Consider the following 143,236-nt stretch of genomic DNA (forward strand, 5'->3'; position numbering starts at 1 on the left):
TCCCTATCACACACACACACCCAACATCCCTATCACACACACACATCCCTATCACACACACCACATCCCTATCACACACACACACCCAACATCCCTATCACACACACCCCACATTCCTATCACACACACACATCCCTATCACACACACACACCCACATCCCTATCACACACATCCCTATCACACACACACACCACATCCCTATCACACACACATCCCTATCATACACACCCACATCCCTATCACACACACACACACCCACATCCCTATCACACACACACATCCCTATCACACACACACACACCCCACATCCCTATCACACACACACACACCACATCCCTATCACACACACACATCCCTATCACACACACACCCACATCCCTATCACACACACACATCCCTATCACACACACACACCCCACATCCCTGTCACACACACACATCCCTATCACACACACACCCACATCCCTATCACACACACACACTACATCCCTATCACACACCACGTCCCTGTCACACACACACATCCCTATCACACACACACACCCCCCACATCCCTGTCACACACACACATCCCTATCACACACACATCCCTGTCACACACACACCACATCCCTATCACACACCCCCCCCACATCCCTGTCACACACACACCACATCCCTATCACACACCCCCCCCCACATCCCTGTCACACACACACACACATCCCTATCACACACACCCACATCCCTATCACACACACCCACATCCCTATCACACACACACACATCCCTATCACACACAAACACCCCACATCCCTCTCACACACACACACACCCCACATCCCTATCACACACACACACACCCCTCATCCCTGTCACACACACACATCCCTATCACACACACACACACCCCACATCCCTGTCACACACACACACCACATCCCTATCACACACCACGTCACTATCACACACACACAACCACATCCCTATCACAGCCTCCCATCACACACACCAACTACAAATATCCCCGCGTAGTCTTTTACAAAAATAAAGACACCCCCTGTAGTATAGCCTTAACAAACTGCTGGGCCAAGTGCTGTTAGCGACCACCGATTAAGGCCAGCACGGTAGATGAGGTGGGTGGTCAGCACCACACCCGGCCACCTTTGTCTTCCCAGCACTGATGTTTACACCCCGCACCAGGTACTCATTTAAGGCTGAGTAGACCTAGGGGAGGCCCAGGACCAGTTCAGATATTGGTAACCGATGTGGGTCGTGAGCGCGATAACCACTGCACTACCAGCTCCCCCAGACACACTCATCACGCAAGCCACACCGCACACACCACCACCACCCATCACGCGCACTCGTCACCCCACACCTCATCTCCCACCCCCCTCCCCCAACACCACCAATCACCACCACCACCACCCATCACACGCCGCCACACATCACACCAACTCCCCTTCCATCACCCCCCCCCGCCCCACCACGACACACCCCGCCCTGCCCCCACCACCACCCACCACCACCCTCCACCCCACACACCACGCCGCAGTCAAATCCACGTTTTGATGGAAAGAGCGCAGCTACTGTGGTGGCGCGCACAAAGGGCGCAACAATGAGGACAAGCTCCGAGGATTTCACGTTTTCTTAAAAACAAAAGCCGCGGCTGCAAAAAGACAGACGGAGCTCCGGGGGTGAAAAAGAGAGCAAGGGGGTTTTTGTGCGCGCGAGTTTTTTTTTTGGTGGGGTTGGTGGTGGTGGTGGTTGGTTGGTTGGTGGGGGGGCCCCCTGCCAGCTAGGTCCGAGAAGGGGATCCCAAGGCGAGGAGGCGAGGGAGCGGTGACCCCTGCCGCCGCCGGGGAGCACGGGGGTTGCTCCTCCTGCCGCTGCTGCTGCTGCTTCTGCTCCTATCATCATCATCATCACGCGGGCAAGACGAGGAGAGAGACGAGGACAACGATGAAATTATATGAGATCACAGCCGCGCCGTGCGTGGTGAGTGACCCGAACGGTGACGCCGATGATGTTGATAATTGTTGACGGCGGTATTTGGTGATGGTGTTCGTGGCAGTGGTGATGTTGACGATGCTACCGGCGGCGGTGGTGGTGGAGGTGCCGATATAATGTGGGAGATGCTACTGGTGCTGCTGATAGTTACGAGAAATAATGATGGTGGTGGTCGTGTGGATAATGTTGTTGCTATTGATAACAGTGGTGGTGGTGGTCGTTTTGATGGTAGTTAGTGGTGGTGGTGCTGTCGACTGTGATGAATGCGTGTGGTTGGTGGTCACAAGGGTGTCCGTGGCGTTGGTGCTGATCGTGGTGTCACAGGGTGCTGGCAATGATGGTGGTGACGGTGACAACATTTGGTGTCGATATTGATGGAAGTAGATATGATGAAGAATTCGGTGATTCTGGTGTTTATGGTAATGCTGCTGATGATGCTGCTGATGATGGTGCTTCTGCTGATGGTGCTGCTAATGATGGTGCTGCTATTGAGTGTTGAGGGAGAACACGAGTATGCTACGCTCCTCAATGATCCTGTTCGCGAAGCAACACTGAGACTCCACGCCTCCCCGTGGTCCGTTCTCTGATCGTCCCAAGCTCAGCGGACGGTTGTCACTTTGCTCGCCTGTTGTAATTCATTTGTGGGTATTGATCAATGACTTAAGTAGTGGCCAATAATAATAATAATAATGATGCGTGAGTGGTAATCACAGTGGAGATGTGTGAGTGGTAATCACAGTGGAGATGTGTGAGTGGTAATCACAGTGGAGATGTGTGAGTGGTAATCACAGTGGAGATGTGTGAGTGGTAATCACAGTGGAGATGTGTGAGTGGTAATCACAGTGGAGATGTGTGAGTGGTAATCACAGTGGAGATGCGTGAGTGGTAATCACAGTGGAGATGTGTGAGTTGGATATATCGCCGCTTCTGCACGACATATCATCTGGAACATCAACCATCATCACCTTGATCATCATCATCATCATCTTCAAAGTGAATAGTTGGCATCATCATGACCATTAAATCAGACGAATCATGGCCATCGTTAAGGGTAAGTTATTTCCTTTGACGATAAATAAATTGGTGATGTTGAAGCTGCGTTGGCAGTGGTACACAAAAACACAATCAACAACATATATAAACTCAACAAATAAAATAAAACACAATGGGCGACGTTTCGGGCGATGACCCTTAATAGCGCATGCAAATGTTTTGATCATCATCTTTGTCAACACCAAATTGTATCGAGGTCACCATTGTCATCACATTGTATAGAAAAGTTGCATCGGCATCTAAAAAAAACTTTTAAATATATATGTAACCTCTCAGCGTGTTTAAAATTTGCGTCAAATGATGTCGTGACAAGCCACACGTGCCCATGATTATTAAGTGTTGTTATCGTGATCAACACCTCAATGATATTGATTTACCGAAATCGTGTCACCTTTATCAACACCACCGATTGTTATCATCATCATCATCAACCATCATCATCCATTCTCTATTCGCTACTGGATGAAGGCCTACACATCATCATCACCACCATTGTCATCACCATTATCATCATCATCATGATTGACGTACCTATGTTGAACCTCTTTCGCATCGCACGTAGCCAACCCTGCTTAGTCGAATGTGCCGTTGTCAGAGTGCCCTTTGCGCTCACGCAATGCCCCGTGGCGTTCGCATCGTCGCACGCGACCAGAGGAGGAGCGCTGAACGTGACGAGCCTCTGGGTCTCGCGCGCCGTGGATTTGTGACGGCATCGCCTCGCTCTGTCGACCCCTGCAAACGTTGGCAAATCTGCCGCTACATCCGCGAGCAAAGTCGCGCTCATTCATTTTCAACAGTTCCTCCGATTTTAGCCTCGAACTTTTTTTAAACTTTAAGTACGCCGCTCTCTGTGCTCTCCCTCCCCTCTCTGCGGGTCACGTAAATAATGAAATAATTTCGAAAACGCGCACCTCGTGTTACATAACGCCGCATTTATCATGTGGCTACAAATATAGAAATTGGTTTATGTAGAGAGAGAGAGAGGCTGGGTTTTGTTGTTGCTGCTGCTGCAAGTCGCACGTGGCTATGCGCGCGTGTAATTTGTATCGTGCTTGGGAAATTGGCACGCGAACGGAATCACACGCCAGACACACTGTGTAATACAATATCAGTCGCGGCGACGATTAACATTGCATCTCGTATTGCATGTAATCACACCACCGGCCGAGCGGTGGACGCCCGATGACAATTGTAAGCCATAAACGAACACACGACGCTTCGCGTTAACATTGCGTGATCGTGAGCCTCTCAATGTCTCATTCCGTACATGTTTTGTTCCACGTGGTGCGGTGGTGCTAACGTGGTGGTGGTGGTGGTGACGTTGGCGATGGCAACGGTGCCGTTAGAATCATAATATTTATATCTACTGGAGGAATCCGACGAGCTATGCAGCTCTTTTTCACATCCGTCCAGCTGGGGCGGGTCAGAACGCTACAACGTGGTGATGGTGGTGCTGGTGCTGGTGGTGGTGCTGGTGGTGGTGCTGATGGTGGTGCTGGTGGTGGTGCTGGTGGTGCTGGTGGTGGTGCTGGTGGTGGTGCTGATGGTGGTGCTGGTGGTGGTGCTGGTGGTGCTGATGGTGGTGCTGGTGGTGGTGCTGGTGGTGCTGGTGGTGGTGCTGATGGTGGTGCTGATGGTGGTGCTGGTGGTGGTGCTGGTGGTGCTGATGGTGGTGCTGGTGGTGGTGCTGGTGGTGCTGGTGGTGGTGCTGATGGTGGTGCTGGTGGTGGTGCTGGTGGTGGTGCTGCTGGTCGTGGTGGTGGTTGTGATTGTGGTTTTGATGTTGGTAGTGGTTGGTGATCCTGGTGGTGACTATGCCGCTCATCGTGGTGGTAGGGAGCGAGGGGAGGGTGGGAGGGAGAGACGCGGGGATGGGGGCTGGGGGGGGTTGGGCGAACGAACGAGGCAACACAGGGATTTAGCCACAACACTGATTTTATTTTTTTACATCACAGTATCTTAAGAAGAGAGGGACGGCGAATAAGAAGAAGCGAGGCTGCTGGTTGTGTTTGGGGGTGGGGTGGAAGTGTGTGGGGGGTGGGGGGTGAGAAAGGAATAGCCCCCACCCCCTCCCAGCAGCGTTTAGAAATGCAAATACCAAAGACAATTGTGCTTAGACGTAGATTCATAATGCATTGCTCTGGCGGCGTGGGGCGGTCGAGAGGAACGCGGCCACCCACGCGGTTGGGTGTTCTTACCTTCCCCCATGCATCCCGACAAATTGCTCCGCACAACCCCACCCACCCAGCATCCCTCCCTCCCCCCCCAGCGCGCCATCTCCACGCCCCGCCATCACCCACACAACCATCATCCACCATCTCCACCGCGCCCTGCCACGCTCCGCCTTTATCACACGAACCCATTGCCTCCGCTCCTCGCTCTCCCGTTGCGAGATGTGTGGGGGGGGGGTGTAGGATGTGGTGGTGGTGGTGGGGGGGGGCAGGAGGCGATGTGCGGCTGATGGGATGGAGGAGGGGGTGTTCGATGGAGGGAGGGTTGGGGGTGTCACAAAAAACATGACAATGAATGGGCAATGCGTGTTGGTAAAGGCGGCTGATAAGATCACACGGCGAGTGTGTTAAGTTGAGCCGCGCGCTTCTACGCATTACCGATGCCAAGAGCGGCGGCCTTGACGACGATCGTGTGAATCGGAGTCGTCGCACGGCAAATTAGTAATGCCGTGTTCGGTGATTTTAAGAAGAAGATTTTTTTTCTTCCTCCGGGATTGCAAGACGCACCGCGCATCTCGTGCACGGTCGTCAATGCAGTCGATTCATATAAATAACAAAGACCCCCTTCCCCGTATAGTCCGTAACAGACTGTTGGGAGCAAGTGCTGGTAGCGAGCACCTATGAAGGCCGGCACTGCACACCAAGGGGCTGCGTGGCCAACACCACGCCCGGCCGCCTTTGTCTCTCCGGTGCTGACGTTTAACACACTGCGCCAGGCACTCATTTGTGGCTGAGTCGACCTACGGGCAAGCCCTGGACCGGTTCAAATATTCGCCACCGGCGTCGATCTCGAGGGGCACTCGAGCCGCCCGGTTCGGCAGCGCGGTGCGCAAAGAACCACTGCGCTGTCGCTCCCCACACGAAACCGGCTCGCTCACACACGCACGTGGTTGCCGGATTGTAAGACGCGCGCTTGCTTTAAGACACGATGGGGGCGGGGGGGCAGAGTGTGTCTTGTTTTCCGGAGAATACAGTAATGATGCCCGTGTGTAATTACAACGAAGCGGTAACAACAACAACAGCAGCAGCGGCGGTGGTAATGGTGCCGGAGGCACTTTAGTCTGGGTGCCGCGTCACTCCGGCCCGAACGGAGCACGGCGCGTTCTGTTTATTCCGCTTGTTTACCCAGGAAAGCCTCGCGGAGTCTCAGGACTCGCTTTCGAGGAGGGCCCTGCCAAGGTCTCGCGATGATCGCTCTGTTAGATTCCCATTTTGGAGCAATTCGCGGGAAAAAATGCTCCAAGTTGGCCCGCGCGTCGACCCGACTCTTGCGAATGGCGTCACGGGTGATGTGGCACCTGTGGGACACCAAGCGGGGGTCCCCCGAGTCTCCCATCGCACAGGGGTCTCCTTCACCACGGGGGTCTCATTCACCCCCCTCCACAAGGGGTCCCATTTCTCTCGATGCCAGACAAAACGTTTGGAGAGAGACAGCGGCGTATTCGTGGCGAAACCTCCGCACGCCTTCCGCCAATCTCGATGCACCACGTGTTACATCGTCTCGCTCCGTGAGCTCTGAGACGTGGAGCTGTCGCTTGAACAATGCCCACTCACCTGCTGAGAACAATGCGATCTTCTTGTTTCGCACGGTCGATCGACGTTCGACGCAGAGGAACGACTCCAATTTCACCTCCAGGTGGTCAAGTCCAGCCAGCGGAGTCGTTGCATCGTCGCTGCGACGTCTCTTTCGTATTTGTGGATCGGACATTGCGTCGATAGACGCCGTGCGGTCTGTTCTGTATGCCCACAGTCGCACCGCTACTGGAGAATTGTATTTCAAATGTGTGCATCGGTGTATCCGCATCTGCTGCCACGGGTTGTGCAGCGGATGCGGTTTAGCGTGGACCGTGAGCTTCGCGGAAATTCAAAACCAGGGGATCTTCTGCGTTGGGTGTTTCACAATGTGACGGAGGGTCATTATAAATCAGCGGGGTGTCTCTAAACGTATACTCCTGTGCAAGGCAGAGCACGTTGGCTTGTTATTCACTTATGGATTCATTTCCACGGGGGTTTTCTCGTTCATTCACATGGGGGGGGGGGGGGGGGGGTCACGTCTTCCACAAGGAGATCTTAATACAAGGTGGGGAGAGAGGGGGGGGGGGGTTGTCGTTTCTGGAAGGGGAGTCAGTCTCCCTTAAATTTCGATTTAAAGCTTTCGTGACTGCAGGGATTCATCTTCTTGGTTCTTTCGGTAAAGTCACGTAGAAGGGAAGTAATAAAATAATAAAAATAAAATATTATAAAATAATTCTCACGACGTTTCGGCCACAAGCAGCCGTCCTCAGGTGAAGACCTCTTGATATGCAAATTATTTTGTCAAGGCGCTCTTCCCCTTCCAACCCAGCTTAAATATACGCTCCAAGCGTGGTGGTGTTTCATTCAGACGCTGTCTCCCCGACAGACCTGGTCTTCACCTGAGGATGGCTGCTTGCGTTGTGGCCGAAACGTCGTGAGAATTATTTTATTATGTTTTATTTGTATAATTTTATTATTTCCCTTCTACGTGATGACTTTACCGAAAGAACCAAGAAGATCAGTCCTCCTTGTTCAGCGAGGGGGGTCTCATCCGCGCGGGGTTCAGCGACGCTAGGGGTCGCTCTTCCGCCGCCGAGGGCTCACCGGGGAGGGATTCTGACCTCCCCGCCCGCCACGCCCGCCCCTTCGAGGGGGGGTCCCTGGTTCAGAGTGAACCTCGTGCGAATGTGTCACAGGATGGGCAGAGGCAGACGGACAAAGCGCGACACTAACCCCCTGCGTGTGTCTGTGTGGACGTTAACAATGGTAACGTTGGCCCCACTCGCCATTGTTGAACGTTTCTGTTTTCGTACAATTACAGCGATTGAGCCTCCAGGAATTCGGCTTCACCTGTTTGATTATAGCCACGCACCGCTTCCATTCTCCTCGACGCGCACAGCCAACTGTGTGGGCATCCGCCGGTGGACGAAGGCCTCTCCAAGCCGTGCGCGTTATTTGACCATACTTCACCACGCTGGTCGATACGGGTTGATTAAGGCGTGAGAAATTTCGATTTAAAGCTTTCGTGACTGCATGGATTCATATTACAACAGTGTATTGACCTGTTACGAACCGCGTAGCCTCGCAACAGCCTATAACACCTGTAAATGCATGGTTGTAGTCACCCAGCCAAGGACTATCCAGGCGCAAATCCCGCTTAGCTTGGTGATATCGGGTGCATTCTTGGCCGTTTGGTCATGGCCTCATCAATATCTCTAATTAATTGGATTCGGGGATTAATTCCAGCGTGAGCCGGCGTGTGTAGAGCGATCCCTCTGCTCGGCGTTTACACTCACCGGCTGCGCTCTCCAAATGGTATCTGGCAATCGTGTTGCGTGCTGCCTTGTCTATGGGGTATACTTGAACAATGGCAGTAACCCATGGAAGTCGGATTTAGTTTGAAATCGTCGCGTACAGCGGCCTGGCTGAACACACGAGGTTCAAGCCCGCACCCGGGAAGCGGACTTCAACGCAAGCAAACGTCTTTTATTTATACTCAGAGCCAGAAATGCAAGTCGTCAATATGCAAACCGGTGTTGGGTACAACTTGTAATACCGTTGCGAAGGTATTGGTTATGAATCAAAAAGGCAAGTCGATCAGGCAATTATCTGCATGTAAAAGCAATCAACATGAAACCAATGTCACAAGTAGCGGAGTGAATAAATAATCGATACCGATGTCTGGTTGTCCTTAGTCGCAGTCGACCATCAGGCGACTTCTCTTGCTTATTACAGGAGTCGTTGGCGCACAACTTACTAACATCACGACCAATGTATACACATTTTAATTGATTACATTTCCCGACCTCTCCCGTGAGAAATAGACCTGCAACTCTTCCTCCCTCTCCAACTCGCTTCTGTGAGACAATGGAGGCGGCTAACAAAATTAATTGGACCTCCACAGTTTCGCCAGCATTGCCCCCTCCTCCTTTGGAGATAGAGGGTGGCTTTGCGTGCTGTGTGACCTCGTGTGCGCTGCACCGCGCCTGGCACGGCGCAGATGATCGCCGTGACGAGCACGCGACCGAGCGCGGCACATTGTGAGCCAAACCTTCCCACAAGGTTCTAAAATCAAGTTAGACTCATGGCTGTGGTGCCAAGTGCCTTAACAAGAGAACACACACTCTATACTCAAACAACCATTCAAAATTAAATATTGTACTCATCATTTGTGATCAGTATGAAAAGACATTATGATTGAGACAATTAGTATTTAATCCCGCTTAACAGTAAATGTGTTTTTGTTGTATATATATGGGTATTTCTACAACAAAACACGCGAGGAGCATGTACACACATACTGTGTGTGTGCATGCTACACTGTGTGTGTGCGTGTGCATGCTACATTCATGCACACAGTGTGTGTGTGTGCGTGTGTGTGTGCATGAATGTAATTTATTGGGAAAATGGTTTGGCCATGCTGTTGCATTGGCATAAACACAAACAACACAACAAAAACAACTCAATAACCACTCATATTATTATTTCCCTTTGAAGGCAGAGTTATTGGCGGATGTGTTTGACTTTCGTGAATATATTGGGGAGCGGTGGCGCAGTGGTTTGCACACCACGCTAATGCGCCTTGGTTGCTGGGCTTTCAGCATCATCATATTTATTTATCCTGGAGAAATCCGATGAGCTATGAAGCTTATTTTTGTGTCCACATATGTCCGGTAGTTCCAACAAGATATGAATAATATCTCGGCTGACTGGGGTCACCGGGGTTCACAATAGGATGGGGAACGTCCCACGGGTTTTCTCCAAGACGGAGATGTTTCCATTCATCAGCTACCGCTGGGGTCGGCGTGCTGTGATTTACGCGCCGTGTGTTTTTGACAGCGGTGCCCCGATCGGTCTAAATGCATATCCGGATCCTTATTCTGACTGTGATTGGGTGACGTGTGTGTTTAGTGGATCATTGCCGCTTTAAGAAGAAGAACAATTAATCGAGTTTCAAATTAAATTGGTGGAAAAATATCCGAAGTATTACGTCTCTCGTCCTCCTTTCGATTTGACAAGCAACAGTTTATTTGTTTGTCAACTGCACTTTACTTGAATATAATAACAGCGAATTGGACAGTCGATCGATGTCAATCGGTAACTGAACCGGTCCTGTCCCACCTCTACGTTGACTCAGCCTCAAATGAGTAGACTACTTGGGAGTGGTGCTGGCCGACACCTCCCCCTCGTGCGCGGTTCTGACCTTAATAGGCGCTCGCTAACATCGCTTACCACTGCAGTCTACAATCTATTGGGGGGGGGAGGTGGAATTTGAGTGTTCACGATTAAACAAAATCGTGACACTGCGTTGGCAGCGGTGCACAAAGCACAAATAACAAACGAAAGCCCCAGCACATTCGTCATTAACACTGCCCTAATCGTAATATATAATAGGCGACGTTTCGGGCAACGGCCCTTCTCCATAGCAGAAGCACATCTGCCTATTCGCAGCTCCCTGAGCTCAGCCAGGGAGCGGAGAAGAGAGCGCAAAGCGAACGCTTCGCGTGCGCCGCTCCTCCTCCTCCAGTTCCCCCTCCTCCCGCGAGCGCGTGTGTTGCGATGCTGGAGTTCATGCATGCCTTCCTCGACCCACCTCCCCCCCTCCCTCCCTCCCCACCTCCTCCCTCCCTGCCTCCCTGCCTGCCTACCCCCTCCAGCATCCCTCCTCCCTCCCTGCCTTCCCCCCCACCATCCTCCTCCGCGGAGCGCACACGCAGTCGCGCGCGTCCACTGCCGAGCTGGGTGGTCGCTCCCTAATAATAGCTCATGTTTGCTGAGTAATTTGCTTCAACCCTCGCTCCCCCCAAAGCCTCCCTCCGGCCAATGGGAGCGAGGCGAGGGCGGTGGGGCTGGGAAGCTCAATGAAGCCCGAGGGCGGGCCGGGGGATCGGGGGGGGGGCTGTTGCGGGGTGGGGGGTTGGGGAGGCGGGAGGGAGCCCCTTTTCCAAATGAATCGCCCTGTGGATCACCCATTGAGCCGCGTTCGGCAGCAGCAGCAACAACAGCCTCAGCAGCAGCAGCGGAGGCAGCGACGATGTGTACGAGGCGGACTTTGAGCGACTCCGAACCGCGGGGACTCTTATGCTAGCGTCGTGATACGTTCTCGGAGTTACCCGTACGGACACGTAGACACACGTGTGGTGTCCACGCGTGTATTTGTCGTAGTTTGTTTCTTCTTCTTTCGAGTAGTATTCTTGTAAACTATAAGCGCCGGGTGTAGCATAGCCCCTCTGCGCGCGAAGCACGCGCGCGCGTAACGCAACGGGACTCTCGCGCCCATCCGGACCGGTCCATCGCCACTGCTCATGCCCTGCCGAGTCGCGGGTTGCGCTGGCTTCCTGCGCCTGCACGAGGCTCTTTGATGGGAATTAAAGTTCGGGAGCCGTGCGCCATCACCACCATCATCACCACTGCCGCGCACCCGACCCCGACATGGACACTCAGCGGCCGGCGGAGGCGGGCGGGTCGCGCCGGTACCAGGAGGCCCCCGGTGCGCCACCACCACCACCACCACCGCCGTCATCATCCTACAAGGTGCCTGGCGCCGTGTTGAAGTCGGTGCTCGCTACGGCTCCTCGGGTTGATGTTCGCGGAGAGGGGTAGGAGGACGGCGAGCTCGGCCGTTGAAGGGGACCCAGGGTTTGCTTCTGCGGGGTTTGCGTAAAAAAAGTTTCGGTGCGCGGTTCGGATGAGCCGAGCGCCGCGGTGGTGGTTTCCGGGGTGATGGGTGTAGGTCTCGGGGTGAAGAGCTCGGGGCTTAGGGGTGAGGAGCCCCGTGGCTCAGGGGTCTGACCCGGGGAGGAGCGGTGGAGACTGCTGGGCATGAGGGGGTCCCAGCCCCGGGGTTCTCGGTTCCGGAGCCGCGCGCAAAAAGTTGCCTGCATCGCTGTTCCGCGGAGAGGTTCGTGCTGAAAGTGAGAGAGTGTGTGAATGAGAGTGTGTGAATGAGTGTGTGTGAATTAGTGTGTGTGCGAGACAGAGTGTGTGAATGAGAGTGTGAGTGTGTGAATGAGTGTGTGAATAAGAGTGTGTGAATGAGTGTGTGTGCGAGAGAGAGCGTGTGAATAAGAGTATGAGAGTGCGAGAGAGAGAGAGAGTGCGTGAATGAGTGTGTGTGCAAGAGAGAGAGTGTGTGCGAGACAGATTGTGTGTGAATGAGTGTGTGAATGAGTGTGTGAGAGTGTGTGAATGAGAGTGTGTGCGAGACAGTGTGTGAATGAGTGTGTGAGAGTGAATGAGTGTGCGTGCGAGAGAGAGTGTGCGTGCGAGAGAGAGTGTGTGAATGAGAGTGTGTGAACGAGTGTGCGTGCGAGACAGAGTGTGTGAATGAGTGTGTGAATGAGAGTGTGTGAATGAGTGTGTGAATGAGAGTGTGTGAATGAGAGTGTGTGAATGAGAGTGTGAGAGTGTGTGAATGAGAGTGTGTGCGAGACAGTGTGTGAATGAGTGTGTGAGAGTGAATGAGTGTGCGTGCGAGAGAGAGTGTGCGTGCGAGAGAGAGTGTGTGAATGAGAGTGTGTGAACGAGTGTGCGTGCGAGACAGAGTGTGTGAATGAGTGTGTGAGAGTGTGTGAATGAGTGTGTGTGAATGAGAGTGTGTGAATGAGAGTGTGTGAATGAGTGTGTGTGAATGAGAGTGTGAATGAGTGTGTGAATGAGAGTGTGTGAATGAGAGTGTGTGAGAGTGTGTGAATGAGTGTGTGAGAGTGTGTGAATGAGAGTGTGTGAATGAGTGTGTGAATGAGAGTGTGTGAATGAGAGTGTGTGAGAGTGTGTGAATGAGTGTGTGAGAGTGTGTGAATGAGAGTGTGTGAATGAGTGTGTGAATGAGAGTGTGTGAATGAGTGTGTGAATGAGTGTGTGAATGAGTGTGTGAGTGTGTGAATGAGAGTGTGTGAATGAGTGTGTGAATGAGAGTGTGTGAATGAGTGTGTGAGAGTGTGTGAATGAGTGTGTGAATGAGTGTGTGAATGAGAGTGTGAATGAGAGTGTGTGAATGAGTGTGTGAATGAGAGTGTGTGAATGAGTGTGTGAATGAGAGTGTGTGAATGAGTGAATGAGAGTGTGTGAATGAGTGTGTGTGAATGAGAGTGTGTGAATGAGTGAATGAGAGTGTGTGAATGAGAGTGTGTGAATGAGTGAATGAGAGTGTGAATGAGAGTGTGTGAATGAGAGTGTGTGAATGAGAGTGTGTGAATGAGAGTGTGAACGGGTATGACAGTGAGATAGAGCGCGTAAGAGTGAGCGTGCGATATCGTGATGTGTGGCAGAGTGCCTGCATACGTGTTTGTCCGTGCGTATCTGCGAGTCGGAGTTAACTACGTAGAATATGTATATATGTTAGTATTGAGCGAGTGAGTGTGTGTAACTCTGTATGTGAATTAACAAGATGCTTGAACTCTCGTGTGAGTGTGTGAGAGATTGTATGGGGAGCGGTGGTTCGGTGATTAACGCGCTGCGCTACAAACCTCGCGACCGGATTTCCATTCCCGTCGGATGATTATCTGAACCGGTACTGGGCCTCCCCTAGGTCGACTCAGTCTCAAATGAGTACCTGGTTCGCTGTGTAAACATCGCCACCCACCTCCGCGTGTGCTGTTTCGGCCTTCACAGGTGCTCGCTAACAGCTCTTGCCCCAAAAGTCTGTTGCTAAATGAACGTGGGAGTGTGGAGATGAATGAGTGAGCGCGCGTGTGATTGACAGTACAGTATCTGTATGTGTGTTCACGATTGTTTATTTTGATACATCAGTATTTCTCGCGTGATTTGCGTGCCTTTACGTAAGAGATGATAGCTAACGCCACTTGCTCCGACGAATCTGTGTGGCTATAGGGGTGTCTGTATACCTGTGTTTGAAAGAGTGTGAACGTGCTGCCGAATGAGTTAGCGTGCCGGTGTGAGAGTGAATGAGAGTGAATGTTGTTTGTGGATGTACGAGTGAGCGTGAATATGGGCAGCGGTGATGTATTGGTTGTTGCACTGCGCTACGGATCCGGCTACCTGAGTTCGATTCCTCGGTGAGAGCTGCGAGTTGTTGGCCTTATCCCGTGCGCCGTTCCGGACCTTAATAGGTGCTCTCTAACTGCACTTGCCCCAACAGCCCAATGTCGGCAGCACAGTGGAAGCTTTGCATTTTTCATTGTATCTGCAAATGTGTGTGCGAGTGTGTGGGTTGAATGTTGGGGATCTCGTAAGCGTGTGTTATTATTACACATGTCAAGATGTGTATACATTAGAACGCGCTTGTGTGTATGAGTGCGCGTCGTTGTGACTGTTCCACGCACGTGCGTGCGATGGTGCGCGCGCGTGCGTGTGTGTCTGTGTCTGGGGATGTTACTGAACGAGTGTGCCTCTGGAAGAACGCGTGTTGGTGAACGTTGCGGCCTTCGTAGGTTCTCGCTCACAGCACTTGCCCCAAGAAGTCTTGTGAGGCTGCGTGTCTGTGGAAGGCGTCTTTGTCATTGTCTTTGTCGGCGAATGAGTGCGCGTGTGAATGTCAGTTTCGCATCATTGTTGTGTTGGCGTGTGTACATCTGAGTGTGAGAATGCAAGTGTGCAAACTCGTTACATGAATGAGTGTGTGAGTGTGCGTGTTGTATGAGAACGTGTGTGCCTGTGTCTTCAGTACGAGTTTGTGTATTGCTGCGAGACGTGAGACGATATCCCTGCACTGGTGTGTGATTTGAGCACGTGTCTGTACCAGACAGCGCGCAGGTTGTCTGTGCATATTTCAAATCACTCGATTGGGATTGCACACTTAGCAGCAGCAGCAGCAACAGCAGAAGTCATCGCCCTCCCTATTGTCAAACTAATGTCCCTATTGCAGGCCAGGCGCTGCGTCACCTCGCCCCGCGCACAGGGACAGCTGCCACTGAGGGTCCCCTTTGAAACACGTGTTGGGATGATGCCGATGTTGTGACGTGAGAAGCGGTACGAGGCTCCCCGGCGTGGAGGACGAGGAGGAGAAGGAGGGCGGCTTCATGAGCACACAAATCGGTATCGCGATCGGTCCATTTGTCGGGCAGCACCAGTGACTAACAGCGCGCTCGTGTGCGTGTGTGTGTGCGCGCGTGTGCGTGTGTGCGTGTGTGCGTGTGTGTGCGTGTGTGTGTGCGCGTGTGCGTGTGTGTGTGTGTGCGTGTGTGTGTGCGTGTGTGCCTCTCGCTCTGCCGCTTCGCCAAACGCAGGGGGTCCCGGCTCGCTCCTGCACCCCAGCTCGCCTCCGGGAGCGCCTGGAGGCCGCCTCCTTCTCGCTGGGATGTAAACTCCAGCGCAACTGCGGCAAGGCTCTGTTCGTGGGCGTCCTCGCCTTCTGCGCCTTCGCGGTCGGGCTGCGCGCGGCGAGGATGGAGACGGACGTGGAGGCGCTCTGGGTTGAAGGTAACGCCAGCGGCGCCATTTGGAGAGAGAGAGAGCCTTGTGATGTGTGTGTGATGTGTGGATGCGTGGCTCTCCCTCCCCCCTACCACCTCCACCCCCCTCTCTCCACGACTCCTACCCCACCGGCTCAGCCCGGGCCAGTGGGCGCTCCGTGTGTGGTCCGCGTGCGTGTGGCTGGCGGGAGGGAGGGAGGGGGGGATCAGGCGCTGGGGTTTGGAGCGAGGTGGGAGGGTGAGTGAGTGAGTGGGGGGAGAGTGTGGGGGGTGGGGAGGGTGGAGGCGCGCACAGGGGCAGAGAGAGAGGGAGGGAGGTTGGGGGGGGGGCTGAGAGGAGAGACAAACAGAGAGAGCGGTAACACAAGCGCACACCACAAACTGTAAACACAGGGCCCGCACATAAACACCACGAACCACAGACAAACAGCACGAGCGCACACCGTACGCGACACACAAAGACACACACACACTTGACACACACACACTTGACACACACACACGCTTGATACGTAACTACAACAATTATACACACGGAGCCAGCCAGACACGCCGCAGACTTTACTACACAAGTGTACAGAACTTTACAGGGGCCATGCACACCACCGCGCCACGAGAGACGCACACACACACACACGGACATCTAAACACACGCACACCCGCACTGCACTACCACTGCACACGCACGCACACACGGACATCTACACACACGCACACCCGCACTGCACTACCACTGCACACACACACACGCACACACGGACATCTACACACACGCACACTCGCACTACACTACCACTGCACACACACACGGACATCTACACACACGCACATCCGCACTGCCCTACCACTGCACACACACACCCGCACTGCACTACCACTGCACACACACACGCGCTCTCTCACAGCTGTGCGCTCTCTGGTTTTTTGCTGGTGGCTCCAGCGCGCTGCGCCGAGGGCTGACGACACAGCCCCCCGCTCTCTGCTCACTCTCTCTCTGTCTCTGCCCCCCCTCGTGTAGCCTGCGTCCCAGCACTGTGCACACACGCGTGTGTCACGTGTGTGCCGCGTGTGTGTCCATGGGCTCGGGGAGCGGCACTGTAGCGGTGAGCGCGCTGCGCTGCGAACCCAGCCACCAGAGTTCCATTCTCGCTCATGGGTCACCGACACCAGTGAGGATTCTCTGAACAGGTCCTGGGCCTCCCCTAGGTTGACTCGGCCTCAAATTAATACCTGGTGCGGTGTGTAAACATCGCCACGATGGGAGACAAAGGCGGCCAGCCGTGGTGCTGGGCGACCACCCCCACGTGTGCCGTGCCGGCCTTCAGAGGTGCACGCTAACAGCACTTGCCCCAAGGGATCTTTGTCTTTGTCGGTGGGCTCTCGGCTGCCTATAGAGTGGCTGGATTGGTTCGCGATAAGCACAAGTAGATAAGAGCGAGAGAGATTCATGCGGGAAGGTTGCGGTAGGATGGTGGTGGTGGGGGGGTATTCGTGCTGGGAGGGATGCGGGAGGGAGCAGAGAGGGATTCGAGAGTGCAAATGAAGGGGATGCGGGATGGACAGGAGCAGGATGCGGGGAGGAGGAGGGATGCGGAAGAGAGAGAGAGAGATGGGGGGGGTATGCGAGAGGGAGAGAGCCGTTCTCCGCTGCTCTTTTCCTCTCCAGCCGACACAAAGTTGCGCTTCTTCCATTGTCGTGGTCGCGGCTTTAAAGGCGCCGCGCGCACTTTTACGCAGCGCTCCTTGCTCCGGGATTTTATATTAAAAAATATATATTTTTAAAAATCTGTCCGAGTCGTGGCGATCGCTCGAGTTTGAGTGGCTTCGTGGACGCACGAAAGGGCGTTGCGGAAGAGCAAAGTCACGGACGGAAGTTGACCCGGGGCGCCTTATATTGAGAAGATGACGAGGATGCCATTGTTCGGGGCCTTTGTCATCTCTTTGGCGACAGAGAACTCAGCTTGTCAATGTCACCGCTTCACCTGTCACTCATTCTTGGTGATCGCAACACTCTCAGCAGGAGCGTTGCCTCGTACACACGCATCGCCATGCCACTAACCATCAGAGGTGTGGTTGCGATGTCATCACCGTCTCACCCATCACCCTCCCCGGTGTCTCTCATCGTCTTCCTCTGTCTCTCCGCATTTCTCTCTTTGCCTCGCTCTCTCTCTCTCTCTCCATTCTCCCGTAGCGCTTAGCATTCAGGGAGTAGTAACGTGGGGGCGAGGGGGGGAGAGTTGTGGTTAGAGGGGGAGAGACGGGGGAGGGGAAGTAAGGCACTAGACAATGTCTTTTGTCTGTTATTGTTGGGAGGAAGCCGCGAAGAGAGAGAAAGAGGGCGACCCCCCCACACACACCGCCTCGCCACCCCCCCTCCCCTCCCCTTGTAAAAAAATGCAAATTTGCAAGTGAAAGAAGCCTCCTCCTCCTCGCTGCAGCATTGAGGAGGAGGAGGAGAGGCAGATGCTGCGAGAATAGATGCCGTACTCTGTGCACCCCCCCCCACCGCCGCCAGCTCTGCACGTCATGGCCACTGACTGCTGCACCGCGCTGCCCGGTTTGTTTGGAATTGCTCCGGTTTCCCTGCACCACCAAAGCAAAGACAAAGACCCCCACCACCACCACCCCCACCACCACCCCTCACCCCCCGTGTAGCCTGTAACGAGATTTGTTGGGGCAAGCGCTGTTAGCGAGTAGCACCTATGGCAGAGACCGGCACGGTACACGAGGGGGTGGATGTCGATGTTTCCTACACGCCGCGCTTGCTACTCATTTGAGGCTGAGACGACCTAGGGGAGGCCCAGGACCGGTTCAGATAATCGTCACCGGTGTTGGCCGTGAGCGGGAATCGAACTCGGGTCCGTGCGAACCGCTACCACTACCGCCACCACCACCACCACCCACCCAGCCTCCCCACCACCTCCTACCACCACCCAACCTGCTCCTCCTCCTACTACCTCCAGGCGCCCGTAGCTCAGATCGCCCCCCACCCCCATTCCACCATTCCTTGACGACTCCCCCCCTCATTGTGATTGTGTCCTGCACTGAGCAAAGGCTACAATCTCCAACTCCTGGGGGAAGCTTCTCCCGAGATGCGACGGGGATTTGTAAACCTGGCCAGGCTAAAATCGATTAAGGCTTCGTATTACGCAGCCATTGTCTTTGAATGAGTCCGTGCGTGCGTGTTTAGGTCGACTCGGCCTCAAATGAGTACCTGGTACGGTGTGTAAATGTCGCCACTGGGGAGACAAAGGCGGCCGGGCGTGGTGTTGGCTACCCACCCCCTCGTTTGCCGTGCCGGCATTCACGGGTGCTCGCCAACAGCACTGGTCCCAATCGTCTGTTCCAGGCTGTACGGGGAATTTCTGTCTTTGTTTAGGTTTGTGTGGGGAGCCGTAGTGCAGCAGCTGGCACTGAGCCGAGTTCGATTCGTGACGATTTTATGAACCAGTCCTGGGCCTCCGTTAGGTCGACTCAGCCTCAAATCAGTGCTGTACCTGGTGCGATGTGTCAACGAGGGAGACACGGGCAGCCCAGCGTGGTGTTCGATCAAAGCACTTGCCGCAGCCGTCTGTTCAAGGCCACGTGGGGGATTTGTGTCTTTGTTTATGTATCTACATGTGTGTGTGTGTGCGTGGTATGTATTTGGGGGTGAGGTATGGCCAAACAACTCACCATGACGAACAAACGTGGGGAGGATTAGATTCAGCAGTTGGTTGACAGGGGGCTTAAAATTAACGAAGGCGCTGCAAAAAAAGCCTACACATGAGATCTTTGTCTTTACTTTAGGTGTACACCTATATGTGTGTGCATAGGTGCAATTGTGTAATGTGGCTAAGTGTGTGCACGTGTACGTGCGTGTTACGTGTCAAGATGCCCAGCCTGCGTGTGTAGTAACCCTGTGTGTAACATGTGGAGCGTGGGTGTTTATCTCGCGAATTCGCTGACGATGACAGACGCTGGCAAGGGAATGCGTGGCCGCACGGATGCGAGGAACACGGGGAGAGACCGAGCGAGTTATGCCCAGATATCCGCGCTTACGCTGGGCTCCAGTCAGATTGAGGGCACGCTTGGTCTGCTCGTGTGTCTGCCGTGCCTGCGAGTCGATGCGTGGGTGGGGAGCGGTAGTGCTGCGGACCCAGGCACCCCGAGTTCGATTCCCGCTCACGGCCAACACCCAGTGACGATTATCTGAACCGGTCCTGGGCCTCCTCTAGGTCGACTCAGCCTCAAACGAGTACCAGGTGCGGTGTATAAACATCGCCACATCTTTTTTTAAAAAAAAACAACAACCGCGCAACAACAAAAATATGACATTCGTATTTTTTTGTTCCACTGGAAATTTAAATTTAACGGGCGCACACATACAGAGGAGGCTCGGGGTCACAGCGTCACCCCACCACTTCGCCCTCACCGGCATTAATTAGCCTCGGCTCCTCATTGTTACGCAAATTAGCCTGTGGAGGCGCCGTGTAAGATGGGCAGAGCATGAGAGAAGCTGTAAGGGGGGGGGGGGGAGTGTGGGGGGGGGGGGGATGTAATCATATTTTAATATTGTGATGGGTGTCGATCAGTTAGACGGCTTAGGTGTTGCTGTTCCTGTAATACTGTGTTTTCATGTGTGCTGATCAGTGGGTTGGTTAGGGTTTTGGGGGATGAGATTTGTCAAGCCGCGTTGAGATCGGTGGTGATCGCGGGGTGGGTGGCGGAGTTCGACTCCCGGCCATGGGCAACATCAGTGGCGAGTAGCATCTTGAACCTGTCCTGGGCCTCCACTGGGAATGGATAATGAGACGGAGAAAACAAGCAAAGAAAAGTCACAACGGCCATTTCAAGGATTCGCGTTAAATGCATGGCCAGAGATGAGCAGAGATGGCCAAGATGCGAAGAGAACTATAAATGTCTTGCGAGTGAGGCAGCGAGAATGGGAACGTGCAGTTTGTGTTTCATTGTGCAGTGTAATGGCAACAGTGATTGTGTATGGACCGTCGCACGTGCGTCTGTTTGGATGCACGTGTTTGTGTACATGTACGGGTGTATACACACATTCAAGCGAGTGTGTGTATGGATACATGTGTGCGACCCTGCCTGTGTACATGCGGATGCACGTGTACGTGTGTATATGTGGACATGGTGCACCTAGCCTGGCACGGGCGCTGTGGTGACGTCGCAAACGGCTGTTGTTGTGTTTTGACTTGTGTATGTGTGCACACACCTCTGCGTGTGAGCGGCTGCACGTGTGTGCGATGTGCGAACATCGCCACTGGGGAGACAAAGGCGGCCGGGCGTGGTACTGTCCACCCACCCCCTTCGTGTGCCGTGCCGGTCTTCATAGGTGCTCGCTAACAGCACTTGCCCCAACAATCTGTTAAGGCTATATATATAGGGGGGGGGGGTCTTTGTCTTTGCGTGTATACGGCTGCACGTGTGTGTACGTACGGACACGTGTGCTCGTGTTGGAAAACACGAACAGCGCGATTTGTGCTCGAGGGAGCGGAGCCATCGCGCGTCGCCTCGGCCACGGCGGAAATCCGCCCCGGTCCAGCGTCTCGCGAGGGCTCCGTGCTCTGCCTGCGTCTCTGTCTTTGGCCTAATGAGCGATGGCCTGAATTGAAAGCAACATATTGTGACAAATTTATCCCTTAGTGAGTTGACGTATGCGTGAATAGAGGGCTCTGCGAGGAGGGGGTGGCCGCGATGCCTCAGTAGAGGCGAGAGAAAGAGACCCCACGGCAGGGGGAGGGGGTGGAGTCGGGGGGGGGGCTTCTCTCTGGGCTCCGTGGCTGATGGCTGGGTCAGATGGTGGCTTGTTCTGATGGTGGCTGCGTTGGTGGATGTGTCTCTCGGTGGCTGGGTTTGATGGTGGTTGGGTCAGATGGTGGCTGTGTCTGATGGTGGCTGCGTTGGTGGATGTGTTTCTCGGTGGCTGGGTTTGATGGTGGCTGGGTCAGATGGTGGCTGGGTCTGATGGTGGCTGCGTTGGTGGATGTGTTTCTCGGTGGCTGGGTTTGATGGTGGTTGGGTCAGATGGTGGCTGGGTCTCATGGTGGCTGCGTTGGTGGATGTGTTTCTCGGTGGCTGGGTTTGATGGTGGTTGGGTCAGATGGTGGCTGGGTCTCATGGTGGCTGCGTTGGTGGATGTGTTTCTCGGTGGCTGGGTTTGATGGTGGCTGGGTCAGATGGTGGCTGGGTCTGATGGTGGCTGCGTTGGTGGATGTGTTTCTCGGTGGCTGGGTTTGATGGTGGCTGGGTCTGATGGTGGCTGGGTCTCATGGTGGCTGCGTTGGTGGATGTGTCTCTCGGTGGTTGGTTCCGATAGTGGCTGGGTCTGATAGTGGCTGGGTCAGATGGTGGCTGGGTCTGATGATGGCTGGGTCTGATGATGGCTGGGTCTCTCTGTGGCAGAGTTGGTTAGTGGCTGTGTAGGGTATGTGGCTGTGAGTGGGTTAGTGGCTGTGTAGGTAGGTGGCTAGGTGACTGGGTGGTTTGGTGACTGAATGGTTTGGTAGGATTGTGGGTTGGTAGCCAGGTGGATTCGTGGCTGGGTGACTGGGTGAATTCATGGCTGGTTTCACGGCCCATTGGAGTGGCGGTTTGGTGGCTGCGTAAGTTGGCAGTTGGGCAAGTAAGCGGCTGGATGATTTGGAAGCTGGGTGGATGGGTAACCGTTGGTGATTTGGTATCGTTTGTGGATCGGCGGGTTGGCGAATCGGTGCCGTTCACTGCGCTGTCGCTCAAGACCTCAGTTCCTGAAACCCCCCATCTGTACCAAAAAAAACTAAGAAAGAGAAAAAAAACTCCTCCCCCCCCCCCCCCCAAAAAAAAGAGAAATCTCTCGCATGGCCCCCGGCGGGAGATTTCCTGTGGAGCAGCGGGGGTGCCATTTCTACCGAGGGGTAATCCGGGTAATCCGGCCCCAGAGCACACGGCCACGCGCACACGCACGCGCAGCGCCGAGACGCCACGTACGCGGCGCGCAGACGGCGGTGTGACGGAGTCATTACCATCGTCAAGAGCACCACCGCCATCGCCATGCTCAAAGCGTTGCAGTCATTAACGGCATCATGTTGGCTCGTTTAACTGAGATCGTCACCTCAGTTTTTACCGAATTGAATCATCAAAATACTTTCCACCATCACCGTCACCAGTATAATTACTGCTGTCATTGCCGTCTTTAATTAAATCATCACGGTCTGCGCCACCGTCCTCACCACTTGCCAAGACGAGGATAGCCATGACTGTCATCATCATCTTTACACTTGTCATTATCTCTGCCTACATCATCATTCGCGGTGCCAATGCTGTCACTCCTGCCCCAGCGGCTTGACATCCGCGTGTCCGTGCGTGCGTCCACTCATCCTGCGCGTCCGTCCGCGTGCGCGTCGTTCCCTCCGCAGTGGGCGGGCGGTTGAGCCGCGAGGTGTCGTACACGCACGAGCACCTGGGCCCCGACTCCGCACTGGGCCTGCAGCTGCTGATCCAGACTCCGCGCGGGGCCAACAACGAGGGGGGCAAGGACGCGGGCAACGCCGGCGTGCTCACGCCCGACGGCCTCGCCCAGCACCTTCGCTCCGCGCACGCCGCCAGCCGCGTCTCCGTCAACCTCTACGGCCGGTACGTGACCGTCGGCCCGTCGGCCCGCCCGTCGGCCCGTCGGCACGCCCCGCCGGGTGGCACTGCCCCGCTGCTGCCACGTTTCAGGCGGCGCGTGTCCCGTGCAGGCCTAAATAGGTGCTCGCTAGCAGCGCTTGCCTTAACAGTCGGTGTAGGTTACCTGGGTAGCTAGTGGGGAGTTTGTTGAAGGCGACAGAGGCAGGGAGGGATGCTTGGACGTACGGATGTAAGGCAAAGTCTGTTCAGGGCTACATGGGCGATCTTTTGTATTTGCATGTGTGGGCAGTTTGTGTCTGAGTGGTAGGGTGGTGGCTATTGTACAGGACTGTGACCCCGGCTACCTGGGTTTAAGTTCCGAAATTACCACCTGCAACATCATCGTTATTATTAACATCCTTATCATCAAGAACTACAACCAACAACATTGTTATCATTATTATCATCATCATCATAATTAGATATTTACGCGATCTAACCTCTTATTATGGATAATTATTATGATCGACAATCGAGGTCTTGTTCAGTTTCAGGCACCGATTGCCACTGAATCAAACCCATATCACTGTGAGTGTAGTACAGGACACGGTCCCCTAAATCTCTGCTCCACATACGATCAACGTATCCACACGCACACACACACACACGCACACACGCACACACGCACACACACGCACACACGCACACACACGCACACACATGCACACACACGCACACATGCACACATGCACACACGCACACACGCACACGCGCACGGCTTGTGTCTCCGTGTTGTGTTGGCCTCACAGCAGACACCGATCGCAGCTGCCGTAGCCAAACGCGGCCTCGCCGCCAACTGACTGACCGCCCCCCCCCCCCCTCTGCCCCCCTCCGACCCCCACCTTCCCCTCCGCACGTTCTGCTTCCAGGAACTGGGACCTGAATAAAATCTGTTACAAACCTGGGATTCCGCTGACGGAGAACCGCGTGCTCGATCAGGTACGTGTGGGTGGGGAGGGGGGGGCTCGCAGACGCTCGATCGTCTCGTGCGCATCCCGGTGCTGGTGAACGGAGCAGCTCGGCTCGAATTCGAGTGGCCGTGGGGAAGCTCCTCGTTCATGCTGCCGTGAACATACGCGCCGCTCCGTTTTGAAAATGTCGCCGCATCGAAAGTTTTTCGGATTGCGTATTACTTATATCTGCGACGCGCTCACGCACGCACGTGCTAATCCACGCACCCTCTCGCCGGCCGCGTGGCATTGTCACCCTGACAGGCGATGGAGAAGCTTATCCCGTGTGTGATCGTGACGCCGCTCGACTGCTTCTGGGATGGAGCCAAGCTTCAGGGAGGGAAGTTTTACCTCTCGTAAGTTGATAAAAAAATTTATGCAAACACACGCACACACACGTGCATTATCTGTGCCAGGTGGCAGCCCAAAGGGAGACCTGGGCCTGCAAAGTAATACAGTAAGCATGTGAAACATTTAACACCGTAAACCTTTTACCAAAAAACAATGAACGACGGGCGTAAAAAAAAAACCCATTAAATGAACAATGATGCAGAATATAATTTTAGAACGTAATCAAATTAGTAGCTAGATAAATTGTAGCTCTGGAAGAGGTTATGGCTCACAGTGGCCGAGTAACGAATCACCTCTGGGTCCCCGCCAACTCTGAGAGGTGGGGGGGGAGGACTCGTTAATTCTTCCTGGATTTTGAGTGGCCACTTAAAAACTCATTAATGCGATTTAAACCATCTCATGGGTTTATTTTCTTCCACCAAACGCCAGCTGCTGCCCACCCCAGCTCAGCACATTGGCTCCTCGCTTATTTAAATAAAAACTGTAGGAATTCCACTACGGGTCTTTTTAACAACGTTGACAGTTTCGGTTTGCGGCACGGCCCACAATGCGAGCGGCTCTTGTGAATCATGCCACAGGCCCAGCGGCGTGGCCCTGCTCTCATCGCGGCACAGGTCACAGTTCACGGCTGGTAGTTTCGGGGTGGTGGTAGTGGGAAGGGGGAGGAAGGGGAAGGGTGGGGGTAGGGGATAGAGCTCAGGGTGGTTGTGGGCTGGTTGGAGAGAAAGGCATTAGGCTGCTCATGATGGGCAGCGGTCATGCGCCCCGCTTGCGGAGGGAATCATCCTTCCCGCCGAGGGAAATTTTAGGATTGTAGGTGCACAAACACGATGCACATCGTCCGTCGCCCGGCAGAGCGTTACTACCGCTGCACGGCCGATGGCTTTCATTTCAATGGGCTGCTGTGAGCCAGCGCTGGGACGTTGAGTAGGATTTTTGTTCCCCTCGAACCGTGAGCATCGTGGCCTTGAATCGCAAGGCCAAATACCTTTGGCCGTCACTCAAGCGTGGGTTAATTACCCCGCCAACAAACGGCGCTTCTATAAGGGGTTTTGGGTGGACGCAAACAAAAACTGCTTTTAATTGGAGACTTCTCGATGCACGCAGCTCACGACTGCTCACAGCGACACCCCCCCCCCCCCCCCCACGTTTATTCTGAGCTCTCTCCGAAGCCGTAAGGGCCCAGCGCTTGAGACCGCGATTATAATGCAGTTACCTCCGCGAACTCCCTGCTGGAATGACTGAAGAGTGGCTTACAAAGTTGGTTTATTATAAAACTATAAGTATGTAGGAGACCGCGTTTTTGCAGTGATGCTCAGGCACAGTTCACGAAACTCACGAAGCGCTCGTCGCATTTGTCATCGGCATCGCCTGATCGTGGACATAAGGCACACATTTGTGAGTTCACTTCGGATGCACAAGGGAAACGGACGAAATATAAAACTGCATTTATTTTTTACACTAATGGAATTTATCTATCCAGGAAAGTCTCCCTGAGCGTCAGGACTTCATTGGGATATTTGTAGCAATTCTAGTCGTTTTGCATCTTTCCAGTTCTACTTTTTAAAAAGTTTATATTTAGAAAAAGAAATAGCTTTCAAGTAATTATTAATTTATATTCCGGCCATTTTTCGTTTTCTCTCTCTCTTTTTTTTCGCCCTTTCGGTTTTGTTTTAGTTTTATTTTCGTGGCGGCGTAACAAAAAAAAACGCGCGCACTTTTTATTTTAGTTTTTTGCGAGTTTCTGATTGGGCTGAGCCGGCCGGGAGCGCACAAAGGCAGGGTCCGTTAGTGGCGAGGACGTGCTCCGTCCGTCTAAGCGCAGGCCACACAAAGGGGGCTCTGCAAGGCCAATGAAGCAGACAAAATGCCAGGGAACGGCCTCCATGGACCTGCATGTTAAACAGCCCTGCCCGGGTGTGGGAATGTGGGGCTCGTGGGGGGCGAGCGTGCGCGCGTGTGTGCGTGCGTGTGTGTGTGCGTGCGTGCGTGTGTGCGCGTGTGCGTCGATGCACGCGCGCGAGTGTGAGTTTTGTGTGCACGCGCGGACGCGTCGTTCTCTCGTGTGCATGCACATGGGTTGCGCACTCGTGCCTGGATGTGCACGTGTGCCTGCACTTACACGTGTGTAGGTGTGTGCACGCGTGTGTCTTCGCTCTCTTTTGTTGTGCATGTACATGTCCATGCGCATGTGTGTCAGTGTGCGCTGCAAAATGTAGAGTTTGGAACTTTGAGGATGGATGTTTTGTTCGTGAGTTGAATGAAAGCTTCGAAGTGTTTTGCGTTTTTTTTCCTCGGGCTGGGAAGAAGCACTGACACCCAGCGCCCTGTTTGCTTGGCCGTCTGATTCCCCTTTCATGAAGCCAAGTTCCAAACCTGTTTCTGTACCACTTAAAATATAGAGACTTCTCTCCATTTGTCTGCACATTCTTATTCCCACGACCCACGTGTGAGTGTGACTGTGAGCGTGCATGAATGCGTCCGTGTGCACGTGTGCCCGCGTGTGTGCGCTCACGTGTGTGAGCACGCCCGCACGCTTGTCTTTGTGTGTGTGTGCGGTGGTGGCTGTCATCCCCGGCCGGCCGCCCATGTGTCCCCCCTGGTCCACTCATTATTACAAAAGTGGGGATTGCACACGGAGCGAAGGGCAGGGGCGGGGGGGGCTGCGTGGGGAGAAGGGGCAGGGAACAGAAAGGAGTCGTGGTCTCCCTTCCCCATCTTTCCCAGTGAGTAATTTACGAGCAGCCGCTCCCCGAGAGAAACCCCCGCCCGGACCGCCCGGCTGCCAAGGAGGAGGAGGGAAAAAAAACATTCCGTTTACCCTCAAGACTTCAGCATAACAGCAATTATGTTTGATCGCGTTCAACACACGGCAGCCCTCTTCTCTCTCCCAGAGCGCGCGTCCGCGCGGGGGTTCGTCCTGCCGCGGCCGCTTGCCGGGCGTTGGCGTCTATCTCGGCGACCAGGTCCACGCGCCGCACGCGGATCGGCGGCGGCGGTGGCAGCGCCACGGCTCGGGGCGATCGCAGGGAGTGGAGGGAAAAAGGGGAGAGAAAAAACAAATCCCGGGGTGGCGCGGATTGGGGAGGGCGGCGAGGCCCCCGTGGGTTGGGGGCTCTTAACGACGGACAGATCATCCCCGCCGATTACGGGGTCGGCCGCCACGCTCGGCCGCGCCGCGGGGACGGATAATTCTTCATGTGAAATTGTTCGGTGGAGGAAGAAAATAACAATAATAAAGAGGGGGAAGGAGGCCGTGCTCCCCGCTGCCTCCTGAACGCGCTCCAGAAAATCAGACGTGGGGTTGTCGTTGAGCGTTAACGCACGGCGGCAACACCGGTCTGCGACGTCGAAGTACATTTTTTTGTTTGTTTGCTGAAACTCCTTTTGACAGGAATGTATCAAGAGCCTCAGAAGGGCTCTGCATCTTCCCGAGCGTGAGGTCTCGGGCGGTGACGGTGCGGGCAGGTGCTGTCCCCTCGTATGCGTGAACTTGTTCTGGGCCAAACTCTTATAAATGTAGTTGTCCAAATATCACAAGATATGACATTCCTGAAAACAAACAAAAATCGAGACAGTGAGGATTTCCTGGGTTAATAATTGGCATTGATCTTATCACATTTACACTAACTCCTCCTCCTCCGGTATTGCGGCAGGAGCACACTGGAGTACCGCTGGACCAATCTGGACCCGCAGGCCTTCCTGCAAGGCTTCCAGGCTCTGCGCGACCTCGACCTTGGCGACCTTGAGGAGCTGCTGTCCCGGGCCGAAGTCGGCCGCGGCTACGTGGACCGGCCCTGCCTCGACCCCACGGAGCCCGACTGCCCTGCCAGCGCCCCCAACAAGCAGCGCCGCGAGGTGAGAGGTCACTGCGCGACTTTTTCTTCCCTCAAGCCGTCGGGCACTCGGCTCCCGTTCTCGCGAACGCCTCTCGGGTCGCGCCATCTCATGGTGACGTCGGTTGGAAGTGAATCCGACGGACGTACATCCAGGGCATACATCTGTCTCTCTGTTGTCGCGGGAGATCGCACTCGTTTTTGTCCTCGTCCCAAGCCGACGATCACAGCTTGCTTTCTCTCCGTCGCCCGCCCGCCGTAGCCTCTGGACATTGGGCGGGAGCTGTCCAAGGGCTGCCATGGCTTCTCGCGCAAGTTCATGAGCTGGCAGGACGAGCTGATCATCGGCGGAGCGCGCCACAACAGCAGCGGCTCGCTGGCGAGGTGAGCATCTCGCTCGTTCGGTCCGGTGATAGCCTCACCCCCGTAGGCGATGGTGGCAACTAGGGATGCCACCTGTCGTGGTTTTTCGAGGGACATCCTCTTGTTGCAGTGGCCGTCCTGGGAAATGAAAACTAAAGCCTTCCCGCGACATTCAGTTTTTTTCGTCAGATTGCGTCATAATAGTAACAACAAAATACACCAATCGAGACGAGGCATTTAGGCGCTCCGCTCTTCTGCCATCAGTGAGATATTCTCCTTCCCACGACGACGTCCCGGGTTTTTTGTTGTGGCTGTTGTAAAGTCGAAGGCGGCAGCGCCGGTGCTGATGGAGCGAGCGGGTCGTGCGCTTGTCGTGGTGTGCGCAGCGCCGAGGCCCTGCAGACCATGTTCGTGCTGATGAACGCGCAGCAGCTCTACGAGACCTACAAGGACAACTACGAGGTGTACGACCTGCGCTGGACGCTCGACAAGGCGGCCGCCATCCTCGATTCCTGGCAGCGCAAATTCGTCGAGGTGAGACGCGAAAAACGTGCCGCGCCGTGTGAAGAAGACAACCGCTCTCACGATTTACAAACACCTCAATGAATAATTCATTGTTGGGTTAGGCCACGTAACCTTTGCCTAGTGAATGCGGTGCATTACTTCACCTACGTCAGGTGTTACCCACGAATTACGCCTCCTCGTCCGACACGCCAGCAATGGCATGCAGCTTGACTCCCTTCATCCTTAGCTTCTACAGTTTTGTCAATTTGTTGAATTAAAAAAATTACCTCCCCACGGAGGTCGGCTTAACAAGCATCGCAGATCATTTGCGTGTTATTGCAATCCCCGACGGTCGTGTTAATTGTTTAAAAAAATTAATGATGGAAATTAAGATTACGTCTAAACAACGCCGAGCGATGCTTGGAGCATCTGTGAGGGTCGGTGCGGGGGTTGGGAAGCCACCAATATTCCCGGCGGTTGTTTTGAAGCTGACCGGCGGCAGCGGTGGCAGCGGTGTGGGCCCTGCGAGCCCGCCTAAGCTCGTAAGTGGCTTCCTCGATAAAATAGTTTTGAGAAAAGGGTCTCAGGCTGAGCGTGCTGGTCAGGTTGGGGGGTGGGGGGTGGGAGAATTGCTGAAGGAGGGAGAGAGGGAGGGAGGGAGGCAGCCGCGGGAGGGAGGGGAGAGAGCGAGCGAGGGAGGGAGGGAGGTGGGGCTCGCGTGTCACTCAATTAGTGGATCGTGCTTTGTGCGGCCCATTCACAGCCTCCCGCTGGCAACCAACGACAACATCGCAGATCAGGCCTGAGTGAGGGCCTTTAGCCGTAATGATCCACAACAGCCCATGCCTCGCTAGTCTCTTTGAGTTTGTGCTGCTTTTCTTGAAGAGTAACGCCGCCGTCGGCAGGCAGGCAAAAAAAAAGGAGGCCATACATGCACCGAATTAAAATAAAAACACGTATTTTTTTTGGAAGGGGGGGTGGGAGGTTTGGCAAAGAAGAACGGTTTTCCATCGGCGAGCACTCCCCGCTTTGACGTACGGATCCGAAATGCGGACATTGACGAGGCAAGTGGAGACGAAAGCTGAAAAGTGCGCGATGAAGCGTGGAGAGGCACATGCTTGTGCAAGCTTAGGCAGGACACGTCGCGGCTAGGAGGGTTGATTTTCCGGTTGTCGAGGCTGGCGACGGAATGACAGCAAGAGCAGGGAACGCGCCCGACACAGGATGTATACTATGGAGATGGAGCAATTACATCAGGTGCTAGTTAGATTGTTACATCCCATGTCTGTGAGAGATTGGGGAGGCCTTCATCCAGGAGTGAATAGATTTTGGTGATGATGCAGCCATGATGGTGATGATGTTAATGATGCAGTGGTGATGATGGTAATGATGCGGCAGTGATAACGAGGATGATGACGATGATGACGACGACGATGATGACGACGATGATGATGATGACGACGATGATGATGATGACGACGACGACGATGATGACGGCGATGATGATGACGACGACGATCACGCGGTGTGTTTCCCCGCGCCAGGTCGTGCACGCCAGCGTGCCCGCCGACTCCGCTCACGACGTGCTGCCCTTCTCCACCGCCACCATCGAGGGCATCATGAAGTCGTTCTCGGAGATGAGCGTGATGCGTGTCGCCGGGGGATACGTGCTCATGGTACGGGTACGATCGGTTTGGCAGATTGAATCAGACTCGGTTCGTCTCGTCACTCCAATGCACACTCGTATTCTCTGAAACACATGCCAATCAATGCCGGATTATCCTAGTAGCAAAAGTAGCTACATATGCTACGGGCCCCACACTTTCAAGGGCCCCACGCTAAATGCTTTCAAGCTATAAAATTCGGTTCAGTGATTCTGCATTTGCTCTATCACTATAGTACTATACTGCCTTCAACTTTTTATGAACGACTGGGTGTTTAAGGTTAGCGATATGTCGTATTATCTGGCTGTATAGCAAATGAAAAAAATACAATTACTTTATTATGCAAGTAAAAAATGCGTGTTTTAATATTTATGTGTTTTTTATATTAATTTAGGGCCCCTTTATAACATTTGCTACAGGCCCCGCACTAGCTTCATCCGGCACTGATGCCAATGTGTGCGTGTGAGAGAGAGAGCGATATCAAACGTTGTGAATCGGCTTAGCGGTGGGACAGCGACCCAAGTTTGATTCCGCAGCCATGGCTTAACACGAGTGGCGAGTGATGGCCCAGAGCCACGGGTGAAGAATGGTGTAAAAAAAAACATAAACCATGACTGAGACGGAGTGGAGAGGCCTTCATCCAGCAGTTTATTGACAGCAGGATGATCAAAATGATCATACCATTTCCATGATTATTATCATCATCATGTTCCATCACCAAACAGGTTGGTCATAAGTCAGACCTTTTACAAGGCGTAATTTGTACGCATACATGCGTTTCTATCAGAGTGACTTAACACTGTAACAACAGCAATTTTTTTTTTACGGATTCGTTGACAAAAGTCGCACCCGGTTGAGTTTGGGCTCTCGCCAGCGCCTCCATCGACGGGCTCCGGGGAGCGTTGGGGCTCCCGAGGCCGCAGTCCGCGGACCAGAGGTCGCAAACGGGTTTTGATTCCTTACCCGTACCCGGCCGCACCAGGGTCGCAAATGGGTACCCGTACCCGGCCGGGTACGGGTACTCGTTCCCTACCCGTACCCGTACCCTACCCGAAATGAGTGACAAACGGTTACTCACCAGTGACTCACGGCCTACCCGTACCCGTACCCGGCCGCAGCAGGGTCGCAAACGGGTACCCGTACCCGGCTGGGTACGGGTAGCCGGGTATCGGGTAGGGTACGGGTATCGGGTACCCGGTTGCGACCTCTGCCGCGGACTCGGCAGACTGCGGCCAGAAACGGCGGTGGCTTTTTTCTCCTCTTCTGCCTTCTCTCTTTTTTTTCTGCGCATTTTCTACGAAGAATTCAGCCGTAATTACAGGGGGCCCCATCCCCTCCTCCCCCCTCCACCGTCACCGCCGCCCTGCCCCCATCGCCGTCCCCATCAGCGGGGAGCGGGGGGGGCTGGGAGAGGGAGGCGCCCCGGGTAGCAGGGAGGGGTCTCGTTAGGATCCTCCAGATAAACATCAGGCCCTTGGCCCCCAGTAGATTGGAGCAGCCAGAGAACTTAAGTATTTTGAGAAAAAAAATATTTTTTAAATCTTCAGTCGCGTTGTTGTTACGCATGTGCGTTCGTTGGACTTCTCTCGCCAACCGCGCATATCAGAGGTGCGGGGGGGGGGGACAACAAACTAAACGTAAAAAGCAGTTCTGAAGAAATGAGTTTTCAATCTAGATAATTTAAAAGTGCAAAGCTCCAGTGGCCTCCTAAAATCGGAAGGAAGGGCATTCCAGGCGGCCGCAGAAGCGCATCTGAAATCGTGCACGATGCGGTGTTCAATAATGGATCCTACCACACACGATGGAGGCCACGAGAGAGAGAGAGCACCTGGAGTGAACGTAGACCGAGTGTATTTGAGAGATGTGGCAGGAACAGCTACAATAACGACAATTACTTACCAAGGAGAGCATTGCCCAGTCTTAGGGCTTTTGTTTTTAAAGAGGGTCATGCATTGGAATGTTTGGCCGGTTTAACGAAAAGAGTGAGGGTCAAAAACTGAGAGCCTAGAGGAAAATCCACGCCTACGAGGGGTGAGATAACTTTTCACATTTCTACAGATAGTTTCGATCCACAGACTCTAACCTACCCATGGACCGAATCTATCAGTGGGACCACACCCAAGACTGTGCTCTCATCTCCTGGCATCTCGCAAGCCCCCGTTGGTGGTCACGCTAACTAGAGACTAACCAGGCCCGAGCCTACTCGCCCATTTCTCCGCGTAAAAAAAAATGAACATTTGAAATAAAAATGTAGATTAATTTCACGTGGCGAGCGTCCCAGCAGCGCTTGTACCAGGCGCGTGGTTATGCTCACATGCGTGGAGGCGGCCGTTTGGCGGGTGTAGCTGAGCGGAGTCGCTGGAATCTGACGGCGTGTGTGCCGTTGCAGCTGGTGTACGCGTGCGTGGTGATGATGCGCTGGGAGTGCGGGAGGTCCCACGGAGCCGTGGGCCTTGCCGGGGTCCTCCTCGTCGCCCTCTCCGTCGCCTCGGGCCTCGGGTTCTGCTCGATCGTCGGCCTCACGTTCAACGCCGCCACCACCCAGGTGCCTGCTCCCTGCTGCCGACAGCGGCGCCAACATCGCACCACCACCACGACGATTGCTGCCCATGCTGCTGCTGCCGGCACTACGACCATGATCAACGACGCTATGGACGCCACACACCGACACCCTTTCTAGAACTACTGTCAGCATCACTACCGCCGCCACCAACACTAACTACCAGTACCACCACTACGAATACTGCGAGCATCACTGCTGCTATTGACAGCGTCTACAAGAGAACTCCTCTCATCCGCGGTGATATCAGAGACCAGTGCTGTGTGTGGATCCTGTTATTCACAGGGTTATCCGCAATTTAACTTCTCTTAGCTGCTCGATTTTTCTCCGCAGAAAACCCCACGAGTATTAGGAGGCCACTTTACTATGCATTGTGGGTAACGTCGTCAATAACCTTAGATAATAGGAAGAAATAGGGCTGCGGATAATAGGAGTCTGTAAATGCATCACCACAACTACTACCGCCAGTATCACTACTACTACTACCAACGTCGTTGTCGTCACACCTGTCAACACCACCACTCCTTGCAGTAGAGCACAACACTACGAAGTCCAGAAACCACAACGCCACCGAGACCACCACCTGCGCCACCGCCACGACTTACAGCTCCATCAATTGCGCTCAGCACGGCGTGTGCCGAAAACACAGTCATCCTGATCGTTAGCCAGGTCACCGTGGGTAAGCGTTGAAGATTCATGATAAATGGGATCTGCCCTCTGCACCCCCCCACGCACGCACCCCTCGTACCCCCCCCCCACGCACCACAACCACCCCTGACTCTCGCTGCGCCATCCCCCAGGTCCTCCCATTCCTGGCGCTTGGGGTGGGAGTGGATGATATGTTCCTGCTGGCTCATGCTTTCGTGGGACAGAGCGACAACATCCCCTTCAAGGTGAGATGCCTGCCTAGCTGCCCGCGCTTAAACCAAGTGTAGCGATTCGACGATGGTCTCGGCCGCGTTAGTAACGGTTGCGCAAAAACAACTACGATATAAAATTTGGCTTTATCCACTTAGTTTGGCTGAATCCTAGCTCTGAAAGTTTCAACGTTTTGGTTTGACCACCCAGAGAGATGAACATTTCTCCGTAGTACCGCGTGTGTGAAAGAGCACCGCCCTGGTGTGTGGATAACAAGTTAACTTTAAAGGGATCTCGGAAGTAGTTCTGTTACATCTTCTTCTGGACGGACATGTCGTCCCGTGACATGATGCTCGTGGCGCAATGGGAATAACGTTGGGATAAAAGAGGACGCGACTAAAGGTGAGGCCGCCAAATCGTCGCAGCGCAAGCATCGCGGTAATACAAAAAAACGCCGGCGTGCAAGTGCCGTCCAGCCGGGCCTGGTCCGAGCGAAAATCCCGTAAACGAAAAACGATGAGTTGTGGGCTGAATGGACACAGACCCTCACAGTGGAGGGGGGTGGGTCTGGGGCCCGTGAGGGTTGCGGGCGATCTGTGTCGCTGTCCCTTCTCACAACAACTCGGCTCTGTCAGGGACAGAACAAGGCCGGCTCGGCCAAGGCTTTGCGCAGCCGACGTGTTTTAATTTCGTGAAAAAAGTTCATCGCCGAGAGTAAACATCTCAACTTTCCAAAAATGCATTTTTTTTTACGTCACTCGCTCGCAAGTGTTTTTTGTCCATTTTTTTCTCCCTCCTTCCTTCAAACCAAAGTCCAGGCAAAAAAAAAGTAAACAATAGCAAGCGGCTTTTTGAGCCTCACTGCTCGGGAAAGGAAAAGCCATGGAGGAAGGGGGTGGTGGAGGGAGGGAGGGAGGGGGCGGCAGTTTGAAATTGAAGGCGAAAGCAGGCGCAGAAAGAATGCGCAGCTCGGGACTGTGTGGGTGGTCTCTCTCTCCCTCTCTCGTGCTCTCTCTCTCGATTCCCCCCCACCCGTCCACCCATCCACCCACCCTCTCTCTCTCTGTCTCTCACTTCATGGCTCTGGAAATTTCACCGACTACCCTTTAAAGACGGCGCATCTAAATCGGCCCTCCGAGAGGCGGTCAACCTCCTCGCCGCCGTCGTCGGGGGTGCGCACGCGAGGCCCACCGCGTGCCGGCTCGCCCGCGCGCTCTTCCCCGTCGTTGCCGCGATCGTGAGGTTATTTATATTTTTGTTGTTTGTTTCGTCTTCTCGTCTCAGTACCGGCTCGGGGAGTGCCTACGCGAGATGGGCACCAGCGTGGTGCTCACCTCCGTCAACAACCTCGTGGCCTTCCTCATGGCCGCACTCATCCCCATCCCGGCGCTGCGCAACTTCTCCCTTCAGGTAGGCCACTGCCACGCGGCCCGGCGGCCGCTCCCCACGCGGCCCAGTGGCGTCCATTTGGCGCGCGCTCGCAACGCCGAGGGGGACGCGAGTTCGGCGGAATCGCAGCGGGCCTCGCCGTGGGCAGGCCGCGCTTGCTTGACGCGGGCCTACCCTGGCTTAGAAAAAAAACCAACACGATTCTCGTCAAAGCTTCTGAACGGCTGCACTGAATTCAGGGAAAATCCGCCACGACCCTCTGTGGAGGTGGCGACAACTCCCGATTGGTGAAAGTTAGGACCGCCAAGGCATTGGGGGGGGGGGGCGGGGAGATGTGGAACTTTTATAGCAGCGGGCACAAGCGGTGACATCTGCAGCGAGCTCGGTCGTGGCTTTTGTTTCGAGACAACGCCACGCGGGGGGGGGGGGGAGGTGCGGGGGGGGATGTGGCACCATCACCCTGCCCCTCACCCCACCCTCCCCCGCCCCTCATCCCCAACTCGTAAACTCGGCCCTGCGGCCTCGCCGCGCCGTGGAGAGGAGTGTGAGAACAGTGCGGCCGATGCGGGTTAATTTTTCACTCTGGGCGAGGAAGCGGTGATCTACGAGCCGCGGACCGCGCCAAAACGCCTTCCGCTCTGAGCCGTGGCCACCGGGGACCGCGGTTGGCACCGTGCGGTCTCGCTGCCGGACGGTCCAAACAGAAACCAATTTCTCTCGGCCGAACGGAAACAAAGAAACACGCCACGTAGTTACAAACCCTCTGACAGCTCCGCGCGCTGGGTCCCGTTATTTTTTTGGCATTTTGTGCCCAGCCGCAACCCGAGAGTGGCAATTACTTGAAATCCTAACTTGGCACCGTGCAGTCGAGGCATGAAAGTGGATTGTGCCGGTGGGCCGCTCGCTCACGCACGCACGCACGCACTCACTCACTCTCTGGCATGCACCCGCTCGCTCGCTCACGCACCGACTCGCTCACTCGCTCGCACACTCACTCACTCTCTACGGAGGAGGTGAACACAGTGCGGAACAGGGGCTGAAAATTTTGGCGTCGATGCAGGAGTGTATTCACACCACCGCTCCACCTCCTCGTGTCCGCCAAGTCATGCAGTGGCTTCTCGGCTTGCAGAGTCTTGAGAAGGATTCACAATTCCGCCTGTGAACACTATCGAGGGGCGTGACATCTCCTGATCGCATAAGCCCCTTGAGCCACAACTTTGTGATCTTCGGCTGTAATTCAGTTGATCTCTCTGCCATCTCTCGTCAGGAGCGCTGAGTGTTTATGTTACAAGGTAGGGGTAATGATGAAGATGGTGACATTTTAAAAATAGATTTTTGTCATTTCTGCCACGCTGTGCTGTTTTGCCGGGTGTCATGTGTATATATTAGAGAGTTGCCGTCAGAACGCTCACCTTTTTGCGCAAGTTTGGCACGACCGATTCGACTAAACCGTTCGTGTAAAACCAGGTTCCAAACTCAGAATGCGCCCGAGTGAGCCGCAGTTCGCTTCCTAAACATTCCTGCGGCGAGAGGCGGTGGGGGGCGGTGGGGGGACGCCGTGCTCCACTGATGGCAGCCGCGTATTATCTCGCGTGAAAAGGAAAGGTTTTTGTGTGTGTGTACGTTGTTTGATTTTCGGCGTACCGCCACCGCCGACTCCTCTCTCTCCCTCTCACCCACCCACCCACCGGGCGGGCGACTCCACAGACGAGTTTTCTCGAGGCCTCCCTTTGACGTTCAGAGGGCCAGAACGGGCCGTCCGTGCCGATGGGGGAGTCAGATAAGGGGGCCTGCGCCGTTGTTTGGCTACCCCACCCCCGCCGCCAGCGCCTCGCGCCGTGCTCCGCGTTCGGCTCCGTTGGGCGTCTATCGCCGTTGCGTGTTTGCGACGGATTATGGGCTCGGCCTTCCAGCACAAAAGGGGCTGCGGGCCGCCAGGCCTGATTACCGGGGGACCCGGCGTGGGAGGAAGGGGTGGGTGGGGGAGGGACCGGCGGTGGTTGGCTGGAGGTAGACCCCTGGAGAACCCAGGGAGATGCGAACCCCGTGGGCCTGCATGCACGGTTCCGTCTCCCCGTGCGAACGTCCCCTCGTCATGTGTACGATGATAACGGTGACAATGAACAACAACCACGACATAAGACAATCGATAACGAGGATTTATTTCAAGATGCTGAGCATGGCTGTTGTTGGCTGTGTGAGTGCGCTTGATTCCCGCTCACGGTCAACACCGGTGACGAATATCTGAACCGGTTCTGGGCCTCCCCTAGCTCGACTCTAACTCAAATGAGTACCCGGTGCGGTGTGTGAAATCATCGCCACTGGGGAGACAAAGGCGGCCGGGCGTGGTGTTTGGCCACTCACCACCTTGTGCACCTTTTCAGCCATCATAAGTGCTCGCTAAACAGCACTTGCCCCAACAGTCTGTTAAAGGCTATACGGGGGATCTTTGTCTTTGTGTGTGTAGCTGGGTGTGTTTATGAGTGCAGCTAGGTGTACGCGTGTGTGTGTGCGTGTGAGTGTGTGTGTGAATGGGGCTGACTGGGTGGTCTGATGGGCAACACCTGAGATAATAACTTCTCAGCCCGGCCTAGCAGTGAGCCCCCAGGGTATAGAGCAACGGGGGTACGGCTGCATGGGGAGGGGGAGGGAGCCGGGGTGGGGCCGAGGCTGGGAAGGGTGCGATTGGTTTCTGAGTGCATTTGTGTACGTGTGTGTGTGTCTATGCATCAGCGTGTGTGTGTGTGTGTCTATGCATCAGCGTGTGTGTAGATGCTGGGGAGCGGTAGTGTCGTGGTTAGTTGCACTGCCTTATGAACCCAGCCAATATCGGTGACAAATATGTGGGCCGGTCCTGTGCCTTCTCCAGGTTGACTCCGCGTCAAATGGGTACACGAGAGGCAGTTCTAGACTTACGAATGGGTTACGTTGGTGAGACCCGTGCGTAAGTGGATTTGTTTTAATCGTGCATACGGTCAGTGGTTATAACATGTGTTATGGTTTTAAAAGAAAAGGCAAGCATTGTTAAACTCACGAAGAAGAAGGAATAAAACATAAAATAAAGTAACACGAAATGAAAAAAACACTTATGCTGGCTTGCTGGTCAGCAAGGGGCGCTGTGCATCATGCGGGATGTTGGGACTCCTCACATCTCGCGGGGGATCTCGACGTTCGTAAGTCGGACGGTTGGAGACTCGGAGACTCGGAGACTCGGAGACTGCCTGTACCTGGAGCGCGCTCCGTCTCCCCGCCGATCCCGGCGCTCACGCTCCCCCTCCCCCTCCCCCCGTGTTCCCAGGCCGCCGTCGTCATCGTCTTCAACCTCGCCATGATGCTGCTCGTCTTCCCGGCGGTGCTCGCCCTGGACCTGCGAAGACGTCGGCAAAACCGCATGGACTTCCTCTGCTGCCTGCCCAGGTGAGAGCATCGCCGTGACCCGCGGCGTCGCGCGCGTCACCGTTACCGGGCCGCTCGCTGCCGCGCCGGATCGCGTCGGTTTAACCGGGAAGAATCCGCCCGGAGGTTTTGGGGAGTCTTGTCGTATCGTGGGATTTGCTTGTGCTGTCGGAGCTGGCACACCCACAAAGGGTTGGGCTGACGTTTCTCCGACGGTCCCAACCGCATGCCAACGTTGGACCAACGTCGCGTGTCTACTGGGATATTATCTCGAACAAGCACTTGATAGCCGGTCCCACCGTAGAACCGGCGAGATTTAAACTAATTATCGACGTAAACGTTCGAGAAACTTCTCACGTGGTGTCATTGCTGCCTGCGCCCCGAGACTGCTCGCAAAACCAAAAAATGTCGGGCTGTGGAAAAAAGAAAGATGGGAAGGAAAGAGAAGCGGCGTGATTAAACGCAGCGCAGACAGCGAGTTACTTGCGTGGCTTTCTCTGCGACATTTGCATGGCGGGCCTGTGGCCCGTGGAATGTCCCGCGAGCGCTCGGGGGGAGGAGGGGGATGGGGAGGTCACGAGGGAGCGCGGCAATTAGGCCGAGGTTTCCCCGGAGCCGACACGAACGTGGCTGCGGCTGGAGCCTCGGCAGGGACATGCCGTTCGTTGTGCGGTTGCAGCATCCACAGTTTAAAATTAAACACATTTTCCCGACGTGAAGTCCCGGAGCTGTTGCTCAACACAGTTATTCCAACTATTCTATACATGTATAAACACAGGCAGAGGTTCCACCCCCCCCCCTGTAGGCATGCAGACTACCCGGGGCAAGTGCATTTTGCGCGGAGCTATTAAGGACAGTACAGCACGTGAGAGTGCGTGCGTGAGATGGTGCGTGCGAGCGAATGGCAGCACGAGCTCGCACCGACCGCACGAGCCTAACGCGCGAGCCTGCACGCTTGTCCCCACAGCCCGTGTGCCGATCGCGTGCTCACGGTGCAGCCCGGCGAGTACCGGGAGGAGCACGGCAGCTTGGGCTCCCACTCCTCCTCGTCCACGACCACCACCGGCAGCGGCAGCAGCGGCGGCGGCACTGACGCCGCCAGCGTCGCGGCCCCGCACGCCGTCGCCGCCACCACCACCTCCTTCCCGGTGCACGGCCACGCCACGGCCTTCACCATGCGCGCCACCGTGACCGCGGTGGCGCGCTGCGACCCGTCGGGCCAGCACGTCATCACCGTGCTGCCGGCAGCCGCCCCGCGCGTGACGGCGTACGCCGTCCCGGTGGAGGTGGCGGCCGCGCCGTCGCCGTGCTCGCGCCACTCCTCGTGCTCCTCCTCCTCCGCCGCCGCGCCCGGCCCGGACGCCTGCACCTCGACGCGCGACCTCATCGCTCAGGTGGAGGAGGCCGCGGGGGCCGCCGGGGCCGGGGCGCCGGCGCCGGGCGGGGAGTGCGGCGACTGCTCCCCGCGAGCGACCGGGTGCCTGGGGAAGTGGACGGCGTCGGAGTTTGCGCGCGACCGCTATGCTCCGCTGCTGCTGAGGACGCCCGTCAAGGTGAGCGGCAACCCGCGGCGTCCGCCGCTCACGCCGCCGCTTCGTTTCGTCCTCGCGGTTCGTCTGCGGCGCCGCCGCCGCCGTCGAGTTGCTCGGTCCGCGCATTCAACCGTCCTGCTCGCGGCGCGCAGGTGGTGGCCGTGGTGTCGTCGCTGGCGCTGCTCGCCACGTGCCTCTACGGGACGACGCTGGTGCGCGACGGCCTCGACCTGATGGACGTGGTGCCGCGGGGCACGCGCGAGCGCGCCTTCCTGGAGGCGCAGGCGCGGCACTTCTCGCTGTACGCGGTGCACGTGGTGACCACGGCCGGCGTGGACTACCCCCGCGCGCAGGCGCAGCTCTACGCGCTGCACGAGCGCGTGGGGCGCGTGCGGCACGCCGTGCGACACCGCGACGGCGCCATCCCCAAGATGTGGCTCCACTACTTCCGCGACTGGCTGCTCGGTACGGCCCGCCCCGGCTCTTGTCGGGCCTCTTCCCCGCTCCTCCTTACGCACACGGCACCGCACACGGCACCACACGGCACCGCACACGGCACCACACGGCACCGCGCCGCACGGCACGGCACCGCGCCGCGTCACCTGGCGCTCGCCGGGGAACGCGAGGGAAGAGAGCGAGGATGTTTTAGGGTCGATGTCACTCGCGCCGCCGTGAAGTCCTCGCGGCGTTGGCGGCGGTGGTTGTTGGAGCCACTCCGCTGTTTGACGCGGGGCTCCGATAGCGGCGGGGGTTGGGGGAGCGGCGTGGGATAGGAAGCGGTGGGGAGCGGGGAGTGGTAAGGTGTAGGGGGTGGCGAGCAGGCGGGGAGGGGAGGGCGCGCCCTCGGCAGGTGCTCGGCAGCCCTTCTCAGGAACACTGCAGCTGCGACGGCCAAACGGCGTTTGTGCAGAAGAAGAATAAAAACGAAAAAAAACAGAGAGTAAGAAAAAAACTCATCGCCCTCCCTCTCCTCCCGACCCACCTCGCACCGCTCAGATGATGGCAAAAAAAAAACTCCTTAGAGCTGTAGAGGGAAAGGAGAGAGAGAGAGAAAAAAAAGGGCCGGGTCTCACAGCTGAGGCTGCGGCTGGCGGTCGGTAATGAAGTGAAGATGTGAACATGCGAGCCTGGCTCCGAGCCAGCCCGGGCGATCATCGCCCCCCCGCGACACGAGCCCCACGTCTCCCCCCCCAAGCGGCGCGGGGGCGGCCGGGAATTTGCGCTCGGATCTCGCGATGTGGAATTCCGCTCTGCGCCGTGCAGAGCACGCCGCCGTGAGCCGGGCGGTGGGGGGGGGGGGGAGTGTGGATGGGGGTGGGGGGGCCGTGGGTGGGGGGGGATGAAGGAGGGCGGCCGCGGGGTTGAGGGTGTCGAGTCGGGGCGCAGCGCAGGGACGGAAATTTGGCAGCGAGGGCTTTAAGCCAGGAAACACGAGCAGAGCTCCTGTCAGCCTCCAAACACGTCCAGCGGAGTGACAGCCCATAAAATAGGGGGTAGCAGTAGTCTCGGCCTAATGCGGGGAGTTAGCAGCACTCTACATGGCTCTGCCACTACCAAGTTTGGGGGGTAGCGATGGGGCGGCCGCGACGCACGTGGCTACCGCTGTGCGTCGTGACGCGAGTGGATGTTAGCCGCCGGTGAGATGGCTTGGCCGCACCAATGATCGTCGGTGCTCCTGTGAAGAGGCAAGGTTTGTCTCTGGATGACTCTTCGGCGGTCATTCATTGCCCACGTTCGCCAGAACGCCATCGCTCGTGTTTTGCTCGTTGAACGGCTTGTCGCGCCTCAAGGTGGCGACAAGAGAGAAGCGACACGACACCGTAGCGCCTGCATCAGCGTTAGCGCCGTGCGCGTGTGGTGTAGCGCTTACAATCCCAGCAACCCGAGTTCACGCGAACAGCAGACGTCGGTGACGAATATCTGAACTGTGTTGACCACACTGCCCCTTGCCGTGCCGTGCCAGCCTTTATAAGCGCTCAATAACGGCACTTGCCCCAACAGTCTGTGACAGGCTACACGGGTGGGCACCTTTGTCGTTGTATTTACACCTGTGTGTGTGTGTGTGTGCGCGTGTGTGTGCGTGTGTGTGTGTGTGCGCGTGCGCGTGTGTGTGTGTGCGTGTGTGTGTGTGCGTGTGTGCGTGTGCGTGTGTGCGTGTGTGTACGCGTGTGTGTGTGTGTGTGTGCCGCCACCCCAGACCTGCAGAAGGCGTTTGACGCGGAGTGGGCGTCGGGGCGCATTTCGCGCGAGAGCTGGCGCAACGGCTCCGAGGCGGCCGTGCTCGCCATGCACCTCATGGTGCAGACGGGCGACCGCGAGCAGCCAATCAACTACGGCCAGGTGCGACCGCCCGCACGCGCGCACCCACGCCACGCTCCCCAGGCGGTGGCGCGGACACACCGAGCGTCCCCGGTGGCCGCCGGGCGCGGGGTGCGGGCGCCACAAGCGGAGGCAGCCGTTTCAACGAGCTCTTGTATTTAGTTTCAACGGTTATTAGCGCGATTTACAGTTCTTCTGTTGAACGTGGTGCCACGGTGAAATCTTTGTCTTCGTATCTTATTATTATTGCCATCGCTGAACACCGATCGCTGGATTCTCGCGTTTCCGTTAAAGCGGTCTTGCCGAATAAACGACACCTTTCCTTTTGAGTTCCAAAGATCCCACCGTAATCCGGGGTAATGCCTCTCCAAATCCTGCAAGAAAAAAAACAAACCGCTCGAGCCGTGGGCGGCCTGCGGGGAGGAGAGAGCGGATCGGGTTTGATTTCCGCGCCGCGGTTTGAAAGCCCTCTCCCCCGCGCCCTTTCAGTGGCTCGGAACCACGGGGAAATTTACCGGTGCCGTGCTGCCGGGATCGTGGTGGGCGCACCGCATCGGCGATCGTGGGAAAGGCAGGGTGAGGGGTGGGGGGGGAGTGGGGGGGGAGGGAACAGGAGAGCTGAGCAGTTACCATTCAGCCGCCCCCCCCCCCCCTTCGCACTTTTTGCCAGCGGACCCGGTTTGCCTAAGAGCAGCCCCCCCGGGTGCTCCAACGGGTGTCTTTAATTAGTGAGTCGAGGTGGGAAGAAGGTGGACGGAAGGTGAACTCAGCGACTCGTTTGGGAGAGGCACACAAGGGACGCGTCTGCCCCTCGCTCACGATCGGGTGGTGTGCACAAAGCGGGGGGTTGCCACCTGTTCTGAATTTCCTCGTTCGGAGGTATCCAAAAAGAGGGACATTAAGTCCCGGTTGTTATCAGTTGCGTAACGATAATGCACCGCTCCAGACAATGCATTCGCATGTAGGTACTGTGCGATATTCTTTTCTCCACAGTTCAGTTGTTTTGAGTAGTTGTGTCAGTTGCTAATTTTTGTATGCGTCTCAATGATTTTTATTGCGCCCGCAACTCAACCGCGACTCTGCCGCTCGCCCCCCCGCGCTTTCGCCCGCAGCTGCCGGCGAAGCGGCTGGTGGGCTCCGACGGGATGATCGACCCGGACACGTTCTACGAGTGCCTGACGGCGTGGGCCAGCAGCGACCCCCTGGGCTACGCCGCATCGCAAGCGGCCATCCACCCGCAGCTGCCCGAGTGGATCCACGACAAGTACGACTCGGACCCCGAGGGCATGCACAGTAAGAGACGCACGTACGCGCGCACGCACGCACGTGTACGCATGATAGCAATGTCAATTATTCAGAAAAGCTTTGCCGAGTCTCGGGACTCGTCGTCAGGAGCGTCCTGCATTGAGATGCTGAGCCAGTGAGGCAGTGTTTTGCTGGCCCGAGTTTCACGAATCTCCACGTGATCCGACCAACCGTTGCCTCCGAAGGGCTGGAACGCGTGCACGGGCCACCGCGTCGTTTAACGAGCATCGCGCCGGAGGTGCACGCTCGCGTGCTCCTCACAGCGCTTCGGAAGGCCTGTGCGGGCACCTTGCCACGAGGTTGTGGCACGTCCCTATTAGGCTCGACGCTGAACCCGGGGGCGAGTGTGGGCAGGGTGCCCGCACGCGTCCCAAAACATCTCCCCCCCCATCCCCTCCGTGTTCTCCTCCGTCACAACAATTCAATTTATTACATTTGATCTTTTTTCTTAAAACGTTTTCTCCGTTTTTTTTTTGCGCGCGGATTGTGTTTCCTGCGGCTTGTATTGGGTATAAATTGAGTCTTTAACGAACGCGCATGTGGGATGCACATGTAGCGGGCGACATTTTTTCTTTTTTCGACTGTAAGAGGAGCGGGCGTTATAATTCCATTATGCGATGCACGTGTGGCATTTTGTTTAAAGCCAAACGTAACGGAAAAAAACAAACGCCCGACGTAACGCCGAGGCCAGCGCCTCACCCGGCAGGTCACCCATGGGCCCCCTGATCGGTCGTCTCTGCCCCAAAACCCCCAAAAATTTCAATCAAACGGACCGGACACGCTTAGTCACCCCACCCCCCTCCCCCCCTTCCGTGGTGAGGGTTACGGAGCCACGCGGGCGATCATCGCGGCTCATACGTTCCGTGATGTAGCCGGCCCGGTTTAATGCCGGCTGCTTTTGGTGGAAGGGCCCTCGGTGTCTGGTTTAAAGTTCAGGGTCTGTTTTCAGCGGGGATGTTTTTAAGTTCCCGCTTTGAATGTTACAGTCTCCCTTTAATAAGGAAATGTTGGATTAATAAGAAGTTCTCGGTCGCAGGGGAAGAAAAGAAACTAAATTAAAGGCCGATTTTTTTTTTCCGCCCCCACCCGTGAAAGGTCAGCTGGAGGAAAGAATGCACAATCGCAGCCGAAATTAAAGTGGTTCAATAACGCGGCACGACGCACTGGGAAAAACTATCCCTGTGCAGTCTTGAGCGGTTCCTCCCGAGCCGTGGTCTTAGCCGGGGCCAGAGTTGAGGCCTCACGTTGTTAAAAAAAAACACACGAAAAAAACTCTTCCGATCGCTGGGTAGGGTTGCCGACCGTCCGGTGCTCGACCTGACTATCCGGTTTTGGACCACGCTGCCGTGTCCGGAAATCAGAAGTTCCTTTTTTGTGGCACGAATTCGACGGGCAAGGTGTGTATCACCACGCACGTTTTGACGGGACTGGTTTCAACTGGTCCACGGTGTGATATTTAAACCTATCGGATGACGGATTGAAACATAATGTAATGTCTTACTTGGAGGGATGTAATTTAGATCATGCGTTTGTTTATTTACTTATTTTTATTCCTAACCCATGAGTGACACAAATCACGCTGCGATAGAATGACGGCGTTCCGTCAAGCGGTCAGCGCGTTCCCCCCCCCCCTCCCAATATTTTCCTGTTTTTTGGGAAGTAAAAAAGTTCGTTACCCTCCCGTCAGGCCCTTAATTATCCATCGCGATCGTTCCGCACGCGCGCGCCGCTCTGCGACACGCACGTGCACGCGTACCTCCGCGCGAGCGAGGGAGACCAAAAAAAAACTTAAGGTTATTGACAACTGCGGATGTGTTTTAGATTACGGGATCGGAAAAGCCCCATCGATTCGGAAGGGGGTGTGCTTGGCTACTGTGAGTGTTTTGGCACCTGTTCCCACCACACGGTGGTCCGGTGGCCGGGGAGGAAAACGCGGGAGGCTGGAGGGATTAGCGGAGAGGAAGGGCGAGGAGGGGCTGGTGGAGGAGAGGGGGGGGGTTGCGTTTGAGGGAGGGGGGGGGGCAAAAAGGGGGCCCGGCTGCTAAGTGAGGCCCATGGTGTTGCTCCCAGAACGCACCAGGGATTTCGTGGTCGAAAATCAATCACGGCTTTTTGGGCTCGGGCAAAGTGAGGCAGGGAGTTTGGCGGAAGAGACTCGTGTGTAATTGAGCAGGCTGCGATGAATAGAGAGAGGGAGGGAGGGAGAGAGGGGGAGGGTGGGTGGGTGGGTTGAGCCTGGGTTCCGAGGTGAGCAGCCTCGGGCTAGCTGTTTTCCATCCCTCTCCACTGGACACTTGCCAGAACCCGCGATGCTAATGAAAATGTATGGGCCAGCACCGCAGCAGGCAGTGGCCCTGCCTGGCCTACCAGTGTGGGCTTGTTTTGTACGCAGATTTTTATCAGGCTATTTTACTTTGCTCCTTGTTCATCTTGGTCATTTACATTTTTTTTACCATCATTTCATTTCGACGTGCCGATGACCAATGCTCGGTCACTGTCAAGAAATTCCACGGCTGCCCCCCCCCCCTCACGACCCCACCCCCTCTTTAAACGAAGCCGTAAAAACGCGCGGGCGGGCGGGCGGGTGGGCGAGAGGGCGTCTGTTCCGTAGGGCGGCGTCCGTTCAGGTCTTCCCGTGGCTGGCCGTGACGCGTAACAGAGGCCGTTAAACGCGGGGCCCGCGGCGAGAGCCCCCGCGGCACGACGATGAAAGCCGGGAGCGGCTGGCGGGGGGGGGGGGGGGTCACGGCGCCGCACGCCCCGCATCGGTCACTGCCTCCTCGCGTCACCGCACACATCCTTCATCCCTCTCCAAAGCGCCATCACCGGCAGCACCGGCGGAGGAGAGCCGCGACGCCGAGGGACTCTTGCGCTACCGCGTCCCACCGCCCCGCCCGCCCCGCCCCGCCCCGCCCGCCCAGATGGGGGCCCGTGGACGATCTGAGCGGCCGTGTTGTAAAATAATCAAGTTGTTTCAAGAAAAAAAAAAGTGTTCAAATATCTTCATCTTTTGTTGCGAGTCGGTCTGTCGGTCACAACGCTCACTTGAGTGATGTTCTTCGTTCGGAGATGAGCAAGGCCTCTCCCTGAATGCAATGAACCCAGGCACCTATTGCGTTGATGATGACCTATGTACAAACGACGAAATTCGACCGAGGTAAACATTTGATTTACAAAAAACCTTAGTTACGCTGATCGCATGGGGTTTTAAAAATGTCTCGAGTCTCTTCCCACTCCTCTAATTTGTTTGAGTTGAGAGTTGGGAACGCCTTTGTGAAATGAAGAAAAATGTAGGCAACTTGACCCCCCGCGCCTTTGTTGTGTCCACATCGGTCACTCGACTATTTGAGTCGGGAGTAATCGAACCGACGCAGATTCATTTTGAACTCAACAAAATTTGAACACGATAAATTGCCGCGTCGCTTTAACGCAAAGCAATTTCACCGTAAGCAATTTTAGTTTTTTTACGTGGACACGCAAACGCAAGTCTGCCTGCTCTATAACCCGCGACGTTCGGGAACGACACCCTAACGACGTCTTGTCCTGTCCCCGCCCTCCCCTGTGCCAAACCGCAGTCCAGGCGGCGGCGCCCATCGAGTACACCCACTTTTCCTTCTTCCTGGGCGGCCTGCGCGAGACGCCCGACTTCCTGAGCGTCATCGAGACGGTGCGCGCCATCACCGAGGAGTTCAGCGAGCGCGGGGTGCCCTGCTACCCCAGCGGGCTGCCCTTCCTCTTCTGGGAGCAGTACGTCGGCCTGCGCCAGTGGCTGCTGCTGTCCGTGGTGCTGGCGCTAGCGGCCGCCTTCCTCGTCACCGCCGCCTGCCTGCTCAGCCCGTGGACGGCCGCCATCGTGGTGAGTCAGCCGCTTGGCCCGCTCGTTGCGATCTCGCCCCCGGCCAGAACGCCGAGCGCCGGGCCGGAGATCAACTGCCGCCGCCGTCGGACGGCACCTTCCCGCACGACGGTGTCGTCGGTGCCAGATTCGAACTCGGGCTTTCGGCTGCGCCGGTTCGGTGTCTCTCTGAGGCCTGTGCCACCTGGCCCACTTCCAGCTGAGCGTATGTTTTTCATATGCAAATCTGTTGCGTGTTAATTCACTCGATCGGAAAATATCCGGGCGCGTTAATCTGTTCGGAGGCGGTCTGGCAGTTGCACGAGTCTATCCACGCTCGCTCAGGACGGCTCATTCGCACGCTGTTTTGTTTTCGTTGCGTGTGCATTGGTGGTTTTTTCGTACAAAAAAATTATTGGAATCCGCACCGCTCATGAACCACGGCGATGGTCTCTCAACGGCGCAGCCTTGAGACACGGGGGGGAGGACCCAGAGCCGAAGGGATTGTGTTTGTGTAAAACCAGCGTTGAGCCCTTGCACGTCTCTCTCGCTCTCTTTCTCCTTGCTCGCCGGCCACCGCCGCTAGCCCACAGTGAGCCCCCCGTGACCCCCTTTGTTGCTACAGCTTGCACTTTTTAGTGGCACGGAAACGGTACTTTTTTTCTCCAAACAATTACCTGGTTGAAATGCGGCATAATTTCCCTTTTTTTCGCGAACGAAGCTTAAGAGTCCATAAAGCTGCCCGGAGGTTTAACGTTGGGTGCACGGTTAATACTTCTTGGTCATTGCCGGGTAAATTATGATGATTCCTTCTGGCCAGGGGTCCGCCACAGCTGTGGGTGCCACGAGGAGTTATCGTTGCGATTCTGACGACGTCGAGATGGAGATCCGCGTTAGTTTTCTCCAAGGCAGTCGCCCCTCCAGCCGTTCCTCCCAACCCCTCCTCCTCCTGTTTGTAAATTCATGCCAAAGAAGAGGTCATGTTTATGTCTAGAGGGGGCGGTGGGGTGTGTGCATGAGTGTGTGCGTGGGTGTGTGTGTGTGGTAGTGTAGCGGGCTAGCTTGCTGCGCTACAAACCCGGAGACGCGAGTTCGACTCCAACATCGGTGACGATTATCTGAACCGGTTCTGGGCCTACCATAGGTCGACTCAGCCTGAATGAGTACCTGGTGCGGTGTGTAAACATCGCCACTGGGGAGACAAAGGCAGTCGGACGTGTTGGCCATCCACCCCCGGCCTTCATAGGTGCTCGCTAACAGCACTTGCCCCAAGAGTCTGTTACGGCTATATGAGGGATCTTTGTATTTGTCTTTGTGTGTTACGGGGAGTAGTGGTTCACACGCAGTGCTACAGATCCACTGATCTGCGTTGAAATTCCCAGCAACAGCCAACTTTGGCGGTAACGGAACTTGTCCTAGGCCTCTGCTAGGATAACTCGACCATTCCAATGAGTACCTGGTGCACCTTGTAAATGTCATCCTTGGAGAGACTAAGGTGGCCCCGGGCATGGCACTCGCCATGCCACCCCCTCGTTTGCTGTCGGCCTTAATAGGCGCTCACTTACCCACAGCACTGGCCCCAACAGCCTGTTCATGGCTATACGGGGGTCTTTGTTATTAGAGAGAGGATGCAGGCATGTGTGGGATGACAAAAAGGGTTGTGTGTGATAGGAGTGTGTGTGCATGTGAGAGCGAGCGATGGGAGAGAGCGGATGTCTTTGTGTAGGTATGAGGGATGAGGTAGGTTGTGTATGTGTGTGGGATAAAACAGGGGGTATGTGTGTGTGTGGGGGGAGGAGGAGAGCGTGTGTGTGTATGTCTGTGTATGAGTAATGGGAGAGGCTGCGGGGTGTGTGTGTGTGGGAGATCGCGCGCACGTGTGTGTGTGTGTGTCAAATAGGGGGTTGTTTGTGGGAAGACAGAGGCCACGTGTGTGTGTGTTTGGGATGGGAGGTGTTTGCGGCAACGAAAAATATAAGTTTGTGTGCGCGCACGTGTATGTCAAATAGGAGGGCGAGTGTGTGTGGGATGACAGGGGGCGCGTGCGTGTGTGGCATGGGAGCGGAGGGAGGGGGCTGTGCGTGTGTGGGATTTCGGTGGTCGTTTGTGTTTTTGTGGGGTAGTGGACACACACAGGAAGTGACATCATGGCACTGGTATGCCACGGCCTGGCAGCTAACTGAGCGTGCGAGTGGCTTAAGAGAACGGAATCGGGGGGATTAAACAGCGCCTTGAAAATGTGGAATTAAAAACGACATTCCTGCCGGAGAGGGCTTTGAAAACTCAGCTCGGGTTGTTGACGTCCAGTGTCGGATGGGAAAACCGGCAAACATTGGGCAGGCCATCGGTGGAAGTGGAAGTGTAACCGTGATGCCGGAGCTTTTGCCGCAGTGCTAATCTACAACGAAATTGCCGACACTCAGGAGATGGGTTGGTAAATGAATAACGGGCAGCGGCGATGCGTGAAGTTGGGAAGCGCACACTGCTACTGCCATACGACTATCTCCTGTCCCGAGCTCACAGGGCACGCAGAGGTCAGGGCGGGTGCCAGGGGTTAAATATTCCATGGGGAGGGGGGGGGGACTATGGGGGGGCGGCGGGGGGGGGGGGAGGCTGAAGTTGTGAGTGAGTTGGTGGGAATGGGGAGGGCGAGGATGTTGGTGACCCCGAAAGAAAAATGCGGAGCGAGATCCGGACCAATTCCTCGTCATGTTTTGCACAGCAGAAGGCCCCTGCCTGTGTCGGGGAGCAGGCCCGATTGGTTAAGGGAATACCCCCTCCCCTCCTCCTCCTCGCCACTTAACCCATCCCCCTCCACATGCCCAACTTCCCCCTCCTTCCGCACACCCCCTCACACTCCCCCACCCCTCCTGTGTAAAACTGCAAAGGCCATTTGCTGGCCCACGACCCCACTGTAGAGAGAGGGGCCCTCACACCCCCCCACTCCCATCACGTGGGGCGAGGCGGAGAGATTCAGACAGGAACAGGTGGCCCTTCTTAATTTGTAAACAACGCGGGGTAAAAAAAAAAACCCCATCAAAATGTGGCTGACAGCCGATGTGAGTGAGCAGCTCTCGCCGTGGCAGGGACAGGGGAAAGGGTTCTTGGGAGGTGAAGCCGCCTCGGAATGAGCATGGCCGCCGTGACCCCTATGCGACCCCAGTGGCTCAAGTCGATGGGTTCAGATGAGACGTTTCGCGGCCACTTCCGTCGTCGTCGTTGGTGAAACGTTGGTGGCGCCAATTTTGTTGGGTGACTCATATGGTGAATCAGGGGGGGGGAGGGTGGGCCGAGTTTTAAAATAAGTGGAGTTTCACACAATTCACTTTTATTGACCATGTACACTTGACGATTTCAGCACAACGTGCCCTACCTGTGTCCGCCCTTGTCAAATAACTGACCCGCCACAGTCTGTGAGAGAGCAACGTGGCCGCAGCCTGGGCCTACAAAGCAGTTCGATGAATTGTCACGACCCAGGGCCTCGATTCCATTTCGTTGTCGTGTAATTCCCTCGTTGTGCTTGTGCTCATGTGCACAAGTTCCGTTCGCCCGATTAGCATACAATAATTTGCGATCGAATTGCATAGGCAGAAAGTAACGGATTCTCTCACGATTCAATGCGTGTATCGTCGCCGTGGTGTTAACCGATGTGCCGTCGCGTCACTGCTGCCCTGTCGTCCCCGCGACTCCAACGTCTGACCGCTCGCTCCGTGTGCTGCTCTTCCGCCCCAGGTACTCGTGCTGGCGGCCATGACGGTGGAGCTCTTTGGCGTCATGGGCTTCCTGGGCGTGAGGCTGAGCGCCAGCCCTGTGGTGACCCTCGTGCTCTCCGTGGGAATTGGCGTTGAGTTCACCGTGCACACCGCGCTGGTGAGTGCCCGCCCCCCCCCCCCACCCCCCTCACTGGCTTGCTTCCCCCGACCCCCGCCGCCCCACGCCCTATGCCCCCTACTCTGACTTCCCCTCACCCCACTCCACCACCGTATTTTACTCATTTGGGGTTTTCCATTAAATTTTCTTTCGCAAGTTACTCGATCGGAATTGCGCAATGCAACCATCACCCCCTACCAGCAAAAACTTGCCAGGACCCTCCTGAAAAAGTAATGATAACAACAATAATACGTCAATATAATTGCATCCTGTGCCTTCATACATAGCTTAGCAATGATTTCCCGAGCCCTGAGAGTTCGATATAATTGTTGTGATTTGGTGCTGTAACGGCCTACGTAGACTTTCGGTGCGAGTGGTGCTCAAGGCGAGATGCTACGGCGGTCGGCACGACGCCCGAGGGGAGACCGTAGCGAGGGGCTGTTCTAGCGAGCCGGCTATGTCGTAACGGATAGGTGCGTGTGCGGGTCGAACGGCGCGTTCCAGGAGGCCCCCCCCCCCGTGTGTGACGGGCGCCGTCGTGCCTCCTCCTCACCCTCCACCTCCTCCCCGCCGGCGTAGGCCTTCACGAACGCGACGGGCGGCCGTGACCGGCGCGTGGCGGCGGCGCTCGAGAAGACGCTGGTGCCCGTCCTCCACGGCGCCGCCTCCACCTTCCTGGGCGTCGTCATGCTCGCCGCCTCCGAGTTCGACTTCATCGTCCGGTGAGCGAGGACGCCGTACGTCGCGTGTGCGCGCGTGCGCGGGTGGGCGCGTTGTTTTCGCGTTGCTTTATTTTTATTTAGCCGGGTGAAACCTCAAGAGACCGGGGAGAATGTAAGTTTTGCAAGTAGTGACCTGCGGCGATCGCTGGAGTGGGCGCTAGTTCAGGAATTCCTACGAGCCCCGGTTCCCTCCAGCTCACCCACCCGCACAATATTTCGGCCCCACTTGCAGCGTTCCCCTCGCCATGGCTTGGGGGGGTGGCGGGCGGGGAGGGGGGGGGTGTGCCGGTCAAGTACCACCCACTCCAGTCTAGAAGTGACCTGGGGAATATTTCGTTGAGAAATGATCCCCAAACTGCCGGGCCAACGCGACACATTTTTGGACTTACGAGGGTGTCGACAATGCAACCACGTCTCAAGGGCTCGGCACAAACAGCGAGGAACCCAAACAGAGTGTCCACGAGTTGAAGAGGGTTTTTAGCGTTTTTTAAGGATTTTATTTATTCAGCCATGAGACAACAAGGAGGAAGGAAGCGAAAGAGCAGAGAGCGAAAGCGGACGGCAGCGTGACGACGTGGTACGGCGCGAACGAAGACTCTGGTTACAAATCGCGACTTGCAACCAGAGTAGACCTTCGTCCGCCCGTCGTCTCAGACCGTGCCGGGCCCTCGCCGCCGTCGCGGCCAGCCCCACTGGTCGTGGCTAACGTTCAGGGGGAAGGCTGCACGGGCCTCTCGGCTTCTCCGTTCAGTGTTTTCACGTCTGCAACGGGACGCGAAGCTTGCGTAAAATAAATAAACAAGCAAAGGGACAGGAGCCACCTGTGGCAGACGCATCACGGCGCGCGTCCTGGCAAGCGCAGAGAGCCTCTGTTAAAAACATTTCACCCCGGGTTGCACGGGACAAGCATCTAAACGGCGGACGGCACGACCAAAGGGCGTCCTCCAACCCGGCGGTGGACATTTGTGAAACTGCTGGAACGTCTGTGAAAAAATAGCTTTGTGGCTCATCGGATTCCTCCAGTGTAAATGAATATCCTGTTTCTGATTATGTAACACCGCGTACGAGCGTAGAGGCACGCGGTCGCGGGCCGCGTCGCGTCCACGTGCGGCGGCGGCGGCAGTCAGAATCAGAATTTGTATTTATACTGGAGGAATCCGATGAGCTATGAAGCTCTTTTTCACATGGGTCAATGGGTCGCGTCGCCGTGCGCGCGTAGGGTTTGATGTGCCGAGGTAATGGGTGGACGTTAATTTGTCTGCGCGTAGCAACTACAAAAACACTGCCCCCCCTCCCTGCCTGCCATCGTGACGTTTCCTGCGTTTAGCTGCACGTGTGCGATCGTTGTTGGTGTAGCCTTACAATGGCTCGAGGGTGCGTGTGGGTGCGTGTGTATGGGGGATCTTTGGCTTTGTGTGTGTGGGTGTGGGAAGCATGTGGTCTGTGTGTGTGTGTGTTTGTGTGTAGGGTGTGTGCATGGGGGGTCTGTGTATGTGTGTGTTTGTGTGTGTGCATGGGGGGTCTGTGTGTGTGTGTGTGTTTGTGTGTGTGCATGGGGGGTTTGTGTGTGTGTGTGTTTGTGTGTGTGCATGGGGGGTCTGTGTGTGTGCGTGTTTGCAGCCGGGCGCAGTTGTGGCCACCCACCCGCTCATGTGCCACAGTGCCGCCATTCCTAGGTGCTCGCTAACAGCACTTGCCCAAACAGTCTGTTAAAGCTATACAGGGCATCTTTATCTTGCATATGGACGATGCGTAAGTGCGTGTTGTGGTTCGTCAACGCTGATGAGAAATCGAGGGTTGCCTGTTGGGTGGCGGCCGCGGCTGCCACTGTGAGGCACCGCCACGTGGGGCCACGACCGACGTCCCCCCCCCCCCGCGTGTCCCTCCCCGTCCGCGGCTCGGCGTGTGATGTCCGGCGCAGCTGCCGGGGCGTATCTCCGACTTGTCGCGTTGCCCTGCGGAGCCCGAGGGAAGCAAACGAACAGCCGGGGGCCCCAGCGTGCTCGCCCACGAAGGGCAACGGGGGGGGGGGGGGGGGGGCGGGGTGGGGCGGGGTGGGCCCCCTACCTCGCCATGCGGCACTAAACGCAAACGCGGCGCCCGTTTGTTTCACACATTAGCCGGACGGGTTAGGGCCGCCCGCTCGCAGGGGGGTCCCCCCCCTTCCACCACCCCCCGCCATCCCCCATGGCGTGTGGGGCCCCACGCTGGGTGCCGATGGGTGGAGCGAGGTTTGGGGGTTAAGGCACGCCGGTGTGATAGACCCCCTCCACCACCCCCACCGATGTGTTTTTTTTGCGTAACGCTTTCCAACCGGGGGGTTGAGAGTGTTCAGGCGTTCGCTCTGTCCCGTCCATCTGTAACCTGGGGGCAACGATAAGTCGTATTAATGCTTCCGACGATTAAAAAAACGCTTTTGTGGAAACCCACACGGCATCGATTTAAGTTGTATTTGGAGATTTTGTTTTGAGCGACTGGAACTCGCGCAAAGCTCCCGCGTTGTCACGGGGTGATTACCGGCGGCACCGGTGCTGGTGGTGCCCATCTGCCCTGGTTACCCCGCGCGCTTTCACGACTCCGCGTGAACAGATTCTTTAAAAACAATTTTAAACCACAAATTCATCAACTCCAGGAAACTTCGCTGTCCTTCAGAGACATTCGCTGGTCTCCAAAAAAAACGTAAGCAAATTCCCACCGTGGACTCCACCGAGCGAACGAGCAGAGCAGAGGGGGGGGGGGGAGATGAGGCCCGCGCACACCAAGCGGTGTCCAGCCAAGCGGTGACCCCCTGACCCCCCCCGCGCACCAACCCGCGGGCCCCCCCCCGCCCCCCCCCCTCCGCACAATCCTGCTGCCAAATGCCACGCGGGGGCTGCGAGAGCCAGGAATTAAGGCATCCTTACATTTCAGAAATGATTTAGAATTTTAATAACAGTTTGTTTGGTGAGGCAGGCGAGGGAGAGACGCGCAGGGTGCGGTGGTGGGGGTCGGGTCGGGCGGGCGGGGGGCAGCCGTAAGAATGTTCTTGGTAAGTGAAGGCTTGTTTATTGAGGCGCTGGATGAACTCCAGAGGCCTAGAAACTAATCCAAACAAGTGTGTGTAAATATTTAGTCCAGAGCCCGGGCACCACCGTCATAAACAAAGCATTTGTGGGATTCGCTCTTTCCCCGCAACGCTCTCCCCGCCTTCGGCACTCGGGTGAAGGGGGGGGGGTGCACGCCTCGGTTTGGTCACTTGCCGAACACCACCGTCCATGCTCTCCAATCGGTCACTGCAGTGAATCGTCGCGTGCACAGGCGACTATTCTGGGTGGGTGGCCATAGGGAGTTGGGTAAGGTTTGCCGGATTTCAAGGTGGCGAGTTTCGGTTCGTAGCCCGTGGCAAGGTTGATAAATTAAGAGTACTCCTTCGTAGGTCAGCGGTGCTCTGGGGAAGTAGCCGTCGGGGTCGTTGGTGTGCGAATTCCAATGCTTGGCTCACGGTTACCCAGCGAAGACGAACACCCAAAGAGACGCGCTGATTGTTGAGCCCATCTCGACCACGGTGGCATTCCGGTAACTATGATATTTGTGGCTTCAAGGATGAAAGATATAAAAAGCGCTCGGCTTATTTATGCTTTAACCTGCGTAACCTCCCGTGGTCGCTGCCCTCCCATTCCTTACTTTTTTTTCCGGTTGTGGATTTGTGCCGCAGAGATTGCTTATCCTCCGGCCTAGTAAAATAAACATGCCTGCCCGCTGCAGGGAGGGGAGCGGGCTGATATCGCACAGATGCGCTCGCTCTCACACACACACTCTCGACTGACTCCACTCGCCCGCTCTCTCGCGAGCAAACGCGGGCAGACCTCAGCTGCGGGCCGAGCCGCTGCAAGACGTGGGCAGGGTGCCAGAGCAGCGACGGCCTCCCGAGAGGCCCGGGGATCAGCCAGACACGGCGAGTAGCGAGACACAGTTGATCAACGTCCAGGGAGCGTGGCCCAAGCCACGCGGAGTGCGTGGCGAATTCGTAAAAAAAAAGTATCTCTCTGTTCTAGGTAGGGTGCAGGGCAGTGCTCGTCTTTGGTGGCAGCTGTGGGTGACGAGACAATTGTGATGTGGCTCTGTGTTGCGTGTGTTTGTTGTGGTGAGCGGTAGTGTAGCACTGCGCTACGAACTTGGCGACACGAGTTCAGTTTCCCGCTCGCAGCTAACACCAGTGACGATTATATAAATTATCTGAACTGGTCCTGGGCCTCCCCTACGTCGACTCAGCCTCAAATAAGTACATGGGTGTGTTTAAACATCGCCACTAGGGAGACAAAGGCGGCCGGGCTTGGTGCTTACCTCCCACAACCTCGTGCGCTGTGCCGGCCTTCATTGGTGCTCGCTTACAGCACTTGCGATTTAAAGCTTTCGTGACTGCAGGGATTCATCTTCTTGGTTCTTTTATTTTATTATGTTTTATTTTTATTATTTTATTACTTCCCTTCTACGTGACTTTACCGAAAGAACCAAGAAGATACAGCACTTGCCTCAAGAGTCTGTTAAGGCTATACGGGGGGGGGTATCTTTGCTTTTGTTTGATGAGTGTCATGTGGCAGGGCGTTGTGTGCGAGCGTTGCATTGCGTGTGTTGTGGTGTGTCTCATGGTGGGCGGGGGGCAGAGAGGGGGGGGTGAGCATTGCGACGTGTGGTGGTGGTGATGGTGGTGGTGATGGTGGTGGTGGTAATGGTGGTGGTGATGGTGGTGGTGGTGGTGATGGTGGTGGTGGTGATGGTGGTGGTGGTGGTGATGGTGGTGGTGATGGTGGTGATGGTGGTGATGGTGGTGGTGGTGATGGTGGTGGTGGTGATGGTGGTGGTGATGGTGGTGGTGGTGATGGTGGTGGTGGTGATGGTGGTGGTGGTGATGGTGGTGGTGGTGGTGATGGTTGTGGTGGTGGTGGTGATGGTGGTGGTGGTGGTGATGGTGGTGGTGATGGTGGTGGTGGTGGTGGTGATGGTGGTGGTGGTGGTGGTGATGGTGGTGGTGATGGTGGTGGTGGTGGTGATGGTGGTGGTGGTGATGGTGGTGGTGGTGGTGATGGTGGTGGTGATGGTGGTGGTGATGGTGATGGTGGTGATGGTGGTGGTGTGGCGGTAAGGTGCGGGAGGCACCAATGCTGCATTGCTCAGAGGTCTGCAAGTGATTACCCGCTAACGTTCCATGAAGTTCAGGACATACCGTCAAAAAGGCCAATTCTGGAGTCGCTGTTTTACTTTTAAACTTTTCACGATGTATTTTTATTTGTCTGGCTTCGCGTGAAAATTAAAAACAAAGGTGGTTTCGTGCACGGGGCTCCCGCGCGGGCACGACATTTTCAAGCCGCTCGATCCGTTCAATTCTTGACCGCGTGCGTTTCCCCTCCGCTGTGCGAATGCAGATATTTCTTCGGCGTGCTCACAATCATGACCCTGCTCGGCGTTCTCAACGGACTCGTGCTGCTGCCCGTGCTGCTCTCCGTGCTGGGCCCTCCCTCCCAGGCAAGATGCTCCCCGCGCACCAGCGGCTTCGCCCGCCTTGTAGCTCATCAGGCACTCGGCGCCCAACTCCCATTCCTGCGTGCCGAAGCATTTTTTTGCTTGCTTCGAGTGCAAACAAGCGGCCTTTGTTGTGATCATTTTGAAGGAAATTCTGGTTCCTTAAACGGTAAATACCAGTGGGGGAGGAAATTTAATTTGTCTAATTAGCGGAAGGCAGGCTGTTCCACACTCTCAGTCCGAGCGACCACTTTGCCATCGGAGTAAGGCTCCCGTCCCCACGAAAAACAAGCTTCCCCCAGCGTGCACTGTGCTCGGTCAGCGAGGCGCAAGAAACGTGCATCTCCGCTCGGAGAAAACGTTATCTTTATCACTTTTGATATCTTCGCGGACTAACAGTGCGAATGGTGCGTGTGCGTACCCACAGGCCGCGCGCAAGCGGGCGGGCGGAGTACGAGTGGACGCGCCTCCCCCCCCATCTGCACGGCCCGCGTGCCGCTGCGCGGCCTACGCGGCGAGCCTGCGCTACCTCGATGGCCCCGAGGCCCCGCGCGCCGGGACGGAGGAGACGGGCGAGGAGCTGCGGCCGTACTGCGAGCGCACCGGCCACGCAGGAGCGCCGGCGGCCGCCCTGCCACTCCCGCACGTCATGGTGGAAGCCTCGGACAGCGGCTTTGCGCCCCGCGTGAGCGTACGTACCCGCTCGTCGCTCATGCACACGCACGCGGCGCCAGCCTAGGTGCACGTGCGCACGGAAACCCGCGAGGCAGTTCTCGTGCGCCGAGTGGCTTCGTTATCGCGAAGCACGGCCGCGCCGGGTGGACGACGCAGCGCGTGAATACGGCCGTGAGAACCGATGTACTCACGAAGCCAACAACAACCCGGTCGCGCACATGGCACGTTAATGCCGCACGTGCGGTCGTTACCTAAAGAGCTGCTCAAAAGCACAGGGCCTATTGCTTCAACTCGAATCGTGATGTCCTTTTGTGTTGCTTAATCAGTCCCTTGACCTCATTACGAATGGTCAACATGGACTTGCGATACGACCCCTGTTCTGGCGAGGCGTCTGGACGGCTTTGTCGAGCGCTCTGGAGGATGTTCGAGAGTCTCACGGTCGCCCGTCCGCCGTCTTTGTCTCCACAGCTGATGCAAGTCAAACTCCCAGACGCCGACGGCGCCCAGGACATCCTGCAGGAGCCGCACCGGCACAACGGCGGCGCCTCCGCTCACCAGCTGCACTCCGCCCGCAGCCGCGAAGCACAGGAGAACCTCCGCAACCAGAGCCACCAACAGCAACAGTGGCAGCAGCAGCAGCAGCAACAGTGGCAGCAGCAGCAGCAGTGGCAGCAGCAGCAGCAGCACATCCACCCGCACCAGCACCACTACCGCCGGCAGCGCCGCCCGCGGTCGGGCGACCCCGCGGACCGCGAGCCGCGCAGGACTCAAGCGCCGGCGCCGCCCGGCTGCTGCGGGGTCATCCCCACGGTGACGGCCACCACCTCGGTGACGGTCGCCATCACGGGGGGCATGCCGGGCACGCCGCTGGGGGCGGCAGTGGCCGCGGCGGCGGCGGCGGCGGCCGCGGCCGGCGAAGGCCGAAGGGCGCCGGGCTGCAAAGTGAGGACGAACCCGTTTGAGGGCTACGCGCACGCGGCGTACGACGACAGCGACGAGGGCTGCTTCCCAGACTCGCCGGAGGCGGCGCGGCCCGGCTCGCCGGGGTCGCCCGGACTTCCGGGAACGCCGGACGGGCACGAGGACCGCGACTCGTTACGCGTGGAGGACCTGGAGTGCATCGCGCCGCGCGTGCACGGCCCCGCCGGCGCGTTTTGAACGACGCGTGTCGGGAGACCCGCAGACGCGAGCTCCGCCGGAAGCGCCAACCACCGCCGCCGGCGATATTTTTTGCGTCCACTCCGCTGGTCGCGCGCGGACTATGGGGCGAGAGACGGACGAAGCGTCGGTCGGAGCGCCGTTTTGGCGGCGCGCTCGATAGACGTAGACTGTAACGCACCCACGCACACGCCACGCAAACACACACACTCCTCGTCGCGAAGATTATTTAATGATGTAAACACGAGCGTGTAAAATAATCTGTACAGCACACACTTGGGCAAACGTTGAGTCGTTGTTTTATCGTCTCTATCGATTTGCTCTAAGACTATAAATATTGTACGACCGCATGTACGGATGATAAGTGTAACTATTTTCTTACACAGATGCTTCTTAGCGCGTTGGAGAAGTCCTGCTGCTGTTTTCTGTACCATAGTTTATTAATAATGTATTTAAACCTTGCTGGCAAAATTTTATTCTATGCAAAAAAAGAAAAAGTTTCAAAAAATTAAACAAAAAAAAGGTTCATTAGTTTAATAATAAATAAAGGGAAATAAAAGTAATGTATCGTGTTTATAATGGAAACGAATGCAGTGTGTGTGTGTGCCCGCGTCCCGTTCTGTGCGAGAGAGGGCTTCTCCGTTTGGTGCTAACCCAGCAGTAGCAGTAAATTGTCCATCACTGAACGCCTGTGGCCAGGCAGCGCTGCCTCCGTCGTAATTTAATAAAAGTCTATTTTTTGTACGAAGAGGGAAGGCATTGTTCTGATATCGGCCACCCCCACACCCCTCCCCCCCCTGTGCACGCGACGCAACGGGGAGCTTGCTATCGGACACAGCGAAAACGTATATAGAAAAAAAAAGTTGTATTTTTGGAATATTTATTATATTGTTCAAAGTTAATTAAAGATAATAAGTAAATAAAAATTTAAATTACTTTGCAGAACAAAATAATGGCATTGCCATATCGCTTGCGGCGGCACCTGGGACCAAAGCTTCAAACGACCAAAAAAAAATGAAAAGTTATATATATACGACTTTGCCAAGAGCATGGCGAGTTCTAAATACGACAACGCAGAGCAAACCTCCGCGAATCGGTTTTTCGTTTGAAAGTTTGGCCCCCACGTCGCCTTCTTTTGTACCACATATCAGGGACACTTGTGTTTTCTTCTCCTTAACCGTTTCTCAGCCTCCAGATTAATATGCTCCTCTTGAGTTGAGTGCATAGTGTTTGAGCAAACTAATGGTAAATATCAAATGTATAGTTTTTATGTGACTGGTTACTTTGCGGATTTTTGATATATATTACTGAGAAAATACAAAAGTTTTACGCTAGACGGTCGATATTATTATTATTATTATTTGCCATGTGCGATGTGCTGGGAGTTTGTGTTGATAAGGCACGTAAGTTATTTATATGAGAAATCTATTTTTGTAGTGCATGTACAGATTAGCTGACAGCTGATGACAAAAGTTTATTTTAAAAGAGTTTTTTTTTTACATTTTAAATACAAATGTCACTGTTACGTTCGACACCAGACATGCAGGGCGATTCGCTGATGGATACCCCATGATGAATTGTAGGGAGAACAGCAGCGCATTTCCAAGGCCTCTGCGCGTGTCCAACCAATCTCAATGGTTGAACATTCTAACGCCGAACATTCTAACGCACGCCCCTTCTCTCCCTCGCCGCAACAAGACGTGGCCGCCACCGCCGTCGCCACGATATTCCGTCACCTGTCGAGAGAGGAGAGTGAGAAGATAGCCGCTAGAAATGCTCGGGGTGTCTGTGAGCGGATCGCCTTGTGCATGTGTAACTTTGTACTGCCATGTCCTGCGGGGGGGGGGGGGGGGAGAATAATTAAATGTTGACTGTTGAAGCTTTTTTATTTTATTATAATGGGATATTAAAGGTTTTGACATTTCCGAATCCCACAATGGAGACCCAGTGATACCTCTACAGCTCTGAAAACATGATGCAACGGTTTGTTTTATTTGTTGATAAGAATGTATAATGAATATTAATATTCAAATGTCGATAGTAAATGGTCTAACTAATAAACATGAAGAAATATTAAACATGACTTCTCTGTTCCCATGGTCCTTGATTTCCCCAGCCACGGTTGTTCACGCTGGATAAGCAGTCTGGCCCGTGACCAACTCACCCGAGAATTCGCCCTGAGCTCGTCAGCTCTGGGAAGCTAAGCGGGGTTGAGCCCGTGACGTGCTTGGATGGGCGACCGCCATGCACGCTGGGTTGTCATAGGCATCTGCGAGCCTGTGCAGAGGAGGGCAGTACAGCAACATCTATTGTACCATACTTTAATACTCCCCCGTCTATGCTCCTGGCTCTCACACCGACCCTCACTGACCAGGGTGGTGAAGTATGGTCAAATAAACCCTCGGCGTGTGGAGACCCTCATCCAGCAAAACGGCTGTACTATACGTGTCTAGACAATGTTTGAACAATCGCACCTCCGAGTGGTGGTCGCGTGGACTTGAACTTCGGGTCCTCCGGTTTTTTGTTCCCTCCACATTTAGAAACAACGTCGCGTTTCGAGCATTCGGCTGCTAGAAATGTTGACGTGACGACGAGCCGCTTCGTTGAGCTGCTGTCATTCGTGATGGCCAGGTCGCTTCTGAAAAAGAGCTACACAGCTCGGTGGGCCTTGCCTTGTGAAATAAAAAATAAAAATACTTTAGTTTTAGTTGAGACACCTTGTTGAGCCTCCAGTCACTGACCCGGGCAGTGCGTGAATTGTCTCGCTGATACCGCATGTGAACATGCAGGAGGGCAACCCTGTAGCACGGTGGGTGAGAGGGCACTATCGATAAGAGAGTTCTGTATTGTCAATACCAAATATAATATTATTTACATCTCATTAGTCCACTGCTGGGAGAAGGCTTTTCTGCGCAGTGCCAGTCGTTGGGGTTGTTTGACCATACTTCACCACGATGGTCAATGCATGTTGTTGAAGTGGGGAAGCCCAGGAACGGTTCACATATTAACTTGCCACTGATGCTAGCCGTGGCCGGGATTCGAGATCAAGTAATCGGATTTACACCTCTGTGCACTAACCACTGCGCCACCGCTCCTCCATAATGCAAAGAGCATTATGGGTGATATTAATTCGAGGGTGAGGGGGCATTGTGGGTAGAAGGTGGCAGTTTGCTCGTTGGGAGCCCTGAAGGAGCGAGAAAGTGTGTGTATATATAATATACGTTACATACACATATTTTACAGATTCAAGTGTACATTACAAAACCTGCCAGCCTTCTCGACGGACACACGTGAGCGCTTTGTGCAGCGTCAAGTCAAATGTTTTCTTCCTCTGGTGAACGTGGAATTTCCACCACTTCCCCAGGGCCGCCAACGGAAGTTGATGGTCACCACCCCACGCAAGCTCAGGTGAGTGAAACGTGGAGTTTGTGGCTCCCTTCGAGACGGCTTCCCGGATCCGGGAATCATCAGCGATCACCATGATCAATCCACTCCTGGATGAATTCACTTTCCCAGCTGCTACCTTTGCTTCGTTTAAATTGTATGGAACGGAATGGGTTCACGTGATCTCTGCAGCCACTAGAGGCCGCTATATTCACCATAATGTTATACCAATGTGAAACCAATGACAATCTTCACCTGGAATTGATTGATTAGCGAAGAGGAATGCATGCTTGGGGAGGTGGGGGGGTAACAAAACTTGAGATTGCCTCGTGCCGGTGTGAGATTGCCATCATCATCAGAGGGCAGGGCAGCAAAATACCATTGTTGGACTGCACCATGATCTGTATATGTTCCCCGCCTGTATTAACCCGCACTGACCACTGTAGTTGAAGCATGCTCGAACAACTTCTTCATGTAGTCAGGTAGGCTGACAAAGCGCTGCAACGCATTACTTCATTCATATTAGACTGAGGGACTTGCCTTGGCTCTCACAGCCAACAAGAGCGCCCGTTTATATCGTTTAATAGGGAATGGGCCTGGTATAGTTAACTGTTACAGAGAGATTCACGTTTGTGTGGGTCTGCTCAACGTTGCCGTGAGCTGACATTCCTACCTTTTAAATAACCCGCGTAGAGAGCCCAAACAGACAGCGTTTGTGATTTGCATTCCTCCTCGAGCGAACGGCGTCGGTAAAACTATTGATGGTGAGGAGCCAAAGAGCGGACGTACGAGGATTGTGTTGTGGGGATCTCAAGCTGAGACGCGCCACCGCCGCCATGCGATATCCGTGGTGACTAAAACGACATGTCTCGGACCTTGTTCGTGAACACAAGGTAGAGCTGAAACACGGCAGGACCAAAACTTCTGCCGTGGCTGATCATTACCTTAATGCGGCTGGCTCACGTGAAATTGATTTCTCTAAGATGATGTTACTTTGCAAGCCGAATGGCTATCAACAAAGATTCGTTCACGAAGCCATCTATATATGCAGACACAGACACAATTTCAACAGAGACGACGGTTATAAACTCAGCAATCATTGGAAAGATGTCATCAACCGCTTTGGGTCAGGACTTGATTTGTGTTTTTTCTTGTCAACCTCCACCGTCGATCTACGTGACTTTACCGAAAGAACCAAGAATATGGCGAGGAGATGTTAACTCCCTCGCCTGATGTACAGGAAGTTGTGGGTTCGATCCCGACCCTGACACCTGCTGTATATTTGTAATTTTCATGTTTCCGCGTAGTCACGTCTATTTTTACAGGGAGGAACAATGTTCCACACTGCCCACCAGGGATTATTTAGTTGTCTGTCTGTCTGACTGCCTGTCTGTCGTGCATAAATAAATATATAATACACACAGCTCTTTGATTGGTGGAGACCTACTGCCGGGTACGGAGAGGGGAGGTGCCTAAGCGAGGAGGGTCAGGGGAGGGGCCTAAGGAAGGGGGGAGTCAGGAGAGGGGCCTGAGGGGGGGATCAGAGGAGGGGCCTAAGGGAGGGGGGGTCAGGGGAGGGGCCTAAGGATATGGAGGTGGTCAGGGGAGCGGCCTAAGGGAAGTGGGGTCAGGGGAGGGGCCTGAGGATATGGGGGGGTGGCCAGGGGAGGGGCCTAAGGGAGGGGGGGGGTAAGGGGAGGTGCTTAAGCAAGGGGGAGGGGCCGATAGTTAAGGGGGCTGGCTACCTGGCTGTCTGCCTGGCTACCTCAAGTCAAGTTATCTTGTACACAGGTAGGAACAACAGGTTCCACACTGCCCACCAGGGATTATTTGTCTCTCTGTCGTGCACGAATGCGCTGTCCAACCAAGTTCCTACCTGCCCACTCCGAAGGAACGTGTTTATCCGGTTCCTCCGGTTTTTCCCTAAATTTAGAAACGTGCAAGGTGAGGCAGTTCCAGACGCAGAAGGGGGGGAGGGGGCAGATGATAATGAGTGACGTGGATATCACGCCACAGTGTGTGCACCCTGGATATTTATTGAAAGCGGATTGGGATCAGATTGAAATTTAGAATCAACGCACGTTTAGAGTATTTGGCTGCTATACATTTCTACGTGATATGCCATTTCATTGAGCTATCATTTGTGGCCAGGTCGATTTTGAAAAAGAGCGAAATAGCTCAGTGGGCCTTACCTGGTTAAATAAAATAAAAAAGTATATATCCACTCGTTCTCCAAAAGAGAGAACGACTCGGGCGTGAGAAGGAATCACAAAAGAGCCGGAAAAGCCGCAGGAAGGTGGTGAACCTGCGTAAAATTCCACTCCAAGCACTGCGTTCCTCTCCCTATATAAATGAAGGCGTTATTAGCCATTCGATGAGTGTTTACGTGTTGGAAGAAACCGGAGCACCCGGAGAAAACCTCCGCATGCGAGGGGGAAATACTGTATCCCGCACAGATGGAACAGATGGACTCCACATTTGTTGTACTTCCCTTCTGCTGGTAAAACCGGGGAATGGCTCCTTCTTCGACGCCACCGCAGGAAAGGAGTTTACACCAACCCAAGCTGCCTCCACAGTGCTGATGTTACAGACGTGCGCCACCACCGCCCAAGCTAAACATCACCGATTTAAAGCTTTCGTGACTGCAGGGATTCATCTTCTTGGTTCTTTCGGTAAAGTCACGTAGAAGCTGTCCTCAGGGGAAAAACTGGTCTGTTCTTCACCTGAGGACGGCTGCTTGCGTTGTGGCCGAAACGTCGTGAGAATTATTTTATTATGTTTTATTTGTATTATTTTTATTATTTTATTATTTCCCTTTTACGTGACTTTACCGAAAGAACCAAGAAGACTAAACATCACCGTTGAAGCCCCTTGCCATGGGCACGTGACATATCCTCCACTGGCTTATTTTGGGCAGGGGGGGGGGACAACGTTTGCCTGGAACAAGAGAAAAACTGCACGGGAGCGCGGGCACAGCACGTCTGGTGCGCCGTCACGCGTGTGACGGGGCCGCCGCGTGGGGGATGATAAACGTGGACACGGTCCGCCCGTCGCCACACCCGCGTCATCGCGTTGTCCAAAGAATGACGTGAAAGCTACGCGGCCTTTGTAAGTTGTTACACGGAGCCAACGCGTAAGCGGCGTGTAGGAGGAGAAGGCCCACACTGCTGACGAGCAGGATTGTTGGTTTGCAGAAGGTTTGCTAGGGCCGAGGGATTGTAACGCTATTTGACTCCCACCAGATCCACAGGAAGAGACCCAGCGTGACCCACACCCGCGGTTCGGTCCCATCAACGTTCATGTCTGTGCGACTCTGTGTCTTTAGTCCCCTTGTTTCCCAGCGTTGGGTTTCCAATTGGGCGCAAATCACATTATCACCCTCGCTTGTGATTTTTTTTTAAAGGAGAAATTCGGCTTCTGGAAAAGGTAAACGGACCTCCGCTCAAGCCAAAGCAGGAGGCTGCCGATAATTGAATTTGCGGCTAAGTTAATTTAGTGACCAGGCAGGCACAAGGACTTTGCGGAACGGGAAATATGCCCTCCACTGAAAGGAAGCCATGAATCGGCATCATAATGCGATTTCCCTTTTGCAGAAACGTTCATTACGGGCCTTGAGCGCACGCACCACCTTTTCCACCAATTAAAATGACTATTCTTTTTTTTTTCATTCAACAAACGAACGTTGCGTTCTTGGCAAAAGCCGCGTTACGGACGATAATCTCATCAAGCCACTTCGACAGGTTTCACGAGCGGTGGATGCCGTGCCCAGAGCCCCGGAGTGACCTGCGCAAAATATTTGTAGTTTTTTTTTCTGGCAAAAAATAATGCCGATGTCATCAACCACCACCACCAAATACCACCGGAAAAATCACCAAGGATTTGTGTTTTTTGCCGTTTCATAAAAAAAAAATGTGGATGCGTCTCAAAAATATTTTGCCATTTCTCCCTCGCTCAATATCACCGAAAAAAACTTGCAATGTAGTCCCCCGCTCCATTGGCACGTTTATTACAAGAGCTTTGTCACTCCACTGTTGGATGAAGGCCTCCCACCATACTGTGTTGGTCACGGTGGTTGTTTGACCACGTTTCACCACGCTGCTCAGTACAAGTTGATCAATTAGGGCCCTAGACCGGTTCAGATATCAGCCATGGCTGGAAATCGAACTTTAGGTTGGCAGGGTCGTAGTGCAGTGCGCATACCACGACACCACGCCATCACTGCTCCATTCCATCAATGGGGTTTACAGTTTTCATTTTACGAGAATGAGTGATGTATAATTACATTTTGAAAAATCCATTTCCATGATCGAAAGCTCCATATAAAACCACGCCTCAATCACGAGCAACATAAAATGTTTAAACGCCTTTTAATGTTTTCGATGAATTTCGAACGCAGCAAATAAGTAGGTGAAATATTTGCGCTCGTGTAAGTAAGTGGGGGCCCATTTCTCATCGTTCTGATTGTGCGCACAGTGGCTTTGCACGGCAAATAAATACGCGTGTGGTAAAGGCTTAAATGCCGGATCGAGTTATCAGATGCATATTTGAGTTTGTACTTTTGCTCCCCCCCCCACCCCCCGCTCGGCTTTAGAAGGGGAGCGCTCATTTCCCACACGCGCCGGCCCCACATTTTGGAAATTCTGAAATGCGCTCATACGGCCTGGAATTTCGGCGCTGTTTAAAAACACGCGGTCGTTTACGCGCTTTTGTGGAATTTGGCAAAAATCGCGCGGCGCAGCCAAACGCTCCCTCGTGGGTCCTCCAGAGCTCCCGGGTCAAGTCCTGGAGCTGCGCCCAGACCCTGCCCCCTGCGATCGGCCGGACTGAGGCCAGGCACCGGATGTAGCCTCTCCGATCGTCACATTTGAGACAGAGTCCAACGAGAATATGTTGTGACATGTGCGTGGGCAGTGGTGTATATACGCCCACGCAAAGAAAATAGAATGCATTTATTAATAACACTGCCGCAAAGAGTAAAACATGTATTATAGGTGACAATTTGGGCAATGGCTCTTCTTCATAGCAGAGAGGAGAGCCATAAACCTAAACATTGCCTTTAATTATTATTTTTTCCCTCCTGAGGGCAATACTATTGACTAATGTTGTTGAATTTCCGAGGCACACGTTCTGGGATTGCAGCACCAGATTGTAGGAATTTGGAGCTTAATTTCACAAACACTGGACCCATCTGAACCTCACGGAGTGAGGTCACTCTGGCAATGAAGCTCATCCTGGCTAAACAAAATCAACTTGAGACTTGAGCGTATCTCAGAGAATGGCTCTGGAAAGATGAGGCCACAGAACTGCTTCTGATGTCACTTCGCCTCTTTGTCCACACCAGGGAGAGAGCGTTTGTCACACGGAAATTAATCACATGTGGCTGAATCCTGGAACGAACCCAGGATCTCAGCAGTCCAACTCCAGAGCCACCCGGTGACCATCAACAATCGATACGTTTGTATGCAGGGACGATTGATTCCCGTCTCTCGTTGCTGGTCTCACACTCATGCCAGTCAATCGCACGCCACCCTCTGGCTAAACTTGTGCATCGCCCCTCTCCCCAGCTTGAGAGCTCCGCAAAATGTTTGAGTGAGCACCGAATCGTGATGAGGCGTGGAGCGCTTCCATCGTCGTCATCGCGAGCCGTGTCCCATCGGCGTGCCCTCGTCGTCCGTCTAGCGATGCCACGATCCGTCTCGCTCCCACGCGTGAGCCGACCTCGTCACCCCACACTCTGTGGTGGTCACCCTCTCTCGGGCGCATTCTCTCCTGTGGTGTCAGTTCCACCAACAGTCTCATCTTCTCCTCCTCGCCAATAAGGTGTCCCGCTCAAACCCCACTTGTCTTTTTGTCACTACGGTATCCTTGACTTGATGAACCACGTGCTCTTCTTATTATTATCCCTGCCTCTCGGTGTAATCTTCGTGCTTCTGATCCACACGTCCTCGCTGTCTACGGAAACACAAGAAATCGAGGGTGGTCGATGGTGGTGTTTTCACCGCGTCCTGGCGGGCCAAGAGCCGCGTCACGAACATTTATCGTTGCCCGTTCACGGTGGCCGAGCGAAGAGCGCGGGTGGACACTCGCTGGGTGGACGTGCTGTTAAAATGCGCTTCGATGTTCGTAAGAAAAAATATTTATGAGATGGATTCAGAAAAAATAGGTAACGTTCTTTCAAAAGACGTATACGACTCGCATAGAGAACAGGGGGCGGTGGCGATCGCCTCGCAGCTCCTTTGATGGCCGGTGAGCTGCTGTTCGTGGCTCTGCGTATTCGTGTTTCACGTTTAGTTGCAACACGTGCTTTTATGGATGCTCCAAATGGCTTCCTAATTACTTCCTTGATGGACATTGAGATTTTTTTTTCATTTTCAAGTTCAGGTTCAAAAAGCACTCCGACTCGCTTTTTTTCTTAACTAAACTAAACTTTTTATTTTATTTCAGCAGGTAAGGCCCACCGACCTTTAAATCTCTTTTTCAGAAGCCACCTGGCCACACATGATATCTCAACCCAAGTGGCTTATCATGTGGACATTTATAGCAGCCAAATACTAAAAACGTGCGTTGATTATACATTTAAATTTGATCCCAACCCGCTATCAAAATCCAGGGTGTACACGCTGCGGTATGATGTATTATCCATGATGTGTTATCCGTGATATGCTATCCAGGATGTGTTATCCGTGATGTGTTATCCATGCCACTTATTATCCTCTGCCCACCACCCCCCGTGTCTGGAACTGCCTCACCCCAGCCACCCGTGCTGTCAACTCCCTGACCCTGTTCAAGTCCAGGCTCCGGACAACCTTCCTTCTGTCTCACTCTGCCCATGAGCGACTCAAACACTCAAAGTATAAAATTGCTTTGCCGACTTGTTCTGCACAGAGCAAGGGGGGGCTCCGATACAGACACGATTTAAAACCTAACTGTACTCTATTCCAGTTGTGTTTCTCTTCCGCAAATATATTTATCTCTCGATTGAAAGCTTTCGTGACTGCAGGGATTCATCTTCTTGGTTATTTCGGTAAAGTCACGTAGAATGGAAATAATAAAATAATAAAAATAAAACATAATAAAATAATTCTCACGACGTTTCAGCCACAACGCAAGACAGAGTCTGTCTTCTCGACAGACCTGTTATTTTATAATGTTTTATTTTTCTTATTTTATTATTGCCATTCTACGTGACTTTACTGAAAGAACCAAGAAGATATATTTATCTCTTCACCGCGAACGAAATCATCCTGCGTTGTATGTCCTATTTATTCACGGAAGCCCAGGAAATGTGGACACACGGGGCACAGGGGAATTAGAGCCGAACCCATCATGTGGAGAGGACTGACCGAGCACTCGGTAAGCGCGCGTGTGCGTGTGCATCTCCAGTTAAGCAGAACCGCGTGCCCCAATGCGTTGTCCCAGTGACTGCCCTCCAAATCTCGGCTGCCGCTCCGACCAAACATAGCGCAGCATCTGATTGTGTCAGTGCATGCGGGATGGTCCACCCCTCAATGTAACCAAACGTTCATTTATTTATTTTTTAATAAAAAATCAACTTCGCTTTTCTGTCTGTCCGTACCCCCCCCCCACACACACACAACTCCTACTCACCGCCCCCCCCCTTTGCCCCCCCCCCTCCTTTTAAGTTGCCCGATTTGTTTTGTGTTTTAAATTTGTTGAATTCCCACGACAGTGTTTCCAACTGTGCTGCGTTGTAAAAAGGAGAAAAAAAGCTAAGAAAATTAGCCCGTTTTTTTTAAGCGCTCACAAAGGTCCGAGCGAGCCGGCGATGCCGAGGCTTTGTGGTCTCGTTACGAGCCACGTAAATAGGGTTTTGTGCGCCTGCCTCGGCCGCGCGCATGTGTTTGGAGGGATTAGAGGGCCCAGCCCCTTTTCAGGGGTTTAAAAAAAATCCCTCCGAAGAGAGAGAGGAGAGAGAAAAAAATACCCCGGTGAAGAAAAAAAAATACTCCCCGGCGCAAGTAAAAAAAATTCAAGGAAATAATGGAAAGAAAGGCAGAATAGGAGCAGAATGCGGAGGAGCGAGCCCAGGATAATGAGGCTCCGCACTTGGCTCACAGGAATGAAGTTGCTCGCTACAGTGTAATAGTGTTTAACTGGTTGGAATCGCAGATTTTGTCTGCCCAATGCAGGCCCTGGACCCCCTGGCCCGTCCGCCTGTGTGGGCCCGCATTGTCCTCATTGGGCACTTCATGTCAGGAATGCGGCCTCTCTCTCTCTCCGCCGCCGCTGCTGCTGCTGCTCCAGCCCCTCTACCCCCCGCTCCCTCCTCGCCGATTCACGCCACATTCACTCGCCCATCCCCGCTCCCTACGAGCTATTTTGACAGGAAATCCCACCAGGCATGCACTTCCATTCGGGCGCAAGAAAAAAAGTGCGCTTCACTCTCTCTCTCTCGCTCTTTATTTTTTTTAACTGCTTTTTTTCTTCTCCTCTTAATTCTTCATTTAAAAAACAGAAATGAAAGGCAAGTTGCAAAACATGGCAGTTGAGTTTGTAACTCGGCGCTCGGTGAGATTCGGGGGGTGGCTGGTGGGGGAAAGGAGCACAATGCACGGAGGGCGGGGGAGGATAATGCCCCACCTGGCAGGCCCTCAAAGGTGACAGGTGCCCTAATGGGGGGGGTGGGGGGTGGGGGAATTGAAGAGCTTAAAAATCCGCTTTGCCAGGGCTGCTGTCGTGACAGGGCCCCCTTTCTCCGCCGCTCTCTTGATGTCCCCCTGGGTCGAGCGAGCGGCTGCTGCGGCAGCAGAGAGGGCCCAGGTCGTGCCGTCCCGTACGCATGGCTTCATTTGTTCAGACGCGACGTTTTTCACTCGCTCCACGCGCTGACGGACGCTTCTCTCACCCAATTTGTGTGCTGAAAAGTGCCGCTTTGTGCCCAAAGTTAGACGCCGGCCGGGGGGGGGGGCGGCGAGGGGGGGGGTGGGGGGAGAAAAAAGTAACAATAATAAAAAATAACAAATCAAGCGCCCTATCTTCGAACTTTCACATTCCGTGAAGTCTTTGTCATAAAATGTTCTCCCAGCCAGCCTGTGTCAACAAAACAAAGCGCTCACCACATTCATCACCAACTCTGCCTTGAAACAGAAAATATACACGCGGCTGACATTTCAGGCAATGGCTGTTATTTTTTTACAACGGTGGGAATGGGGCGAGAGATTCACGCTCTCTCTCTCTGGCTGGCTGGACAGCGGCGAAGGAGCGTGTGTGGTGTGTGTGGTGTGGTATGTGTGGTGTGGTGTGTGTGGTATGGTGTGTGTGGTGTGGTATGTGTGTGTGGTATGTGTGTGTGGTGTGGTGTGTGTGGTATGGTGTGGTATGTGTGGTGTGGTGTGTGTGGTGTGGTGTGTGTGGTGTGTGGCGTGTGTGGTGTGTGTGGTGTGTGGTGTGTGTGGTGGGTGGCGTGTGTGGTGTGTGTGGTGTGGTGTGTGTGGTGTGTGGTGTGTGTGGTGGGTGGCGTGTGTGGTGTGTGTGGTGTGTGGTGTGTATGGTGTGTGTGGTGTGGTGTGTGTGGTGTGGGGTGTCACCGTGCCACCTGAACTCAATTCCCGCCCATGGGCTATAACATCAGCGGCGAGATCGATATCTGAACTGTGCCCTGGACATGCTCGTCCCCGGCCACCAGGAATGTGGAATTTCCATGAGTGGTTCGGGGATGAGCGTTGCTCGACACGTCCACCTTTGTCTCGAGTCGTGAGCTAACGTTTTGTTATTGTTGCGTGTGCTCTCCGCTCTGAATGGGGATGGATGCCTTAACGTCGGCCTCCTATATCTTCCGTGCATGTGAGCAGCTCCATGGCGACGGAATTGCTAGAACAATGCCGGCGTATTAGACATGGCAATGAAAGTGGCTCTCCTGCACCGCTGCCAGCCTGCTGTGTAGGAGCGTTAAGGAGCAATAAAAGCCCGAATGATGCGTATACCTCATTACATGTTGTGATAGTTGTGGGCATGGACCCTCATGCAGGAAATTAAATAAGCCCCCCCACCCCCCGCCTACGTCCAATGTCCATCTTATTCGTAGCCCTGTGCCAAGGCCACTCAGGCCCGTGTGGCCCAGTGCACAGGTACAGTGGCACCGCCTGCGCCGTTAGACAGCCGTGCCACCACGTGTCGCAGTGCCTTGATTTCGTTGCTGTAGAATCGACCGAGCGAACCGTGTCAGGGACGACTACGGCTGCTCGCGCCGTTCCTGAACCTTTGCACTTGTTATTTGCACGGGGACTGGGTCCCTTGATCCCTGGACTGCTGGTTCCCTAGTTCACTGGATCGCTGTTTTCTTGGTTCCCTGGATTTCTGGATCTCTGGTTCGCTGGATTTCTGGGCCCCTGGAATTATGTTCCACTGGTTCCCTGGATTGCTGGTTCTCTGGATCTCTGCTTTCCTGGAACACTTTATCCCTGGATTGCTGGACCCCTGAATCTCTGCTTTCCTGAACCCCTTGATCCCCGATTCCCTGTTTCCCTGCCGGTTCTCGGGGCGTTCTCTGGGAGATGGACGGAGCCCTCTGGACGGCCCCGCTGCCAGCCAGGAGGCCACGCGGCGTGAAGGAGCTGCCATTTCTCAATCTTCCTCCACACCCACAGCTCAATCGCTCTCCTCCGCTAATCGCCCCGTTGAGGCGGCGGCGTGGGGCACAGGGAAAGGAGGATGGCGGTGGGGGCGGGGGAGGTGGATAGGGGGTGTCCACCCCCACCCCCCCCCCCCCAATTGATTGCCACGGGGCCCGAGGGGGTGGAGGAGGAAGGACAGCCGCCCTCTCCCAGCTCCGTGGAGGCCCCGAGAAGACGCCGGGCGTGAAGCCGCGAGCGAGGATCGTGACATTTGCCGCCCGTGTCCGCACGGGAGTCGGAGCAAGGTTTTCGCTTCTCCCTCGGCAGGCGTTCGTCTCCAGCTCGCCGGTCGACTGCCCCTGGGCTAGTGACTCCGTCCGTGTCGTGGGTGAGTACCGTCAATAGAAGCTTCCTGCACGTGGAGCCAAAGGTCAGATGTCGCACACGAAATCGGCGCGAAGAGGCACAACCCCAAGTCACATCCAACGGCTACTTCCCCAAGTATGCGACTAACGGCCACAAGCGGAATTGTTTTACCCGGTCGCCAACCCCCACGCGGTTGAAACGGGGCCCCCGGGCTGATGGTGTCACGGTGAGACCGAGATGGCTTGGACCGGAGGATCCCGCTGGGGAGAGGCTTGGAATAGGCTGCGCTTACTGTGCACGACGCTCTTGTCGGTCGTAGATGACCTCTAATTCAGACCAAGAACATATTTTCATGGGGGGCAGCAGAGGACGGTGCAGCAAAACGCACCGTTGTACTGCACTTTTCTATGCTCCCGCGTCTATAGATTCTCTCCGCCTTCACCAATCGGCACTGATCAGTGTGGTGAAGTACGGTCACTATAATCGCCATGACCGACACACCGTGCGGAGGTCCTCATCCAGCAGTGGATTGACAAAAAGGGGGCCCTGAATAGGCACAAGAGGTCGTTGAGAACAGGAGTCTCTTTAACAAGAGAGACGTGAGTATATGTCATTTATACATGTAGCAAAACAATCCGGTGTGTGAACAAGAAATACACGGAAAACTCCGTTCGACAAATTGTACAATAAAAATAACAAACATTCAATGCACTTTCAACAATTATTATACGTCGATTATTTGCTTTCAAGGAGATGAAAAAAAACCCGGCTTTATTTAATCTTCATCTCATCTCGCAATTTCGACTCCAGCAGCAAAAATCGCAGTCGCTAAATGAGACGGAGTGGATGCTCGATGCAGCGAGGGAACCCCATTCCACGCTGTGAGAGGCATCGCAAGTGAAGTCGACAAAGTTGGCCGTCGTTTTCGGAGCCCGTCATGGGCCGCAAGCCCCCTCGGTTGGGTTGTTTAACCCCCTTTTATCTTCACGTGAAGGTCGTTTCTTTTTATTTACTTCGCCAAGTTTATGCCGATTGTGCCATAGGCTTCGCCTCACGAGATGTATGTGTATGTATGTATGTACGACGTTGAACTTTTTTCGCACCGTACGTAGCCAACCGCGCTCATCGGAGGTGCGGGGGAAGGACAACAAACTAAACACAACAAATAATCCACTCGCATCTCACTGAACAGTGCAACCCCCCCCCCCTTGTGTTAGAGAACATCCCACGGAAGCAAATGCCACAGAGCTACCTATGAGGACCGTTCAAGTGACTTCTGGTCCACACGTTATAATTTAGAGTGCAACCATTTTTCACCCGCTCTAAATGTAGAGTAAAGTTCACGGCATGACCGATATTTTAATTCTCAAAACTCTAATTTGGCCAAATTATGCATAACCCAAAAACATTCTCAGCAGTCATTGGTGGCCGGGGCGAAGACCATCAACTCAGAATGCGGTTTAATTACGGGGCGACATCCTGGATTCAAACTCCAGGGTCTCCGCAGTGGCGCCTCCTAAGTTTGTGGCGGAGGTGGAACGGGTGAGCGTGCGGGGAGGCGGGGTGGGGGTGGGTGGGCGAGCGAACGGAACGGAGGGCTGGTTCGGGTATGGCCGGGTCGAGGCTTCAATTACCGCGCTGCTAATTATGTGGGAGCGCGGTGCGGAGCGAGGGGGGCTCGCTGCGTTGGTTTTCTTCTGCTTCTTCGTCGTCGGCGAGCGTCGCCGTCGACCCACCTGCCCACGCGTCAGCTCTCATTTAATCTGCAAGCGCGGCGCCGCCGTCACTGTAAGTGCCCCCGGCAGACCGGGGCTCAGGGATGAATGAAAAGTTCAACCTTTTTTTTTCATTGTGCGTAATCCGTTAAGGGAGTGATTTAGTTAGCCAATTAGTTTCCGAATGTGGTTAACGTCGTTGCGGGGCTGTGTGTGTGTGTGTGCGTACATTTTTCTCTCTCTCTCTCTCTGTTCTGTAGATTTGGTCAACTTGATTTGTGGCGAAATGAATGAATGAAAGAGATTTTTTTTTACCATGGGCACCGCTGAGTAAAGTGAAATGTTAAACAAATTAGACAGATTGGGTGATAATGGTCTGGGCAATTTAAAATATTATTTCACTCGTTGTTATTCCTTGGTGAACTCGGTGCAGTCCGACTCACACGAGTGGAAACCCGCAACCGAATGTGCTGGGTTAGGTGACTGGGAGAAAGCTGAGTAAGTTACTGGATGAGTGACTGGGTCAGTGGCTGTTTGGGCGAGTGACCGGGAGAGTGGCTGTTTAGACGAGTTGCTGGGTTATTGAATGGGCGAGTGACTGGGTTAGCGACTGGTCCAGTGGCTGGGTTAGTGACTGGGGAAGTTTCTGTTTGGGTGAGTGGCTGGGCGAGTGAGTGACTGGGCGAGTGTTACGGACCACTCTCACTGGCGCACTCGAGGCCGAGGAGAGAGGAACGGCTCGGACACGCCTCCTTAAAACGGCAGGCTGACCCCCGAACTCTAACCCTCCCCGGGGCCCTTTGTGGCCTCCCATGCGAGTTCTGCTAAGGTCACGGTGTGCTGAGCGCACCTCGCTCGCGTGTGCACGTGCGTGCGCGTGCACGTGTGCGCGCGCGCTCGCTCGCTCACAACCCTGCGTCCGCGTGTGCTCGTGCAACTTTTTTTGTCCGGGCAGCGATGGGGGGGGGGGTGGAGGGAGTTGAGCGTGCGAGGTTAAGGCGGGGGGTGAACCACACACAAAGGTTACCAGGGGATCCGGTTGCCATGGCGACTCCCTTGGACTTTACCATTGGCTCGTCTCGGGGAGAGTTCAAGACCAAACAATTGTGCTGCTTCTCAATGGGTCCGGCGTCTGACAAAGCCACACGCGCCCGTCCCACCGATACATTCGAGAAGGAAACCCCCTTGCAAGCCTTCTCCCGTGCAGAAGCTTCGCGAAACGTTTTTTTGTTAAATATTTATGGAAAAGTTGAAGAGGTCGATCAGTTCGTGCGTGTCGTCGATAACGTTAAAGCAATAGGGAATTCATACAGCCGCTCCGATGTAGCAAACTTTGAGCGAGGAGAGGCCTGCTTGAGGAGCGCGAGGAGAGGGCCCCTTCGCCCATTGCGCTCTGAGTGACGGCAACAAGAACAACAACACACACAAATTCATCGTTAAAAATGTAAAAAAAAACTTTACGATGGCCCGACTTTTTTTTATTTTAACCCCAAGCGTAGAAAATATCCCAGTTGAAATAATTGCGAGAAGGCGCACTGCGGAGATTTGTGGCCGAGTTGAAAAGTGTGCAGTGAGCGTCTTGTACCAGCCGACGTGCCCCCCCGGCCAACCCAAATGTGTGTGGGGGGGGGTATTCAGCCCGGGCGGGGGGGGGGTCAGCCGCTGTCGTCACAATTGCGATGAGAAAAACTCGTGGGGTCTGCCCCTTGACCCCTCCCGCTGCTCGTCATTTGCTGGCGGATGACGACGACGACGATGATGATGACGATGATGATGTAGATAATGATGACGACGATGATGATGACGACGATGATGATGATGATGACGACGATGATGATGATGATGACGACGACGATGATGATGATGACGACGACGATCATGACAATGATGATGACGACGATAATGACGACGACGATGATGATGATGATGATGACGACGATGATGATGATGACGACGACGATCATGACAATGATGATGACGACGATTACGACAACGACGATGATGATGATAACGATGTGGACGCACCTGAGGGGGCCGGCGGTGGGTTGGGGGTTGGTGACCTCCGCCGGGATGGCGGGGCACGGAGAGACGGGCGGGCAGCGACGGAGACACCAGCAGAGGGGACAGAGGATGGATGGGTGGACCGAAGGACGGATTGGGTGTAATGAGAACATGCTGAAAAGTATGGGGGGAAAAAAATAGGAAAATGTGAAAAGAAAATAAGTGAGCTGGGTATTTTTTTGGTTTAAAGAAAATAGAGGAATTCTGTGCGACTGTATGAAAGAAATTAGGGCACGTTGAGAGAAAAAAACATAAATCCATTTTCATTCACGGAATTCACGTGAAAGATGGCCCTGGTGAGGGAGATGGCATTCGAAATCGAGCGATGCGCGTGGGCCGTTTACACGAAAATACGGAGCCAAGAAGCATCATAAACACACACAACAACAGCAACCGCCATTCGTCACGAAGTGGCGGTGACGTCACCACGACGCTTGTGCCAGGCTATGTGCACGTTGAGGCCACGTGAAGTGTCGAACGTTCGCTGGCAGGAGGTCACGGGCCAGACTCAGGTGCCACGGGTCGACTGACTGAGATGACTGGCTGATGCACCACCTGTGCCCCCTACTGTGCCAACTTGCTGTGCTTTAGCCTCCCGGCGCTCCGCTCGTTGTTGTGAGCGTCGCTCCTCCCCCCTCCGTTGTTGTTGGAGAGCGACTGCCTCCAACTGCCCAGTAGCGTCCTTCACGAGCCTCCTCCACAGAGGCCGATCTTGACACCGCTGGTACCAGTCGTCGGAAAGTCCACTCAGATCCACATCCTCCTGTACCACATCACTCCATCTCTTCTCTAGCCCGTGCCGCGCCCGTTTAACCCCCTCGATCCGGCCGAACAAAAGCTGTTTAGGCATGCGGTGGCTGGGCATGCGAGCTACATGACCCAGCCAACGCAGCCTTGCCTGCCGGAGGAGCTCACCGATGGGACTTTGTCCAGATCTTTCAAGGATATGTGAGCTACTCATACAATCCAGCCTGGTTAAACCCAAGATGGATCGTAGGCAGGCCAGCCTAAATGTTTCTAACCGGCGAAGATGTTCCATTAAGGGGGTCCACGTTTCACAAGCGTAGAGAAAGGAGGGAATGACCGTGGCCGAGAAGACCTGAAGCTTCGTGCGGAGCGACAGACCAGGTAGCTTCCACACAGCGTTACGCAACCGATGAAAAGATAATGCCACTCGACTGATTCGGAGTGAGACCTCTGCTGTCAAACCGGAGCACGTCATGAGCACACTGCCCAGGTATGTGAAACTCTCCACTCTCTCCACAACCAACACACATTGGGGCTCCGCCAGCCTCTCCTCAGCGTGCCTAGCAAGGCGATGTTGAATAATCCTTGCCAGGACCTTTCCTGGCACACTGAGGAGTGAGATGCTCCCGTAGTTGTTACAGTCGGTGCGGTCCCCCTTCTTAAAGAAGAGGACCACCAGGGCATCCTTCCAATCCTGCGGAACCCGTCCAGTGGTCCAGGCTGTTGTTATGATGTCATGTAGGGCAGTTAGTGCACAAACGCCACCCTCTCTCAGCATTTCGCTTGGGAGATCATCTCTGCCCGGTGCCTTTCCTGGTCGAAGATTGGGTCGGAGACTGGATCACCGTTATTTCCCCTAATGATGGTAATAGGTGTGGCGCTGCAGGTTACTTTTTTGATTGAATTAAGGAGCGATTTTTGATCACGGCCCATTGAGGCAGACTCCATCTCCTCAGCAACCCGTTACCACCAACCATCCTTGCAGCACCTCACGGTTCTCCGAACCTCCGAGCGAAGACTGCGGTAAGCCTCCTCATTCTCTGACGTGGGATGCTGTAGACGATAAGAGTGGGCCTGTCGCTTTTTCTCAGCCTGCCTGAACACCTCCTCTGTCAGTCAGGGTCTCTGAGGAGGTATGGACCGTGTACCCAAAGCAGCCATTGCAGCTGCATGAGCCACAGTCCTAAACCTCGCCCATTTCCCCTCGACATCAGGAGAAGTGGGGGGCGATGCCAACCCCAGCCGCAAGCGATGATCAGCTCGCTGAGACCATGCCACTATGGGTTTGAATTGGGTCCTGGGTGTACACCCACCACCGGAGTGTAAGAATGGCAGGCGCATCGTACAGATGACAAGTCGATGGTCAGTGGGCAGATCAGCTCCACGGTAGGTCCTGGTGTCAAGGACATGGGCCCGCATCGCTGTTCCATCACTATGTAGTCCAGCAGATGTTCTTGCTTGGACCCGGCATGCATCCATGATGTTGTGTGGATGCGCTGATGCAGGAACAGCGTATTGGTAATTACAAGCACATGGGCTACACAAAAATCTAGCAGCCTCCTACAGTTGATATTTAGCTGATCTGGCCCATGTCTTCCAATCACAACAGACCAGGTGCTAGCATCATGACCAACTCGGGCATTGAAGTCACCCAACAAGATGACTCTATCCCGAGGGGCCACTTTAGCCAGCACCTGTGACAGGAGGTCATAGAAGGCATCTGACTCACCAGCCTCCACGAATGTTCGTCTTCGGTGGGGCCATAAGTAACCACGACCACCACTCCTCGCCTCTGGTTGATGGGAAGGCGAGCCCAAAGTAGCCTGGGGCTTACAGCTTCCCAAACCTCACCGCCACGCTCCCACGCCCTCTTCATTATTTTGTTCAGAAGAAGAGCCACTCCCCGTTGTTTGGCAGTCTCCTGCCCCTAGTAGCGGACTGTCCACCCCTCATGGTGGCAGAAGCCAGATATGCTGAATACCACAGAGATCCAGGCGGTACCGGTCCAACTCCCGACAGAGGAGTCGCAGCCTCTCCTCCGCAGTGAGCGTTCAAACATTCCACGTGGCCATTCGAAGTGGCTTTTTGTTGTTTTTGGAGGAGCCCCAAGGGTAAGGATTCAGTCTCCTGGCTCCGCCAAATGGGGTTTCGCCAGGAGACGTCATAGACGCATGTCCCCCAGGGGCCTCCGGCACTAGCTTAATACGTTTTTTACATCGTAGATTAGTGGTAGTTAATTGAAGGTGGAGGGGTTACCAGCCCCTCGCACCCGCCCAGAGCCCCCATTTGGCCGCCGTGGTGGTTACAAACGTCATGAAGGGAAAGGCCAATCTAAATTGGCCCTCCCCTCATGGCACTGCCCACCACAGCGTTGCCGTCCGGCACCACGAGGAGGTAGGGGGTTGTTTTTTCCGCACTACATCAACACACACATCAACACACACACACACCACGGGGGTATCCAGAATCGCGTGTTTCTGAGTAAGCAACCCGGAAAAAGATCCCCCATCTGACACACCACATCCTGTATGCCTCTCCCTTCGGCTGTGCGTGTTCATCACAAGCCTTCTTCCCGGTCTAACAGAGACCTGGAAACTATACAATGAGAATTGAACTCCCCTGGGAGGATCAGTGCTCCTATATATGCGAAAACAACAACAATAACAACAAGATGTGTGTGAGCCGACAGGGAGGGCATCGTGCGGAGTGTGTACCACCATCCCGCAGTGAGAAGGGGGGGTGGGGGGAAGACTTTTGGCCCCAGCGCCGCCTGCTCCGATGTTTAGAATCAGAAATTTATAGTGGAGGAATCCGATGAGCTACAAAGCGCTTTCTCACAGATGTCCAGTTTAGCGGTAGACACCCGATCACGTTAAACCCCTAATCCCGCGCCTAGCGATTTCAGACGCGAACCCATATCGCTTGAGCCAAATGTGTTTTTTTCTGGTGGGTAGGTGGGGGGGGCAACATACAAAAGTCGAGCCGCAACTTTGGCTTTGAAGCTCAACACGCGGCCAAAAGGGGTTTTCGACTGGCAGGCTCTCCCGCTTGACTCGAATCCGTCGGGTTGGCAGGCGCGCGACCGCGATAAACACGGCGAGAAACACAACAACAAAAACCCGCGTGCTCCAAGCGGAGAGGGCGAGCGAGCGAGCGACGTCTCAGCGTCTCGCCCCTCCATCCCCTTCTCGACGTGCGCGCTCTTGCTGCTGCTGCTACACGCACACGCCGCTTGGCCTCTGAGCGGCCCCGGAGAAACGCGACTGCACAGGAAGCCGCGTGTTGATGTTCCTGCGCTCGCCTCCCACGTTTGAAGTCCCAAATAGGAGGGCTCGGGCACTGCCGTCCGCTCGCCGCTCGCAGGGCCCCGAGATCTCGCCAGCGGCTCGCTGACCGCCGCGCTCCTTCCTCCCGCCACGCGTCATTACACCGCCACTACCCCCCAGCTAACCCCCCAGTGCCCCCCCTCCCTCCCCCAGTGCCCCTCCCCCAGTGCCCCTCCCTCCCTCCCCCCAGTGCCCCCCCCCCCTCCCTCCCCCCAGTGCTCCCACCTCCCTCCCCCCAATGCCTCCCCCTCCCCCCAGTGCTCCCCCCTCCCTCCCCCAGTGCCCCCTCCCTTCCTCCAGTGCCCCCTCCCTCCCCCAGTGCCCCCTCCCTCCCCCCAGTTCCCCCTCCCTCCCCCAGTGCCCCCCTCCCTCCCCCCAGTGCCCCCTCCCTTCCCCCAGTGCCCCCCCTCCCTCCCCTAGTGCTCCCCCCTCCCTCCAGTGCTCCCCTCTCCCTCCCCCAGTGCCCCCCTCCCTCCCCCCAGTGCCCCCTCCCTCCCCCCAGTGCCCCCCCTCCCCCCAGTGCCCCCCTCCCCCCAGTGCCCCGGACCCGGCTCCCAACTGCGGTTTCGCCGCTGTACACAAACTCTGTTGCACCTCCGCGCGCATGCCAGAATTCGCGAGATGCCTCGTCTTATTGTGACCCTCGCTTCTCTCGATCTTTCGCGAGACCGGGTGTTTGTGGCACAGGCAACGTTGTTGTTGTTGTATAAAATTATGATGGAGTTTATTTACCAGGGAAAGCCTCGCCGAGTCTCAAGACTTTAAAATGATATATTATTATAATACGTATTTATTTTTTCAAGACGGACCTTGCGTTCAGATGTTTGGCCAATTCCATCCGTACGTATTTACAACAATAACCTACAAACCGATTTGGTAACGATTTTATTTAGTTTTTAGACAAACAAATTTCACAAGAATGTCTTTGTGTTGCACACATTCAGTTGTAATTACTCGCTGACTTTTACTAAATTCCTACTCTACGATTTGAGCCCCTCGTTTTGGTGGGCAGTGCCCAACACCTGGTCCAAACCTCGGCCGATGTGCATCTGGTGGTAGTGCCCCCATACCCCCCCCTCCCCCCGTTGCACCATCACCACTCACAGAAACCTTCAGCTATAGAGCCCACCATCTCCCAAGGCTTCAGTAAGCGTCTCATTCAAATTAGGCTGAGCTGCAGTTGCCCAGAGGCTCAGAGGTCACAACGCTGAGCCGCCACCTCTGAGATCCTGGGGTCAGATTTGGGTTTCAGCTTCCCATGATTAAACCGGGTTCTCAAGTGCAGCGAGTTGATGATCTCTGCCCGGTCACCAATGACTGCACAAAACCCATCATATTAAATTTGGGGTTTCACTTAATCTGGTTAAGTTCCCGCTTACAGATAAAACGCAAAAAAAATCCGTGCAACTGTCATGCAATGAACATATATCTCTTTCAGGGCAGGTGGGAAAGTGCACCATCTTAGAGCAGTGGTTCTTAACCTGGGGTGCACGCATCCCCAGGGGGTGTGAGATGCCCTTGCTGAGATCCAAAGGGTAGCAGGCTGCATTAAAGGTTAAGAACCACTGATCTAGAGTATGGATAATGTCATTTACAACATTCTCAGGAGTAGTTTTGCCATAGCTCCTTCCACGGGCCGTTTTCTGACACACCGCTCTGTGAGAGTTCGGAATCAATTCTTCACCTGGTGACGCAACCATCATCGACAGCTCAGTTCATATGAACTTGGCAAACAAACGTCCAAAAGCAGTTTAAGAACTTAATCGTAAACCTAGCTCCAGCCGCATCCCTAACACTCAACCCCTGCCACGGTCCCGCTTGAGGCCCCGGTATTGGAGGGCGAAGAGCAGCCAGTCGCGGTGTGTTCTCCTTCACCCAGCGTGGCGTGCCTCCGCTGCAATGTGGTTTTCCCATCAACCTTTTTTTCACGGAAAAACTCTTGCCTTCTCGTCCATGTGCTCCGGACACCTCTCCAGATGCGAGCCTTTAAAACGGCGCGGCGGTGGCCATATGGAAAAATCGACCGACACACGTGGCCGATGGGCGCGAGGCTTAAAGTTTAGTTCTGCCCGCAGCCGCCAAATGTTCACATCCACGTTTTTCTCTTCGCCGGCTCGCCCTAAGTTGCTGTGACGCCGCGGTGCTGTTCGCTAATCGGGTGCCGATGGCGCGCGGCAAGGTGGGTGGGATCCAACTGCTGCCCCAGCTGCCTTCGTGCAGTGGCTCTCTCGCTCGCTCGGTGGTGTTGATGTTTGCTCTCGGGCCCGTGAGCGAGGATGTCTCCTGCAGCCAGAGGCAGTGATGCAAACAACGGTAGCAGCAGTAGCAGCGCGCTGTGTGGCACCGGGTGAATTAACTCGCTGCTGTAAATGGGTGGTGACCGCCCGCACAATTTCTCAGGCCGTTTGAAATGTAGAACCATAAAAAAAAAATCCCGAGTTTATCATAATTACTTCATAGTTTGGGAGGTGCATTGGCGCTAGTGGTTAACGCACTGTGCTATGAACCCGGCGACCCGCGTTGGATTCCAGGCCATGGCAAACGTGAGCAAAGACTGGCATCTGAACCGGTTCCAGGCCCCTCTATACCAAGATACGCTGACCAGTGTGGTGAAGTATGGATATGGTCAGACAACCCCTATGACCGACACAGCGTGGAGGGAGGCCTTCATCCAGCAGTGGATTGCACAAGCTGCAAGTTATGTCATCGCTATAAACCTCAAAATCGCCTTCAAAATGTTCACCATCATGGTTACCACTGTCATTCTCCCCGCCAGCATCATCCTCATCTTCACCACACGGGCAGCCGGAAGCACTGATTTTGACTTCACTGGTGGGGATTAACAATCAGACGGCCACCATGGTGGTGGTGGTGGTTCCTTCTCAAACTCCACGATCGGAGCGAACGAGCAGCAGCAGCCACCAGTGCAACCAACCTCGCTAAAAAAAAAAAACACAGCAGCAGTGGCAGCGGCAGCCTTCGCTGACTCTCCGTGCCCCAGGAGGACAATTCGAGCCCCCGCGGAAAGGGAGAGAGGGGGGCAAACACCGGCCGGCCAGGAGGGATGGAGCGGCTCTCTCGCCAAATGGTTTTATTTGCTGAAAACCAGAAGGAGATGGTTGGGGCGGTGGTGGTGGTGGGGGGTGAACGGGGTGCTCTGCTCGCCCACTGCTTAAAAAATGAGTTATTGCCCCAACCGCCTTGGCTGCCGTCCCCCATTGCACATCAATCAGTGGCCCTTCACTACAGCTGGCTCACCTGATAGTGCTGTTTATTTGTGTTGCCGTGAGGCTGTTTTCATAGCCAGCCCCCGATATTTTCTTCGCACCGCCGAGGCCGAAGCTGTTTATTTTAAGTTCCTATTGTGCGGCCAACAGCTTCCACTGAAGATCAGTGTAAAGGCTTGTGCTGCCCAGCCACCCAGACTAACCCTGCACTACCCAGCTTGGCCCTGCACTACCCTGACAAGCCTTGTACTACCCGGGCCTAAGCCTACACTACCCAGCCTAGCCCTGAACTACCCATCCTCTCAGCATGGACCAGCAACACACAGCCCAGCCCTGTACTACCCAGCCACTTAGCCTAGCCCTGCACTACCCAGCTACTTAGCCCAGCCCTGTACTACCCAGCCACTTAGCCCAGCCCTGGGCTACCCAGTCACTTAACCCAGCCCTGCACTACCCAGCCGCTAAGCCCAGCCCTGCACTACCCAGCCACTTAGCCCAGCCCTGCACTACCCAGCTACTTAGCCCAGCCCTGCACTACCCAGCCACTTAGCCCAGCCCTGCACTACCCAGCCACTTAGCCCAGCCCTGCACTACCCATCTTAGCTTTGTACTACACAGCCACCCAGCAATAGCCCTGCACTGTTATGAGTAAGTGTTAATGTCGGGGTGGCAATATGTATTTGTTTGGCGTGTGCTTGTGCCCCACTGCCAACACACACACGCATCGTGCGGTACAGTTGGGGCCTGATGGAACAGATGGATCAGTCTGATCGGAGACGTCCGCCAGCGGTGGTCGCACTGGCACCGTGGGTGGCGCACGAGTGAGGAGCAGATGCAGGGCGAGTGCGAGCGGAGTGGCGAGTAAGGAGACATCGCCCCCTGGCGTAGAGCGAGTGGCGAGGGGAGCGGTGGTGCAACGGTTAGCGCGCTGCGCTACGAACCAGAGGTCGCAACCGGGTACCCGATACCCGTACCCTACCCGTACCCGGCCGGGTACGGGTAGGGTACCCGGCCGGGTACGGGTAGGGGTACCCGTTTGCGACCCTGGTGCGGCCGGGTACGGGTAAGGAATCAAAACCCGTTTGCGACCTCTGCTACGAACCCGGCGACACCCGAGTTCGATTCCCGCTCACGGCCAACACCGGTGACGATTACCTGAACCGGTCCTGGGCCTCCCCAAGGTCGACTCAGCCTCAACATGTGTACCTGGTGCAATGTGTAAACGTCGTCACTCGGGAGACAAAGGTGGCCAGGCGTGGTGCTGTGAGTGACGTTCAAAACAACGATTGTCGTCGAAGCGCCGGGCGTCTAAAACTGTACAAAGCGAGGTTGGACAGTGCAGTAGATCAGGCGGTGCATCTGCCATTCATCCCATTCCGTCATCCCAGTCAGTCAACCCATACCACCTGGGCCGGTCCCGTGACCTGCCTTCCACGGTTCACGTGATAGTCTCTAAGAAAGTGCACCTAGCATGGCACCGGCACCGCGGTGGTGGAGTTACCACCGATTAGTGACGCACGTGCGTGAGTGAGTGCGTGTGTGTGTGTCTCTGATGAGTGGGTATACGCTCTAGGCAGGTGTTCGCTAGAGCGAGGCAGATATTCCGAGCAGTTATTGAGGAATCGTCAATCGACCACCATCCCAAACGTCACAATAACTTCACGGATCCCATAACCCCCCGTCTCCATCCACCTCCTCAACCCCCTTCGCTGGGGGGGAGGGGGGCGGGGTTGGTGGTAGTGGGGGAGGGCAGCTGCTGCCCCCCCCCCACCCCCCGCGGCGAGGAGGGTGATCGCATTGTGAGGCTCGTTACGTCGCTGGGACCTATCTGTGTCGAGATCGTGGCGACGTCGTGGGAGGTCTTTGTGTCAGAGGAGAGAAGAGATGCCCGCGTGTCCCCCCTCCCTCCCTCCCCTCCCCTACCCCCTCCCCTCCCCTACCCCCTCCCCTACCCCCTCCCTCCCTCCCCTCCCTACCCCCTCCCTCCCCCCTCCCCTCGCACTCCGCGCCCGTCACGTCCACCAAGCGTGTCGTACTCCGTCTGCGCGTTTGTTGTGAAAAAAAAAAATCCTTCTCATTGGCTCTTATCGTACGTCTGAATTTTATCTACATTGCGCGTTGAGTTATTGTTGTTGTTGTTGTTATTATCGTCGCCTTTTATTGTACTTAGTTTGGAATGTGCTCACACTTGGGAGTGTAGGTTGAATTGTTTTGTGTACGGTGCAGCGCAGTGAGGTTTCATTATGACATGCGCTTTACATAGAATACATCAATAATCTTTATATAGAATAAATATATATTATTATTAGTATTCACGTCTCCATGGCTCGTAGCAGCCAGGACCCCTCTCCCCCAACCGCCTTGCCCATTGAGGATTCCAACCTATCCACAGCTGGATGAAGGCCTCCCGTCGCCATGTCGATCATGGTTGTCTTCTGACCATACTTCACCACTCTGGTCGGTGCGGGTTGGCCGAAGAGACGGCCCAGGATCTGTTCAGACATCACTCGCCACTGATGGTAGCCGTGGCCCGGAATCAAACTGATGCTGCCAGGTTCGTTTGAGTGGAATACCCACCCCGCCATAGGAACGTGGAATTTTTCACCACTGGCTCCGGGTCCCACCCCGCAATGCTTGTTTTAGCTGGAAGACGTGAAAATTGGGTTCCATCTTCTTGGTTCTTTCGGTAAAGTCACGTAGAAGGAAAATAAAATAAAAATAATACAAATTACAACTTATTAAATATTTTAATCTGTTTTATTTTTATTATTTTCCTTCTACGTGACTTTACAGAAAGAACCAATAAGATGAATCCCTGCAGTCACGAAAGCTTTAAATCGAAATTGGGTTCCACTCTCGTCTTGTTTGTTGACTAACGTCTGTGGCGTCCTCGCAACCCCATCACTGTGACTCCAAAGGCCAACAACGACACGCATTTGCGAAACGTTTGCCGTGACATTCGTTTCGCCGAGATCATTACAATCCCGTTGTCGTCCTCTCCCCGGTACCGGATGTCCTTGAGCGAGTGAATTGATGGTACACGTGGGAGGTTGCACTCGGGACGTTTTGCCTTCGACCAAAAATCACCGTGAACGCGTCGCGGATCTCGAGAAGCTAAGCAGAGTTTATTTTAATTTTTTTTAATCTGGCTCGTCTCTTGGATGGGTGACCTGCACCGTGGCTTGCCAGGTGTTGTAGGCGCGTGGTCTGTGAGGTGTGGCCAGGAGGTGGCAGTGGTGGAAGTTTTTTTCCAGGTTCTTCGCTTTCCTTCCACATCAGGAAAGGGGAGAAAACTAATTTCTTTAAAACTGCGTTGACTCTTTTAGTTTATTATCCTTCCCCCGCACCTACGATTCACACGGTTGGCTACGCATGGTGCAAAAGTATGTGAACATACATTTGCATGCATCAGAATCTTTGTTGAGACCGAAGAAATCCGATGAGCTATGAAGGTATTTTTTCACAGATGTCCAGTAAATGTCCTCCCAGATTAGGCCATTGATGGAATTGGCCAAAACTTCCCCAAGCACGACCCTGTTAAAGACGCCACCACCACAACACCACCACCACAACACCACCACAACACGACCACCACAACACCACCACAACAACACGACCACCACCACAACACGATGAATCTGAGCGCGCTGTCCCTGTACCTTGAAGGCCGCGCCACTGAGGCTGAGACAGCAGCAGCTGTCGCTGTGTTTGGGGTGGGCAGGGTGGGGGGCAGAAGCAGCAGTCACACAGAGCCCCCCCCCCCCGATCGTGCCCTCGCAGTGACTCGCAGACCTCGCTGTCGCGGTGGTCCCGCGTCAAAAACACGGAGACAAAGGACCGGGATGCGCCGCGCGGAGTCATTGTCCAGACTCTCGCCTCCTCCTCCTCGCTCCGTGCGCGCCGCTGCCACGAGATGAGACGCGACATTGATGGGGCGCGTGTGTCCGTCTGTGTGTGTGTCCGTCTGCGTGTGTGTGTCCGTCTGTGTGTGTGTCCATGTGTGTGTGTCCGTCTGTGTGTGTGTCCGTCTGTGTGTGTGTCCATCTGTGTGTGTGTCCGTCTGTGTGTGTGTCCGCACGTGTGTGTGTCCGTCTGTGTGTGTGTCCGTCTGTGTGTGTCCGTCTGTGTGTGTGTCCGTCTGTGTGTGTGTCCGTCTGCGTGTGTGTCCGTCTGCGTGTGTGTCCGTCTGCGTGTGTGTCCGTCTGCGTGTGCCCGTCTGTGTGTGTCCGTTTGTGTGGGGGAGCGGTAGTGTAGCGGTTAGCGCTACGCTGCGCTATGAACCCGGCGACCCGGGTTCGATTTCCACTCACGGCCAACACCAGTGACGATTATCTGAACCGGTCCTGGGCCTCCCCTAGGTCGACTCAGCCTGAAATGAGTACCTGGTGCGGTGTGTAAACATCGCCACTGGGGAGACAAAGGCGGTCGGGTGTGGTGCTGGCCACCCACCCCCTCGTGTATTGTTCCGCCTTCAAAGTTTCTTACTAACAGCACTTGCCCCTACAGTCTGTTAAGGCTATATGGGGGATCTTTATCTTTGTCCGTCTGTGTGTGAGTCCCTCTGTGTGTCCCCGGCTGTGTGTCCCCGGCTGTGTGTGTGTTCGTCTGTGTGTGGGGGAGCGGTAGTGTGGTGGTTAGCGCACTGCGCGAGGAACCAGTTCCCACTCACGGCCAATATCAGCCTTAATCGAGTATCTGGTGCGGTGTGTCAACATCAGCATTGAGAGCGAGCGCACGACACGTTGACCTTATTGATATGCATTACCAACGCACGATACAACATCGACCGCATCCTTAACCCCACTGCGCTTCCACTTTGTTAACAAAACAAAATACACTTCCTCGCCACACCAGTCTACAGGGTGGGCTATATGTCTTGTGCCCCCCCCCACCCACACTTAATTCTCTAACACTTCATATTGCTTTTAAAGCAAGTTTTCTTTAAAACAGAAATTAATTATGCAAAAGAAAAAAATGTTAAGGGTTAATTTATTAGGGGGGGGGGTCACAAGACATCTGAACCACCCTGTACACCCCGTCCACAGACCACCCCACTCCACATCACTCATGGAAGCCCACGCCACCGCAGATCTCCACAGTACCACAAACTACTCTCCACTATATTTCGATTTAAAGCTTTCGTGACTGCAGAGATTCATCTTCTTGGTTCTTTCCGTAAAGTCACGTAGAATGGAAATAATAAAATAATACAAATAAAACATAATAAAATAATTCTCACGACGTTTCGGCCACAACGCAAGTAGCCGTCCTCAGGTGGAGAACAGGTCTGTCGTGGAGACAGCGTCTGAATGACAAGCCCCAGGCTTAAATAGTCGCTCCAAGCCTGGGGCTTGTCATTCAGACTCTGTCTCCTCGACAGACCTGTTCTCCACCTGAGGACGGCTACTTGTGGTGTGGCCGAAACGTCGTGAGAATTATTTTATTGTTTTATTTTATTTATTTTATTATTTCCATTCTACGTGACTTTACCGAAAGAACCAATAAGATACTCTCCACTATTCTTAGATTTTTTTCGATCAAGTCACGTAGGTAAAAAATTAAAATTAATAAAAGTAAAATAAAAATAAAATAAAAAAACACGACGTTTCGGAGGCAACACAAGCTTCCGTCTTCAGGTGGAACCGTCACAGCACGATAGCTGTATCAAGTGACTCACTTGATACAACTCCCTACCACGTCAAGCTGCCTCTATGTAAAATAAACACGTCCATTGCTATAGTGCGCAGCTTATTGAGGTGCTGTCGCGTTCAGATGCTTTGTAAACCCACGGCGTATTGTTTTGCGGTTATGGGTCAGAGAAAGTATTGGGCCGAAGGGATACGGAGAGGATTAAGGGATAGGGTTTGAGTTGTAAAGGTAGGGTTAGAGTCGGGGTTACGGATAAGAGTGCGGCAGGGTTTCGCGTTCGCTCGTTCGCCTTGTCTTCACCAGACGACTCCAAGATAAACACGAATCTCCTTTGGTGTCTCTCCATTGTCCGCTCTCGTCGACCAAAACCCGCCTTTTCAGCCCCGTGTCTGTGTGTTTGCATTGTGTGCGCGCGCGCGCGCGTGTTATCACTGCACGCGCGCGCGCGCGTGTCCATGTGGTTCATTGTGCGCCTGCTATTCGTGTTGTGCCTTTCATTGTACGGCATGCGCGTTATCGCTTGTCGGTGCGTGTTCTCAGCGTCTGCGTCTGTCTGCGTGGAGTGGTGGTGCAGCGGTTAGCGCTGCTCTGCGCTATGAACCCGGCGACCGAGTTCGATTCCCGCTCACGGCCAACACCTGGTGATGATGATCTGAACCGGTCTTGGGCCTCCCCAAGGTCAACTCAGCCTCAAAATTAGTGCCTGGTGCGGTGTGTAAACATCGCCATTAGGGAGACAAAGGAGGACGGGCGTGTGGCTGGCCACCCACCCCCTCGTGCGCCGTATCGGCCTTCATAGGTGCTCGCTAACAGCACTTGCCCCAACAGTCTGTTAAGGCTACATGACGGCGGATCTTTGTCGTAAATAGTCAGTCAATCCACAGCGACATGAAGTTCCTGCCCCCCCACACCGTGTCGGCCATGGGTGTTGTTTCACCATACTTCATCACGGTCAAGTATGGTTTACCGTGATGAAGTATGGTTAAACCACTCACGTGGTCTTTTTTTTTACCCACGTCACACACGCTGCGTTCCTTTCCCTACACGGTGCGTTTCAGATTCCTCTTTTTTCGTCATCGTATTTATTATTTACCCTGCAAAAACAAAACAAAAAAACCTCACCCAGTCTCAAAGACGGCCACTTGCCTCGCGCGCTTTCAGAGGTACGATTCCGCGACCGTCTGGAACGCTCCTCGTTCCGATGTTAACGCTTTGTTTCAGCAGCGTCGGTTTAATTGAATAACGAACAAACTAAGGACCGGTTTCGATATTCATTGTCTCATCAGCAGAGTCAGGTTTTCTTCGACATGCAGCGTCTCATCAGCTTAAACCAATGATGGCGATTATTTTGTGTTACTTTGATGAGACAGATTATCCGGTGATGCTGCTGCTGCTGCTTTCGCAAGCGGTGCACAAGCACACATAACAAACACACAACTCAACACGCTCGTGCATTAATATACACGTGTTCTCTTTCTTTTTTTTGGGTAAGTCGGTGTCACGGACGATTGTGTCGTTGAGATTCGAACGACTTTGATTCCGCCTCCTTTGTTGACTCCGACGGATCGCTTCTGCTCCCTGGCGGTGTCGGCCCGTCACAGCAGCTCCCTCCCCAAGGTCTCTCAGTCTCTCTCTCTCAAATCTCCACCGTGACGCTTCGACGCCCCCAACGACATCAACGCGGAGGCATCCTCCTCGTCTCGGGCGGAGCTCCCACGGCCGTGTGGTTTATGAGTCGGCAAATGCTCGCTCAGTTTATAAAACTCAACTGTGTTTATAAAAAAATATGTATCAGGTAAGGCCCACACTGAGCGATATAGCTTCTTTTTCAGAAGCGGCCTTGCCACAAATGTCAGTTCAATCAAGTGACGTGTATGGAAATGTATAGCAGCCAAATACTCTAAACGCGTGATGTTGATTCTAAACGTGGAGGGGAAAACCGGAGGGCCCAGAGAAAAATCCACGCAACCACGGGGAGAGCGAGAGACACGCAAACTCCAAATATACAGCAGGCGTCAGGGGCGAGAACGAGCCCACGACCTCCTGTATACCCGGCGAGGGAGTTAACATCTCCTACCCACCGTGATGATGATGATGATGATGAGAAAGAGAGACGTGCAGACTCCAAATATACAGCAGACGTCAGGGTCGAGATCGAACCCATGACCTCCTGTATACCAGGCGAGGTAGTTAAGATCTCCTAGCCACCGTGATGATGATGAGAAAGAGAGTCATGCGGACTCCAAATATACAGCAGACGTCAGGGTCGAGATCGAACCCACGACTTCCTGTATACCAGGCGAAGTAGTTAACATCTCCTAGCCACCGTGATGATAAGAAAGAGAGACATGCAGACTCCAAATATACAGCAGGCGTCAGGGGTCGAGATCGAGCCCACGGACCTCCTGTATACCAGGCGAGGTAGTTAACATCTCGCAAACCGCGACTCAGAATAATTGACACAACTCAGAAATTAACAAGCGAACATTTTGCCTCCTTCCCCACATCTGTTCCGTCACGCAAACACGTGGGTTGTTTATTTACACATCCCATTGGCCACTCGACGCTCATGAGCATTGCGTGATGATGTTGAGCAGAACGATGTCTTCACGAGAGGGCAACTCTGGCGCCTGGCCACGTGGTGGCGCTAAAATCACCGCAATCTGAGCGGGAGTGAGATCGTCAAAGGCAAGACATTGATTGGGGTCATTAGTTAAAACGATGTTGTTCTTTTTTTTTATTTCAAGCTTTCGTGACTGCAGGGATTCATATTCTTGGTTCTTTCGGTAATGCTGGTACCGCTCTTGATTTTCCAGTTAATAGTGGAACGACGGACATGCGTTTACTTTGCCGGGGCGATGGTCGCTCTACGCACGGCGGTCTGTGATCCAGCACCGTGGAGGCGGGGAGGGTTGGTGGGCCACCACCACCACCAAAGTGTTGTGAAACTTCCTAACCAAGCGCATCGAGGTACCCATTACACGCGCTCGCCAGGAGAAGGCAGTAAAGCCAATAAGGTCTCCATGTGTATGGGATAGTGTATGTGTCCCCCCCTCTCGTAATGTGTGGGTTTTATCCAGATGCTCAGGTTTCCTGGCACCGTATGAACTCATTAATTGGCTGATGATAGCAGCTTAATAGATAGAGGTCCACAGAGCTCGGGAAGAAATTCTGCGATGGCTCACCGCGTGGCTGCCTTCCCGCATGGCTGTGTATCCTCGCTGGCCATCGAACAAAGACGACGGTCACTGCATCGCGCGGCGCTTTCAGATGCGCTTCTGCGGCCGTCTGGAACGCTCTTCCGTCCGATATTCGGAAGCCACTGGAGCTATGCACTTTTGAATCATCTATATTGACGAACTAATGTGTTTAGAACTGCTTTTTGTGTTTAGTTTGTTGTCCTTCCCCCACACCTTCGATTAGCACAGTTGGCTACGTATGGTGCGAAAGCAGTTCAACATACTGTGCACGTTACAAGTTGAAATTATTAATCATAGTGCAATGATACCAACGCAAAGTGTTAACCAATATCATTCTATCAAGCGCAACCAATCAAATCGTTCCATTAAACATCGTCCCCACTGTCCAGGTCAGGTCGCACTCTCTCACAGAACTTGCAACTTCGTAGAGGTGATCGTTGCCGATGTTTAATCCATCGCTCGTCCCCGTACAACATGTTGGGGGTGCTCGAGCTATGAACGCAGGGATGACCGACAGACACGTCAGCAAATCAGCAAAACAAGAGTTGGATTCCTGGGCATGTGGGATGTAACAACGCATTGACTGGGTCACTTTACGAATGAGGGCCGCTTTTCAGGCGATGGAGAAAGAGGCTGCGTCTTAGCTCAACAATTAATGGGGGGGGGGGGGGATGGGATGGGCGAACACCTATCTTGCCTCTGAGTACACCAAGTACACACACCGCTGACACTGGTTGAGAGTAAGGGTGAGTGAGACTTCTTGCGCACGGGTGAACATGGACGGACGATTCTCCCACGAGTGAACAGGGAGCTGGTGGGTGGACGAGGCTCCGTCACTTGAGGTTCTGGGTCTGCTCCTTGAGTCGCCACGCCGCCTCCATGTAGGTCGTGATCTCTGAGCCCTGGCGAGGGAAGTTCAGCCTGCGGTCCGTGCGGTCCGTGTCGATCTGAGTGTGTGGAGGGGGGTGGGGGCACAGTGTGACTGCTGCACCCTGCTGCGCTCTGGTGAAAACGTATGCACCCTGCTGCGCTCTGGTGAAAACGTATGCACCCTGCTGCGCTCTGGTGAAAACGTATGCACCCTGCTGCACTCTGGTGAAAACGTATGCACCCTGCTGCACTCTGGTGAAAACGTATGCACCCTTCTGCGCTCTGGTGAAAACGTATGCACCCTTCTGCGCTCTGGTGAAAACGTATGCACCCTGCTGCGCTCTGGTGAAAACGTATGCACCCTGCTGCACTCTGGTGAAAACGTATGCACCCTTCTGCGCTCTGGTGAAAACGTATGCACCCTTCTGCGCTCTGGTGAAAACGTATGCACCCTTCTGCGCTCTGGTGAAAACGTATGCACCCTTCTGCGCTCTGGTGAAAACGTATGCACCCTGCTGCACTCTGACAAAGGAATTTGCATGTCAAGGCGCCCCTCCTCCTCTAACCCAGCTTAAATATACGCTGCCAAGCTTGGTGGTGTTCATTCAGACGCTGTCGTTCCGACAGACCTGTTCTTCATCTAAAGACGGCTGCTTGCGTTGTGGTCGAAACGTCGTGAGAATTGTATTTTATTATGTTTTATTTTTCGATTTAAAGCTTTCGTGACTGCAGGGATTCATCTTCTTGGTTCTTTCGGTAAAGTCACGTAGAAGGGAAGTAATAAAATAATAAAAATAAAACATAATAATACAATTCTCACGACGTTTCGGCTACTTCCCTTCTACGTGACTTTACCGAAAGAACCAAGAAGATATGTTTTATTTGTATTATTTGTTTATGTCCCTTCTACGTGACTTTACCGAAAGAACCAAGAAGATGAATCCCTGCAGTCACGAAAGCATTAAATAGAAACGTAATGCATACTCTTTGTTTTTTTCGGTAAAGTCACGTAGGTAAAAAATGTTTAAATCACGACGTTTCGGGCGCAACACAAGCGTCCTTCTTCAGGTGGGGACAACGTAGCGAAAAAAACAAAGAGTATGAATCCTTGCAGTCACGAAAACTTCAAATCTAGAACCATAATGGACACCAGTCTGATCATGCGGGTTGTGGGAGGTCGTGTAGATGGTGGTCGTGGCAAGACTGGATAATGATGATCGTGGTCGATTGTCAATGTGGTCAGGCGAGTTGAGCACGATGGTACTGTTGACGAAGATTACGGTTGCAATAATTCTGGGAGGCTAGGTGGTGGTACTCGTGTTGTGGTGTGGCTGGGTGGTGGTGGTAGCCGTTTTATGGTGTGGCTGGGTGCTGATGGTAGCCAGGTAATCACTGGTAGACTATTTGGGTGGTAGCTATTGGATTACACTTGTGGTCAAGCGATTTCTGGAGGAAAGCTCTATGGGTGGTGTTTGTGTTGTGGCGTGGTTGCATGATGGTTGCGGTGCGGCCGACTGGTGGTTGTGGTTGCGCTCGCTGTGGTGTGACCGTGACGGGTTCCCCCAGGGGCCGTGATGGTTCCCACACCAGGGGAGCGTTGTTCCACCCCACTTCTTGCGCCTCCGTCTGCGGGAAGGTGAACTTCTCCCGCGGCCCCTGCGCCGCTCGGCGAAACGCCGCGGTGAAGGCGGCTGGCAGAGGACGGGCAAAGCGAGCGAGCGATGTAGTCCGTGAGGCCAATTTAGAAATCGGTACCAGCTAAGGTGGCACAACTTTCGGGGTTATTTGAGGGTTATTTATTTGAGAGTGAAGTACTTGATAAGCCACTCATTTCAAACAGTTATCGCACAATTCACCGTTATTTGTCACATAGAGGAATTGCAACCGTTCTGCCATCTCAGGTGGTACTGATAAGTGACATATCTAGTCCTGGCTCATTGACAAAAATCACATCGAACGATCCCCCGACTCACCAGGTGCACTGCGCGTTACCGTGTGTGGTGTTAGAGTGCTGGTAAATGCGCGTGACATTTCACTGAATCAGATGCCTTCCCCACCAAACGACTCCCAACCATGTCATGAAATGTTGAATTTTACACTTAATAAAATCGCAACTCTCAACTCAATTGTGCGGTTTGTAAGCATAGTCGACGATTCTTAAACCCAATTAAGATTAAAACAGGGGAAATTATAGGTCGCGTTTTTTTTTAACCAATCCCTAAGGTCAAAGGTCGTACGTATGTCATCGTCAAACAAATGAGCCCTGTCTCGACTCTGTACAACACAAGATACTTAAGTGAATGCTGTGCCCGACTGACATTTGGAGAAGTTTCTTGTGCACATCAGTACATGGGCATGCTCGCTGTGGGGTGATTATCACACGATGCTACTACAGCTGTAAGCGGTAAGGTGTGCAGACCGGCAGTGTCCTGGTATCGAACTCTCTTCCTTGCCTCGTCGGCCATAAGCACCCAGAATCATCACCAAAATTACCACCACCACTCGCACCACTACCATAAACACCAACGAAGATGCCCCGTATAGTCATTCGTAATAAGGGGGCAAATGTGGTTTGCAAGCACCTGTTCAGGGAGGCACAGGGTGCACGTGAGGGTAGTGTGACCAGCATCACGCCAGCCCGCCTTTGCCTCCCCAGTGCTGATATTTATACGGCACACCAAGTTCGCATTGAAGACCAAGACTGGTTCAGATAATGTAACCCGTGGTTGGGAAATACAACTCAGGTGGCCGGGGTTTGTAGCGCAGAACGCGAACCGCTGCGCCACCACTGCCCAGCGCCCCCAATAACCGCCACCCTCTAACTGGAAACACAAAACAACGAACACGTGTGCGATATATATATAGGACAAGGATTCAATTCGATCCCCTCCTGTTCCACAATGACCAACTCAACACGCACGTACCATCCTCGTAGCTCTGGCTGTTGCATGGAGCGTTCGGTTTGTCGGCGATGGCGTAAACTGCAACACACGAGGAAGAGGGCCACGCGGACGGGTTACAGGCCCCAGGTCCTCAGGGTGGTTCCATGTAGAAGCAGCTCAGCTCGTTGGAACTGAAATGTAGCTCGAGTGGGAGTAACGTGTGGGATGAATGAGTGGCTGGGGTGGGGGGTCAGCAAAATTGTCCTGTTGCCGATAATATGCGAAGGGCTTAATTTCTCGCTGCGTACTTTTCTGCGCTGGCGGTAAACTTGAGTAGGTGATATGTGACTGGCAGCCAGTCATTTTATTTCGGGTAAGGCCTATCGAGCTAAGAAGCTATTTTTTCAATGGCAACCCAAGCCACAGCTATCGCAAGAGGTGTATACTGGACGTGGTGTTCTGGGTGCTGAACAGAAATCTGAGTCACTGACCAGAGCAGAGCAGCGTAGGGGGTGGGACAGTGTGTAGGTGTCAGTCGACCCGTGGCACCTGGGTCTGCCTCGTGACCTCCTGCAAGCGGGCGTTCGATACTTCACGTGGCCTCAAGGTGCACATAGCCTGGCACAAGCGCCGTGGTGATGTTACCCTCACTTCGTGGCGAATGGCGGTTGTTGTTGTTGTTAGGTGTTAAAAACTTTCTGCATTTGCTAAATACAGAACGTTGGCACAGTGGGGGGTACTTTTGGTGCATCTACCGGTCATCTCAGTCAGCCAATCCATGGCACCTGGGTCTGTCCCGAGACCTCCTCTCAGCGAGCCTTCGACACTTCACGTGGCCTCAAAGTGCACCTGGCCTGGCACAGGCGCCGTGGTGATGTCACCGTCACTTAGTGGCGAATTTTGGTATTGGTGGGTGTTCGGTAATGTGGCTGATCGGATCATGTATTTTACACGATGCTTATTGAGGGGTCTTGGGGCTCACAAAAGTGGCGTCACTCGACGACGCCTCGTGGTGTCACTATGGATGGTAAAACAGCGGATGTGACGTCACTGCCGTTTGGATAGTCCGACGGTTTGTATCCAGGCCTGATTTTCTAATTTTTGTTTTTGTTGTTGTATTGTTTCAGATTAACCCCAACATCGAGATCGCACCTCTAGTGCGTGCGTGTTGTGCGTTGTGGGGTGCGCACCCATCAAGAGAGAGGGGCAGTGGGTAGGGGGGGGGCAGTGGGTGGGTGGGGGGGGGGGCAGTGGGTGGGTGGGGGCAGTTGGTGGGGGGGGGGGGGGCAGTGGGTGGGTAGGGGGGGGGCAGTGGGTGGGTAGGGGGGGGGCAGTGGGTGGGTGGGGGGGGGGGGCAGTGGGTGGGTGGGGGGGGGCAGTGGGTGGGTGGGGGGGGGCAGTGGGTGGGTAGGGGGGGGCAGTGGGTGGGTAGGGGGGGGGCAGTGGGTGGGTAGGGGGGGGTCATTGGGTGGGTAGGGGGGGGGCAGTGGGTAGGTGGGGGGGGGGGCAGTGGGGGGGTAGGGGGGGGCAGTGGGTGGGTAGTGGGGGCAGTGGGTAGGTAGGGGGGGGGCAGTGGGTGGGTGGGGGGGGGCAGTGGGTGGGTAGGGGGGGGGCAGTGGGTGGGTAGGGGGGGGGCAGTGGGTGGGTAGGGGGGGGCACTTTAAACAATGTCTGGGTGGCAGCCTCACGCTTCCGGTAGGGGTTGATGCTGAACTCGGTGTAGAGGCGCAGATTTCGCTCCTCCTTGCGGATCGACTCGCACAGGATCGCGTTCTGGTGGACCTCGTTGGGGGGCTCCTTCTCCTTCGGGGGGGCCCCTTTGGCGGCAGACATCGTTCCCGCGCCGTGCCAACACACCGGCACCTCGTCTCGTTCTCTGCGTGGCCTCGGAGAGAGGGTGTGTTAGTGTCCAGGGTGGTCCAGATGTCTTGAGACCCCCCCCCCCCCCCACATTTAATTCTCTAAAACTTACTATTTTTGTGAAAGTTATGTTTATTTCAAACATAAATTAACGTGCAATGTTTAGGGGGGGTCAATTAATTGAGAGGTCACGAGACATCTGAACCACCCCGTAGAGGGGGCAGTGGCTTTCAAGGTGGCAGGCAGATCCTACGCAGCTTGAGGTGGGATGGTCACTCGGGCTTCGTAGTGGCCGTGTGCTGGGGGTGCCGAATGGGCACCACTGCGAGATCATGGGTTTCAGACCTCTGAGTGCGAGTTTCGGTCACCTTTGATGACACCGGGTTCTCAAGCCAAGCAAGTTGATGGTCACAGCCGGGTCACCCCAATAACTTAAATACATTCTACATTTGAAGCTTTCGTGACTGCAAGGATTCATACTCTTAGTTTTTTCGGTAAAGTCACGTAGGTAAAAAATTTAATTAAAATTAATAAAAATAAAAGAATAACTTTAATACAGAGAGTTTAACACGTCGCCTGTGGCGACCAATATTATCCATGATGTAAATGTTGTGGGTTTACTATCCAACGCACCAGTGTGCTGTACTAGTAACGAATTGACACGTTTTGATTACGTGACAAACCTTACTAATTGGCTGAGTCGGGTAGTGGTGGGTTTAACGACGCATATTTACGCGATCTCACCCCCCAAAACACCTTCATTACGGTTAAATGCAGAGACCTAAAGATTCCCGTAGAATCCAATAGACTCGTTAAGAGACCCAATATACCCAGTACTGTACTCGCATAGAGACCCACTGATGTACAGAGGCCCATAGACCCACGTTGATGTATTTGTGACGAGACCACGTTCTCAAGTCGAGCGGAGTTGGTGGTTTCAACCCGGTCACCAATGACTCCATCAATCACACAAAACATTCACTGTGTTCACTCAATTTGACTCTTGAGAACTAACATGCAGGTGATGGTGGTGACTGTGATGATTATTCACTGTGACAAGAAATATATTTTTTTGTTCCTGGGTAGTAAGTGTTATTTTCTAATTTCTTGTGCCTCAAAAGCATAGAAAATGGCAATTATTCCCAACAAACTTTGCTTTTGTGACCAGGACTTTATGTGAAGGAATGACACAAAAGCACACGTTTTCTCATTGCAAATAGGTACATTTCAAAATATCACTGTCCTGGTCACAAAAGCAAAGTTTGTGGGGAATAATAGCCATTTTCTATGCTTTTGAGGCATAAGCAATAAGAAAATAACACTTACTACCCAGGAACAAAAATAGTGTTACATAAATACAACTCAGACGTACAGTTGATGCTGTTAACGACGATGATGGAACCTCGGATATATGACGATGATGTCATTGACATTCGGCGAACACTCTTCACGAGGGCACAAACAACGTGATGATAATGACGATGCAACTTGTGTAGATGATGATTCGTCTACGACTTGATGGACCTACATCTTAGATAACTCAACATAATCACGAGCGCCATCGTGGAGAATGTAAGTAACAAATAAGCAGACGTCTCCTTCACATATAGGTATCTCCGCATACTAAATACAAGTTGTCCTTACCCATTCCACCAACCTTCTGGGAATTCATTATTTCATCAGCATTGAGTCAAGTCAAGCAAACTCGAGATCGGTTTCGACGTACAGTGTCTCATCAACGGAGTCAGGCTTGGCACTGCTGATGAGACAGTAAATGTCGAAACCAGTCCAGCGTTTGCATTTCCTAAAACAATGCTGCTGAAATTATACATTCTAGATTTGAAGCTTTCGTGACTTGCAAGGATTCATACTCTTACGTTTTTTTCGGTAAAGTCACGTAGGTAAAAAAACAAAAACATTAGCATTGCTATTTTATTTTATTATTATTATTATTTTACCTACGTGACTTTACCGAAAAAAAACCTCAGAGTATGAAATTATACATCTTCGTTAGATGATATGAAACCATAGAACAACGTTGGTAACGTTGACGGTGATGATGACGACGATCATAAGTACGACATCTTAAGACGTACAGTTGATGGCTGTTCACGATGAACCTTGGGATAGATGACGACGACGACGACGACGACGGATGTGGCGGTACAACTTGGAGTGATGATGGCAAGAACGTGGACACGCGATAATGCCGGCGAGCGCCCCTACCTATCCCGTTTCTATCTCGCCCCTACCTGTCCCACCCGTACCTATAGCGTACCTATCCCGTACCTATCCCGTACCTATCCCGTACCTGTTCCACCCGTACCTATGCGGGCCGCATGTCCCGTGCGATGCCCCGGCTCTCTCTGCACTCCGCGTCCCTGCTGCCACTGTTTGTTTACGCCGTTGTCACGGCAACCCCCTCCTCCCCCACCCACCCCACACCAGGGACCACCCCCCACCAACCCCCCCACCCCACCACCACCGCTCCAGCAAACCAGCGCTGAACCATTTAGGGAAAATATAAAATAGCGATTTTTTTTCTGACAATGCGATTAAAATGTTTTAAGTCAAGCTTCAGTTCAATATCCACTGTGTAATAGATTTAAAACATGTGATGGAGCATTACCACATGATTCCATCAAAATAGGAACTGCTCTATGTATTCTAATGCAAGGCTTAAAATATATTAATTGCTTCCAACATGTATTTATAACAAAAATTGAAATAGAACAATCAAACATAGAACAATTGTTAAGTTAAATAAAGTTATAATAATTAACAAAACTATTCCAATAAGAAAGCAAAATTACTTTTCAAATCGCAAAAAAATCGCAGCCTTTACGATTTGCTAATCGCATTGTTTCAAATTGCGATTTGAAATCGATTAATCGTTCGGCCCTACCGAGCAAACCCCTCTGTGCGCTCTATGCAGAATGATGTCGAACCCCATCGGAGAGAGAGAGCGAGAGAGAGAGCTGGGGTGGGTTGCGTGCGCGCAGCCTGGAGACAAAAGCGTGAAGTCATTCACTGCGCGCGTGCCTTCTAGGGGGTCACACACAACGAGGAGCGGCAGTTTGTCACCGGTGGCCTCCTCCCGGCAATTGCCTCGCAAGTCACGTGGCAGCACCACGCAACTTGCGTGCACAGTTCAGGTTTTCCATCGCTCGAGAGCAGCGTTCTTCACTCATTTTTGACTTGCATCCCACTGGGATATTTGCACAGTGTTGGTGTACGGTGATTTTTTTCTGCAATATTTTGCTGTCTTTTCTTGGATTTTCTGTTTGCACATGGTCACTTTAAGATGTTTTCTTGTTCATGTTTTTGTTTTTTGTTTGTTGCGGTTGCACCCGATTCAAGAGCCGAATGGCTCACAGGGCTCTACCTAATAAATGAACTTTGAACTTTGATTTTCAGAGGTGGAGGTGGGGGGGTGGAGCACTTTCGCCGATAAGACATCATCAATGTGAGGGCCGCCACACCATTTGAAACCATTGTTGGGTTTTACAGCAGCAGCATGATGATGATAGGTGTTGTTTTCACACGTTGTGCATTGTCGGGGCCTCCACGTCAGGCGCCCCACTAAAGGCCACCAGGGGCCGCTCGTGGCCTGCGGACCTTACAATGAAGAACACTGGCCTATGCGGAGGATGCCGTCCAAAACAAGGGGCGCACAAAGCGAGCCCGCATAAAGCGAACCCGCATAAAGCGAGCGAACCCTTTGTAATGCGCACATCTTTGTCGAGACCACCTACTCAAAAGGGGCAAAATTGTGGCCGAATTATATTAGGCAGCAGCAGGCCAGTGAGACGACTGCGATACTGTTTTCACCCTTGTTAGGAATCATCAGTACAGTATAGCCATCATTGTCTTTGCCGCCTTATACCGCGGAGAGGGAAAACCCTCTGTCATCGCTGTGACAAACTCGCCATCAGAGAGAAGAGTGCGCCGATGCTGGAAACCAATTAGGTGTTTGTGAGTTCATTTCATACCTGCCGAGGAAGAATCAATATTCAGCCCTCATTTCTGACCCCTCCCCCACCCCCTCTTCCAATTCATCACTCGACACCTTCCTTCTATCACGCTTCCATGACTGCCTGCCAATCCAAAATCTTCTCTTCCCAAGCAAATCACTCAATGCGCCCGATCTAGGAAGCGGAGCTCATTTGAGCCTCGCTGGGTCCTGGGATGGGCGCACAGTTGTGCGTTACGCGCTTGGCACGGGCTCTGGCACCAGCCGGAACGCCACGATGGCGAGATGTTAACTCCCTCGCCTGGTATGCAGGAGAGCGTGGGTCCGATTCCGACCCTGACACGCCTGTAACTTTTGGAGTCCGCGTGTTTCTCTCCCCGTGGTCGTGTGGGTCCTTCTCCGGGTCCTCCGGTTTTTTTCCCCTCCACATTTTGAAACATGCGTTTAGAGTAACATTCGTCAGCTATACACGTCCACGTGATACGCCACTTCGGTGAGCTATCATTTGTGATAGCCAAGTCGCTTCTGAAAATATAACTACATAGTAATACTGCCCCCCTCTCTCTATTTAAGGCCTCGACACAGAGGCGTTGTTTCTCTGTGTGCCTATGTGTGTATCTCTCTGTGTCTCTCTGTTATATCTCTCTGCTTATGTGTCTGTCTGTGTGTCTCCGTGTCTGTGTTCTGTCTCTCTCTCAAATTTAGCAATCTTTGGAAGAACGACTGTTATATTAGCCGACTCACTGTGTTGTATTGCATTACATTTCTAAGTTTACTAGGTTTGTTTTCTCTTTCATTTGCACCTGATGATTGCTTGTGTTGCAATCGAAACGTCGCATGCTATTATTTAATTTATTTTCTTTCTACGTGACTTTACCGAAAGAACCAAAGAAAAAAAACTGTCGTCTTAAATGTGAGCCCCCAGTAAAATTTCTCTCCTCTCTTCGAAGCCTGGCACCTGGGCCCCCTGCGGCCTGTGGGCACCGGGGCAGTTGCACCGCCTGCGCACTCGATCGCCGTGTGCAAGAGGGTCGGCAATCTGCGGCTCTTCAAGGAGGACTGTTCGGCGACGTTATTTATTGACGACCGTCTCGTGTTCCACGTGCAATTGACGGCTCTTGAAATATTGAGTTTGTTCCTGAATTCGACAAAAAAAAAGGGGGCTCTTGTTATTTTTTGATGTCCGACCCCTGGCCTATGTCAATGGTAAGAATACTTCTTGGGGATACCAAGTGTTGTGCAGACTCTGGCTGATGCAGCCTAGACGAGGAGATGGTGGTAGCTCAGCAACAGGGATCAAAGCGATAGTGATTGTTATGTAGACTAGCCGTAGTCTCAAGCCGCACCTTACCATAATAATAAAAAGGGGGCCTGTCCTGGCCCATCCCCCCCCCCCCCTCAACCAGTATATATACGGGGTAGTTTCTCTTGGAATCTCTCATTTACTTGATACAGCAAGCGTGCTGTGACGGTTCCACCTGAAGACGGAAGCTTGTGTTGCCTCCGAAACGTCGTGATTTTTATTTTATTTTACTTTTATTAATTTTAATTTTTTACCTACGTGACTTTACCGAAAAAACCTAAGAATATGAATCCTTGCAGTCACGAAAGCTTCAAATCTAGAATTAAGTGACTGTACAGCCGAGTGCCGACAGTACCTTCCCCGTCAACGCCAGTCTTCTAACAACGATGGTGACCCAAGACAAGACGATAAAAATGTACTTGTTGAGGAACTGCTGGTGGCTTTTCGCACACCGCAGCACAGAGGCTGCGTCCTTTTGCTTTCCACCTTTCTGTTGTATATGAAATATAAATACCACAAGCTGAGGGCAGGGCCGAGGCCAGAGAGAGTAGTGAGGGCTGCATTTGTGTTAAAATCTGACGTCTAGCCCTTGAAGAAGGTCGTCGGGGTTGTGGCAACGGCGCATTGAACACGGTGGCCTGCGTCATCCCCGTCACACCAACCCGACCTGAACAGCGTGGTAGAGTCTGGTGAAATATACAGGGTCTCCATGATCGACCAGCAGTGGATTGACGAAGCGTTGGACATGTATACTGAACTGCAGTACATGGATTACTTCAGTTCGCCCTCTTTGTACTTCCCAGCCGGATCTCTCCCCTTTAACTGCGGGCACTCGGCAACTGACCCCGTGAATGTGAAGTCATTGATTCCTCCACCCATGTTGACAACTCGGTCTGCTAGGTTGTCTCGTCTCATCCATACTGTGTTCAACCATCACAACAACACACGCACCCACTCACCCACCACACTGCAGGTCACAACAACACACTCACCCACTCACCACACTGCAGGTCACAACAACTCACCCACCCACTCACCACACTGCAGGTCACAACAACTCACTCAGCCACTCACCACACTGCAGGTCACAACAACACACTCACCCACCCACTCACCACACTGCAGGTCACAACAACACACTCACCCACCACACTGCAGGTCACAACAACACACTCACCCACTCACCACACTGCAGGTCACAACAACACACCCACCCACTCACCACACTGCAGGTCACAACAACACACTCACTCACCACATTGCAGGTCACAACAACACACTCACCCACTCACCACACTGCAGGTCACAACAACACACTCACCCACCCACTCACCACACTGCAGGTCACAACAACACACTCAGCACTCACCCACCACACTGCAGGTCACAACAACACACTCAGCACTCACCCACCACACTGCAGGTCACAACAACACACTCACCCACCACACTGCAGGTCACAACAACACTCACCCACCACACTGCAGGTCACAACAACACACTCACCCACTCACTACACTGCAGGTCACAACAACACACTCAGTCACTCTCCCATTCACCACCACCACCTTTGCGGGTCACAATAACAAAGACCCCTCGTATAGCTCCCACAGACTGTCGTGGGCGAGAGCTGTTAGCGAGTCGCACCTATGAAGGCCGGCACGGCACACGAGGGATGTTAGCGAGTCGCACCTATGAAGGCCGGCACGGCACACGAGGGCTGTTAGCGAGTCGCACCTATGAAGGCCGGCACGGCACACGAGAGCTGTTAGCGAGTCGCACCTATGAAGGCCGGCACGGCACACGAGAGCTGTTAGCGAGTCGCACCTATGAAGGCCGGCACGGCACACGAGAGCTGTTAGCGAGTCGCACCTATGAAGGCCGGCACGGCACACGAGGGCTGTTAGCGAGTCGCACCTATGAAGGCCGGCACGGCACACAAGAGCTGTTAGCGAGTCGCACCTATGAAGGCCGGCACGGCACACGAGGGCTGTTAGCGAGTCGCACCTATGAAGGCCGGCACGGCACACGAGAGCTGTTAGCGAGTCGCACCTATGAAGGCCGGCACGGCACACAAGAGCTGTTAGCGAGTCGCACCTATGAAGGCCGGCACGGCACACGAGAGCTGTTAGCGAGTCGCACCTATGAAGGCCGGCACGGCACACGAGGGCTGTTAGCGAGTCGCACCTATGAAGGCCGGCACGGCACACAAGAGCTGTTAGCGAGTCGCACCTATGAAGGCCGGCACGGCACACGAGGGCTGTTAGCGAGTCGCACCTATGAAGGCCGGCACGGCACACGAGAGCTGTTAGCGAGTCGCACCTATGAAGGCCGGCACGGCACACGAGAGCTGTTAGCGAGTTGCACCTATGAAGGCCGGCACGGCACACGTGAGCTGTTAGCGAGTCGCACCTATGAAGGCCGGCACGGCACACGAGGGGGATGATGATGATGATGGTGGTGGTGGTGTCCAGCACCGTTGCTGACGTTGGCCGTGAGCGGGAATCGAACTCGGGTCGCCGGGTTCGCAACATCACCGCTCCACCACCGCTCCCCACAACAACACGGCAACTCACCACGCCACACGTCCCACTTATCTTTTAGCCTTTTTCCTCCTTGCACTGCTCCACTTGCAAATTCCCTCCCATCGTCTCCTTTTGCCAAGTTCAGTAATAACCTTTCTCAACAACGGCGTGAACTCTTCATCTATTACTACGCTCGCGGTGCTGCTAGTAGCTGGCCGCTAAGCGATTGAGCCCTTTGGGCACTGTCCTCAGCAGCCGTGATATTAAAAACACTCGAAGTGAGAGTCTCGCTAAACCCACTATATATAAAAAACATATATGAGATCATGAATCTCTGACCAAAACAATTATTCTCGCTTTCTTAATGAGAAGAAGCGAGTCGATAATTAGATCTATCTATTGATATAGACTGAACGGATCGCTTAACAAGCGGAGGAGCATCATCCAAGAAAAACTATTTGGAACTTCAAAGGATTGGATGTTGGAGTGCGTTCAGATATCGACCGTAATCTCAGGATTATTAGGCGCTCCAGAAAGAAAAATGCGTCCACGAACTTGTGCCCTGTGTCAATAAAGTTACGCAAATCTGAACACAAAAGACAAACGCACACCTACAGGATTATGATGATGATGGTGCTGGTGGTGGTGGCCGTGAGCGGGAATCGAACTCGGGTCGCCGGGTTCGTAACGTCGCACACTAACCGCTACAACATTTTCATAGATGGGGGAGAATACCGTCGTTTGCGACCTGTCCTCCCAATGGAGCCAGATTTCCGCAGAATTTATATGGCCTCTGTGTTTTTTTTTCTTTCTCAGTTATCCTCCCATTGTGCTACTGGTGTCAAGCTATGATGAGCAGTCAAGGACTGGAAGCACCACTGCCTTCAATTATAATCGATGCCTTAATGCACGACTCAAGGCCAACTTATGTCTGTACCAACATTCCAGATTATGCCTTAGATTAAGATTAACGTAAGATAATAAAACAAATTGTAGTTTCTCAATCCATGAGCCTGGGTAGTTAAATGTATTGACCCTATAAAATTGGATACCGTTGTTCGGGTTAATGGACACTTCATTATGAACAGACCGATTGAAAAACCACATCTATACTGTACTGGTTCTAATAATGGGTTTTTCCCCTTTTGTCTGGCAACAAAACTGAAACATTTTACAAGGATTCATGTCTGCATTAACCACAATACTTGCAGTCAAAAGGGAAAAAAAACACACAATGATAATATATGCATTGTCCTTGAAACTGATTGGTCCACACCAAGGGACGGCTTTTTTTTGAGCCTCGACCCAATTGGTGCTCGACAATGCATATATTATCATAGTGTGTTTTTTGTTTGCATTTTGACTGCAAGTATTGTGGTTAATGCAGACATGAATCCTTGTAAAAAGGTTTCAGTTTTGTTGCCAGAAAAAAAGGGGAAAAACCCTATTATTATATTTTGGTACTGGCAAAGCAGGTCTAATGATGTACTGGTTCTTTTTTAGAATTGATCGAGTTTTGACGATTAAACCGATCCTCAATTTTCTTGGTTCTTTCGGTAAAGTCACGTAGAAGGGAAATAATAAAATAATAAAAATACAACATAATAAAATACAATTTTTAAAGTGAGAATTGTATATCTCACAGTGAGAATTGTATTTTATTATGTTTTATTTTTATTATTTTATTATTTCCCTTCTACGTGACTTTACCGAAAGAACCAAGAAGATGAATCCCTGCAGTCACGAAAGCTTTAAATCGAAAAAAAAATTCGATCCTCAATTATTTTAAAAAACTAATTCTGAAGGCGTGCCCTCCACTCGGCTGGGTTTGGACCCACAAGTGTACAACACAGTGTCATCCGCACACCAGCGCAGTTTGCGTCACTGAACGACATATTAAGTCCTCGATATAAATGTTCAAAGGGAGAGGGGGGTCCAAAGTGGAGTCCTGAGTCACACCACTCTGCAACAAGCGGCGAACACGCAACCACAAGGCCACGTCACCCGTCACAAAATGTGGTGGCCGAGCTGAGACCATGAACCGCACGACCCTTGAGAAGCCGGTCTAATCACGGGCGAAGCGGTCTGCTCAGAGCTGCAACCAAGAAGACCAGCCCCCATTGTTTTCTGTGGATTTCAAAGGAACGCACGCGGGGGAACGCATCGTCCAATAATGTCCCACTCTGCTCTTTTGCCGGTAGCATATCGGACAGTCACAGCATCTTCTCGGAGAGTCACAGCATCATCTCGGACAGGGGTGCCTCGGTGGCGAGATGTTAGCTGCCTCACCTGGTGTACAAGAGGTCGTGGGTTCGATCCCGACCCTGAAACCTGTAGTATATTTAGAGTTTGCATGTTCTCCCCGTGGTCGCGTGAAATTTGCACTTGATAAGCCACTTCGTGGTGCTACCATTTGTGGTCAAGTCGCTTCTGAACAAACAGCTCTATAGCTCAGTGGGCCTCACCTGGTAAAATAAAAAATAGCTTACTTATTAGTATCATTCCCTTAGCTCTCTGCATTGGTTCGCCAACCACCACGCAATACTAGATCGTGGCTAATCATCCTGCCAAACAAAACACGATTCCCGGACTGCTGATACCCAGATTCGAACCCCCGGCTATCAGTCGTGGTGGTTCAGTGCCCTTCCTCCTGGAGCCACTGGGCGATGTGAGTCTATGGTCAAATGTGCAGCCCGACTCGCTCACGACACTGCTAGCAGAAGGCTCTAGAGAGCCACTCTATGGAGGGTATTTTGGCCTACTCTTCCACGCACATTTTACCCCACCACGTGCGTCCTGCGTCACCGCGGTGTACCCATTTATACTGCTAGGCGGACCGAGGTGGAGGCAATTAAAACAAAACTTACACCGTTGAACCGAACGGGTGACCTCTGGATTTCTAGTCCAGTGTCCTGTACCTAACTATTATTACACTATGGACAGCATCACCATGAGTCTGTGTGTTTCTATTTGGTCTATGGCCCTTCACATGTATATCCGAGCTAGTCTGTGGGTCCTTACGTTTATTCGCGAGAGGCTGACATCTGGATTCGAACATATGATCTCAGCGGTGCCTGTTCGTGGTCGTTGACATCGTGGTCATCAGCCGTTCACGCGATTGCTTTGTGAATACTTTAATGTGTTCACCCAACGATGATTAAGAAACGTAACACGTTTGAACCACACGTATAAACCGTAACACTTTTTTTTACAAATACTTGTAGGTAGTGTTTCAACAATAATTAACAAATCTGAAAACAACTTTCTCTGCTTTTAAAAGGGCAGCGGCGATGTTTGGAAATATAGCGTAGTCGGGGATTGCCACGACTCCAGTCCTCGCGGCCCACTACGGTCCGCGCCTTTCCATCCTCCATTCAAGTAAAATTAATTCATATTCTTAGGTTTTTTTCGGTAAAGTCACGTAGATAAAATTTTTTTAATTTAAATTAATAAAAGTTAAATTAAAATAAAATAAAAATCACGACGTTTCGGAGGCAACACAAGCTTCCGTCTTCAGGTGGAACCGGAACAGCACGACTGCTGCATCAAGTAAGAGAAATTCCAAGAAAACAGTCCTTGTTTTTATTTTACTTTTATTAATTTTAAATTTTTACCTACGTGACTTTTACCGGAAAAACCTAAGAATATGAATCCTTGCAGTCACGAAAGCTTCAAATCTAGAGTTAAAATTAATTCGTTACGCGCTGCACTCGCCTGATGATTGCTCAACGCGTTCCACGTGTCTCTTGGTTCATATTGAGAGCGCCCTCTGCACTCGCGCGGGACGCTCACGCGAACACGTGCACACTGCACACGATCTCTCTATATTTGGATTCGCTTTCTTTGCGCCACGTTCGTTTTAACAGCTGACTTTGTATGTTAACGGAGGTGAATTGCTAAACTTGGGAACTAATCCCATGCCAATTTAAACACTGGTCACGAGAAAACAACTTAAAATTATCATTCTCATCAGGCCCTATTGTGTTAAGAGCAGTCTCCAACTCTTACCAACTCTATCTCTCTGTCTTCATTATATAAATGTGTGCTATGAAGGTCCATTGCCTGCAACGTCGCTTATTTTATGTATATTTATTTAAAGACAGTGTTATTCATGAATGTGTTGAGGGTTTTGTGTTTGTTTGTTCATTAAACTTGGGAAGAATGGTGTTGTGGCCGATAGCGAGGACTGGGCTTTGGGGGAGGGGAACCCTGCAGTACAGAACAAAAGGTTTCACTTCACACGAGCGCATGGCAGCCTACTCAGCACAGCACTAGACACGGAGACACGCGCAGCTGACAAGACACCACACACCTTGACGCACGCGCCCCTGGACTCACACGTGCTCCACAGCAAGCACGCCACAGGCAGCAACGATGTCGCACAATGACCCCTACAAAAATATTCATCGTCGTCGTCACCATCATCATCATCATCGTTACCCTACAGTGTTTCGTATGCTATGGGTGAGGTGTTCTCTTGTCCCACGCTCGTTACACAAAACGCTACGTGATGCGGTGGCCGCTTCGGTCCTCTTGAGCGCGAATAATCCGAAAAACCGCGGAGGCGCTGTGCCTCTCTGAGGCCGAAGTTGTTTAACCAGGGTGAGAAGTCACAAGAAAACCAGGATAATAGTCTCATTTGCCAGAGTATCCGGGGGGTCACCAAAATGTCAAAAGCAAACAAATTAAGGTCCAGTAATGATGCAAATAGAAATCGGAGTGAAATCAGGAGTCGGTGGAGGGCTTTGTTCTGAACACGCAGCCGCTTGTTGAAACCACACGGGAATTCATTGCTGGAATTAGAATTCCACAATTCTGGGAAAGGTCGACCGGGAAATGTGGGGGGCTGGCAGCCTTGCGTCAGACCGGCCCACTTCACTACAAACCCCGCCCACTGCACAGGTAGCCCCGCCCATTGCCCTATAGCCCCGCCTACTCACCTACTGGCCCCGCCCACTACTGAGGTAGCCCCGCCTCTCTTCCCAAGTAGCTCCGCCCACTACTGAGGTAGCCCCGCCCATTGTTTATGTAACTCCGCCCTTTGCCCCACGAACGTTTCAAAACGGAGACAAAATTCACAATTTTCACAACAACAAAAGCGCTTCGAGGGGGCCAGCCTGTATGCAACCGAGAATGTGCCGGCCGAACCGGACCGCACGGTAGCCTTGCATTCAAATTTAAGTGGACACACATTCAGGTTGAGAGACGTGTTCGGAACAAGAGGTCAGGAACAGCGGGGGGGGGGGGGTGTTCTGTATTGTGTGTGGCCGGCGGTGCGGTACAAGGGATGGTGCGTGGAACGGAGGTTTCCCGTGTCTCAAGAACAAAACCCATCGTTCGGAACAGAGTTGTTCTCTTCCTACCAGGTCCGGTGTGTGAACTCGATGGCCTCAGTGAAAACGCAGTTCAAGTGATGTCTGGGGCCACGCGTGGCTATGGCTTTTGGCTTTAACAACCTCCCTCCCCTCTGGTAGAAGATCCAGAGTTGGGTGTTGGTGGATCACACAGAGACGGGCGTAAAGTTTGCAGGGTCTTTTATTCTTCTTCTTCTTCTGGAGGCCGAACATCAAGCACGTCGTTTGAGCGATGCCCTCTCGCATGGCAGTGTTCCCCATACACCGCATCATTGGTCACGCGTACGAGCGCAGGGCCCTCCTTGATGAGCGGTCTTGAGACTCGCCGTGGCTCCCGTGTAGCCATTGACGCTAACGCCGCCCTCGCCGCAAGTTTTGCACAACAGCTCTGTAATGTCACTTGAATAAAATACGGTATTTGATACCGTAACATTTACGCGGAAGAAAAAAAAACCCACGTCGGGTTAGCGCGTCGGTCAGAGTGCGCGCCGTTCGCACATCGGAAGGTCGATGCACTACGTACCACTTCGTGGAAAAGTCCGCGGTAGTTGTTCACCAACCCGCGTTGACCATCGCGGTGAAGTATGATGGAACAAGAAACAAGACATCTATCCTTCATCCATCATTGGATTGACAAAGTTCCGTCAATTATCACGATCATAGTCTCAAGGTTTCATCAGCGGGACGTTAATGAAACGGTGCGATGGTTGGTGCCTATGTCCCGCTGCCAAAGTGATTTGACCTCCTCGCGATTGCGAATTTTTTTTATATATAAGACAGATCGCGCATTATAAATAAATACTAAAATCGGTCAAACATATCACAGCCAAACCCTCGTTAAAAAGAGCCGCGTGAACCCCAGGGAGGCTTCTGCGGCTACATAATCGACCGTTGACACTAACACCTCTCAACGCGAACGTGGCTGGGTTCAGAACGAGAGAGCCATGGTCGCTATGAGCCCGGATCAGTGCGGGGGGGGGGGGGGTCCACGTTGCCTGATTTCCACGACCACAGAGAGCCGGGTTCTGCTTGTCCAGGAACGACCCAGTCCTGGCCTTGATGCACGTACGTATGGTTTGTTGAACATCTCTCGCACCGTACGTAGCCAAAAGTGCTAATCGGAGGTGCAAGGGACTAGCGAACGAGTACACGACGCGTTGATGGAGCGGGGGGGGGGAGACGAGGCGTCCATGCGGGAGACGCATCGAGGGAGAAGAGTCAATGAGGGCAGCAGCTTCTCCATCGCGTGAGCTCCTGCTGCTGCTCATGCTCACACCTCATGTGATCTGGACACATTCGTCAATAAGAATGCGTGGCCTTAAGAAGCCACGTGCCGGGCAGCAGCCCTTCCTCGTAGCACGTGGAGCTGCTCGTGCGGCAGAGCGGAGAGGAGAGATTCACAAGATCTGGACGAACGCAGCTGGCAGACCTTGGGGGCAACGGCGCCGATGAAAATATAATCGTCGTCAGAGTCTTCATGGTTTTCCTTTCTGGAAGGCTGATGCCACTCATTGATGATTATATTGATGACTGAAGTGGTTATTAAGTATATTATTAAACAACATTTCATAATATTGATTAATCAGTATTTATGAAGAATCCTATTCATATATAATTATTTATGATTGGCGGTGGTGGCGATAATGACGATGATTTGTTTTCGATAAATCGCCCTTTACGCGCTTTACACGTGACAAGTAACTTTACATGACATATCATCTCAAAACATTTTAAAGGGTACCCCCAATGGTAGCTGTCCCTGTGCGGCACACGGTGACTCAGCAACTGGCCTGCAACGGGCATTAGTGTGTTCATCGGGGACTCTAATTGATTTGTGTAATCGCAAAACAGTAATTTGCGGGTGATTTTTGGTGTTGTTGCCAAATTCGGACTCATTTCGAATGACGTCTCGGGATCTGTAACGTCAACTGCGAGGCAGATGGCGCCAAGTATTTTGTGGTTCGTACCCCCGCAGTATTAACCAGGTCGGCAGCCGGGCTTGAACAACAAACCTCTGCGACCATCGTCGAACGCGCCTGCCAATGAGCTGTGTCACCGCCAGTGACGGTGATCATGACGATTAGTAATATGCATAATCGATGATGGTATTGTTGATGATGAGGATGCTGATGACGATGACGATAGCTACGGCGATGAGCTCACGTCGGCACGCTCAGTGACGAGCACAGCGCTCAGTCGAGCCGCGAGTTCCTAACTCTTAGATTCTGGCCTGGAACATTGGGAGGTCACGGGTTGGATTCTGGCCTACGGACTCGCCTCGTGATCACGACTGCAGTCCTTCCATCACTCGCAAACGATCCGGCGCTCCGTTCCGTCATCAGCACGGGGGGCAACCGTGCTGGCTGGGTACACGAATCGGGCTGCTCTCGCGTGACTACCGCATTTCTCCCTTGGCCAAGCGACCCGACACGGATGGGCAGCACGAAACATTTCCATTGCGAGATCCCACCAGCGAAACACTCGCTCCGCGTAAACGGCTTCCACCTTGTTAGCCTTTGCTAGGTCTTCCCGGATGGTTGCGACTGCTACTGGATGAGGCTAACGTTCTGATTCTGCTGCTGCTGTTGCTGCCCGCATTCGAGGTCCGGCCACATCTGCTCCCCGAGAGGGATGTGCACGGACTCGGCGGTGCTCCGGTAGTGCACGCCGGCTGCCGAGCCTCCGACCGGGCTGGCTCTGCTTGGAACGGTGAACACCCCGCACGCCCCCACGACCTGCTGCTGCTGCTGCCCCACTCCTCCCATCGACGCCGCGTCCCCATCCCCCGCGTGCACCGGGCTGGGTGGCTTGGACGAGACCGGCGATGCGGTCGGGCTGAGCTGGAAGGCCGTGGTGTCCTGGATCGTGTGCTCGCTCGTCTCCAGCTCGAAGGCGCCTGCCACCCCGGACGCGGCCGATGCGGACGCGGCGCCGGCCCGCGGGAACCCGCCGCCTCCCCGCGCTCCTCCGCCGGCTTTCGACGCCGCTTTCTTGCGCCGCGCGGCTCCCGGCGCGGAGAAACCGCCCGGCCTCCTGCTGCACACGCAGCACGCGCCGAAGAAGAGGAGCGCGAGGGCGAGGAGCACGGGCCCGATGATGATGGGCGGGTTGCTGCCCGGCGCGAACGAGCCGAAGGCGAACACACCGACCAGCGTGATGTTGATGCCGGCCAGCATGACGCAGAGGCCGCACGCGCAGCACAGCGCCGGCGAGGGCATTCCGTGGCCGCGGGAGCGACGAGACTTCTCCTTGCCCGGCGGCATGGCCCGCTGTCTCGCCCTTTGCACGGCAAGCCTCGGCTTCGCCCTGCCCTCTAGCCGGGACACTGGGTCACCCGGACCTGCCCTTCACTCGGGGCAGCCGGGCAGCTCAGTCTGCATGGCTCTTCGGAGTGAACCTGCGAAATGCACGACAGGGAAATGGTCGTGAACGGGTAAAGGCATCGCAGCTCCGCGCAGGAATTCATTATTGAACGGTCGCGCGATTTGCGCCAAGACGAACAATACCAGCAAGTTAGGAGAATCATTGGCCGAAACGTCGCCTATTATATATGTTTGTCCTTTTAAGGCGACACAGTGTTATTGAAACACATGTTGAGTGTTTTTTGTTACTTGTGCTTGTGCACCGCTGCCAACAGCAGCAGCAGCAGTTGCATCACCGAATCATTTGTTCTCTAAGAAGGCGCGACTCGAGCCAATGGAGCCACGTGGTTGGCTGCTCCGGCCCTGAGCTCCGGCGCAGTTGCACCGCCTGCACACTCGACAGCTGCGCCCCCTCACTTCCGAGCGCTGAGACTGCGAGATGAGGCTGGGAGGGCAATTAACGCGGCGACGACTGAATCCTTTGAGAAAGCGGCGCTCGCTAATTGATTAATTATCCCGTAATTGCCTCTAGGGAGAGTGTATCTGGCCGATCTCACGCCCTCCCCTCCAGCACCCCTACCGCCCCGCCCCTCACCTGCCCCTCTCATCGCAAGATGAAAGCGGTGGAGATTTAGGAGAGGGATATTTCAAAGACTTTAGGCGCCCGTCACGTCTTCTCTATGACAGCAGCAATCTCCTGTGCATAATCCTCCACGTGCCAGACCGACGTCACTCCACTGCTGCATGAAGGCCTCACTCACACAGTGTCGGTTGTCATGGTAGTTCTCTGTCCATACTTTACGCTCGTAAAGGGTTGGAGTGGGGGAGAGTATCCAGGACCGGTTCAAGTATAACTCACCGCTGATGTTAGCCGCGGCCGGGGAATCAACCTCAGGTCGCCGTGTTTACTCTTCGAATCGATGTCAGTCGATGCATCGTTATAGCCCTACTCAACGGATGCGTGTACTGTGTTCGGGGATTTAGAGGCGCGGAATGTTTCTTATGATGATGCTGCTGCTTCTGATGATTATTATTACATAACTCTTTATTGGCTCATAATAAAGGTGTTTGGGTTAAATCGCGTAAGTATAAATGCGTCGTAACCCTCTACCATCCGACACAGCCAATTGGTAAGGGGATTTGTCACGTAAACAAAACACCAATTAGTTACTACTTCAGCCCACCGGCGTGTTGGAGAGTCAATCCACACCATTTACAATTTGAGTACGACACATTTATACTTACGCGATCTAACCCAAACACCTTTATTATAAATAATATTGGTCGCGAAAGCTTCCGTGTCTTTACTGGATTTACACCCTCGATGAAGTTGATGATGCTGCTGTTTCTGCTGCGGATGAAAATGGTGCTCCTCGTGCTGCTGCTGGTGCGGATGATGATGGTGATGGTGAAGCTGATGATGATGATGCTGATAGTGGAGCTGATGATGATGATGATGGTGGAGCTGATGATAATGATGCTGATGCTGGAGCTGATGATGATGACGACGACGACGAAGACCGACCGCGTGCTTGCTGAAGGAACCAGCGTCACGTGACGTTCGGTTGCACGGGTTGATGTCACAGCGCTGAGAGGCACGGGAGGAGGAGGAGGAGGGGGGGGTCAATTCCCCCTCCCCTTCCCTTTCGCCCCGCCCCCCTCTTAGCCCCCACCCCGTCCCCCATTCATAGCCCCCCCCCCACACACTAACGTGTCCGCGAGACGTAATCGCTCTCGCACCGCGAGTTTCACGCATGTCCGTTGTCATTATTATTAATGGGGCTGCCTTCCCCGTCTCCTTCGAACTGAGCAGCAACAGCAGGAGACGCGGGTGTCGTGGTGGTGGGGGCGGGGGTGGCGGGTGGGGGTGGGGGCAGAGGGGGGTTAGGGGCGGTGGGAGTAGTCACCCCCCCCCCCCCCCCCAGCGATTTGCTCTGGCGGCTTAATTGCGTAATTAATTAAGAACTCGAGGATTCGTGCAGTCTGTGGCGGTTGCGTTGGGGTTGCAGAGAGCTGCCTCCAGGGAGGAGGGCGATGCAAATTTTTACTTAGAACCCCCCAAAAAACCAATTAACACTATTTCGCCCCACCAATTAGCGAATTCCGACGGCTGTGGTCTTACAACGCGGCGTCTGCAACTTCATTGACGCTGCTCACAGTTTGCGTGCGCATACGCGCACAACCAGATACAGATTACCGCCGTGCCGCCTCAAACAGACTGTTGGGGGCAAGTGCTGTCAGCCAGCACCTTACGAAGGCCGGCACGGCGCACGAGAGGGTCGGGTGGCCAACACCACGCCCAGCCGCTTTTGTCTCCCCAATGTTGGATGCTGAAACATCGCACCAGCTACTCCTTGGAAACATGAGTCGACCGAGGCGAGGCCCAGGACCGCTTGAAATATTCGCCACTAAATTTTGGCCGTGAGCTGGGATCGACCGCGTGTCTCCGGGGTCGCAGCGCAGTGCACGAACCACTGCATCACCGCTCCGATTAACTCTCCAATACACTGGTGGGCTCAAATAGTAACAAATTGGCGTTTTGTGCACGTGACAAATCCCTTACTAATTGGCTGTGTCGGGTGGTGGAGGGTTACGACACATACTTACGCGATCTAACCCAAAAACCTTTATTATGCCTTACCGCTCCCCACACACGCCGACATACACGTGCGCGTTCTGATGCTGTACGCACGTGCGCGCGCGCATGTGTGTGTGTGTGTGAACACCCTCGTGTTGATCACAGGGGCTGTTCGACCATACTTCGCCACGCTCGTCAGCGCGGATTTGTGACTGGGGGAGGATTGAGACCCATGACCCACATTTAAGGTCACTTCGCCACTAATGTGAGCCGCGTGCGGGAATCCAACTCGGGTGTGGCCGCTTGAAAAGCCTCTTCACCATATCTGCATTGGATATCCAGAGCCGAAGAGGGCTGAGACCGTGAACTTAGTGACTCTCTGGAACCTGGAAGAATGACGTTGTGGGCACGAGGGTGGGGGCCCTGGTGAGTTGATGGGCGGGGGAGAGTGGGGGTCACGCATCAAGGGGAGGAGAGAGGTGGGGGGGGGGCGAGGTCAGGACTCTGCTATTTGACGCAATCTGAGTGCCTTCATTTACTTCGCGGACACGATGCGCCGTCAATATATGTTGGGTGGTGGTGGTGGTGACTATGATGAGCGGGGTTGTCGTGGCTTTGACTGCAGCCGAATAATGATTGGGCCAGAGCAGACATGGGTACCGTGGATCTATAGTCGTAGCGATGTGTTCACGTGGCTAATGAGAAAGTGAATGACCTGTGGCCCTCTCGTCTGCAGTGTAACGCCACAATTGGCCACGCAAGAAAAATTGTAACCGCTAAAGCGATGCCACCTGGGCCCGTGGACTCATGAGGCGAGAGGAAGCCCGGCTATGCGCATTTTGATTGGGTTGTACACTGCACTACGAGATCCACATAGAATGGCGAATATCCCCCGGATAGCTTTAACAGACTGATATTCTCAGGTTTTTTCGGTAAAGTCACGTAGGTAAAACATTAAAAGTAATGAAAGTAAAATAAAACAAAACAAAAATAAAATTCACGACGTTTCGGAGGCAACACAACGTCGTGAATTTTATTTTATTTTTGTTTTGTTTTATTTTACTTTCATTACTTTTAATGTTTTACCTACGTGACTTTACCGAAAAAACCTGAGAATATGAATCATTGCAGTCACGAAAGCTTCAAATCTAGAATTTAACAGACTGGGCAAGTGCACGGATATAAGAAGGCCTTGACAGGGCTACACACCAGGGGATGGGCGGCCAGCACCACGCCCGGGCCGCCTGTCTCTCCCCAGTGCTGGTGTTTACACACCACACCAGATACTCATTTGAGGCTGAGTCGATATAGGGGAAGCCCAGCACCGGTTCAGATATTCGTCACTGATGTTGGCTGTGAGCGGGAATCTAACTCGAGTCGCCGGGTATGTAGCGCAGTGCGCTATCCTCTACACCTTCGCTCAGCACGCATGCTATGTTAACAACAACCGCCGTTCGCCACTAAGTGTCGGTGACGTCGTAACGATGATTGTGCCAGGCTAGGTGCACCTTCATGCTACGTGAAGTGTCGAAGGCTCGCCGGCAGGAGGTCACGGGACAGACCCAGGTTCCGTGGGTTGACCGAGTTGATTGGCATGCTATACCACACACGTACGCACTCCCACGCTGCACTATACACAACATTCAACAAAGACAACGATCCCCCGTATAGCCGTCAACAGACTGTTGGGGCAAGTGGTGTCACACACAAAGATAAAGATCCCCCGTATAGCCTTAACAGACTGTAGGGGCAAGTGCCGTTAGCGAGCACCTATGAAGGCCGGAACGGTACACGAGGGGGTGGGTGGCCAGCACCACGCCCGACCGCCTTTGTCTCCCTAGTGGCACAATGTTTACACACCGCACCAGGTACTCATTTGAGGCTGAGTCGACCTAGGGGAAGCCTGGGACCGGTTCAGATAATTGTCACTGGTGTTGGCCGTGAGCTAACCGCTACACTAGCACTCACACACACTAACACACTCAACTACATTCGAAATACGCTCACGCGTGTGCACACCTGCATAACGATTGCGTCGTCCAGGTGATTTGTCACGTTCTCAAGCTGCTACACACCTGTGTGTGTGCGCCTAGTCACAGCACATGTCTGCTCACAGTACACTTATGTATGCACACAAACACCCCTTTGGGGCCCACACAGTGCACCGCTCCTATGGGTTCACAGAGTACACAACAGAAGGATCACATCTGTGTGCACACGTTCGCATGTGACGCGCGCGCACGTGCGTGTGATCATAAATGCATGAGCTGATGCGACGACTGATGAACACACACGGACACACACACGCGCGCGCACACACACACTAACAAAGATTCCCCGTGTGGCCCAATCGGTGTTCGCGAGCACCTATTAAGGCCGGAACGTCGCAGGAGTCAGCGCTGTCGCATCACGCGCGACCGCCTCTGTCTCCCGAGCAGTGATGTTTGCACCCGCATAACAAACCAATTGAAGACCGAGTCGACATTCGGGGAAGGCAAAGCACCGGTTGGGATATCACTCGCCACCGATGTTTGGCGGTGTCCGGGAATTGAACTCGGGTCGCCGGGTTCATAGCGCAGTGAGCTCAGCACTGCGACACCGCTAATCACGACACGCACGCACACGCCGCGCGCATTCTCGTCATCGCCGTCACCATCATCGTGAGCACGCGCGCGTGTACTCACCTGCCGGTGTGCGCCCTCGTTGTTCTGCCTCGTGGATGGGTCGAAGAGGACCTCTCCTCTCCTCTCTGCCCTCTCCACCGCCGTCTTCTCGAGCCCTCCTCAAAAGGCGGCTACCGCCGGCGGGAATCGGGGCACACGCACGGCGCTTCGCGTTGGTTGCGGCGGTGGTGGTGTTGGTGGTGCTGGTTGTTGTTGTTGCCTGCCGCTGGTTATGATGCAAGAGACGCAAGCCGAAGCGCCCGGGAATGGGGTTGTGCGTCGTAGTCGCCGCCGGTCACCATTGACAAACGCTGGTCGTAGATCCACCACCGCCTCTCTTCCCCACGTCGCTTCATCCTCCTCGTCGTCGTCGTCGTCCTCATCCGCCCCTCTGCTCCCTGTCTGCCCGTCTCCTCCACCACGCGCGTCCCGGACAGACGGGCAGGCGGAGGGGGGTGAGTCGAGAGAGGGGGGGGTGTAGATTAAAGGGGAGGATGCAGCCAACATACACTCACACACACGGCAAAATCACGAGGCAGCTTGCACACGCACACACTCACACACACACACGGCAACACCACGATCCTCTAAATGTGCATGGGCGGACGCGTGTGTGTGTTCCTAATGTCAGCTGCACATACCATCAAGAGAGTATATGCAGCATGTACACCGTGTGTGTGTGTGTTGCATGTGGCGTGTGAGTGTTCCATGCAGTGCTGTAGGTGTGTTCGTGCCTTGCCTGTGAATTAACGCACGACGCACAGGCAGCTTTAAATAATTCATAAACGTATAATTGAGACTGCGATTTGTTTAATCTCGGGCTACTCGCCATTTCCCATCGAACCGAGGGTACGGAGAAGGTTATTTGTGTCCTCGCGATCCTCGTGTGTGCGCGTGCGTGATTCCATTGGGGGTCGCTGTGGTGAGTGCGCTCGGCTCACACTCGCAAGGTGTCGCGAGGTCTCTTCCACGATTCCCAAGTCGCCACTGCCGAGTCACCGTCCATCCTCGTTCACGTCTCATTTGGGAAGCTAAGCAATAGCGATAGGTTTTTACCCTTTCAACTGGTACAAAAACTGACACCTTTATACAAGGCATCATGTTTGCAATAACCACAACACAAGCAGTCAAAATGCAAACAAAAAGAAACAACTCTGATAATGATAATGATATGCACTGTCCTTGAAGTTGATTGGTCCACACCCGAGACAGCTTTTCTTAGAGCCTAGTCTCCATTGGTGTTGGACCAGATGACGCCAAAAGGCGTGATGCCTTGTATAAAGGTGTTAGTTTTTGTACCAGTTGAAAGGGTAAAACCCTATCACTATATTTCACCACTAGTAAAGGAGGTCTCATAGTGAAGCTAAGCAAGTTGACATTGGGCTGCATTTGGCTGTGAGAGACCAGCTGAGAGAGAGAGAGAAAACGAGTTGTTGTTGTTGGCTTGAGCTCCAGTGTGACCAGGACATGTGAGTAGAGCACACAGGGTCCTCCAGTGTGACCAGGAGATGTGAGTAGAGCACACAGGGTCCTCCAGTGTGACCAGGAGATGTGAGTAGAGCACACAGGGTCCTCCAGTGTGACCAGGAGATGTGAGTAGAGCACACAGGGTCCTCCAGTGTGACCAGGAGATGTGAGTAGAGCACACAGGGTCCTCCAGTGTGACCAGGAGATGTGAGTAGAGCACACAGGGTCCTCCAGTGTGACCAGGAGATGTGAGTAGAGCGCACAGGGTCCTCCAGTGTGACCAGGAGATGTGAGTAGAACACACAGGGCCCTCCAGTGTGACCAGGAGATGTGAGTAGAGCACACAGGGCTGTCCAGTGTGACCAGGAGATGTGAGTAGAGCACACAGGGTCCTCCAGTGTGACCAGGAGATGTGAGTAGAGCACACAGGGCCCTCCAGTGTGACCAGGAGATGTGAGTAGAGCACACAGGGCTGTCCAGTGTGACCAGGAGATGTGAGTAGAGCACACAGGGTCCTCCAGTGTGACCAGGAGATGTGAGTAGAGCGCACAGGGTCCTCCAGTGTGACCAGGAGATGTGAGTAGAACACACAGGGCCCTCCAGTGTGACCAGGAGATGTGAGTAGATCACACAGGGTCCTCCAGTGTGACCAGGAGATGTGAGTAGAGCACACAGGGTCCTCCAGTGTGACCAGGAGATGTGAGTAGAGCACACAGGGTCGTCCAGTGTGACCAGGAGATGTGAGTAGAGCACACAGGGTCCTCCAGTGTGACCAGGAGATGTGAGTAGAGCACCCAGGGTCCTCCAGTGTGACCAGGAGATGTGAGTAGAGCACACAGGGTCGTCCAGTGTGACCAGGAGATGTGAGTAGAGCACACAGGGTCCTCCAGTGTGACCAGGAGATGTGAGTAGAGCACACAGGGCTGTCCAGTGTGACCAGGAGATGTGAGTAGAGCACACAGGGCCCTCCAGTGTGACCAGGAGATGTGAGTAGAGCACACAGGGTCCTCCAGTGTGACCAGGAGATGTGAGTAGAGCACACAGGGCCCTCCAGTGTGACCAGGAGATGTGAGTAGAGCACACAGGGTCCTCCAGTGTGACCAGGAGATGTGAGTAGAGCACACAGGGTCCTTCAGTGTGACCAGGAGATGTGAGTAGAGCACACAGGGTCCTCCAGTGTGACCAGGAGATGTGAGTAGAGCACACAGGGTCCTTCAGTGTGACCAGGAGATGTGAGTAGAGCACACAGGGTCGTCCAGTGTGACCAGGAGATGTGAGTAGAACACACAGGGTCGTCCAGTGTGACCAGGAGATGTGAGTAGAGCACACAGGGTCCTCCAGTGTGACCAGGAGATGTGAGTAGAGCACACAGGGTCCTTCAGTGTGACCAGGAGATGTGAGTAGAGCACACAGGGTCCTCCAGTGTGACCAGGAGATGTGAGTAGAGCACACAGGGTCCTTCAGTGTGACCAGGAGATGTGAGTAGAGCACACAGGGTCGTCCAGTGTGACCAGGAGATGTGAGTAGAACACACAGGGTCGTCCAGTGTGACCAGGAGATGTGAGTAGAGCACACAGGGTCCTCCAGTGTGACCAGGAGATGTGAGTAGAGCGCACAGGGCCCTCCAGTGTGACCAGGAGATGTGAGTAGAGCACACAGGGCCGGATTGAGGCACGGAGCTTCAGGGGTTGCAGCCCATGGAGCATCCGGCAGCTGGAGCTCCTCCAGAGATTAAGTGAAAAGTTATTTCAGTTATGAATGCCGAATTGTATTTGTTGTTAGCCTTGTAAAAATACAATTGTTTTACTTTTTTTCCTTTTGAAAATATTACTAGGAGCCTCACAGTACCTGTAGCACAGGGGCCTACACAATCTTAATCCGGCCCTGATAGCACCGGATTATTGAATCCATCTGCGCGTAGGTTTTGGCTGCTATTTACTCCCATCCGCGAGGTTTTTCTCCAGGTATTCCCCACACAAAGCCATGCCCCTTTCTAAAGGATGTTGCCAACGATGTCACCGTACCACAGAGGTCGGCAACCAAAATAATAGACATTTTTTTTTTCGAATTCAGCCTCAACCTCAATATCTCAAGAGCCGCAATGCATGTTAATACGAGACGGTGGTGATTCTTAATAAATAACATCACTAAGCATTCCTTGTGTAGGGCTGTTACGGGAGGGCTGTAAGTGCATACGATCCAATGGGTAACAAACACAGTGGGCGGAGTTACGGGAGTACACGGGGGGGGTGCCCGCAGCGACGTCCGCATCAGGCAGCCTGGGGGGTTGTGATCCTGATGGGGGGTATAAAGGGGGAGGACAAAGAGAGCTCGGGGCTCAGTCTGGGAACGAAGGAGGAAGAGTGAAGATCCTCTAGCTAGAGCCCTGGACTCCCCTCGACGCCGCCCTTGTCAGGGCTGCAGAGGAGCGAGCCAGAGGCGTGGTTCCGTGAACCAGGGTTAGACCCTGGGACTCCGGAGACCGTAGCCCGACTCACCAGTGTCGGGCCAGTTAGCCTCCCCTAGCTCGTTAGAGGAGGACTTGGGGATAGGTGAGATTAGCTAGGGGGTATCCCCAGTTATCCGGGTGAGGGGGCCGCTACCCCCTCTAGTGTTGTCCTGTACCGATAAGCTGAAATAAATATACGTGTGCCTCAACCTGGGTGTCCAGCGTCTTCACCGGTACTTCATCTGGTGTCAGAAGTACTACGGACATGGAAACACGTCAGACAGCTCGAGCCAGAGTACCGGAGGAGGACACTGCTGAAGTCGTTGAGCCCGAGGCGGCTCACCAAGACATGGCGCAGCCGGGGGCCGACGCGTTCCTACCGGGGCATCGGCATGAAGAGGGGCCGCAGCCAGACGCGCTACGGCTGGCTCACGAGAGACTGGCGGAGCTACTGTACGCCGCTGCCGCCACGCTGGAAAACATCACGCGGCTGGGGGCTGGTGGTCCACCACGGGGCGAGGGGAGTCGTCAACCTGAGCGCCTTCCCGCCATTTCTGAAAACTCAAACTTTGAATTTCCCGCCATCGTCACGGCAGCTGCGGAGGGCGTGGCCGGGCTCAACCTTGGGTCCGACACCGCTCTCGCTGGGACAGCTGCGTCATCTCCAGCGGAGGGAGCGTCATCACATCCGCGACAGGCGATTCCATCTGCCATTCGCGCCGACGCACAGCCGAGTCCCGGGGATAGCAGCCTACAGACGTCCAAGGCGAACGCTGCGCTACAACAACGGCTGCCTCCGCTGAAAGAATTTGTTGGTGCAGAGGGCGACTGGGGCGGCTTCCAGCGACGCTTCATCGCCCACCAAGAAATGGCAAGGTGGTCCGACGATGAAGCCCTCTGCGCGCTGCCGGCGCTCCTCGACGCAGACGCGCTCGCCGCCCTCACATCGGCGCCGAAAGAGAAGCGGTCTACTCTGCCGAAGGCACTACAGCTGCTGGCCGGGGTCTATGGACCTTCAGCGGAATGCAGAGAGCGGTTCTACGAGCGCAAGCGGGGTGAGAAGGAGTCGCCCCTGGCATACAGGACGAGCCTCCTAGCGCTGGCTAAGACGGCTTTTCCCCGTATGGACGACGATGGCGTGGACGCGATGGTCACGGAGAAAATACTCCTCCTGGCAGACGACCTGGACATCGCTGTCGTCGCACAGGAGGACGCCGAGATGACCTCTCTTCAGGCGGCGCGCCTCCTTCACGCCAACCTTCTGTCCCTGCGGCGGAAAGCCAGCAGGGCATCGGCAGGGCGTGCGGTGGCTGCAGCCACCCTTCCGACGGAGGAGCTCTTCGCCGTCGACCATCGACGGCAACAGGCGCAAGAAGTACGGTCGGCCCGGGACGGGTCAAGCCGTTTCAACCGCCCGTCGTCTCCACCGGGGCTCCCGCGGTGTTTCAACTGCGGCGTCCGGGGCCACGTCGCCTCGGGGTGCCGCTCTCCTCGACAGCGCGGGACGACGGCTCGACGGGACGCCGGGCCTCCTCCTCCCAAGCTCCAGCAACATGACCCGGCGAGTCGCGGCACCACACATGTTTGGCCAAAGCACCTACCCGTTGCACGCTCTCGCACCACAACAAACGGGGGGCCGATGTCGCGTTGCGAGGGGCCAACGCGGATCACTGCGGGGACTCAAATCGAGCCCAAACAGTGGTCCGTGTTGGCCCATCGCGTGGTAGCCGCGTCGTCAGGGTCGTCGGCCGTAGTCGGACACATTGACGGGGTAGAAGTACGCATCTTGGTCGATACGGGGGCATCGGCGACAATCATTTCGGAATTAATTTACAATATTTTGCCCGTACAAAGCCGGCCTTTACTGCCGGTTAACGTCCCATTCTATGCCGCTAACGGGGGCTCTCTCGGCATCATGGGACAGATTCGAGCGCAAATTTCTATTGGGGACATCAAATTGTCGGGGCCGATTTTCGTTTCCTCCTCGCTGGCGGTTCCGTGCCTGCTGGGGACGGATTTCTTAGGTAAAATGCCCATTCGTATTTTGATCGACCAAGGATGCATTGAGCTTCCATCGGGGCGGCGCATGGCGTTCCTGCCATCCCCTGCGGCGGCTCGGTCGGCGTTCGCGACGGTACCGGCGTTCGTCGTTGAAACTGTTCGTGTGCCGCCGGGAGCTCAAATGCTAGTGCCTCTGAAACTTCGTAAGCCCTTCGCTAAGGGCATAGGGGATCAGGGTGTTTTGCTGGGACCGTCTAGGGCCGGGGTTAATGGGCCTCATTTGATTCCGGCCCAGACCGTCGTAAGAGGGGACGGGGACCCTTTCATCGCGGTCCTAAATGTGGGATCGCAGACGGTGGTGGTTCCTCAAGGGACGGTGCTCGCTCACGCGACGCCAATGCCCTGCGAGGAACCTGTCGCGAACCACGTTGGCACTGCTTCCCGGATGCTCCCACATTCGGACAGCGATGAAGGGTGGATCGACGCGCTTTGTGCGGGATCGACGGACCTGACAAATTCAGAGCGCCAACAGCTTAGAACGCTACTGAGGGAATTTTCCGACGTTTTCAGTCGTGATAAATATGATTTGGGTTGCACTCACCTGCTGCGTCACCATATTGACACGGGTGACAGCGCGCCAATTCGCCAAAATCCGTTTCGGTTAAGTCCCGCCGAAAAGGACCATGTCAAATCGGCTGTTGATGACATGTTAGCCGCCGACATCATTTCTCCCTCCACCAGCCCGTGGGGAGCGCCGATCGTCCTGGTTAAAAAGCAGGACGGCTCGTTGCGGTTTTGCGTGGATTTTCGGCGCCTTAATAAAATTTCGGTTGCCGACGCATACCCGCTCCCACGGATGGACGAATCGCTGGACGCTTTGGCGGGAGCGCGATTCTTCTCCACACTAGATTTACTTTCGGGATTCTGGCAGCTTCCTCTGGACGATGATTCTAAGCCTAAAACTGCTTTCCGTACACCGCACGGCCTGTTCCAATTCAACCGGTTGCCGATGGGCTTACACTCAGCGCCGGCAACTTTCCAGCGATTGATGGAATTGGTTTTGGCTGGATTGCAATGGGAATCGTGCCTGATTTATTTGGATGACGTTATTGTCTTTGGTAAAACTTTTGATGAACATCTCCAGAGGTTGCGGGCGGTTTTCCTAAAGATGCGGGCTGCTAATTTGAAATTTAAGCCCCAAAAATGCCATTTGTTACGCGAGTCGGTGCGTTATTTGGGGCACATCGTAGGGCGCTCGGGTATTGCTACCGATCCCGCCAAAACGCAGTGTGTCAGCTCCTGGCCGACTCCCACCTCGGTGGGAGAGGTCAGGAGTTTTATTGGCTTCGCATCATATTACCGACGCTTCGTCGCTAATTTTGCAACAATTGCCAAACCCCTACACGCGTTAACATCTAAAGGGGTTCGGTTCCACTGGGGTCAGGATGAGGAAGCTGCTTTCTGCTCCCTTCGGGACGCGCTGGTGAAGGCTCCTCCCTTGATTTACCCAGATTTTTCGAGGCCGTTTTTGCTCGACACCGACGCGAGCAACACGGGTATTGGAGGCGTGCTTTCCCAGGTGGTTGACGGCGTGGAACGGGTGGTCGCGTACGGCAGTCGGGTGTTGTCTCCAACGGAGCAAAGATATTGTGTCACCCGTAGGGAACTGTTGGCAATTGTCTATTTCATCCAACAGTATCGCCCATATCTGTACGGTCGGCATTTCACCGTCCGCACAGATCATGCGGCACTGCAGTACGCCCTGAAGGTTCAACAGCCATCGGGACAATTGTCCCGATGGCTGGAGGTCCTCCAGGATTTCAGTTTTGAAACCACTTATCGTAAGGGCGTTCGCCACACCAACGCTGACGCTCTGTCACGGATGCCAACCGCCTCCGAATGCGCATGTCTCCTGGGGTCGGGGCGTTGCAAGCCAGTGGGGGACGTGATGGTTCCGGTCCTGGCGGCGGCCGCCGACGATGAAACGGTAGTCCCCATTGATATCGCCGAACAGGGGAGAGATTCCCTGCTTGGATTGCCCGTTGATGAATGGGGGCGCCTCCAGTTGGAGGATGCCTCCCTCCTCGCGTTGCGTCGTCGCGCCGGGGAGAGGGGGCGTGTGACGGGTCATGCCGACGCATGGGAAACCCATGCGGGCTTGCTTATGCATTGGGACGGGAAATCCCAGCGTCACCGGCTGGTGGTCCCTTCTGGCCTACGAGGTAAGGTGGTGTGGGCTGCTCATGAGCGCCTCCTCCACCTAGGTACCCAGAAAACACTCGCCTTGCTTCAGCTGAATTTTTTTTGGCCGGGTATGACAAGGGATGTTGCTGATCTGTTGGCGGCATGCCCTCAGTGTGCGCAGCGCAAACCACCGGCACGGGAGTCGAACCCGCCCTTACAATCCATCCAGGTCTCCAGAATAAATGAACTGGTCGCACTGGATATTCTGGGGCCATTCCCCGCCACCTCCAGGGGAAATAAATATTTGCTTACTGGGGTCGAATATTTTACGCGCTGGCCTATGGCCTGGCCCCTGGCGAATCAGTCGGCAGCAGCCATCGTCGACGCCTTTGTCCAAGGTTATGTCATGGACAAAGGTGCCCCGGAGCGGTTGTTGACCGACCAGGGTAGAAATTTTTCGGGGAAACTCCTAAAACAAGTCTGTGATCTCCTGGGAACGAAAAAAATTCGAACCTCCCCCTATCACCCGCAAACGGACGGGATGGTCGAGCGTCTGCATCGCACCATCACGTCTATGTTGTCGCAGCAAGTTTCGGACTCACAGGCTGATTGGGACTTACAAATTCAAGGGGTTCTAGCGGCATACAGATTGGCTCCCCATGCTGCGACGGGGTTTTCACCTTTCTTTCTTATGTATGGCCGCGAACCCGACCCACCTGTTCGGGCACAGTTGCAGATCCACGTGCCGCTGGGCAAATCTAAATTGGACGATCACGTTAAATTTAACCTTGACAAACTGACTGAGGCGCGGGATGCGGCGAGGCTAAATTCTGACAGGCGTCAGAAGGCGAACGAGCGCCTCAGACTGGCTCGCGCGCACGTGCTGCAGTGGAAGCCGGGGGACAGGGCATGGCTGCACTGTCCCCAGGTACCACTCGCGACCTCCTCTAAACTCGTACGCCCGTGGCGGGGCCCCGTCGAGGTTATTGAGGTTTTGAGGCCTCAGTGCGTTCGAATCCAATGGGGGAGGCGCCGGTGGTTTGTACACCCCTCTAGGCTGAAGCCGTTTGTTGCGGTGCGGGGGCCCACGCCACGCACGCGAGGCCAAGCATGTGGGGGGTCGACCGACTCGGAGGGTCCGTCGCTGCTCTCGCCTGATGTGTTGCCGGCTGTCCCACCCACAGGTGTACCGGGAATGACGGGCTCACGCCCTGGAACCCCCACAGGTGATGCCGACAGTCGCGCGACTTCAATCGCGACCTCACCTCGAATGGGACAGCCGCCACCGGATGGTCCGCCGTCCGGGGTTGCCCCGTGTGACGGGCCTGCGGCAAGGACGCGCGCTAAAATGCGCAGACTCTTATAATATACAGCAGGAAGAAAAAGAAAAAAAAAGAACTTTTCTTATTTATTTTCCTTCACGTGTCATGGTTACTGTATGCTGCGTCGGTGGTGTGCTCCTTGCACACTGAGTGTGTTGTGTTGTGTGGGCGCGGTGTGTGTGTTGTGGGTGCGTTGTGTGTCGTGGGTGTGCTGTGTGTGATGGGGGAGTTCCTGGCTAGTTGTACATACGTGCTTACGGATTTCGTATTTATGCGGGGGGGGGGGGGTGCGTCGGACATTCCCTTCGGGGGTATGGTTGTTGTTCTTGTTGTTGTTCTGCTATTTGCATTTTGTTGAAAAAATGAGGCACACACGGGGTCGAGGGGTAATTGTTCCTTTATTTGGAATTGTTGCAGCCGGGACGGCTGCGAGCTGTAATGGGGGGGGTGATGTAGGGCTGTTACGGGAGGGCTGTAAGTGCATACGATCCAATGGGTAACAAACACAGTGGGCGGAGTTACGGGAGTACACGGGGGGGGTGCCCGCAGCGACGTCCGCATCAGGCAGCCTGGGGGGTTGTGATCCTGATGGGGGGTATAAAGGGGGAGGACAAAGAGAGCTCGGGGCTCAGTCTGGGAACGAAGGAGGAAGAGTGAAGATCCTCTAGCTAGAGCCCTGGACTCCCCTCGACGCCGCCCTTGTCAGGGCTGCAGAGGAGCGAGCCAGAGGCGTGGTTCCGTGAACCAGGGTTAGACCCTGGGACTCCGGAGACCGTAGCCCGACTCACCAGTGTCGGGCCAGTTAGCCTCCCCTAGCTCGTTAGAGGAGGACTTGGGGATAGGTGAGATTAGCTAGGGGGTATCCCCAGTTATCCGGGTGAGGGGGCCGCTACCCCCTCTAGTGTTGTCCTGTACCGATAAGCTGAAATAAATATACGTGTGCCTCAACCTGGGTGTCCAGCGTCTTCACCGGTACTTCACTTGCAAGAGCCACATGCGGCTCCGGAACCGCAGGTTGCCCACTAACCGCTGTAGCAGCACCCTCCCGAATAAGGGTCTTGAGTATCAGCGTTGATTTGTGGGTAATTTTTTTTTATATTATTATCGTTGCTGAGTCTATTCAGCACTGTAACTAAAGCGAGTGTCGTTTCGTGGAAAGTCAAGAGTGTCATCTAGACACAGTGCTTTTCTGTCATGAAAATTCTAGATTTGAAGCTTTCGTGACTGCAAGGATTCATACTCTTTGGTTTTGTCAGAAAAGTCACGTAGGTTAAAAGAAAACAAATAAATTAAATCACGACGTTTCGGAGTCAACACAAGCTTCCGTCTTCAGGTGAAACCGTCACAGCAAAATTGCTGTATCAAGTAAAGAGAAGTCCCAAGAAATACGACCTTATATACTAGTTAAGGGGGGGGAGGAGCCTGATTCCTCCCCCCATTAACTGGCTCCTCCCCCCTTCACTGGCTCCTCCCCCCCTTAACTAGTATATAAGGTCGTATTTCTTGCGACTTATCTTTACTTGATACAGCAATTTTGCTGTGACGGTTTCACCTGAAGACGGAAGCTTGTGTTGCCTCCGAAACGTCGTGATTTAATTTATTTGTTTTCTTTTAACCTACGTGACTTTACCGAAAAAAAACAAAAAGTATGTCATGAGAATGTTACATTTACGCCGTTGATTCCGAGCCGCTAAGTGAGATGAATGCCGCCCGATTGATTGAGTCGGCGGAGACACTTCAGTCTTCAACTGTGGGAGATCGCTTCTTCTTCTCTGCTGCTCTTAACGTCTGGGATCCTCCTCGCTCCTTCGTTGTCTGCATTTCAACTCGTTGTTTTAATGGCTCTGTCATCGCCAAATATGAGATGGCAAATCCCTTCTCCGTTGACATAATATTTATACAATTATTTCTGCAATAGAATGTTTTTTTAAATCAACGTTTAATGTTGATGTGGGTAACTCTAGTGAAAGCGTGTTTCCTGGTCTGACTCCCCTTCCTAGTACGTATTGTGTTACTTTGTTCATGTAACCTTAGTATACATGTTCCATTTGTCTAAATTAGTTTCATTATAAATACGTCTTATGGGATAACCGCCTCAATACCCACGGTGTAAAATTAACTTAATTGTCTAAAACAGATCGGCATAAGGGAATGTGGTCTTCATTAGGCAATTTTTTTTCTCCTTCCAGAATCTGATTGGCAGTGCGGATGTGGCCCGTTGTAGAGAAACCTTTCTTAAACCTCACTTCATCACGTGATTCGTTGGCCTGTTCAGTCATCGATTGGCCTGTTTCCAACGATCATGAACAATCCAACCACGTGAGATAGCAGGCAAACGAGTTTCTAATTCTTAAAGTCATTGTTATCACGCTTTCTGAGAGACAAAATGATGTAGGCATAATTTTTTTTCATTGAAGTACAGTACTTCATTTCTGTCCAACCATTTAATTTAATAGAAACGGTGATACAGCTGCTCACCCCGTGCTATAAATGCTTTTATAGTTGCATTATCACTGTACTGTTCGCCTGTCGGCTTTCTCTGGTCTGACACTGGCGAGATTCGGTCATAAAGAAGGCTGTCTCTGGCGTAGGCCAATCAGTTCAGTTTCAAAGACAATGCATCATATATTCAGAGCATGTTTACATGTTCACCACAAGTACGTGTGGTTAATGCAGACTTGATTCTTTGCAAAAGGTTTCTATTTGGTCTTGATTTGAAGCTTTCGTGACTGCAGGAATCCATAGTCTTTGGTTCTTTCGGTAAAGGCACAGAGATAGAAAAAATAAAACAAAAAATAATATATCACGACGTTTCGATCGCAACACAAGCGGTCGTCCTCAGGTGGGAAAAAATTATCCAGCAGTGGAACTCCACTGCTGGATTATTGTTATATTAATATTTTTTCTACCTACGTGACTTCACCGAAAGAACTAAAGACTATCTATTTGGTGTTTGAACATCTTAACACCTGTTTTATTGCCAGAAAGGGTCAAGCCTAATGTAATTTTTTCCTACTTTGATACTGACAAAAAGGTCCCATGATAGAAACGGACTATTGCGATATAGAAGAACGCAATAAATGAGAGGATACAAAGTAGGGCTCAAGATAAATGACACGCGTTGAATGCTGCCGTGTAATTGACTCGCCTACATGTTAGTCTGTGTGTTCACTCTGTTTTGGCTTTCACTTCTATGACCTATATCACCCGTTCAAAAAAAAAACCACACAAACACAAAAACGGAAAATTGATGTCTAAATGGGTTCTCGTCCGATAATATCAAGTCAATCACTCAGCCAATCAAAATCAGTTGATCGAATCACCGCGGGGGAGAATGGGTTTGTTCCATCTCCTAATCGTTGTCTCTGACTGCGTGAGGTTGGACCACGCTACCGCACAGGGCGGCAGATTGGCACGGGGCCACACGCGGGCGTCGTCACGCCGCGTGTCCGGCACAATGAGGGCCGCTCGCCTCATTCTCGAGCCAGCTCGCACGAGCAGCCCAGCAGGCGTTCTTCACGCCAATAAAGAATTATTCTGTGGGCTTTCACAACTGTGAACAATGCTTCACGGACACACCGAAGAAGTGCGCGCGTGCGCGTGTGTGTGTGTCTGTGTTTCGCACAGTGCGCCAACGTTTTCAACACAATATTCAAACGTTTGTTTCTATTCATCTGAGCGGTTCAAGGGAGTTCATAATGGCCCTGTCAGGGACACGGACTGAGCCGCCAATGCTGAGATTCTGTCGTTAGAATTCTGGTTGAATCTGCCCGTGATTAAACTCTCAATTGTAGGCTTAGAGTAGTTGATGATCTCAACCAGGTTACCAGTAACTCCACACACACAATAAGCATAACCAGTAAAAACAAAGTTTTTCACTATAAATCCTTTATATGCGTGGCGGCTAGAGTCCTCTCGTCCTCTGGCTTGAGATGGCTGCCACCTATGGGTCAGATGATTGCATTGCACCATTAAGCAATTGGTAATTAAATATAATATTTTTGTCCTAAAAAGTGTAACATTTTGGAAAACATTTTTCACGAACATTAATTGTCACGCACAACGAGTCTGTGTGGAAAATGTCAGCTTGATTGGATCACGGGAAGTGGGTTAAAAAACGACCGAAAGATTTGCACGGTCCTAAGCAAGCAAGCGAACTTAATATAAAGGATTTTAAAAAACCCACATTTCAATCTGGAGTGTCACTCACTTCGGCTGAATATCGAGTTTGAGAATTACACAATGGTATTGACTTGCGACGAACACTCTACGTAGGGCTAAGCCAAGATCACGACGATGATGATTACGCAACTGATATATGACGATGGTGATGTCACATTCAACGTTTGATAGATGAAGAAACGACGACGACGATGATGTTATGACGAGCCCCACCTAGTGTGGATAAGAGGCAAATGAAGGGATCTCCAAAGTAGTTCTATGATCTCATCCTCCATGTATGTAGCCGTACTCGTGTCAACAACGCAGATGGCACAATTTAAAAAGTAATTTGTGGGGGGGAGGGATGGAAAGGATAATAAAATTAAAACTGAAAAGGATTTCTTTTTTCAAAATACCCATCGAGCTCACTGCATTATGGAAAGACAAAGTGATCTGATTCCTGGCCACAGCTAACACGAGTAGCGAGTGATATCAGAACGGGGCCTGTCACCCGTTTCACCAGTCAAGTTGCTGGAAGTCCACGGGTGCAATGTCATTCTCTGGATGTACTTGGCACGGCCGTAGTAACGTGGATCTTACACCACCGGTCGGACCGTGGTGAGCACGAGACGCGGCACCGTCCATGGTGCCGGTGGTGGCCGTGAGAGCAAAGTACTCCACGTGGAGGGAGGTGACGCTGCTACTACTGATTGCGTGCCGGTTTAAGGGCGTTCGGGAAGAGATCAGTGATTACAATCCCACTACAGTAGTCCGCGCCAAGTCCCAGACGGGTTTGGTCGCTCAGATAATAACAATAAACACATTGTCCTGCGGAGGGAGCTGGTAGGAACGTTGGGTTGCTCGGTCAATGGCCTGCAGGGTCAACGGCGGCGTGGTGTATTCCGCAAAAATGCCCGACTGTGAGGGCGGGCACAAGCCGGCGTGAGTAGGTTAAACGTTGAGTTTTATAAGGGCACCACGGGGTGACCAGCCCCTCCCCACCCAGCCCCACCCCTCCCACCCCCCACCCAGCCCCACCCTCCCCACTCAGCCCCTCCCCTCCCCACCCAGCGCCACCCCTCCCACCCCCAACCCAGCCCCACCCTCCCCACCCAGCCCCTCCCCACCCTCCCCACCCAGCCCCTCCCCACCCAGCCCCACCCTCCCTACCCAGCCTCCCCTCCCCACCCAGCCCCTCCCTCCCCACCCAGCCCCTCCCTGCACGACGGACGGACGGACACAATAATCCCCAGTGGGCTGGTAGAACCAGTGGGTTCCTACCAGTAAAAATTATTACATCCCTTCGTCAAGTCACTGCTGGGTGCAGGCCTCCCCACGACGTCTCTATTTGGGGTATCTAACAAACTCACGTAATTAACCGACTCGGAAACGCGTCTAAGTGCATCAATATCCTTGATTGCATCTTCGTGTGGTAATTATAATGGTATTTCCCTTTGTGGGATAACTGCCTCCGCACGCCGTCTTGGTCATTGAGGCTGTTTGACCATACTTCACCACCCTGGTGAGTGCGGGGAGGTGAATACGGTGGGGGGAGGAGGGGGAGGGCACCCATGACCGGCACTCGCCACTGATATTCGCCCTGGCCGGGAATTGAACTCAGATCGCCTGCTTCAGAGCAAGTCTATCCACTACACCATGGTGATGGGATATTAGTGATTTGGCGATGGTGATTCTGACGGTGGTGATGATGAACATGATGGTAGGTTGGTAGTGATGGTGATGCTGGTGGTGGTCATGATAGTGTGTAGTAATGATGAATGTGGTGGTGGATCATTGATCATGGTGGGTGGTGTTGATGATGATTGTGATGGTAGGTTGGTAATTATGAGGTGGTGAGCAGTAGATTTGGGTAATTCTGGTTAATGTGATTGTACGTTGGTAGTAATGATTGTGGCTGCGAGTAGACGTGGTGGGTGATGGATGTGATGGTAGATCGGTAGTGATTATGGGCGAGGGTAGGGATGGCAGGTGGTGATAATGGATGTGATGGCGGTGTTGATGGTGGATGCTCGTGATCAATACGTGGTAGTGGCGGTGGCGTTCGCTGTGATGGTGCTGGTGGTGGTGGTGTTCACCACACATTTTAAATCATTATCAAATACAGTCCTACGGAGAAGCCACTGAGACATCATCCTCTAGAAAAGTATAACTGAGACTCATTGAGCCTTGCCTGGATAAATCAACACGGTACAATATGTTGATTTCTCACCAATCTCGACCGGTGCTGGCTTGGCTTTTTATTTTATAGAAATATAAAAAAAAATAACACGAATTTAATTGAAAATTGTAATTATCTAACGCCACGTCCCAATTACATTAATTGCAACCAATTATTGCGATTGCGGGCTGAGCGTGTCATTAGCATTCACGACGTAGGCACTTCGCATGAGAGTGAACCTAATGTTCGAGGTTTTTCGTTGTTGTTACGCTTTATAAGGTACATGTTGTTTATATAGGAAGTGGGTTTCTGTCTCTGCTCAATTTTCCAATTAGCCCCGTCCGCCACCACCGCCTCCACCACTCCTGCCCCCGATTCCTCAGACACTCGCAATCACAGCGTTGCGCTGATGAATGCAAGGCCACGGTTGATGAATTCGTGAGAGGGAAACGCACAAAGACTGACGGATTTGTTTTTTTTCGGTAAAGTCACGAAGGTAAAAAATTAAAATAAATTAAATCACGACGTTTCGGGCCCGAAACATTTGAAATAAATTAAATCACGTTTCGGGCCCGAAACGTCGGGATTTAATTTATTAATTTTTTTTACCTACGTGACTTTAGAGTATGAATCCTTGCAGTCACGAAAACTTCAAATCTAGAAGCAGACGAATTTGGTTTCTCCTATCCGCTCGACTTTGGCATCCTCCCCCCCAACACCACCTCCCCCATTTCTCCTTCTTCCCAACTGCCAATATCGTTCTCGAATCAATAATTGCACTTATTCGCTCCTATTCAATACAATTTTATATATATATATAAAAGTGCTGTTTGTTGCGTTCGGGTGTTTATCGCTGTTCAGCAACTGTGCTGAATAAATAAATGATGTTGTACTCACTCCGCTTGTGTGTGTGTCCCCTCGCATTGTTCGAGGCGAGCTCGAATTTAGCAAATCTCTTAATTTCTGATCCGCCCCTACGAAACGCCATCTGTGAAAAAGAGCTTCACGGCTCATCGGATTTCTCCAGGATACATGAAGATTCTGATTCTATGGTCCAGAGCGTCATTATGGCACTCTTGTGATGTCATAACGTCACTCCGAATCGTATTGTATGTTCCGAGACAACGGTCTATGGTGCACTTTGCGCGATAAACATCATGAAAAAAACGAGAAACATCACGAGAAACAAAGCGAGAAACACAACGTCCATCCTTGGGTCCATCCGAGGACATGACCTGTTGTGTTTTCACGAAAGAAATACAAAACCCCCTGAAACCAATCGGTCTGAAGCTCACCACGCGGCTTGCCAACACCAGCGCATGAAACCAGCCACAACATCGTGTGTTACTCTTTGGTTCTTTCGGTAAAGTCACGTAGTGAGAAATAAAATAAAATAAAACAAATCACGACGTTTCGATCGCAACACAAGCATGATTAGTTGTATTTCTAGCTACGTGACTTTACCGAAAGAACCAAAGAGTAAGGATTCCTGCAGTCACGAAAGCTTCAAATCAAGATTGAACATTATGTATTATTATTGTTACTAAACGGAGGCTGCCTCAATGGCATCGGCAGTCTGTCTGCTTTGACTCAAATCGTACCGATGAAATCAGAACCGGAGAGAGCTCCATTGAAAGTGTGTTTGCATGCAATCAGCTTCGTGGCGAAGTGAAGACCTGGTCAGGGTTCGTGGGCTACATTGTTGGGAATTGGGTTCGTCTTGTTGGCGAGTAACAGTTATGATTAATTGTTAGTTGGCTAGTTTGCTAGGATGTTAGCTAGTGTGCCAGTCTTGTTAGCTAGCCTGCCACAGTTACGGATAACGATTGGTTAAGCTCCAAGGCCGTAATTATAATATATATTGGGGGGGACACATCCCCCCCAATATTCAAATATGCTCAAAATGCCCCCCCCCCCAATAAATTGCTATTAAATAGATTTCTGTTCATATCATTGTGGTTATGGTTGTACTTAATTAATCCCTAATCTCTTCCATTACATACAATGAAACAAGAAAAGATAAAAAAGAAAAAACAGAGCAATGTAATACAATACACTATTAAAAATTATTGTAAAAAATAAATTAAAAGTCCATTCTATGTGTTAGTAAATGTTTTAATATTTTAGACAGAAAATTATTTTCAAATTTATAATTAAAAAAATCGGGGGGGGGGGGGGGGCCCATACCCCCTGGAAGATTTGGTCCCCCCCAATGTTGACTCCATGGCTACGGCCTTGTTAAAGCTCTAAGGGAGGGTTGGGTTTGTGTGTAGGTGGTGGAGTGTGGTTCGGGGTTTGGGGAGTGTGAATCAGCATCTGCTTGGCCGCTCTGGCCAGGGCTGTGGAGTGCGTGGGGAGGGGCAGTGTGGCGGGTCACGCGCTGCGCTACGAACCTGGCCACCCTGGTTCGATTCCCGCTCACCGCCAACACCAGTGACGATTATCTGAACCGGTCATGGGCTTCCCCTAGGTCGACTCAGCCTCAAACGAATACCCGGTCCATCCACCCACTCGTGTGTCGTGCCAGCCTTAATAGGTTCTCGCTAACAGGACTTGCTCCTACTTTCTGTTAAGGCTGTACGGGGGATCTTTGTCTGTGTGGCTTGCAAGCTCCGCCCTGCGACAGGCTCTCCCCTCCCACCAACCCCCTCCCATCACCCCCTCCCATCACCCACTCCCATCACTTACTCTCTTTTTTTCACGATCAGAGGAAACAAGAAGATGCTCGGTGTATTCGGCACTTTGCTTCGTTCATCATTTCGTTTTTTTTATGCTTTGCTTCATGTAACGCCCCCCCCCCCCTTGTTAAATGAAAGATTTCACAATAGATGTCACACTCTGCTCTCCTTACCCCTTCCCCCTCTCTCTACCCCTCTCTCCCTACTCCATGTCTATGTTCCCACTATGTTTTCTATGTAATATTTGTAATCACCCACTCTCACCTCCCCCTCCCACCACCCACTCTCCGTTCCCTCTCCGCTCAGCTCATGGGTGCGGGGTGGCGCCGGCGGGCAAGACCCCCCCTCACCCCCCCTCACCCCCCCTCACCCCCCCTCACCCCCCCTCACCTCCCCTCACCCCCCCTCACCCCCCCTCACTTCCCCTCACCCCCCTCACCCCTCTCACCTCCCCTCACCCCCCTCACTCCCCCTCACTTCCCCTCACCCCCATCACTCCCCCTCACCCCCCTCATCCCCCCTCACCCCCCTCACTCTCCCTCATCCCCCCTCACCCCCCTCATCCCCCCTCACCTCCCCTCACCTCCCCTCACCCCCTCACCCCCCCTCACCCCCCTCATCCCCCCTCACCCCCCTCATCCCCCCTCACCTCCCCTCACCCCCCTCACTCCCCCTCACTTCCCCTCACCCCCATCACTCCCCCTCACCCCCCTCATCCCCCCTCACCCCCCTCACCCCCCCTCACGCCCCTCATCCCCCCTCACCCCCCTCACTCCCCCTCACTCCCCCTCACCCCCCTCACTCCCCCTCACCCCCCTCACCCCCCCTCACCCCCCTCACTCCCCCTCACGCCCCTCATCCCCCCTCACCCTCCTCACGCCCCTCATCCCCCCTCACCCCCCTCATCCCCCCTCACCTCCCCTCACCTCCCCTCACCCCCCTCACTCCCCCTCACCCCCCTCATCCCCCCTCACCCCCCTCATCCCCCCTCACCTCCCCTCACCCCCCTCACTCCCCCTCACTTCCCCTCACCCCCCTCACCCCTCTCACCTCCCCTCACCCCCCTCACTCCCCCTCACTTCCCCTCACCCCCATCACTCCCCCTCACCCCCCTCATCCCCCCTCACCCCCCTCACTCTCCCTCATCCCCCCTCACCCCCCTCATCCCCCCTCACCTCCCCTCACCTCCCCTCACCCCCTCACCCCCCCTCACCCCCCTCATCCCCCCTCACCCCCCTCATCCCCCCTCACCTCCCCTCACCCCCCTCACTCCCCCTCACTTCCCCTCACCCCCATCACTCCCCCTCACCCCCCTCATCCCCCCTCACCCCCCTCACCCCCCCTCACGCCCCTCATCCCCCCTCACCCCCCTCACTCCCCCTCACTCCCCCTCACCCCCCTCACTCCCCCTCACCCCCCTCACCCCCCCTCACCCCCCTCACTCCCCCTCACGCCCCTCATCCCCCCTCACCCTCCTCACGCCCCTCATCCCCCCTCACCCCCCTCATCCCCCCTCACCTCCCCTCACCTCCCCTCACCCCCCTCACTCCCCCTCACCCCCCTCATCCCCCCTCACCCCCCTCATCCCCCCTCACCTCCCCTCACCCCCCTCACTCCCCCTCACTTCCCCTCACCCCCATCACTCCCCCTCACCCCCCTCATCCCCCCTCACCCCCCTCACCCCCCCTCACGCCCCTCATCCCCCCTCACCTCCCTCACTCCCCCTCACTCCCCCTCACCCCCCTCACTCCCCCTCACCCCCCTCACCCCCCCTCACCCCCCTCACTCCCCCTCACGCCCCTCATCCCCCCTTACCCTCCTCACGCCCCTCATCCCCCCTCACCCCCCTCACCCCCCTCATCCCCCCTCACCCCCCTCATCCCCCCTCACCCCCCTCACCCCCCCTCATCCCCCCTCATCCCCCCTCACCCCACCTCACCCCACCTCACCCCCCCTTATCCCCCCTCACCCCACCTCACCCCACCTCATCCCCCCTCACCCCACCTCACCCCACCTCATCCCCCCTCACCCCACCTCACCCCACCTCACCCCACCGCCCCCCGCCCAGGGCCGGGTGCGCACATCAGCGGTCTTCAAAATCACGGCCGTTTCATGTGCGCCTTTGTAGCCTCGTCGAGATGTCGTTGAAAGGTGTTTGTGTGAGCACGAGAGAGAGAAAGGGGGCACCCTCCTTGAAGAGCCATTCAAAGCATTTGAGACTCAAGTGCGTGGATTACATCCCTAGCAGAGCTTCTTAGAGAGGTACTGATGTGCGTACTGTACGTTGAACTTCTTTCGTGCCGTACGTAGCCAGCCGCGCTAACACGCAGGTGCCGGGGAAGAACAGCAAACTAAACACACAAAAATAAGCCATTGCATTGCTCGAGATTAGAGATTAGCATATCAATGTGAGACGGCTCCCGCAGCAGCAGCTGTGTTAATGAGACACATTCAGCCTATTAAATAACGAGAGCCACCGCCACATCGAGGAAAAGGGAGCAGCAGCTATGTTAGTGAGACATTTAGCCTGTTAATGTAAAGATATTTAACAAGGTAATGTAACTCAGAGAGTCGGAAATAACTGCTAACATAGGCAGGTAGGATGGAAGCATCACAGCCAGTTATGACTCTACCTGGTTAATAACGTCCTTACAATGATTGCTCAGTTTGTACCCATCTTCTCGGTTGAAATTGTGTCTGTGTTTATATATCTTGATGGCTTCATGAACAAATCTTTGTTGATAGCCAGTGGGGTTGCATAGTACCTTCGTCTTGGAGAAATCAATGTCATGTGTGCCCACCACAGCGTTAAAACAATGATCAGCCTCGGCAGAGGTGTTGGTGCTACCGTGTTTCAGATCCGCCTTGTGTTCACGAACACAGTCCGAGACATGTCGCTTAGTTTCCCCAATGTAACTACTGCCGCAGGCACAGCTTAGTTTGTAGGCGCCGGGGTATTGCATGTCATGGATCACATCCTTCACAGATGGGATCAGATCACGAATTGTATGTATCGTGTTGAATCGGACATGGATCTTGTGTTTGCTCATTATTTTGGAAATCTTTTTGGTGACC

At 53.7% G+C, this 143,236-nt stretch overlaps 3 protein-coding genes across 5 annotated transcripts; 1 reads left to right on the forward strand and 2 right to left on the reverse strand.

Annotated features, from left to right (window-relative positions):
* The first annotated feature begins 11,291 nt into the window (after window positions 1-11,291).
* LOC144941143 (protein patched homolog 1-like) lies at window positions 11,292-60,239 on the forward strand. The gene is made up of 23 exons (XM_078867675.1): window positions 11,292-11,826; window positions 15,480-15,672; window positions 23,063-23,279; window positions 24,185-24,254; window positions 24,530-24,621; window positions 28,273-28,474; window positions 28,715-28,836; window positions 29,202-29,349; window positions 30,864-30,995; window positions 33,373-33,528; window positions 34,344-34,436; window positions 35,686-35,811; window positions 39,089-39,207; window positions 40,154-40,739; window positions 40,871-41,183; window positions 42,916-43,058; window positions 44,150-44,330; window positions 47,918-48,198; window positions 51,910-52,047; window positions 52,627-52,769; window positions 58,172-58,271; window positions 58,696-58,959; window positions 59,412-60,239. Exons 1-23 carry the CDS (start codon window positions 11,725-11,727, stop codon window positions 60,099-60,101), a joined length of 4,611 nt encoding a protein of 1,536 aa, XP_078723801.1. The 5' UTR covers window positions 11,292-11,724; the 3' UTR covers window positions 60,102-60,239.
* Window positions 60,240-94,589: 34,350 nt separating this feature from the next.
* Window positions 94,590-102,369, reverse strand: CFAP144 (cilia and flagella associated protein 144). Of its 3 annotated transcripts, none has more exons than XM_078867872.1 (5): window positions 102,274-102,369; window positions 99,791-99,978; window positions 98,145-98,201; window positions 96,808-96,911; window positions 94,590-95,297 (listed from the first exon to the last, which is right to left on the reverse strand). In XM_078867872.1, exons 2-5 carry the CDS (start codon window positions 99,933-99,935, stop codon window positions 95,184-95,186), a joined length of 420 nt encoding a protein of 139 aa, XP_078723998.1. In that variant the 5' UTR covers window positions 99,936-99,978; window positions 102,274-102,369; the 3' UTR covers window positions 94,590-95,183. The 3 variants fall into 3 exon arrangements, with proteins under 3 accessions (XP_078723998.1, XP_078723999.1, XP_078723997.1); XM_078867873.1 differs by lacking the exon at window positions 102,274-102,369 and adding an exon at window positions 102,059-102,264; XM_078867871.1 differs by having other exon boundaries at window positions 94,593-95,297; window positions 102,289-102,356.
* An 8,532-nt stretch (window positions 102,370-110,901) lies between these two features.
* On the reverse strand, window positions 110,902-122,441 carry TMEM275 (transmembrane protein 275). Its single transcript, XM_078867677.1, has 2 exons — window positions 121,742-122,441; window positions 110,902-116,514 (listed from the first exon to the last, which is right to left on the reverse strand). Exon 2 carries the CDS (start codon window positions 116,378-116,380, stop codon window positions 115,664-115,666), a length of 717 nt encoding a protein of 238 aa, XP_078723803.1. The 5' UTR covers window positions 116,381-116,514; window positions 121,742-122,441; the 3' UTR covers window positions 110,902-115,663.
* Window positions 122,442-143,236: the final 20,795 nt, after the last annotated feature.

Source organism: Lampetra fluviatilis, chromosome 24, assembly GCF_964198595.1.
Source record: "Lampetra fluviatilis chromosome 24, kcLamFluv1.1, whole genome shotgun sequence".
Taxonomy (NCBI): Eukaryota; Metazoa; Chordata; class Hyperoartia; order Petromyzontiformes; family Petromyzontidae; genus Lampetra; species Lampetra fluviatilis.

What these genes read in the sequence shown, in the direction of transcription:
- LOC144941143 (XM_078867675.1), top strand. Translation starts at nt 11,725, where the DNA reads ATGGACACTCAGCGGCCGGCGGAGGCGGGCGGGTCGCGCCGGTACCAG. An exon ending in GGCAGCGCAAATTCGTCGAG is followed by an intron (nt 29,350 to 30,863) that starts GTGAGACGCGAA and finishes TCCCCGCGCCAG; the next exon opens with GTCGTGCACGCCAGCGTGCC. An exon ending in TCAACGCCGCCACCACCCAG is followed by an intron (nt 33,529 to 34,343) that starts GTGCCTGCTCCC and finishes GCCATCCCCCAG; the next exon opens with GTCCTCCCATTCCTGGCGCT.
- CFAP144 (XM_078867872.1), bottom strand. Translation starts at nt 99,935, where the DNA reads ATGTCTGCCGCCAAAGGGGCCCCCCCGAAGGAGAAGGAGCCCCCCAAC. An exon ending in CATCAACCCCTACCGGAAGC is followed by an intron (nt 98,202 to 99,790) that starts GTGAGGCTGCCA and finishes CGTGTGTTGCAG; the next exon opens with TTTACGCCATCGCCGACAAA. An exon ending in CAGCCAGAGCTACGAGGATG is followed by an intron (nt 96,912 to 98,144) that starts GTACGTGCGTGT and finishes GTCCTCTGCCAG; the next exon opens with CCGCCTTCACCGCGGCGTTT.
- TMEM275 (XM_078867677.1), bottom strand. Translation starts at nt 116,380, where the DNA reads ATGCCGCCGGGCAAGGAGAAGTCTCGTCGCTCCCGCGGCCACGGAATG.